The 144,179-nt window shown below is 35.5% G+C and overlaps 5 protein-coding genes across 5 annotated transcripts; 4 read left to right on the forward strand and 1 right to left on the reverse strand.

Moving 5' to 3' along the window:
• Positions 1-11,710: 11,710 nt before the first annotated feature.
• Positions 11,711-15,928, reverse strand: LOC128216484 (F-box/LRR-repeat protein 14-like). Its single transcript, XM_052923061.1, has one exon. The coding sequence runs from the start codon at positions 15,921-15,923 to the stop codon at positions 14,679-14,681; it is 1,245 nt and encodes a 414-aa protein (XP_052779021.1). The 5' UTR covers positions 15,924-15,928; the 3' UTR covers positions 11,711-14,678.
• Positions 15,929-37,843: 21,915 nt separating this feature from the next.
• Positions 37,844-89,712, forward strand: LOC128216672 (protein Wnt-5a-like). The gene is made up of 5 exons (XM_052923297.1): positions 37,844-38,320; positions 39,677-40,049; positions 53,868-54,136; positions 67,856-68,148; positions 86,871-89,712. Exons 2-5 carry the CDS (start codon positions 39,955-39,957, stop codon positions 87,330-87,332), a joined length of 1,119 nt encoding a protein of 372 aa, XP_052779257.1. The 5' UTR covers positions 37,844-38,320; positions 39,677-39,954; the 3' UTR covers positions 87,333-89,712.
• Positions 89,713-111,163: 21,451 nt separating this feature from the next.
• On the forward strand, positions 111,164-116,844 carry LOC128218444 (uncharacterized). The gene is made up of 3 exons (XM_052926112.1): positions 111,164-111,223; positions 113,037-114,255; positions 115,370-116,844. Exons 2-3 carry the CDS (start codon positions 113,921-113,923, stop codon positions 116,724-116,726), a joined length of 1,692 nt encoding a protein of 563 aa, XP_052782072.1. The 5' UTR covers positions 111,164-111,223; positions 113,037-113,920; the 3' UTR covers positions 116,727-116,844.
• Positions 116,845-124,629: 7,785 nt separating this feature from the next.
• Positions 124,630-128,658, forward strand: LOC128217696 (uncharacterized). The gene is made up of 2 exons (XM_052925017.1): positions 124,630-125,950; positions 126,756-128,658. Exons 1-2 carry the CDS (start codon positions 125,616-125,618, stop codon positions 128,137-128,139), a joined length of 1,719 nt encoding a protein of 572 aa, XP_052780977.1. The 5' UTR covers positions 124,630-125,615; the 3' UTR covers positions 128,140-128,658.
• A 5,465-nt stretch (positions 128,659-134,123) lies between these two features.
• LOC128218069 (uncharacterized) lies at positions 134,124-137,154 on the forward strand. The gene is made up of 2 exons (XM_052925601.1): positions 134,124-135,050; positions 135,558-137,154. Exons 1-2 carry the CDS (start codon positions 134,968-134,970, stop codon positions 136,087-136,089), a joined length of 615 nt encoding a protein of 204 aa, XP_052781561.1. The 5' UTR covers positions 134,124-134,967; the 3' UTR covers positions 136,090-137,154.
• The last annotated feature ends 7,025 nt before the right edge of the window (positions 137,155-144,179 follow it).

Raw genomic sequence — 144,179 nt, forward strand, 5'->3', positions numbered from 1 at the left:
AGGTTGAAAGGGCACAATATAGCTTGAAAGGGCACACTCTATGTTGAAAGGGCACAGTTTAGGTTGAAAGGGCACACTATAGCTTCAAAGGGCACTCTATGTTGAAAGGGCACAGTTTAGGTTAAAAGGGTACAATATAGCTTCAAAGGGCACATTCTATGTTGAAAGGGCACAGTTTAGGTTGAAAGGGCACAATATAGCTTCAAAGGGCACACTCGATGTTGAAAGGGCACAGTTTAGGTTGAAAGGGCACAATATAGCTTCAAAGGGCACACTCTATGTTGAAAGGGCACAGTTTAGGTTGAAAGGGCACAATATAGCTACAAAGGGCACACTGTATGTTGAAAGGGCACAGTTTAGGTTGAAAGGGCACAGTATAGCTTGAAAGGGCACAATATAGGTTGAAAGGGCACTATTTAAGTTGAAAGGGCACACTATAGGTTGAAAGGGCACACTGTAGGTTGAAAAGGCACAGTATAGGTTTAAAGGGCACAATATGGGTTGAAAGGGCACAATATAGTTTGAAAGGGCACACTAGGTTGAAAGGGCACACTTAGGTTAAAAAGCACAGTATAGGTTGAAAGGGCACACCATTAGTTGAAAGGGGACACTTTAGGTTGAAAGAGCACACTGTAAGTTGAAAAGGCACACTGTAGGTTGAAAAGGCACAGTATAGGTTGAAAGGGCACAACATTAGTTGAAAGGGCACATTGTAGGTTGAAAGAGCACAGCATAGTTTGAAAGGGCACACTTTATGTTGAATTGGCACAATATAGGTTGAACGGGCACTATATTATAAATTACGGGGCTAGTAGTTGACCCGATATGGGATATAGGAAACCATTTCGGTTGAGAGCGAAGCGTCGACAACCTGTTTACGTGTCTAAATGTTTCATTTATTAATCGGAATCGGAATATAGACGCCATTTTGGTACGATATAAATTTGGTGACCCAATATGGAAAACTATTGGGTCACCGCGTGACCAGTCCTGGTCAGGACCAATGGCGTTGCGTCATTTATTTTGGAGGCGTTATATAGGTTGACGCAAGAAAACAAATATTTTAATGCATTATATATGTAAATGCCTTAATAAATGTGTGTTTTTTAATAATAGCTACGTGAGTACACAATCCCCAGTAAAAGAAGCGCCAAAACATCGCTTATCTTTTTTATCTGTATATTAATCCTGCGCATTTTTGTGATGATCATTTAAGTCAAATGATGTAAACACGATAATGCATTGAAAAAAATCAACCTATAGTGTAAACCTTAAAAAGCTTTATTTGAATGCCATAAGAGTTTCCACCGCAGTGCTCTTGTCTTCTAAATTTCAGCATTTTAAAGCTTTTTGCAATTTTGAATAATCCATTCTTTTTTTAGACTATTTGGAGATTATGGTTTGCCGTTCAGATCTCAATATCGGAAATTTATTTCATATAATTCTCAAGAGTTTATGAGAAGAAAGTACCAAGCGACATATATATTACATTTTAATTCAATATTTATTCCCCCGAATGAGGGCATATTACAATCGCACCGTCCGTCCATCCGGATTTCTTCTAGCTGATAATATCAATAAATGACGGGATAACCACATAGGAACAGTCAGTAAAGTCCAACTAGTTTTTTCATAAAATATGTCTTTTTAATCTATATACAAATATCTCTGCCCCTTTCGTTTGAACGAACCTCACAGGAAGCACGTATGTTTCACAACTATATATAACTGCGTACACATTGCATACGGCCTCCGTAATCTAGTTGTTACGGTTCGAGCGCCACAGGAGTCCAGGGGCGTAGCTTCCTATAGGCCGTGTAGGCCGCGGCCTACACAATTTAAAAAAAAAAGCCAAATCTGCAATAAAAATTTAATTAATATATCTGAAACTAGGTATTTCAAATCAATCGTTTTCCTTTTCACTAAAATACACATTCATACGACAATAATGTTACGTATATAATTTGTCGAAATGTGCATACCAGTAATCTGCGCTTTGACGCTGTTCATTACATACAACATTTATTTAAGGTAAAACATAATGATATTGATATCGTTACTCTCATTAATGTTTTTACAACAAAGAAATAAACGCTAAAACGCACCACCTAGCTAAAACGAAATCCCGGGGATGCATGCCCTCGTGACCCCCCCCCCCTCCTCAGTAAGTGGCCTACACATATACTTTCGTCAAGCTACGCTCCTGGAGTCTGTTCTGGTATGGCCGTTCGCTGACCCAGCAGCTCAGTATACGTATACAGGAACAGGAATCGGGGGTTATAAAATGATTAAAGTTTATTAATCCAGGTGTCTCATAAGTCAAGCGGACTTGCCCTTGATTGGGAGGGCTGAATTATAATTAAACACTGCTTTGCACTGCCATTTTTCTTGTGCTCCCACCTATTCACGTCGACAAAATATTAACTGCCGAGTCATTACAAAATGTGCAGTGCACCGAGTGACAAATAGCATGTACATCCTGGTGCGACATAGGGTTCGTTGTGATGGCGGATACACCACGACGTTCGAGTGTGTTGTGTTCTGGGTGAAGGCGGATCCACTATGACTTTGTGTGTGTTGTGTTCTGGGTGAAGGCGGATCCACCATGACTTTGTGTGTATTGTGTTCTGGGTGAAAGCGGATCCACCACGACTTTGTGTGTATTGTGTTCTGGGTGAAGGCGGATCCACCATGACTTTGTGTGTATTGTGTTCTGGGTGAAAGCGGATCCACCATGACTTTGTGTGTATTGTGTTCTGGGTGAAGGCGGATCCACCATGATTTTTGAGTATGTTGTGTTCGGGGTGAAGGCGGATCCACCATGACTTGTGTGTATTATGTTCTGGGCGATGGCGGATCCACCACGACTTTCGAGTATGTTGTGTTCTGTGTGAAGGCGGATCCACCATGACTTGTGTGTATTGTGTTCTGGGCGATGGCGGATCCACCACGACTTTCGAGTATGTTGTGTTCAGGGTGAAGGCGGATCCACCATGACTTGTGTGTATTGTGTTCTGGGCGATGGCGGATCCACCACGACTTTCGAGTATGTTGTGTTCGGGGTGAAGGCGGATCCACCATGACTTGTGTGTATTGTGTTCTGGGCGATGGCGGATCCACCACGACTTTCGAGTATGTTGTGTTCATGGTGAAGGCGGATCCACCATGACTTGTGTGTATTGTGTTCTGGGCGATGGCGGATCCACCACGACTTTCGAGTATGTTGTGTTCTGGATGAAGGCGGATCCACCATGACTTGTGTGTATTGTGTTCTGGGCGATGGCGGATCCACCACGACTTTCGAGTATGTTGTGTTCTGGATGAAGGCGGATCCACCATGACTTGTGTGTATTGTGTTCTGTGTGAAGGCGGATCCACCACGACTTTCGAGTATGTTGTGTTCTGGGTGAAGGCGGATCCACCATGACTTGTGTGTATTGTGTTCTGGGCGATGGCGGATCCACCACGACTTTCGAGTATGTTGTGTTCTGGATGAAGGCGGATCCACCATGACTTGTGTGTATTGTGTTCTGTGTGAAGGCGGATCCACCACGACTTTCGAGTATGTTGTGTTCTGGGTGAAGGCGGATCCACCATGACTTGTGTGTATTGTGTTCTGTGTGAAGGCGGATCCACCACGACTTTCGAGTATGTTGTGTTCTGGGTGAAGGCGAATCCACCATGACTTGTGTGTATTGTGTTCTGTGTGAAGGCGGATCCACCACGACTTCCGAGTATGTTGTGTTCTGGGTGAAGGCGGATCCACCATGACTTGTGTGTATTGTGTTCTGTGTGAAGGCGGATCCACCACGACTTTCGAGCATGTTGTGTTCGGGGCGATGACAGATCCACTAAAACTTTCTAATGGATTATGGTCTAAAAATAACAAATATGTTTTAGTGTGTGTTTTATACTGGATAACCATGCATAAGGTATACTAGTCTTTGCATTTATGTTAAAGTTAGCATTTAGAGGTTTGAAATCATTGAATAAACGCCCAACCCACCAAGTTTATTTCGAAATAAGTGAAATATTTAAAGCCTGTCAATCGACTTCACGCACATAAGAAGTCGATTGCCGGTGTCAGTAAATTTGCGTATACTTTTACGCATCACGTTGTACTAAATTCTGAAGAAGCGGGCATGATACCCCCGTAAAGCATCCATAAATTTACAGTGCCAGAGTGTGTATGTCACTTGATAAATTGCGTCATATATGATACGTTGGAAAGCAATATTTTGCTTCGAATGAAGACTTTAAACAAAGATTACTTCACCATTTTAAATGAAACATAGCGTAGTCTACGCCGCTTATGGGGCCCCGTCTTCGGTATTTTACCAGAGTTTGATTAAGAGTTCAGTTTCTTAAAACACTTCGACAAACCTTTTCACAATACGGCCGCCTGACGGAGCACTGTCAAAACCTGCACTATTCTGGAACTGGTTTGACGAAGTGTTTGATGAAAATAATTACCTTATTGAACTTTGGTAAAGAAGGCGGGGCTCTTTAAGTGGCATAGACTGCACTTTGTTTTATTTAAAATGGTGTAGTAAAGAAAAGTTATCTTTGATTTAAGTCTTTATTTTAAGCAAAATGTTGCCTTCCGACGTAGCATATATGACGTAATTTATCAGGTGGTATACATACACTGAGTTTACATTGGATTCACTTCGACACACCAATTAAAAGATAGCTTTACATTACGATTGCAAAAACGACGCGGTTACGGACGCTTTTTTGAGAGATGAAACATTCTATTCGAAGCCGCCTTTGGGCGGTACAAACTGACCGTCTTTTCGATGCGAAATGGCCCTTCGATCGTGATTTGTGTAAATAGTTGACAAGCACACTTAACTAAATGCATTTGTAGCTTAGCAAAGTGGATTATAATATCCGAGTTGAAGTCAAATACTTGTAAAGTTCATGGTCATTTGTCATTCGGAACTCCTCGGCAATTTTCCATCGAAAACAACCTTGGATGAATATGGACGGTTTACAATCTCAGAAATCTTTACATTTAATACACTGTATTCACATCGCTTAGTTAGTTCAATTTAGCAGTTAGACATAATGTCTTAACTCTTAGGAATCTTAATCATTTGTGCAACTATATACTTCACTGGAAACTGCATTTAAACTTAGACATAATAAAACACGTTAAAACACTACTACCAATTAATATTTCAATTAAAAAATACGAACTATTACTACCGATGAACCGGCATACATCCGAGGTTATTTTCGATGGAAAATGGCCGAGAAGTTCCGAATGGCTCATTTGCGTATGTGGTCCAAGGTAGTATGTGCAGTAATAAACAATTGTGTCAGCTGAAAACAGACAGAGACTGATCGACAGACACCGTTCTGCTGGGTAACAGCAGATCTCGTGCGAGAACTCTTTTTTTCCAGCTTATCTTTTGGCTTTGATACGCGGTTGGCCCTGAAATCAATTGCTAAACCACATTAAACTACTCCCCATAAAACAGGATGGAAATACATTATAAAGGGTTATCGCGTTGAAGTGTTCATAAAGAAAACAGTAACACATCTTGCATTTTGTGCACATTCTGCAGTGATAAAGAACGATTTGCATCCAACTATCGAAAAGCTAAACCCTTAGAAAGAGGACCGATGTCACTGAGTCACTTCTTTTCAAGTTCTGTTCTAATCATCGAATCTTTCGGGCAGTGTTTAAACGCTCCTTGATTTAATGCGGTAATTTTGTTTGGGAAGAAGTGATTATTTCTCACATAAATCTGTCTATAGTTTTTGAAATCCTTCGCTGCTCCTATAGTGTTCGATACATGCGTATAATCTGAAAACCGAAGTAGATAACATTATACAGTATGGACATAAAAATTCCATAGCGATTGACGGCACAATTCAAAGCCGCGGAAAGAAGTTCAAAATCAACATTTAAGAGATGAATTTTCACAAGTTGTCGTCAAGTGGCCACGTTGATAAATTCACTCCATAGGCGTAAAATATTAATTGTTTATTGTTCCCCTACCATGCCAAAAAACTTGAATGGACCGTACTTTGGTATGCCCCCAAAGGAGTGGGGTGGGGGCCATATACTTATCGCACTCTTCATAAGCCCGTCTGTCTGTTCGACCTCCGTTAACACATTGTCTCAGCAAAGACTTATGTCATTATGAATTGAAACATCACAGAATAATATAGCTTCGTGAGGACATGTATCACCGTATAATACTGGCAATGTTGCGACTTTATAGCAATAGTTGGGTCTATAACGTTGTAAATATTCATGGGATTTTATTCAAACTTTACAATGGAAGGTGTTTCGCCTATAAAATTCTGCTCTTAAAGGTACAAGCTCATGTTTTTGGACCAAAAAATAGTGTTCCCGGTATTGCATCTGAAAACAATATTTTATCACTGTATTATTCTCTGATATCGAAATTGCAGAAAAAATTAAGCATTAACTTTATATATATATTGGTTTAAGTGGAGTGCAAACCCAGGCCGGTAAAGTCAAGAAAAAATAAGACAACCGACGCCATAACCACAAGGCCACAAGGACTTATATACAACAGAAATGGATATTTTACCTTAAAACAATACATTGATAACATCATGTGATAATCTCAATCAACCAATCACGCAACAACGAAATCGCTGAAAGCCGTAAGTAACGCTATTGAAAATTGTGGTCTTCAAGGACGATATTTAAGTAAATATCAACATTTGCTGAAGGGTTCCAGCTGTCAGTATCTTAGTTTTAACACTCCCAATGATTTGCTACACTTTATTCCGAAATAAAAAAGTGCATTTTACAAACCATGAGCGAGTACCTTTAACTCAAAAGGCAATTTCATACGTGGATAGCAATGTTGCCGAATTTGAATTTCGTAGCAATAGCTTTACTGTATTGTGGAATTCGTTTCGCAAAATATAATGTGCTCTAATTTCAAAGGTCAATGTCATACATGGAGGTCTGTGTTAGTCTTTATTTGGATTTGGTGTCCCAGCCATAACTTCGTAACAGTTATTGATTGGATTTTAGACAAATTCCACTAAATTGTACTGAGCACCAAGATAAATTGTATAGCGCATAAAAAATCCAAGCCCTCATATCAAAGGTAAAGGTCGCCGACTTAACAGATTTCATGTAACCCTAAACAAACAATTTATTCCGTTAAGCCTTTTAGACATAGGTCTTTTTGGACATAGATATTTCCCCGGGCTCGTATATCAGCCTAAATATTTAACTATGTAATACATTAATGCGTGCATAATTTAAACGTTTATTTTATATACCGTATGGATATCAATGGTAAAATCAAATTAATTACAACTCAGATTATCTATATCTCTTTATAAGGCATTGTATTAACTTCGGTATCGGAATGTTTTTCAAAGTCAAACTAGATGCAACTTTCTTTTTGAATCATTTTATCAAAGTCTAAACACCTGCAAATTGTAAATTTTCTTCGCTATTTCAAAACAGTCATGAATATGCAAAAGAGCTTTTTCGCTTGAGTCATGTAGTCTTATTCGAAATGTTAATTATGGACACATAAGCTGTGCACTTGTGGACTGATTTAGGTTTACATATCTTTGATTAGATGTTACGCCGACAGATACTTATCTCACGAAGGTAAGTTTTTTGCTTATTGCGATATTGTGTTTGTTTTCATTAAAAAATGGTGTATTAACTGGATTAATAATTTCTTGTATACAAACCAATTCATTTTAATTCAGTTCTATCGTTTCGAAGTATTTTTGTGTGGATGTGATTAATTTATAAACGAATTTAATTAAGTCTACGACCAGAGAAATGGATCGATTGGCATATATATAGGTACAGTTACAACTTGACTTCGAAGTCTACGAAGAACGGGATGTTTTCGGTTTGAACTTCGGAAGTGTATTGATTAATACTAGTACGCTTAGATTTACCTATACAACAAATGTATTTTTGTTAGCCTCGAGTCAAAAGCTCATCTGAAATCAATTTTCACGTTAAGCTTTACTGCTGGAAACTAATGGCCACAGTTAAACTAGTCTGTATACCAGAGTGGCCGTAATCAACAGTTGGTCCTTCCTTTAATTAAAACGTTGCAGTACTTCGTATTTTTCCAAACAAAACCCAACTAGAACTTTGCAATATTCGAACATTGCCAACTAAATCTTTGTGTTTTTGCGTGCACTGGCAACTAGAACTTTGTAGTATGTTTACACTGTTAACTGGAATTTGCAGGGTTCGTACTTTGTCATCTATAGCTTTGTAATATTTTTTAAATTGCCAACTACAACTTGCCAGTATTTCGTTCATTGTCAACTAAATTTAAGCAGTATTTCTTCAATTGCCAGATATGATTTTGCAGTATTTCGTGCATTGCCAAATAGAGCTAAGCAATATTTCGTTCATTGTCAAATATGACTGCAGAAATTCGTACATTGCCAACTATAACTTGGCAGTATTCGTTCACAGCCAACATGAACTTGGCAGTATTCGGTCACTGCCAACAAGAACTTGGCAGTATTCGTTCATTGCCAAATATGACTTGGCAGTATTCGTTCACTGCCAACAAGAACTTGGCAGTATTCGTTCATTGCCAAATATGACTTGGCAGTATTCGTTCATTGCCAAATATAACTTGGCAGTATTCGGTCACTGCCAACAAGAACTTGGCAGTATTCGTTCATTGCCAAATATGACTTGGCAGTATTCGTTCATTGCCAAATATGACTTGGCAGTATTCGTTCATTGCCAAATATGACTTGACAGTATTCGTTCACTGCTAACAGGAACTTTGCAGTATTCTGTACACTTCGAACTAGAGCTTTGTAGTATGATTATACTTCCAACTTCAGTTTAGAAGTATTTCATTCATTGCAGTTTTCGTTCACTACATTTGAGGTATTTTGTACATTGCCAACTATAACTTCGCAGTATCCGTTCACTGCTGACTGGAACTTTGCAGTTTTTCGTTCACTTCGAACTAGAGCTTTGCAGTATGATTATACTGCTTACTGCAATTTAGAAGTATTTCATACATTGCCAACTATACCGTTGCAGTTTTCGTTCACTGCCAACATAAAACAAGAGCTGTCACAGTATGACGAATGCCCCCGAATGTGACATTGACCTATGCACAAGGTCAGTACATGAAAAGATGATTTCGCCTTTACGTGTCAAATACATATGGCAAGTTATTTTAAATTGCCTCTGAACATAAAATAATACCACCCATACTTGACAACCTACATTGTTATGTCCTTATATTCAGCATTCCATTGAGATTAAACACTAAGTGTATCTTTCACCTTAGAGGTAGGGACATGGGTCTTGTACGCGTCACCTCGTCTTGGTATGTCAAACACATGTGGCAAGTTATTTTAAAATGTATCCATACAAGAGAACGTTACAGCCCGGACACGACAAACTATACTCTGTGTCCTTATATGCAGCATTCCATTGTGAATAAACACTAAGTGTGACCTTGAACTTAGAGGTAGTGACCTGGGTCTTGCACGTGACACTTCAGCTTGGTATGTGAAACACATGTGGCAAGTCATTTTAAAATCTGTCCATACAAGAGAAAGTTATAGCCCGGACACGACAACCTATACTCTATGTCCTTATATATGCTGCATTCCATTGTGAATAAACACCTAAGTGTGACCTTCACCTTTGAGGTAGGGACACGGGTCTTGCACGCGACACGTCGTCTTGGTATGTGGAACACAAGTGGCAAGTTTTAAAATATGTCCATACAAGGGAAAGTTACAGCCCGGACACGACAACCTATAATCTATGTCCTTATATGCAGCACTCCATTGAGAATAAACACTAAGTGTGACCTTGACCTTAGAGGTAGGGACACGGGTCTTGCACGCGACACGTCGTCTTGGTATGTGGAACACATGCGGCAAGTTATTTTAAAATCTGTCCATACAAGGGAAAGTTAGAGCCCGGATACGAGTTATTGAGCCGGACACACGGACGGACAGACGGACGGACAGTGCGATTTTAACATGCCCACCTTCGGGGGCATACAAATGAAGAATTTCGTACATTGGCAACTATAGCTTTGCAGCGTTTCGAACAATGCCAACCTAAACTTTTGAGTAGTTCATACATTGCCAACTAAAACTATTAAATGAGTATGTTGTACACTGCCAATTAGAACTTTTTCGTACATTGAAAATCAAAACTTTGGAGTATTTCGTACAATGCCAACTAAAGCTTTGAGATATTTTGTACATTGCCAACTAAAACTTTGCAGTATTCGTTCATTGCCAATTGGAACTGGAAAGCATTTCGTATATTTCTACCTAGAACTTTGCAGTTTGTTTACATCCCCAACTGAAATTTTGCAGGAACTAGTACATTGTCAACTGTAGCTTTGCAGTATTTCCTACATTGCCAACTAATATTTGGATGTTTTTCGTACATTACCAGCTTAAACCTTGCAGTATTTAGTTATATGACTTTGCATTATTTTGTACATTGCAAACTATGACTTGGCAGTATTTCGTGCGCTTCTAACTAGAGCTTTACAGCATGTTGACACTTCCAACTGCAATTTTGCAATAGTTCAAACTTTGCCACATGTACCTTTGAAGTATCCGTTTACTGCCAGCTAAAACTTTGCAGTATTTTGTATAAAGCCAAATAGAGCTTTGCGATAATCTTTCACTGCCAACTAAATTGTTGCAGTATGTTGTATATTGCCAATTATAACTTTGCATTATTGACTCACTGCCAACTAAATCTTTGCAGTAGTTCGTGCATTGCCAGCGATAGCTTTGCAGTATTTAGCTCACTGCCAACTGGAACTTTAACCATTTGCCAACAGGAACTTTAACCATTTGCCAACTGGAACTTTAACCATTTGCCAACAGGAACTTTAACCATTTGCCAACTTGACCTTTAACCATTTGCCAACAGGAACTTTAACAATTTGCCAACTGGAACTTTAACCATTTGCCAACTTGACCTTTAACCATTTGCCAACAGGAACTTTAACCATTTGCCAACTTGACCTTTAACCATTTGCCAACAGGAACTTTAACCATTTGCCAACTTGACCTTTAACCATTTGCCAACAGGAACTTTAACCATTTGCCAACTTGACCTTTAACCATTTGCCAACTGGGCCTTTAACCATTGCCGACTGGAACTTAAACCATTTGCCAACTGGAACTTTAACCATTTGCCAGCTGGAACTTTAACCATTTGCCAACTGGAACTTTAACCATTTGCCAACAGGAACTTTAACCATTTGCCAACTTGACCTTTAACCATTTGCCAACTGGGCCTTTAACCATTGCCAACTGGAACTTAAACCATTCAGTTCATTTCTTACAAGAACTTTGCTGTATTCGATCACTGCCAATTATTACTTGCTGTATTTTTTAACATCATTTCAATAATGATATTTCAAGTCATACTTGATTTTTCAGGCAAACTGGTTATATGTATTTTTGTTTGGTGCTCTAGCTTTAAGTTGATTATCATTTTGAAGTGGTGTTTCAGTAATAAAAAGGATAATGGTCCAGCACAGAACAAATTCAATAATTCCAAATATAATGATTCATAAATGTGTCATATTAATTGAAAATTAAATATGACATACGCATATAAGGTTTTCCATTCATAACTTTAGTTTTTCGTTGTTCCTATTTGACCACGTTTGACACAAAACTCATTTATAATACTACAACAACATCATTTTTTCAACAAGTTGTATTTTCGATAATCAGAAACAATGTACGTATATTTAGATATAATCGCATTGCATGCTATCTTTATGACAAATGTCTCAATATAATGTAATATGTATTGGAGATTAGTGCACCAAGGTCACCAAATATAAAATATATGTATTCATGATATTCAATTTCATATTATTTCATTAGTTGTAAAGTCACCATAAATTATAATTCACAACCACGTCAATGATAAAATGTGTCTTTCATAAATCATCATAATCTATACTTGATACTAAATAATAACTAGCAATAATACTAAAGCAGTGCAGCTGTCTTGTTTACTGGATATAAATATCCAGTATAAAAAAAAACATGAGGCCAAACCAAATTGATTCTCTGTTTAGCATCAGGCTCCAATTCCATAACCTAACTAAGGCCAAAAAAGAGTAAAAAAATGGTTCCATATTTTTTCTCTCGAAATAATTTAACTTTTTTCCTATAATTCATATGGAATATTTCTTGACTCCATAATTTACATTTTCATTATCTAAGCTCTATAAAATCATACTTCTTTGATTAAGTTCGATTTTGAATTATTATTTTTTTTCATTCTAAGGACCTACCCGCCCGATAATGATAAACATAGAAACAATTTTGCATGGCCTTAGAAGTTAGTTGAAGCTCCAATATAACAAAATGAGAATTATTTAATTATTTCATTGATGCATAGTTCTTCATGCTCTTAAATGTCTCAACAATTCATAGAACCAATATAATAAAATAATTAAGAAAAATCTCTATCTCAACTTTTTTATTCCCATTAAAACTGCACTCTCACAGATAGAACCTTTTGACAACTTTTTTATTTTGTTGTCTTTGAATGTGACATAAATATTAAAAACTGTGATCTGATCTTTTGTCAGTAGTCTTATATCACTGGTTTTCAGATATTTACAGCCCGCAAAGAATGGCTCATTCCATGACAAAAAAATAAAAAGTTAAAACAGTACATCTGTGAGAGTGCAGCTCTAACAGCATGACATACATGTATATTAAAATCATTAATGTTTTACTCTTTTGAAAAGTGCACGATCTCAACATGATGCTAATAAACATCATTGATCAATATTCAAAATAAATTTATCTTTAAAGCACAAAATGTACTCAAAAATTAACTGAAAACCAATAAATTGGACTCAAGTACAATTTTTGCTCTGAAATTAATTGTCTTTTATTTACCAAATATTGAATCAACATAATCTTTGAGAAAATGCTTTTAAAAAGAGTATTACATAGATATTTTTTAATCATACTATGACTAATAAGTGGAAAAAATGAGCTGAGATTGAGGATGGACATTTTTTTAAATATTGAGGTCCATCTTTAAATATTCTGTTACACATAAGTTTAAGTATTGATACTGAAAATACAGTACACAGTGATCAAAATTATACTTAAATAACACTTTTGAATGAACTAGCCTGAAACCTTAAACTACTGTTAAGCATAACAAATTGTCAGAAAGCCCTGCTTCATGTATAAAAAATCCAGAAATTGAGCAAGCCCAAAAATTATTACCGTATACCAGTGCAGGGTTTGCACGCTTGTGCTAATTTCATTCACTAAATACTTACTGGGATCAAAAATTAAATCCTATTCCCAGATACTAAAAACAAATGAAAACTGCTAAAAAATCAATTCCCACCGTGTAACGTTTTGCTACATACATAAACATTTAATCAGGGCTTCCATTTAAGGAAGTTTGGAAGTATTTCACTCTCTAAAACTGTGCCAAAACTTCTAAAATTGAGTCTTTGGAAAGTACAAACACTTCCTCTATTTAGGAGAAAACTTCCAATAGTAAAGGCATGGAAGTTAAGAATATCAAAACTTGGTGTCGATGTTTCTTTATGGCCACATTCTTGAAAAAGTCTTGAAGTAAAATGAATTCTTCAAATACAATTTGATGAAGTTCGCAAGTTAAAGTTATGAATTATTTAACATTTAAATTATTTAATTGGACAATAGTGGAAAGGTCTTAGGAGTTCCAGTGGCATAAACTTCAATATTTCAGTGAAAAACTTTGTCAAGTTCATACTTCCAGTTTCAAATTTTTAATGGAAGCCCTGCATTTAAGATTATATGTTTTCAAATAAAACTAAATGTAACTCATATTTAACAATAACCATCTTTGTTCACGTAAAATAAATTTTGATATTTTTATAGAAATCAAGGCAAACAAAACTGCTACATGTATATCAATAAAATACACAACAAAAGAAATAAAATATCAAACTATAACCAATGTAACAAAATATCTTGAATACTCAACATTAAAATTTGTATATTTACTAATAAAACTAAAGAATATATCATTTTCAAACTGAACACATGAAGGTTGATGCATTTAAATGAAACGAACTTGGCATGTTGCAAAATAAAAAACACTATGGCAGCATGAAAATAGGCACCATTAACTATACATTATAGCTATATGGCAAGTTGCATATATATTCTAGTTATACTAAGCACAATAACTGTTGATGTACTTTAACGAAAAACATATGTAATTAATAGACAAATGTAAAACTTATGTTAAGATGAGGTTTACAAGTTTTGGCACATAAGTTTTGGTAAAAATATAATTATACTTATAAGATATATTCCAATTTTGAATGTCAGTTTCATGTTATTATAATGAAATATATGACCATTTTCATGGACAGCAATAAATTATAAAACAACTATCAAAATAATTTCAGTACATATAAACACAACAGATCTTAATTTTCTTACACATCAATAGCAATTTATTTTATTCATGTATGATGGTTTCCATTGCGGATGCATTTCTAATTTCAATAGTTACATATATTCTCTTAATTTTACATTCACACAAATAAGTTATCCACCTAACAGAGTTTTGATCTGCATAATGGTATCTTTGATGTCCTTTCAACAGATGGTTAGATACAGTTTCAAGCGTTCAACATCTATATTTCTTCTTTCCTGTGCCATAATCCAAGGTTCAAAGTATTCAAGCAAGGCAGTTTCATAATTTTTTCTAGACCAAATGTGGTTATTCTGGTGCAACCGTACAAATCGATGCTTTTCAAATGTTTCCATTTTTCTCCTATAGCGCATAAACTTTTGTCTGTTATTTGACCACACTGTCCAATATCTAGAGTTATAATTTCATGCAGAGTATTTACCACTCTCAGGAGTCCTTCGTCAGTGATATTACATGTGCCAAGTGATAAATGTCTCAAGCTAAACATTCCCTGTGCAAGAAAGTGAAGTCCTTGATCACCAACGTTTTCACAAAAGCTGACATCAATCGCCTCAAGCCTAGAGCCACCTTCGGATAGGTACCCAAGAGCAGCATTTGTAACATTATCACAACTTCTTAGGTTAAGATCTTTCAGACTTGGCATCTTTGACAGGAATTTAATCCCAGAATCAGTGATTCCTCCGCAGAAACTTAGGTTCACCTGTTTCAGATTAACAAGTCCACCACTCACATGTTTCATACCTTGGTCAGTAATTTTCTGACAGTCTTGAAGACCAAGAAACTCAAGCTCAAAGTTACCAGGCACTGGTCTTGATTCAAGCGCATTTAACTGGCTTGAATTATGCACAACACCACACAAGTGTCCGATTCCAGGATCCGAAACATGCCTGCAACTCCGAAGGTTTAGCACTTTCAGCTTCTTAAGGCCCCAAGATATCAGCAACAGACCAATGTTGGTAATATTTGAACAACCACTGAGTTCTAGCACTTCAAGATTCTTCAAACATTGAGCAATTTTTTCAAGACTTCTGTCTGTAATCTGCTTACAAAGGCTCAAGTTCAAATTCTTCAACGAAGGAATTTCTCGGGTCAATGCATGTGAAATTGATGTGTCGTTAATGCTGAAACAACCGCTGATGTTGAGTGACTCAATATTTTGAATACCAACTATGACATCCTTCAAAGTTCTACGCAAACTCAACACTTGTATTCGTCTAATACCACGTTTTACCAGACTTGGAAACAAAGACGGGTTAGCACGTTTCAGATGAAGCTTCGCCTCGACGCCTTTCCATACTCTACGATTGTAAGCGGCATCCCGCCAGGCCACACAAACTTGGCACGCTCTCCCCTTGTCTCTAACATCTAAATGAGTGAATATAATGGTTAAAATCTCAGGGAAAAGGCTTGAAATATGGAAATTTCGCTTTTCAAACACGTCGGCCATTTTAACTTGTCACGTGACACGCATGTGCTTTCGACTTTGTAACGAGTAATTTGATTGGCTTCAACTGAAGGTTGCGTTATACTAAATGTTCTTGTTTTTACGGGGAGTAAACACTACTGCCTCTTTTTGTTTTGTTTCGACATAGGTTATGTCCCTTTGACTGGTAAAGAATATTTATTATGTGAATATTAAGAAAATAATAAAAAAAATAATAATAAAAGTTTAAAAAAATAAGATAACATTAATAATATGGCGAGTCTTGGATTACTTGAACTTCAAATGAAACTTATTTGAAAATCTTGAGATCGTTTGAAATAAACGCATGTGCAAGTACCGGTTTGTTATTAATGTCTAATTTTCATAAACCATTTGCCATTGGCCTACTAAGCAAACGTTTAACGTTTATGAAATTGGTGACAGCAGAATCCCGGAAAGCATGCGAATTGTTAGTTGACTTAAGGGGGGGGGGGGGGAGTGATCTTTATAACTTGTTAGTTAAAATGTAAAATGTATCCGGGGGAGGGGGGTGTAAATCTTAGTTAAAATGGAACCGGGGGGTGGGGAATCTTTACAACTTGTTAGTTAAAATGTACCCGGGGTGTGTGGGAGGGAGGGGGAATATTTACAACTTGTTAGTTAAAATGGAACGGGGGGGGGGGGGGGGAATCTTTACAACTTGTTTGTTAAAATGGAACCGGAGGGGGGGGGGTAAGGGGAATCTTTACAACTTGTTAGTTTAAATGGAACCGGGAAGAGGGGATTTTACAAATTGTTAGTTAAAGTTTATTCCGGGGGGGGGGGGGCGGTCAATCTTTACAACATGTTAGTTAAAATGTATCGGGGGGGGGGGGGTAAATCTTTACAACTTGTTAGTTAAAAAATGGAATCGGGGGGAGGGGGGGGTTACAAATTGTTAGTTAAAGTGTATTCCGGGGGGGGGGGGGGTCAATCTTTACAACTTGTTAGTTAAAATGGACCGGGGGGGGGGGGGGGGGGAATCTTTACAATTTGTGAGTTAAAATGTATCCGGACAGTCAGTAAGAGATAGATTTACTTGGCGTGAAACTCTTCTCCCCCATTCCAAAAGTATAGGCTTTTCATTTGATGCTGTTGTCCTCTCCCAAAAACAATTGGCTGATAGCTTCATTGCCATAGACTGAGTTCTCTATGGTATTTAAGGGTGGGGACACCCCCTCCCCCGTCTACACACACACCCATATTTAACCCGCTAGTATAAACCATGCATTTCTTTTACCATAAAAAAACCTTTAGAGACCGCTTTCATCAGAATCTTACTATATGACTAAACTAGAATCTATCTGGCCATCTTATTTCCAGACACATGCACGTAAACACTATATACTGTCCTTGTCAGGAAGCAATGTTCACACTCATCATGTTTTCTTTTTTCAATGAGTGGAAACCCGAAAGTTATTATACATCAAAATCGACATTAATCACCCCAAAAGTGTTCGTACCTAGATGACTTCGAAACAAAATGAGAAAATTTAACAATTATGTAGACGTTAAATACTTAGGGCGTTAATAATGATCATGCATTTTACCAAAAGCACCCATTTGCAGACATAATATCAAAGTTGCAAATGCTTTATGGTAGCTTTGAACATTTATGTAATTGTTGAAAGTGATTTTTTGCGACGATTAGTGTGCATAGGGAAATAGGGAAATAATTCATTCACAAAATGTTTCAAGCGATTTTAGGAAGCGTCTGAGCATAACCGAGTTAAAATGTCGTAAGATGCTCGTTTCGATAAATCAGCTTGAATGTGACACGTTTACCATGTTTGATATCATTTGAAGATTTATATTGAACTTATAGAGTGTTTTACCATATTAAAGTGTTTTCTTCGTTCTCATATGCAATAATTTTCATGTTTTTGTATAACAATGATATTCCAATATATCACGCCTCCAACATAAACACAACATTTTTTTCCATATTGTCAGCAAATTTATATCGTACCAAAATGGCGTCTATTTTCCGATTCCGATGTATAAATGAAAATTTAAACACGTAAACAGGTTGTCGACGTGATATATACGTTACGGGGCTAGTAGGTGACTCGATATGGGATATACAGGGCGCAGAAAACCACATTCGGGTTCGAGCTTCGCTCTCACCCGATATGGTTTCCTTTGCCCCGTATATCCCATATCGGGTCACCTACTAACCCCGTAACTTTTAATATGCACGCAACTTATATACGTTACGCGGTTAGTTGGTGACCCGATAAGGGAAATACGGGGCGCAGGGAACCATATTCGGGTTCGACCTTCGCTCTGGACCGCTATGGTTTCCTTTGACCCGTATATCCCATATCGCCTACCAGCCCTGTAGCTTATACTATGGTTCAAACACAGTTTCGACACCCACTACCCTCAACTCGCGCTTCGCGCTTGTTATGTACAATTTCAATAACTCAGGTAGCGAGTGCACAATATTACCTGAATATGTATACATTTCAAATACTAACAATTCATAGAACCGTGCTCTTTTCAGCTTAAGCACATTGTTGCAGCCATGCTGGTAATAAGACTATTTATGTATGATAAGTTTGTCCGAGATCACTGCCACCGAATGTATGGTTGGTAGATGTTGGTTTTTTAATAAAGTGATACTCGTATTTATAATCGATATAAAAACAACATTAATTTTGAGTTATAAACATTGAACTACTTACTAAATAATGCATTTATGGAAAACATTAATTGCTGATAACAAGATTGTAACGGTGTATTTAATAGTTGAAAATGCACACATATTAAATAACAGGTGGGTCCTAAAAGATTTTCAGTGATCATCGATCATCTCATAAGGTAGAAATACCTTGTTCGCTCTTTCAAATTTAACACGATATCCTCCCATTCGGAGCTCCTCGGCCATTTTTTTTCGAAAACAACCTCGGATGTATGCCGGTACATCAGTAGAAGTAGTTAGTAAATTTTTGAATTATAACATGAATTAAATGTAGTGTTTTAGCTTGTATCTATTGATCTAAGCTTAAATTGATTGCCAGTGAAGTGTATTATTGCAAACATAATTAAGATTCACAAGAGTTAAGTCATTAAGTTTAACTACTAAATTAAATTACTACGCGATAAAGCGTTAAAGCGGTCTTAAACAGACCGATTTCTGCGTATGTAAGTCCATTTACATCCGAGGTTGTTTTCGAGAAAAAAAGGCCGAGGAATTCCGAATGGGTATCCTTCATAAGAACCATTGATTTTTTTTTATATTTGTTGATCCTTTATGAAAACAATTATACTAATTGTGGTACTGCTTATTTGAGAGTAAGAGTGCATCATTAAGTAAAGTTGTTTCTTTATAATTATTATTTGCACTCTGAAAACCAACCATCGCCATTGTGTCTATGGACTATATTAACGCCTCGTGCACGTGCACGTAACTAACGATCATTTATCCTAGAAGAAAATTCAAAAACAAAAAAACACTTTCAGATTCTTATTGTCTACTGGCAACATCAAAAAATAGAAATCGGGTGCAAACTATAAAAGTATGTAACAAACATTTGTTTAGCTACGCCTTAATGGTGCACGTTATTAGTTTCAGTCAAAGAACAAGGGAAAAAATCAAATGAGCCCGACTTTGATCAGTTCGCTAATAAGATTTAATCAACGTTTATCAGACGTGCAGTAATATTTCCCACCAATCCTATGTCTATACCAACCTTGCAGTATGGCATAATTTCCACTTAAAAGGTAACTGAGACTAAGTAATGTAATTGTGTGAACTGTCTGATTCCCATTCACTTAAAGCTGCATTCTCACAGAATGACCGTTTTGACAACTTTTTGAAGAAAAGAAATGTCTTAGAATAGCCCATTTTTTTGCGCAAACGTCTATAAAACAGTGTTATATAACTGCTGACAAAAGATCTGATAGCAGTTGTTCATATTTTCGTTGAAAAATTGATGTTTTTTTTATTTAACTTAATATTTTTACTATCGCTTTGAGAAAACTGAGTTGCTCGGCATTTTCCAAAAAGTTGATACCTTTTCTATTGCGAGTTATTTTAAATGACTGAATTGAAGGCATTGATACAAAATCAGCTGATTCTGGGACAATAAAATAATAATGGAAATACATTGTCAATCTGTGAGAGTGCAGCTTTAAAGTAACCATTCATTGTGACTCACATTTACTACTTTTAACACAAACGAAAACGAACAAAACATATGATAAAAGAAGAAGTATTTTATTCATTAGCGGTTCTAAATTGTCCAAAATACCTTTTCGTTGTAATTGCGTACACCAGAATTCATCATTGATCACTAAAATAAGCCAAATTTCTTAAAGGAGACCCAAATCTCCCAAAACCACGTTCAGCGTCGGTTCCTTTGGAGGGAGCGGACTTTAAAAGTGGCGCCAACCAAGCGCGCATCTCTAATGTCAAATCATGGAACCACCCCTGTCTTTCTACGTTTCGTTTTAAGGGACTAGCTGTATTTGGATAAAAAACTATACAGATGTCAAATTTATCCGAATTAAAATGTCTAGATCGTGCCTACCCGAATTTGCGCATTCGAAACTTCTTGGCCATATTCCACCGAAAACAACTTCGGATGTATGCCCGTTCATCAACAGAAGTAGTCCTTCAAATTTTACTAGTATAAACTTTTTATAATTTTAACGTGTTTTTTGCATTACTAAGTTTTAATTGATTGCCAGTAAAGTGTATTATTGCATAATACTAATAGAAAACATTCTCTGGAGAAGAGACATTCAGTTTAACTGCTAAATTAAAATTACTACACGATCTACGTGCAGCGTAGTTAAATGTTAGGATTTCTGACATTGTAAACCGTCCATATACATCCGAGGTTGTTTACGATGGAAAGTGACCGAGGAGTTCCGAATGTGCTGGCACAAGTAAATGATCGTCGCAAGGCTGCGAAATTGACGCCACGGACATGTTTAGATATAATTCTACCGTTTTGGTGAATGAAGGTGTGTTTGTTTGTTCGTTTCTTTTTAGTTCCAGAATGGAATACACAAGAAGTTGCTTTCGCTGTCGGATAATCGGAATATTGCAGATCTGCGCACCAATATAATTTCTTGGCCCCATGGGAGTAAATTGATCGAACCTTGTTAGTCAGTGATGAATAGCTGTATATACGATTTTGTCACCTAAAGCAATTATTTTGCGATTAGTTACCCCAAAAATGAATGAAATGTGTGCATCACTCAAGGATCCTTGCTCCATCTACCGAAATAATAACAGCTTTCTTACCCATAATTTGTGGTCGTCTAAATGCCCATCGCCACAGTTGCAAAGCAATCTGGGCTCATTTGTCGTAATAAACCCACAATTTTCACTGTCTTATAAACACTTTTTTGGTGACAAACGGCCTACTGTTTGGCGTAAACGCGAAAATTATTTTGGTTGAATAATTTGTTTTATTTAATATATATAACCGTGTTTCTGTACAAATATTCAGATCTGTTTCGTACTTGTGAGAAATTTCGAAATTGGAAATTTGTGTTTCCCTTATTGCGTATGTTAAATATTTTTGATTCATAATCGGCATTTTTTCTTTTGAAACAAATAACTTTAGAAGTGCATTATTGTTATACAGTTCTCATGTCTTTTTTAATTCCTGGAGATATTTAAATCATTCGGATATACCTTAATTTACAGTACGTTGTAAATCATGTGTTTGTTTTTGCAGGATTTTAACATAGACGGACGGGAAGCCGCGACGAATTTTATATGTAAGTTTTTTCCTACACATACATATAATTATCATTCTGCATGTTTAGCTCGTCCATTTTCGGGAAAAAATGTCAATGTATTGTGATTGCCTTGGTGTCGTCTTCGGAGTCGAGCAGAAACTAAATTATTCTCAAATATCTAAAACAACAAACAAAAAAAACATTTAAGATATTCCAATGAAACTTGGTACACATGTTGTCAGAGACAATGCGCACATGCATAGCAAGGCCTATAACTCTGGTTTTAATAATAACAGACGAGCGTTTGGGGTTCGCTGCGCGGCGCTCTTGGGAAATAGTCTTGACATGCTTATATAAACTAAAATGAAGTTTCTCTTTAAATATTATACGTATCTGCAGAGAAGTATGTACACATATAAGGAAGGGGTCGTATCCATAAAGCATCTAGTAAAAAATCATCTTAGTGAAATGTTTTATTTTTTCTAAGTTGAGTTTAAAGAGCTTTTCTATGTGTTTTGAACCAATTACATTATCAACATGAATAACGATTAAACTAAAACTGAGAAAAAAATATTCCAAAAAATGAAAAGACGCGAGATAAAATAAAACAAAACAAAACACATAGTAAAGATATAATAAAGGCATACAAATCTGATGAAAATAGAGAGTATTGAACATTTTCAGTGTTAAAAATCGAAATATTTCAGTTTAAATTTAAAGATGCACTATTACACCTAAATAAGATTTACCACAATTAATACAATTGTGTTTAATATAACAAAAAGGATTAATAAATGTCGAACACAATGGTTCTAATTAAGGATACCGAATTCAATTTGAGAGAAAAGTGCAGAAAAACACGGTATTTCTGTCTTATAAGATGATATTAGATGACAGTAAATCTTTAAGCACTCACCAATCATTTTTTTTGCGTTTTTAGCTATTAAAAACACAGTTACAATCTTGTTATCAGTAATTAATATTTTCCATAAATGAATTATTTCGATATTAGTTTATCCCTCAAAATTTATGTTTGTAATACATGTGTATGTATTGATTTTGAATATTAGTGTCACTTTAAAAAAAAACAACAATAAAAGCTTTATGAATACGACTCAGAAGAGCAACGACATGTTCGACATCATAATTATTTGAGGCCATTAAAATCAGTTTAGTAAGAATTATAGGATCGGAGATTTTATAATTATGAATCGTTCTAAAATATTCATGAACAGTCTATAAATTACTTCATTAAGACTTAACACACAGGTGAGAAGTTACTAAAACAAAACAGAATGATAATTGATCACCAGTTTGTCAATCCTAATAAATTATGTTATGTGCCTCGGCACGATTTAAAGTTAAAAAAAGATTAATCACTATTCGACGTTCTCTCCCACAGTGAATTTTAGTGACAATTTCGTCAGCTATTTTGTCAAGTTTCGTTCAAATCTGACAACTGGTGATCAATAATAAACGCATATACACTCAGCTAAAACTTAAAAGAGAATGCGGCGAATAGCACTTTAAACATTGATCTATGTTTTACCAAGATGTCCTGATGATTAATTTAAAATATTTAAAGTCATGAATCAAGCGTTGTTTTAGGTGAAATAAACAATAGCCTTGTATGGTTTTATATCTTATTTAGATATATTCCTTGCATATTTTATATATTCATCATGTCGAAACAATAACTATAAAAAAAGATACATCATTTGTGATTTTAAAAACAGCTTAAAAATTGTGAGTGAAACATTGCATTTAAAATCTTATAATTTATTAATTCATTGATGAAAGCAACACGTTATAAGGCAAGCGAATCCACAAATCATGTTTTTACGAGTGGTAAAATGTGATAAAATGAAGGGGCGGTAAAAGATGATGGTATTTAGGGGGTGTACTTTAGGGGACGGTCGGACCTTGGGGGTGGGTGTACTTTAGGGGACGGGCGAACCTTGATGGGGTGACCCGTTTCATATGAGCCCCTTTTCTCCCTATGTTTTTGTTATTATTTTTTTTGACATGAAGCCAAATAAGCGACACCGCATGTCAGATATTCATTTATTTTGTAAAAGCTGCGATTGAGTTTGTGAAACGTTCACGAATGTGAAAGTCGTATGTTGGGAAATGTCGGTGCAAATTTCTGTTTTCTTCGATTTAAAAGCGTTGTGAACAAACATTTATACGTTGTACACAACTCTAATGAACAAACAGGTAAATGTTTATATAACTATATGTACACATCCTGTTTTGCTAGACCTATGTTTCGCGAGACGTTTGGTTTGATGTTGTTTGGGGAATGTAGAGTACTCGGCCGACTTAAAGTACAATTGGAGAACCTCGGCCATTTTCCCTCGAAATCAACCTCGAATGTATATTGATAGTTTACAATGTCAGAATTCTTTACATTTAACTACGCTGCAAGTAGATCGCGTAGTAATTTCAATTTAGCAGTTAAGCCTGATTACTTAATCAATGGAATCTTAATTATTTATACAAAATTTATAACACATTGTACATGTAATCGATGTCAACTTAGTAATAAGAATAACACGTTGGAACACTTCAATTAATTATGATAATAATAATATATTATTATTATTATTATTATTATTATTAGTATTAGTATTTTTATTATTATTATTATTATTATTATTATTATTAATTATTTTTATTACTATTATTATAATTATTATTATTATTATTATAATTATTATTATTATTATTGTTATTATTATTATTATTATTAGTAGTAGTAGTAGTATTATTATTATTACTATTATTATTATTATTATTATTATTATTATTATTATTATTATTATTATTATTAATATTATTATTATTATTAATTATTTTTATTTTTATTATTATTACTATTATTATTATTATTATTATTATTATTATTATTATTATTATTATTATTACTATTATTATTATTATTATTATTATTATTATTATTATTAATATTATTATTATTATTATTATTATTATTATTATTATTATTATTATTATTATTATTATTATTAGTTTTATTATTATTATTATTATTATTATTATTACTATTATTATTATTATTATTATTATTATTATTATTATTATTATTATTATTATTATTATTATATACATAGTAAAAGTTCTCCAAAACCATTTTTAGGCCACACAAAAAACTGAATCAGCACAAACCAGCATTGGCACTGACGAGCTTTGATTCACAAAAAACTTTTGCGTAAATATGAAACAGCATTAAAGATTTTCTTCTCAGAATAATACAATTATGTAAATGCCTGGCCAATTGTGCCCACCATATTCATTGTCGGATACAAATGAATAATTTTATTTTTGATCCTGAAGTTTCCGAAAGGCGATTATTTCGGGTATCAAAACCAGACCGGCGTAGCCGTGGTGAAAATAAGTGCCCTATAAGAACTAGCTGACTGTTTGACATATACTGGTTGACATACATCGTCTCTTTATCGGGGTTTGAGATCCCGGAATCAATCCTGGACCTCGCCGTCCCGAAAGTGGGTAAACAATGATGACGGTAGCTCCCTTGTCTGGCGATCGGCATTTGAGGGAAGTAATAAGAAATTGGAGTACTCAATACTGGTTAAAACCAGGAAAGGTTGTCTCCAGTGTATCAGTGCTTTATTACGGGTAATACCGTTATGGTAGGTTAAGTCGAAAGGAGTTAGCGGATCACACACGGATCTCTCTGGCGGATCTCATCCTGTTCCTTCAACTCGGCATATATCTGGATGTGACTGTGAATTACAGTAACTTTTACCCCATGTCAGGTGTGGATTTTAAAAAATACTTTAAGTCATGATGGCTTGGAGGTGAAGGCAAGCCAGAAGAGTGATGGTTTCATGGTGGGGTGAAGCCAAAGTCGTGATGGTTTCATGGTGGGGTGAAGCCAAAGTCGTGATGGTTTCATGGTGGGGTGAAGCCAAAGTCGTGATGGTTTCAAGGTGGAGTCAAGCCAAAGTCGTGATGGCTTCATGGTGGGGTCAAGCCAAAGTAATGATTGCTTCACGGTGGGTCAAGCCAAAGTCGTGATGGCTTCATGGTTGGGTGAAGCCAAAGTCGTGATTGCTTCACGGTGGGTCAAGCCAAAGTCGTGATGGATTCACGCCGGGGTCAAACCAAAGTCATGATTGCTTCACGTTGGGTCAAGCCAAAGTCGTGATGGATTCACGCCGGGGTCAATAGACCAAAGTCATGATTGCTTCACGGTGGGTCAAGCCAAAGTCGTGATGGCTTCATGGTTGGGTTAAGCCAAAGTCATGATTGCTTCACGGTGGGTCAAGCCAAAGGTGTGATGGCTTCATGGTGGGGTCAAGGCATTATGCAGCCAACTGGTGCAGTGAGACCTTCATAAACTCTAATAAATAAACAATGTCTCACCTCTTCAAACCGTGTGCCTTGAAACAACCTTTAATGAATGATCAATTCTTACTCATATTAGATTACTCATCACTGACTATAGGGTCATACCTGATCTTGGAAAAAAACAATAACAGACACAATTTATTGCCTGATTTCTGTCAGGATTCCTGATATATTTTCTAATCAACGAAAGGCCTTTACTGTAATGGATGCTCTGAAATTCAATAACGAATTAGTCACATGTGATTGTCATTCGTTTTGACTCAGGCGTAATTCTGTGAATAAGCTGTCGCGTTACGTAACTTTTCGTTTTATTTTGATCGTTATTAATTCCATTGAGTCAGAACTTTTGTAATGACTTAATCCGGCGTTGAATACAGAGTTGGCAAATCTGCTAGAAACTAAAATGTTTTAATGCAATATGTATTGTTTAAAGCGGCACTCTCACAGATTGTTTGGAGAGCTCAATTTTTCTCTAAGCGTTAGTAACGCTTCTAGCCAAATAACTTTTTCGAACGTAAATATGAATTATTATAAAATATCTCTTGTCAGCAGTCTTATATCACTGGTTTCCAGACATTTGCAGAAAATAGATCGTTCAAAGACAAGAAAAAGAAAAGATGTCATAACCGTCAACCTGTGAGATTGCAGCTTTAAGCTAAATTGTAACGGAAGGGTGCTGCACCAAGTTTAAACCATTAAATACTTTAATTAAATAATTGTCTAATTTATAACATTTAAGTAATTCACAGCCAAAATACAATGTGTCTATGCCACCTTAAGCATACTGTCCTTTTTGTGCAACACCCTGCCAGTTACAAAAACTGGCTAAAACCCAATAAACATTTTTTATTTCAAATTTAATTTAAAAGTACAATGTAAAAGCGTCTTGTATTTATTTAAATGTTGTTTTGAATCCCATCCTAGTTTGAAAAACCATGTTCGTACCACGATTTCTTTTGCATTTAAAAAACTAATTTAGGTAACCCTTTGTGATTTTGGTGAACGCTTGGTTACTTGGTGCATCGGAATAATTCTTATTTAACAGAACACCACACCCAGTGTTGTTATAGGTACTACCTTAATTATCTATAATATACATTCACATACTACATCAAAGTTCTGGCTGGTTTTCATAAAACATTGGTTCAGTTGCTTAACATCCCCCTCGATTTGTCGGGGGAATGTCATGTCCGGTTCTTGTCTTGTCCGTGCATTTTCATCGCGGGCAATTGTCATATCGGGGTCTTTATATAGCGGGGTATTGTCATGACGGAGTATTGTCATGGCGGGCAATTGTCATGTCGGGATCTTGTCATGGCGGACAATTGTCATGTCAGGGTCTTGTCATGTCCGGGTATTTTCATGGCGCGATCTTGTCATGTCAGGGAATTGTCATGGCGGGGGCGGGGTTTTGTCATGGCGAGCAATTGTAATGTCGAGCAATTGTAATGTCGGGCAATGTCATGTCGGGGTCTTGTCATGGCGGGCAATTGTCATGTCGGGGCAATTGTCATGTCGGGGTCTTGTCATGACGGGCAATTGTCATGTCAGGCAATTGTCATGGCGGGCATGTCGGGGTCTTGTCGTGGCGGGCAATTGTCATGTCGGGGTCTTGTCATGGCGGGCAATTGTCATGTCGGGGTCTTGTCATGGCGGGGTCTTGTCATTGCGGGGTCTTGTCATGTCGGGGTCTTGTCATGGCGGGCAATTGTCATGTCGGGGTCTTGTCATGGCGGGGTCTTGTCATGGCGGGGTCTTGTCATGTCGGGGTCTTGTAATGGCGGGCAATTGTCATGTCGGGGTCTTGTCATGGCGGGCAATTGCCATGTCGGGGTCTTGTCTTGGCGGGCAATTGTCATGTCGGGGTTTTGTCATGGCGGGCAATTGTCATGTCGGGGTCTTGTCTTGGCTGGCAATTGTCATGGCGGGGTCTTGTCATGGCGGGGTCTTGTCATATCGGTGTATTGTGATGTCGGGGTATTGTGATGTCGGGGTCTTGTCATGGTGGGGTCTTGTCATGGCGGGGTTTGGTCATGTCGGAGTATTGTCATGTCGGGCTTTTGTCATATCGGGGTCTTCTCATGTCCGGGTCTTGTCATGTCCGGGTCTTGTCATGTCGGGGTATTTTCATGTCGGGTTATTGTCATGCCGGGCTATTGGCATGTCAGGGTCTTGTCATGTCCGAGCTATTGTCATGTCGGGGTCTTGTCATGTCGGGGTAATGATATATCGGGGTTTTGCCATGTCGGGGTATAGTTATGTCGGGGTCTTGTCATGTCGGGGTCTTGGCATGTCGGGGTATTGCCATATCTGGGTATTATCAGGTCGAGCTATTGGCATGGCGGGGTATTGTCGTGGCGAGCTTTTGTCATGTCAAAATATCGTCATGTCTGGGTCTAGTCGTGTCGGAGTATTGTCATGGCGATACATTGTCACGTCGGGCTATTGTCCTATAGGGTAATTGTCATGTCGGGTATTGTAATGGCGGGGTATTTTCATGCAGGAATATTGTCAAGTCGAGGTTTTGTCATGTCGAAATATTGTCATGTCGAGGTTTTGTCATGTCGAAGTATTGTCATGTCGGGGTCTCGCCATTTTTATTTTACTGATAAATCTGTATAAAATCACCGAAAAACATGTATTGAAATAAATTATTTGGTTTTATACCGATGTTGACCGATGATGAGGTGTGCCTCCCGTTTTATGGACCAAAGAAAAGGAAATAAGTCACCCACACGAAGTTTGGACTAGTTTGAATACATTAAAATATGAGACAAATACTTTTAATGATCCAAGTCATGAATTGAAAATAACTCATACTCCTTGGATAAGTTATGTAGTTGAACTTTAAATCGCATAATTTGATGGGTTTTGACTCCGATACGCTTGCTTAAATTCTTGATACATTTCAAAGACACACTTTTCAGATTGCTAAGTCATTATGACTGTTTTCAAATACATTGTGTCATAAATTATTGAAAAGTTTAAGATATTTACTTGAGTGAAATATCAATTTGCATAAACCTGGTGTAGATTTTTGGACCACACAAATCACGATTAACGCATATTTAAGAATTGTCAACAATGTGAGCACAATTTAACCACAATTTGTAGAACACATGGGCACAAGTTCACAATTTTGTAAACAATAAAAATGTAATTTGTAAAATTTGAAGTAAAAACAATCTCCATTCGATTAATGTTCGTTGAGTATGTTGAATTAGAATATGACAAATGGAAAACTGCAAAATCTTCTTTTTTCATTTCAACTTTCTTTCCAGTTTTGAATACGAATTTTGCTGAATTGTATTCCTATTCGATATTGTAAATAATTCTCATTTAATTTAGTAAAATAAATGGTATACGGCAGCCAATAGTATCAAACCGGTTAAGTCCTTGGTTTGGTTTAAAGATGCACTATTACTCCCAAATAAGATTTACCATATTTAATATAATTGTTTAAATTCATTAAAAAAGATTAATAAATGTCGAAAACAATGGTTCTTATGAAGGATACTGCGTTTAATTTGAAAGAAAGGTGCAGAAAACGCGATATTGCTACCTTATGAGACTATGGTAGACCACAGTAAATCTTTTAGCATTCACCAATCATTTAATATTTTTGCGTTTTCAGTTATTAAATACACGCTTATAAACTTTTAATAAGTAATTAATATTTTTCATAAATGTATTATTTAGTAAGTAGTTAAAGGTTTATCACTGAAATATATGTTTGTTATACATGTGTATGTATTGATTTTGAATAAGAGTGTCACTTTAAGTTTGGCCAAAACATTTATTGATTGGTCAATATTCATCTTAAAATTAATATTACCCAATGAAATCATTTAAATGGTCAAATTATTAATATAACCAGTGGATAACTTATCCAAGTTTTATACAAATCATTCCAGATGATTTTTTGTAATTTAATAGAAGTGTTTTTCTGATGTTGAGTTTAGACTTAAACTTGAGACGAAAAACACTTCACACCAATACAAATCTTAGATCTACCGTTATTTTTTATTTTTGCTTAATTAGCTCAAAGAATATAGATTACCATTGAATATTCGAGATTTCCTATATTTTAAAAGTGTCATTTTGAAATGAGTATATTAATGTACGTCGCTGACACTTTTAATGTGAAAAATGATCTGATAACGAGTAAGTGCAATTTGCGTTGAATAGTTTAAGCTACCAAAATTTTCGACGTTTTTATAGCATTTTTGAATTAAATTCTTGTTGAGATACAAAATGGAGATTTTAAGCGATATTTGTAACATTATACCCACGTTTGCGGCAATAAAATTGTTTAAATGCAAACTTTTCTATGATGAATTAGCTGTAAATAATGCTAGATACGGTTGGTGCTTGTGCTATTTTGTGTGTTTTGCATTTTCGTTGCAAAAGTACATGACGGTGCAGAAATGTGCCGAGTGACTGCGCACAAATATGAAAATAAGCCAAAATGGCTGGACGAAAATGCGAAAACACTGAGTGAGAGATTTAGTCACAATAGCTCGCTAGTTTGACAAAAGTGATGTCTGTTAATAACTTCGCAAAGAAAACAATCAAATACACTTATGAAACTTAATGATTTGAAACAAGAACACTTTTTTTCAATCAATGCATTACAATAAATTATTAACAATAAACACCTCGATCAATATTCTACGTGGTACACATTAAGTATTATTTCGCACAGGTATCGTCTTTTTCTGTAGTTTATAATTAATTTCCTATTGTTGAAATCTTTGGCCACAGAGCCAAGGCATTTTCCGGATGATTTGAAAGGCACTGTTCCGAAAAGGCTAGCGCTGCACATATGGAAAATCGCATTTTCTACGAGACCACATTTATACAAAACCGGATTAAAGTTTTTGTGGAGTTCTCTAAAGCATGGTTTTCAATCTGTCACCTCTACGGAAGAATGGACGAACATGCTTTTGTCTGTCTGCTAAAATCTAATATTGACAGCGATAATAACACACGTGTGGCCCTGTTCTGAAATCCAGGTAGTGAATAGGGTAGAGATGTTCAGACGTCTGTTGGGCTTGTGTTGATTTTGAATGAAAACTTCCGTAATCCCCCGATCACTAGCGAGTAAACATTGAAGGGACTGTAGTTACGATCGTTTTCGATTACGTGAATTAAGAGTGCGGGCGTGCGCACTTAATAATGTTAATTTATTTGGGGAGCAGGATTGTCATGCGCGTAGCTAGGGCCAATTTGGGATTACGCAGATCAATGACGGCTAGAATATTAACCCTTTCACTCTCTACCCCACTTCGATTTTTATTTCAAATTTGGGGCTTTTGATATGACAAAAACTTCGACCTGTCAAAAATTCATTACGCAACTGCGTATTTACGTACTGTCAGCTACGCGCATACTTGTGTTATTGGTCCCTGATTTAAGTAATCTTAAAATGACATTAAGTAAGATATTAACGATTAAGAATTGGCGGAGCGAGTGTAGCGGAAGGAAAACGAAGAAGGCAGTATCAATCGTAACAACTCGGCCATCTCCGGCATGCTTCGGGATAGACTGTCGGATAATGGGCGAGGTTTTCCGATTGCTGGTGACCTGTGTTTAATTCACAATCTCGAGTACAAAGCGCGTTTAATTGGTGACGTAAACTTACGATCTCTCACGAGTATGCAAGGAACAAGATACAATAATATTTATTTCAAGTCTGATAAATGCTAACAAGAAAAACTCGCTCGAGCCCGAACTGGTTGATGCGTTATGTAGAAAACGGGCTGGTACAAATAATGACATAAGCCTACGATCTCTCCCGAGTATGGAAAAAAGGACTGGCGTATGCTTACGAAGAAAACGGACTGGTACACGCATTGACGTAAGCTTACGATCACTCCCGAGCATGGAGAAAAGGACTGGCGTATGCCTACGGAGAAAAACGGACTGGTATACGCATTGACGTAAGCCTACGATCACTCCCGAGTATGGAGAAAAGGACTGGCGTATGCCTACGAAGAAAACGGACTGGTATACGCATTGACGTAAGCCTACGATCACTCCCGAGCATGGAGAAAAGGACTGGCGTATGCTTACGAAGAAAACGGACTGGTATGCGCATTGACGTAGGCCTACGATCCCTCCCGAGTATGGAAAAACGGACTGGCGTATGCTTATGAAGAAAACGGACTGGTGCAAGCATTGACGTAAGCCTACGATCACTCCCGAGCATGGAGAAAAGGACTGGCGTATGCCTACGAAGAAAACGGACTGGTATACGCATTGACGTAAGCCTACGATCACTCCCGAGCATGGAGAAAAAGGACTGGCGTATGCCTACGAAGAAAACGGACTGAAATACGCATTAACGTAAGCCTACGATCTCTCCCGAGTACGGAAAAACGGACTGGCGTATGCTTACGAAGAAAACGGACTGGTATACGCATTGACGTAAGCCTACGATCACTCCCGATCAAGAAGGAAAGGACTGGTGTATGCTTACGAAGAAAACGGACTGGTATACGCATTGACGCAAGCCTACGATCTCTCCCGAGTATGGAAACACGGACTGTCGTATGCTTATGAAGAAAACGGACTGGTACTCGCATTGACGTAAGCCTACGATCACTCCCGAGCATGGAGAAAAGGACTGGCGTATGCTTACGAAGAACACGGACTGGTATACGCATTGACGTAAGCCTACGATCACTTCGAGCATGGAGAAAAGGACTGGCGTATGCTTACGAAGAAAACGGACTGGTATGCGCATTGACGTAGGCCTACGATCCCTCCCGAGTATGGAAAAACGGACTGGCGTATGCTTATGAAGAAAACGGACTGGTGCACGCATTGACGTAAGCCTACGATCACTCCCGAGCATGGAGAAAAGGACTGGCGTATGCTTACGAAGAAAACGGACTGGTATACGCATTGACGTAAGCCTACGATCACTCCCGAGTATGGAAAAACGGACTGGCGTATGCTTACGAAGAAAACGGACTGGTATGCGCATTGACGTAAGCCTACGATCACTCCCGATCAAGAAGGAAAGGACTGGTGTATGCTTACGAAGAAAACGGACTGGTATACGCATTGACGTAAGCCTACGATCTCTCCCGAGTATGGAAACACGGACTGTCGTATGCTTATGAAGAAAACGGACTGGTACTCGCATTGACGTAAGCCTACGATCACTCCCGAGCATGGAGAAAAGGACTGGCGTATGCTTACGAAGAAAACGGACTGGTATACGCATTGACGTAAGCCTACGATCACTCCCGATCAAGAAGGAAAGGACTGGTGTATGCTTACGAAGAAAACGGACTGGTATACGCATTGACGCAAGCCTACGATCTCTCCCGAGTATGGAAACACGGACTGTCGTATGCTTATGAAGAAAACGGACTGGTACTCGCATTGACGTAAGCCTACGATCACTCCCGAGCATGGAGAAAAGGACTGGCGTATGCTTACGAAGAACACGGACTGGTATACGCATTGACGTAAGCCTACGATCACTTCGAGCATGGAGAAAAGGACTGGCGTATGCTTACGAAGAAAACGGACTGGTATGCGCATTGACGTAGGCCTACGATCCCTCCCGAGTATGGAAAAACGGACTGGCGTATGCTTATGAAGAAAACGGACTGGTGCACGCATTGACGTAAGCCTACGATCACTCCCGAGCATGGAGAAAAGGACTGGCGTATGCTTACGAAGAAAACGGACTGGTATACGCATTGACGTAAGCCTACGATCACTCCCGAGTATGGAAAAACGGACTGGCGTATGCTTACGAAGAAAACGGACTGGTATGCGCATTGACGTAAGCCTACGATCACTCCCGATCAAGAAGGAAAGGACTGGTGTATGCTTACGAAGAAAACGGACTGGTATACGCATTGACGTAAGCCTACGATCTCTCCCGAGTATGGAAACACGGACTGTCGTATGCTTATGAAGAAAACGGACTGGTACTCGCATTGACGTAAGCCTACGATCACTCCCGAGCATGGAGAAAAGGACTGGCGTATGCTTACGAAGAACACGGACTGGTATACGCATTGACGTAAGCCTACGATCACTCCCGAGCATGCAAAAACGGACAAGTTGGTGTGTACGAAGAAAACGGACTGGTACAAGTACTGACCTGAGTCGGTCTCGAAGGTGTTAACATAAAGGGCGAAGTTGGCAACGTATTAGGACCAATTATAGTCCAGATATTTAGTTGAATATATATTAATGAGTGTCCTTAATCAAGTTATAAATTTGATTTTCAATTTCAAATAAAGGTTCTGTTTTAATTCAAGCACAAACATTTGCTATAAAAATATTGTATTAATTTAAGGAAAGAAAAACAAGATAGTGTTCTAGACGCTTGTATATAAAATGGTAACTACGACCATAACGCAGACAACGACCATGTAAACATATAAGCGTAAACTAACGATTTAATCCGGTAGTAGGGTTATTGGTCCTAAATACCCACTGGGAGTATGGTTATTGGTCCTAAATACCACCTGGGAGTATGGTTATTGGTCCTAAATACCACCTGGGAGTAGGGTTATTGGTCCTAAATACCACCTGGGAGTAGGGTTATTGGTCCTAAATACCACCTGGGAGTATGGTTATTGGTCCTTAATACCACCTGGGAGTATGGTTATTGGTCCTTAATACCACCTGGGAGTATGGTTATTGGTCCTAAATACCACCTGGGAGAAGGGTTATTGGTCCTTAATACCACCTGGGAGTATGGTTATTGATCCTAAATACCACCTGGGAGTAGGGTTATTGGTCCTAAATACCATCTGGGAGTATGGTTATTTGTCCTTTATACCACCTGGGAGTATGGTTATTGGTCCTAAATACCATCTGGGAGTATGGTTATTGGTCCTAAATACCATCTGGGAGTATGGTTATTGGTCCTTTATACCACCTGGGAGTATGGTTATTGGTCCTAAATACCATCTGGGAGTATGGTTATTGGTCCTAAATACCATCTGGGAGTATGGTTATTGGTCCTTTATACCACCTGGGAGTATGGTTATTGGTCCTAAATACCACCTGGGAGTATGGTTATTGGTCCTAAATACCACCTGGGAGTATGGTTATTGGTCCTTCATACCACCTAGGAGTAGGGTTATTGGCCCTTCATACCACCTGGGAGTAGGGTTATTGGCCCTTAATACCACCTGGGAGTAGGGTAATTGGTCCCAAATACCCACTGGGAGTAGGGTTATTGGTCCTTAATACCATCTGGGAGTAGGGTTACTGGTCCCAAATACCCCCTGGGAGTAAGGTTATTGGTCCCAAATACCCCCTGGGAGTAGGGTTATTGGTCCTTAATACCATCTGGGAGTAGGGTTATTGGTCCCAAATACCCACTGGGAGTAGGGTTATTGATTCTTAATACCATCTGGGAGTTGGGTTATTGGTCCTTAATACCCCCTGGGAGTAGGGTTATTGGTCCTTAATACCATCTGGGAGTAGGGTTATTGGTCCTTAATACCATCTGGGAGTAGGGTTATTGATCCTTAATACCCCCTGGGAGTAGGGTTATTGGTCCCAAATACCACCTGGGAGTAGGGTTATTGGTCCCAAATACCACCTGGGAGTAGGGTTATTGGTCCCAAATACTACTTTGGAGTATGGTTATTAGTCCTAAATACCCCCTGGGAGTAGGGTTACTGGTTCCAAATATCCCCTGGGAGTAGGGTTATTGGTCCCAAATACAGGAGTAGGGTTATTGGTCCAAAACACCACCTGGGAGTAGGGTTATTGGTCCTAAATACCCCCTGGGAGTTGGGTTATTGGTCCCAAATACCCACTGGGAGTAGGGTTATTGGTCCCAAATACCCCCTGGGAGTAGGGTTATTGGTCCCAAATACCCCTGGGAGTAGGGTTATTGGTCCCAAATACCACCTGGGAGTAGGGTTATTGGTCCTTAATACATCCTGGGAGTAGGGTTATTGGTCCCAAATACCACCTGGGAGTAGGGTTATTGGTCCTGCTGAGTACGACATAAAAAAAATTGAAAGTTAACAACGATGACGTTCACAACGTTGTAAACTTTAACAATGTTCTGAACAATCGGTCCATTGTCTTAAAGTTACGATAAGTATAATACAGTGGCATGCTACCAACACGATTGTTTATGACGAATATATGAGCTACTGTCAAAACGATAAATCAAACGATATGAAAATGGACTTTTCTCAGCAGTAAGTACTTTAAGAAAGCAGTTAACAGGTTATTCAACACATGTTCTGTAATTTAAAAAAATATTGTTTGTTAATATAAGGTAATATGGCTGATACTAAACCAAATAAATGCAAGCAAATACGTTTTTATTTTCCCCATATTACCATAAAATACCAGTCATTTGAAAAGCGTTTATATTCATTTCGTTCATTTGTTAGGGAATGGCGATTTTATTGTGTTGTGAAAATCACAAAACGACTTTAACCATGTGTATTTTATGACTTTAGTTACTATTACCCCCTCGTAACTGAAATGAGTTGGAACCACTTGTACAAAAAGAACATAAAGCGAGGTAATTGTTGGAAAGAAATGTGTGATTCATAGGAGAAACTATTTTTATAGAAATATTAGATGAAATCATTGTTTTTAAACATCTTTTTATCATACAACAAGAGTATAAATGTTAACTCCATTGGAGGTTTGAGTTTATTTATGGAGTTTAGTTATATCATGGTGATTGTTGTGCTAGTGGAAAAAGATTTGTTTTGATTCGTTTGTAAGTAATACAAATCAACATTGTAATATATGATATAACTGTTAATGTTATAGTATCAGTATTATAAAATAGTCATATTTGATATTTGATAAAGCGCTTTAAAAATCCATTTAAACACGTGAATTATATACAGGGGCTTATTATATAAAAAGGTCTTAAAGAGAACATTGGTTTACGAGTTTCTTCGTTGAAAAAAACTCTACTTAAACAGGGGCGGATCAGGGATTTATCACTAGAGGGGGCGTAACTTAGGGGCGTTATCTTTTGACTTGCGCCCCTCCTTTTAAACCTACATTTATTTGGTTTTAAAGAAATGCCTAGGGGGGGGGGGGGGGTACTCTAGTACGAAATGGTGCATTTTGGGCGTATTTCATCTTTTCCCCATGTATTGAAATAACAAAATAAATAAACTTGGGCGCTTTTAGGTGGGATCACGGGACAGGTTCACATTTATAAATTAGGAAGAACTCTGGCAATCAAATATTTAGAAGATAACAAGCAACACGTTCTCTAGCAACGACAATAATCGCTAAATTACCATTTAATCATTAATTGGTTAAGCGAGTTGTTAGCATTCACATCTGGTCTTCGAACGATAAACCGGCGCACGGCTGCGCCGGGCCTGTCGACTCACTCATTTAGAAAACCAAAAAATAAACACTAAGTATGACTTAGTGAATTGCTATTTCACCAATTGTATTCAATTGAAGATAGCTAATATTAAACAGACCATTGTCACATACAAAAACCGCAAATATTCAATTGTTGAATACAAGAATGGATTTTTCATGTTTCCTTCTATTTTAGCTATATCATATTTATATTTTAAAGTTTATCAATTTTCAATTATGTATCATAATAACGGCGAGCGGATTTAAGTATGTTGCATGTTTGTATAAACGCAAAACTAGTAATCTCTTATAAATGGTTTAATTACAAAGTGTTGTCACTCGCAAAGATCTTTGAATGCGACATGAAATTGAATATATCTTATCTGATCTGCGATCTTTTACTAGATTTTTATAATCATAATTTTGTCACTGGTAGCATTTATACGCGCACAAATGAAATTCTGATGAAGTTGATAAAAACGGGTGTTTAAAACGCACTGACAGGGTACATGTTCTAATTTGTGAAGGTGAAAAGCCTAGGGTCATGTTTTTCATAAGGGCTGACCGCTCAGTAACACCAGAATCAACATAAAATATTTTAATATTCCGGCTTGAAAACGGGTGAACGGCTTGCCTGACTCGCGTTAAAAGCATCGCTCTTAAAGTGAACAACTTTATTGGACATTTCGCTACTCGGAAAATATTAATAAGTTCTTTTACAGCGGTGGTGATTTTCACGGACAGAAGATGGACTTTTGGGTGGTTTTTATGAGTGATTGACCAGAGAAGTTTTGATCTTGAATGATGAGAAAGTGAATGAAATAAATATGGTTATGGATTTTATTGACTCAGGTTTTATCAAGCACTACTAAGAATTCTCGTTTGGACCTTGTGCGTTAAGACAAAAAATATTCTTAATTAAAATGTGCGCTTAAACATCTAAGGTAAAGTGTGTTTATAAATTAAATGGATTATTACTTTATCAATAAGAGTATTAATTCAATTAGATATATATTATTTTTAAAGGTGTATGTTTTGTCATTTTTAAGTCTTTGATGTAAATAAATAACATGGTCTATACACAAGCATGTTTTGTACGCAGATTTGTTATAATCGCGTGCACTTAAACATTTAAGTTAATGTTTTCACCTAACTGATCAAAGAAATAAACGAAAATATAAACAAATATTTGAACCTTTTTTAAATGCTCGATGTTTGTCTAGCATTTAATACACAAACATTATCAGAAAGGGAAGTCAGATATTCGAGATTAAAGATATACATTCATGTTTTCAAAAGTATTCTAACAACCATTTGACACCTGTAAAAGATATTATCTATGTTTTGACATAGGGCTTTTTAATGCAGGTTTCACTTCCCTAATTAGCCTATTCATAATTTTCAAATCATTATCTTATAACACCATCATTTAGAAAGTAGCTTTTGGGAACAGAATCAAGCTATTAGTGTTAGTGAAGCGTCTATCCTCTGGATAGTTTGTGTTTTGGTAAAACTTATGTATATACGTGCATTAAATTTTCTCTCTGGATTTTAAATATTTTATTTTTTATACACATGGTGAACTAAGGTACGTGAAAGATGTAATACATTTTCGTATTTTTCCGTCTTTCAAACAACATTTTGTATTTAACGCATAATAAAGATCGTGTTCTTTTTCAATACCAAACATCTTAACTTCTTTCAACTTTGCTCAAAAATGAGCATCCATGAATAGCCTAATAAAACGAAAATATAATCTATTCAGAATCATTCGAGTGACTACATATAAAACCAAGGGACCTTTACGTTTTTCCTATTTGAAATATACGGGCTTTAATAACTTCCATTCATAGCTGAGCTACATAAAATCTTTATATTAAACGCGTCTTCTGACTTCCACTAACCACCCATCAAATATATTTTAACCTATCAACGATTGGCTGTTACATTTACCTCCCCTGTTTAACCATAATCAATCACCCTGCTGTTTACTCAGTTTGCATTGTAAACTTGTGAGTGAGTTACTAAAAGTGATCTGCTATGTTCATAAAGAGATATTTTTTGTGTGAAATTATTTTGTAACATAGCTTGCTGGTTGGAAAATTGCATTTTCGTGTCTGCATAGTTTGAAATTATCATAGCAGGCGGATTGTCAATTTCGAGAGGAAAATAAGAGTGAACTAAAACATTTAACAATATATGCTTGCTTCGAGAATTGTATATAGGGGAAGAAATATAGTATTTTCTTGTAAACTGATATTATTTTGAACTTTGGAGTTACAAATTTTGTTTGTTTCCAGGTGTTAAAGACGTTCGATTCGGAAGCAAACATTGTTATAGAAAGTGAACGTTTACCACAGTTGGAATTATTCTACATTAAGAAAACATATATACATTAAACGTGAATGATTTTACAGTGAAATTGACATTTTTGAAGAAAAAAAAGAACTAAAAATACAAATGTGACTAGCACATAGTTCACAAAGACTGCATATTGGAATGAGGTGAATTTTAGTGATTTTGGAATATTTATTAATTTCTTGTGTTCTTATTTTTTTTAAAAAACTTGTGTGCCAATATGGCTGGTTCTACATTGTCGTGGAATTTATTTTTAAAATTGACGGTTTTGTGGATTTACTGTGGACAAAGTGCTGGATTTAATGGCATTTGGTGGTAAGTCATTTATTTTATTTTATTATATATTTTAGTCATATAAAATTTATAGATACATGTTTTCTATACATAATTTTAAGCCTGAATATGTTTGAAATTACGAGTATAGAATTTTATATACGGTTTACAAAGCTTAGTTGATACATTCCTTAATTAAATTGAATTAATTGAAACAGTTTTTAAACGTTAACAGTAACGACTTAATTTCGTTATGTTGTTTTGATTTAATCATTCAACATGAATAAAACTATACATATTACATTAGTTCAACTCAAACTCGACAAAACTCAACTAGAAATCCCTTCTTACATTCAAATAATAGAATCATGTGCTATCATATCTTTTGCTTTAACGCACCGTTTAAAATGACAAAACTTCCTTTAATAAGATTTAAGATAATACATAAGCCCGCCACCCCTTGTTCTAAGCCGCTAACACTTTAAATGTTTTTAAAGAATTAAGATGGATTTGACAACGAAAAATTCTAGCACGTATTTTGGTAGAGAAAACACATTTACCACACATGGCTAGTTAATGTAGTTTTATAATACAGCATTTAATTAACTCTCCTTAAAAACGGCTTTCTCTACCTGTTCAATTTCATAGAAACAAAAAATAGCAATATATTGAGAGGGAAAAGGTAGGAAATTAGAGTGCGTAAGGTTTTATTATTATAATAAGTTATGTTTACGTAGATACAATAGCGAAATGATGAATTCACACACACTATAGGATATGATAGCTAATGATGTGAATGTTTTATTGCGTGAACTTTTATGCTTGATGGAATTCTACAATGATACATTCTGGTAAACATGTTTAGACCAAGTTTCGGGTTTTCATAGTTTGTTTGTGGGGTCGTAGGGGTGGGGGGAGGGGGGTACCCGTGAGTCACCCGCCAGAAAGATACTCGAGAGGGTAGGGGACCGTGAGTCATCCGCCAGAAATATACTGTATAAATGTCGCAAAATCAGAAATAATAAATACACAAAACCATCCGTGCATTTTTTTCTAGAAATAAACATTTTCTTTGAGAAACATAATCTTATACAGAAAAATATCTAAGATCTAAAAGCCAGAGAAGTTTACAGTATAAATATAAAATATACTCGAGAACACATGCGATTTCTTTATTATCCCAAGAAAACGATTTATGCCGATTTATGTCGATTTAACTGCAAACTATCTACAGCCTCAAGCTACAATAAAATTGCAAACTAGCGCACATTTCCAACGATTCTATCAAGATGCTGAAGTGAGCTGTTTTAAAGCCGCTCACTCGCGGATTTAATGATGGAAACTACTTATTTTTTAATCTGTTAAACTCGAGTTATTTTACTTACTTTTATGACCAAACACCCAGCATCAGCTTGTAGTTTTGAACAGAATTTTGTAAATCCATGCTTGAAATAATGCATTTTGCAATTATAGTGTTACTCACGCTTTTAAGGAAACTTAATCATTTTCTTATAAAGTTATGGACTTAAAAACAATATAACTCTTATTTGAACCCTTGATGATATTACATTATTGTAACAAACATTGTGTTTCAATTTCACACGAACTAAAAAAAGTGTTTAATTCAATGTATGGCTTTACAAAAAATGAATGATCGTCCCTTTAACAATGTACAAACATGTCGAGAAACTACAATGTAACTATTTCTGCAATTTAGGTTATGGGCTATAAAACATTTTGATATTCTTACAATAACTAGAAACCTAAATATATGCATGCATTCATATGCTTCGACAGGTGATGCGCGCATAATTTTCTGTTCTAAAACTGCTGATTTTATAGTTGTTTTAGAGTATTTTCCCGTCTGCGTTTGCAATCTTGAATACAAATTGTTAGATGGAGTATAATTCTTCAGAACCCAGAGGTATAAATTATATACTATCAGTTTTTCTGAGTGATGATACTTTTATTCCTTGTGAATTTTTTAAATATACAAGCGGAGATTTATTTTGAGCTGTAAATTGCTGTTCTGTTTACATGATTTTTTTTATTTTCCAAAGAGAATTTCCAGACTCCTCTTAGAGTTTGAAAGAAATTAGGCATTTTAAAACTGATGATAATTATTGAATTAAACTGAAACGTTTTTAATGTTTTAAGTTTTACTTCAGGAAGAATTTGCGTGAAAAGGAGACTTTTATATAGTTTATTTACGGTTTATTTCCATCTAAACTCTTTATATGATGTAGTACAGAATACATGCTCAACTCAACTCAACCGAACCTAATTAACACAACCAAATTGTAAATGGTATGTCGCTGATGTCGACCCAATCCAGTTTATTTAAAATACAACAAAGAACTCGATGCGCAATTTCCATTTTCTCTGCATCTTTTTCATACATCGTGAAAGAAAAAAAATACTAAAAACACGAAACAAACACAACAAACGATAGCAACAAACGATAGCTTAAATAGAATAACATGCCTAGCAATGAGATAAAAATGTATACATGTAAGCTATATATATACTAATACAAAGTAAATCGAATAGTTTGTCACAAAAAGGTACAATCATTGTCAGGCATTAAGATTTAACTTGGAACACAATCCATGTTCATGCTAGTAGCTAAACAAATCAAATTACAGAACCAAAACAAACTGTAATGAATAGTGTGTCACAAAACAGAACAATCATTCAGAAATCACGTGACACAGCAGAATCTCCACCAAGAAGAGCTACAGTCAGTTCCACTTATTGGTTTATTGGCATTTCTCCCTGTCGGCTGTCTCGGAAAATATCAATTAGCCATCAACTTGTGTAACTAATTCCAATTTGATTAAATATTTGATGATTTTGACTTCCTTTCTCTTTCACAGTCTGGCGAAGACTTCAGACAGATATTTTTTAATCTTTTCTAGTGACTGAGAGAATCCATTTAAAGAGTTACAAGGACGTTTTGTTGAAAATCGTTAATTCTAGAATCCAAACAGTTTAAGTTTGTAGTAATGCTTTGATATTGTTAGTGTATATTTACACAAATAAATGGTTTGATGCGACTACCGCTTCACCTGATTAAAATCAATAACGACTGCCTGCTGATTTACTGAAATAAATGTATTGAAAAACTTGAGAAAAACTGCATTCTCATTGAACAAAATATTATGTTGAGCACTAAACATTTGCTATAATCGAATACTTTTAAATGAAAACGAAAAAAAAACAACACGCAACTAAAACCAGTTTTTTTTGAAGAGTGTAATATTGTACTTTAAGCATGTATTGAGTGCACTGCATGTACATTACTAGAATTATGGTTCTTTCCTTTGAATGAGAAGGCAAACTTGAGCCCCCATAGTGTTAAGTACGCGGTATTCAGGGGCGTTTTTGGCGTACTCGATACTTACGTGGGGGGTACGCGGTATGTTAAAAATAGGCATGATCCGGTACGCAAACTCTCTATAGTTAAATTGTATTTGTTACGCAAGATTTTGGTAGACAACGTAGTAGGATTATCACGAATGGGGATGGAGATTACACCCATTGGTATGTTGACCCAACCAGCGATATTTATTTATGATAATTAATGGCAAATAAAGTTGATACATTCTAGTACATGCATGGATACCTGCAGTAAGATGAAGGAACATACGAGGGGTGGGGACACATGTGGACGCCACTCAGGACGTGCGCTCCCTCCTCTAGGACTCTTAAGTCATAAACGTTGCATTATGGTATATTGTATGCAGCATGTGTTCTACCATATTGATATGAATCTGCTGGAGACCTGAAACTAGAAAAAAACATTTATTAGAACCACGAGTATGCTTTAACAGTGTGTGTATACCACGTGAAAGATACACACACTGTTTAATAGAATGAAGTTAAGTCCTGATGGGTCGTTGAGAGCACCAGACAACGCCATAACTCAAACTCTTGATTACTTGTTTCACAAACCATTGAAGTTCTGAAATGATGTACCTGGGGAACAGGGCATCGACCCGAAAGACCCTTGACAAACATAAGTACTTTTTCAGTTATGTAGAACTTTGTTTCTGGCGATTTGAAATCACGCATGCAAAACAACCCGTGCGCGCCTAAGCAAAGATAAGCTTAGCTAAGCATTAACTTAAAGTATTTTAAGAGCCGGGACAGCATTTATTTAGTAAACTCTTAGGTTGATTGACAATACAAAAAATGTTGTCAGAGTTTGCAGTTTTCCTTCTCTAACGTGTGGTTTCCTGGCGGGTAGAAGTGGGGGCGCACCCGGCGCGCGCCCTCCCTAAAAAGTTTACTTTTTATGTTAATTTCGGAGGAACAGTAATCAACATAAAATTCGATTTAAGTTGTTGCCCATTTGTGTTCATGACAATTAAATTAAAAACACAGATGTTTAATCATTTACATCACAAAATATCAAAATATCATATTAAGCATTCGCAACTTTTTGACTAGACCTTAAAAAACCATAACTTTGTCCCTTTCTAAAACTACTTATTATTTTTTAGACCGTTGCCCTAACTTCAGATATTCTTTTTAAGGTCTTGTTTAATTGTATTTTGGTTTGAATTTACAAATTTCTGTTCAAATGAGTATATCTCAAAGTTTCTGATGGTTGTTTGTTCATAAAAGTAAGTAAGATAATCAGAATTTCAACAAATTAAAAAAAATCGTTACCATCATAAAGACCTTCAGTGAATCCCTTTAAACCGTCATTGCGAAAATACATTAATCGAAGCGCGAAGCAACCTTTAAGTACATGATTGTCTTAGGGAGTTATTTGGCTGTACAAATAAACAGTGTGTGTATACCACGTGAAAAAATACGTCATAAATGCTACGTCGTAAGGCAACATTTTGCTTAAACTGAAGACTTAAATCAAAGATAACTTGTCATTTACTACACCATTTTAAATAAAACAAAGGGCAGTCTATGCCACTTAAAGAGCCCCGCATTTGTTTTGACAGTGCTCCATCAGACGGCCGTATTGTGAAAAGGTTTGTCGAGGTGTTTTAAGAAACTAATCTCTCAATCAAACTCTGGTAAAAGACCGAAGGCAGGGCTCCTTAAGCGGCGTAGACTGCGCTGAGTTTCATTTAAAATGGTGAAGAAATAGCGAAGAAATCTTTGTTTAAAGTCTTTTTCAAATCAAAATATTGCCGTCCGACGTAGCATTTATGACGCAATTTATCACGTGGTATACACGCACTGAATAAAGCTAGTCTTGAGATGAGTGACGAAAATTTAAATCTCATCTGTCAAACTATAGATTTTTCATATTTAGTGTTAGGCCTAAAATACTTTGGGTTCGGGTCGGGTAACCCGACCCCTACCTACGAAATAGGCGCCGACCCTACCGTGTTATAAAGTCCGTTGGTAAAAAAAATAAAATGAATAAAGAACAGTGTGATTTGATATGTAGTTCAAAACCTTTAAAGCCTTATACAGAAGAAAGCTTTAACGCCATTCACAAATGTCAACAAAAGCGTTCCTCCATAAAGCGTAAAAAAAAAACCTACCTAGGCCTAAAAAAAAATACATTTGGTTCGGGTTACCCGACCCTACCTACGGAATAGGCGCCGACCCTACCGTTTTTATAGTCAGTTTGAAAAAAAAAATGAAAAACTAAAAAAAAAAAAAAATATCTTTTTTTCTTTTCTTTTTTTTAAATTGCTTTTCAATATGAAGTTTAAACCTTAAATGCTTATACAGAAGATAACTTTAACACCATTCTCCAATGATGAAAAAGACATTCTTAAATAAATCCTAATAAAAAGGCTACCTACCCTACCTATTTTTGAAAAGGATGTAACCCTAACCAAACAATTTTTTTTAGGCCCTACCCTACATGTTTTTGAAAGGGATGTTTCACGAACCAAACCACTTTTTGGCCTTACAGCAAAACTCGTTCTTGGGTCAAAAAAGATATTTTCTTATAACGATACTATATATCGGGCTTAAACAAAAGTCATAGACATGAAATTGCAAATTCTAATGAAGGCAAATGTTTTAATTAACTGTCAAACTGTATGTTTGACACATAGAGTGCTCATATTTCAAGCTGAACTCTCACAGATTGACAGTTTTGTTTATCCATTTTTTTTTGTCGCCGAATCAGCTGTTTTTGACATCAATGCCTTTAATTCAGTATTATAAGATATAAGATAGACCAGAACTCAAATGATTGGAAATCTGCCGAACAACTCATTTCTATTAAAGCGTTTGTAACCCTTTAAGCCACAAAACATTAGTTTTATAACGTGCATATAAACAACTGCGATCTGCTTTTTTGTCAGCAGTCTTTTATCACATATTTCAATATAAAAATGGAAAATGTGATCTGATCTGTTTTCAGCAGTCTTATATCGCTGTTTTCGAGACATTTACGCAATAATGGGCTAATTCAATGACAAAAAAATTAAAAAGTTGTCAAAATGGTCAATCTGTGAGAATGCAGCTTTAATGTAGAATATGAATGTTCATTAAAAGAAGATATTAACATTCCCTTTGTGTCATAATTGGCGAAATTAAGTTTTAAAATTTATGTATAAAAATTACAAGGGGGTCTCAAATTTGTCAATGAAAAATCGTAGACGTATTTTTACTAATCATACAAAAAAATGATTGATAATCAATTAGTACGTCTTTTCATTTACAATCGCGAATTCCACAATAGAGATTTTTTCGATAGGGATGTACCTGCCTTGACACCGGTTTATCTCTCGCGCGTCGGTGTCTTTTTTACGAAACAAAACCTTACAAAAGGAGGTCCGTATGCCTTTTTACGAGTGATTACTTGTCGAGCGCTTGATCAATACTCTTGCATTACAAACGAGGCAAAGGTTAATGTTTTTAAAAGACAACCCGCGACGATTTTGATCAACGGAGAACTACACTTTGACAACGACTTGTCACTTGTTTTACAATCTATTTCGCCTTCTAACCCAAACGCATGCTTGGCGTACTAAATCATAGTTTTCGTACATTTTAATGAGCTAATGATAAGCGTAAGGTAGCCTGGCATAGGGAAAGGATTTTAATTCGTTTCCATATTATCTGTACTATTATCTTTTTTGTTGTTATTTATTACAGTGAAAAGAAAATATTTATTTATTTAGGTTGTAAGAAAAAAGTTATGTATTACAGTTGTAAGAAAAAAGTTAGTTATTACAGTTATAAGAAAACAAATATTTATAACAATTATTAGAAAATTATTATCTATTACAGTAATATAAAGAGGAAGGGTGCTTTTTTATTACAACAAGAAGAAAAAAAGTGTTATATATTATAAAGTACTTTTATAAAGTAAAAGGCACTTTTATACACTTAACAAACGTATAAAAATACAACAAAAACTAGTCGTAATTTGCTATGCAGCGGCATTCCTAAATACTTCTAAGTCTGTCTGCAGGTCGAACCTGTTGTTTTTTTCAACAATTAACAGGTGTTCTGTCAATCAGATCTCATATTCCACACACTGCAATGGTATATTGTGCAAGCCTTCTAGGTTTTCGTTCCGAGACGCTTCAGACGTATTATTACACGTAACAGCCGTACAACCAGATCATATAGCGAGCATGATTTATGTTTTATTAATAACATAACAATTTACCAATATAACCGATTCTGCACGCATCAACTAATTTTCAAATCATGTTCTGATATTGATTGTAAATAATGAATCATTATTGCGTCAGGGAATTTGGCCGAACTCTAATTAAACATAAAAACAACGCAAAAAATCACTGCCACAAAAGTATTATCAGACAAAAAAACCCAATCCAAACAACATAAATAACACTTATAGCAGTATTTGAAACATACTAATATACATTTGCTTTATATTGCATAAGTGCTCCATGGGCAGGGTGCTGGGTCAGAAAGGGCTGTTTTAATGCGCATTGAATGAGTTTTGCGCTTGCAATGGTGCACTTGCAAGGGCCAATGTTTAATTCATAAAGTGTATGTGCTGTTACTACTTTCAATGCTAATGCATGTAGTTTATTATGAAAACCTCAGCTGTTTTCTGAAAAATATGTATATTTATTATTTTTTATACGCGTTTCGACTGTACTTTTAATAAGACAGCAATAAACGAGCGTCTGTAGCAACCAATTGCCACGAAAATCTGCTCTAGCGGCATCCAAACGCGCGGTCATTTACAGTAACCAATTTCGGCCAGCGGCTATTGGAGATGTGTCGATAGTCCATGGTTTATGGACGCTGCAACCCGGCAAGCGTTTAATCACCGTCCATCACCTACATTTCCTCATTTGTCTCCTACTGATAGCAGAACATAGCACACATTTGGGTAGTAATGACGCCGACGTCGTTTGATTTACCGGAAGGGTTATCAGGATGAACGGCTAGCTTAGAAATGGGATGACAGATATACCAAAGCAATATCTGTAGTGAAAACCTATCGTCCATTTCTAAGGCACTCTTCATAACGCTCTACCCATTCCCGAGATTTATTCTTCCGACGAATAACACGAAGTTTTCGGTTTACTTCGGGCTCGCTGAATCACCGGGCTCGAGCCTCACCAGAGGCGTCCATAATTGACACCAGTAACTACTTCTACCTTTAACACGGACTCGATTGGCCTTCAGTTGTATTCACAGCTGAGCATCAAGTTTTAAATTTAGAAACACTTCAATTATGGCATACGTTTTGATACAAATGTTTTATGTTGATAAAAGCAAAATGTGTTTTGGTAAGCTTCGTCCTTGACCTTAAGGGTGAGACCGGGCACCTGTATTGTGGTAAGCATTTAATTCAAGATGTTTTAATTTGGAGGTTCGGTGCGCAAGAGGGAGATAGGGTGTACGCACAAACGAAAAAGGGCAGAAATAAGTACGCAGTCTATAAAATGATACATATACTATTTGGGTCCCCTGGTTTGGATATAAATAATAATGCAATTTTGAATTAAGGGGGTCGGGGAGGGGTATCACACCCTCTACGATGTTCAAATGATGAATAGGTGATATGAAGATCGAATTATTATCGTTGATATGCAGGAATAGGTATGAAAGGTTTTTATCTCCGCCATCAACATTCCATCTTCTAGTATCTAAAAAAATGCAAATGTAAAAACTCGAGAAGACATTATTATTTATGAACACGATATTGGTTTGTGAGTTTTAAAAGTAGTTTTAAAATGCCAACCTCTCGCTGTTTTAATAACATAACCTAATTGAAGACGAACCTTAACACGCTCCGGCCATTAAATGTCTAAATAAATCAATCTATGACCTGTTCAGTATGGTCTTATATCTTGATTCTCCATTCGTATCTCACATAGTTTACAACTTCAAGAGCTAATAGTATATCTGTGGCTTTTAAAGTTTCAAGATTCGTTGCTGATAAGCGCTGCCTTATTGTAAATTAATTTGCTATAAAGAAGTCATGTATTGTTGTTGAACAATATTCCAATTTAAGAACTTGTCACTTAGTCTAAGCCCCATGGGGTGAACTAACGACAATAATATAAATGGTATTAAACGGTGATAATACATTTCGCAATTAAAATGTAGAAGGGGTCGTATTGCAAAACAAACAAACGATGAAAACGTTACCCCATTACCCATCTACTACTGCACACAGCAAATATTGATGTATCGCAAACTTGTTTAAATTCTGACTTTCAAAAATGTCAAAATCCAATCAAAATAATCTTCGAGTGGATTTGACGTATTAGGCACAATGTGCTCTCAAAATCCGCCCGGATAATAGAAAATCTTCTCGGCTGATAAGTATCGTCTTAAATGCACGGGTTAAACAAATAGCGGGGTTAATCTGTGTCAGTCTGTGACTCTGTCAAACAGTCAAACCAACCTTGTAGGGTATTGTCATAAGTTTCCGGGTGGTATTAATTGGAGAAAGCACGAGATTCTCGTGCCAATATGAGAATTCTCTCTTCTTGTCAGTCTGGTTTTATTTAACAATTCTGCTGAAAGTTTTAAAGAAAGTGAAACCCTGTTACACTATTTTTGTCCTAGATTAGGCCCAGGAATGTTATTGACATTCTAATTATGTAATCTCTAATTGAAAGATCTTCGAGACTACTTTTCAAGAGTGTTTATGTAAATAAATGTTGCCACAAAAAGTCACATGATTAAACATGTTTAAACACTGATTACATTGATCTAGAGTGAGAAAAGCTTCGATCTTCTACATGGGTTACCCCTCATGGTCACTCAAAATGGGCACCAATACTGGGTTATGCCCATGAAACGGGCGCGGGTGAGATTTTATAAACTGTCAGCTTTCGTCACAATCGAACTTAAAGAAAATGGTATCAATTACTAACTAATGAAAATAAAAACGTTTAAACATTCGTAATTGGAAGGTGCCAGGAGCATGACGAGGTCCAAACGGAAGTTTGTTACATTTGATTTGAGCCCCCTTTCTCCGATGCAGTGCAATAATATTCGGGGACCTTTTAATAGTATTTAATTAGCAAAGAACATAACTCTCCTTTAAAAAAACAACAACAAAATACCCGACATAGCTGATGTGTTTTTGGAAACGTTATTATGCTTTCCTAAGGTCACGATTTGTTCGTCTCTGTCAATCAGTTAAATCAACATTGTATGGTATGGTCGGAAGTTTCCGGGTGGCGTTTATGTAAATACTCCCGTCAAAAGAAGAATATCACATGAATGTCAATCTTGTTTTATGTTGCATTCTCCAGATCTATCATAAATATACTATTTCTGTTTGTCACTATTACTAAAGGCGCTACCTGGTATATTTCGCGTTCTTGTAGAAACTGAAGGATAATTTTAAACTGTGAATAAAGACGTACTTAACGAATGAAAAATGTCCTTTTATTTTTTTACTGAGTGGGTTAATTTGTCGTAGTTTGTAAACGGTGTGAATTCTTTTGTGTCCACGTGTGTGTGGACATAATCGCTCATCGCTCATCGTCCAATATTTCTCATTTTTATAATATTTGCAGACGTAATATACACAACAAGTTGAGTCAAACCTCTGTACCCAAACATAGGTCATAAACCTGTGTTTCATTCGTTCTTTTCAATTGATGAATGATACACTCTAGTCTACGTTGAGCTCCCCAGCCGCAAATGACTAACTAAATTATGTAAATTATCTTGTTTGAAGCCGTAACGATACACACTTTCATTTTGCGTCCTTTTCGTCCATAAAACAGTAGATACGAAAAGCCCCATCCCTCCCCATTTAGAGCGGTAACTGCAGACGTAAAAGCGTTTATGTCACTCGAAAATGCTTTTTAATACCCAAATTGTATGTCTTGGGTTATAAAGTGATTATGTTGCAGTAAACAAATGCAAAGAAGTGTCTAGCATTGCATACCTTTGTCGATATGGTCGGTCCAAAATAAAGCGTTTGCCTTTTTGGTCACCGTATTGTTTTTCATCGTCTGCGCTGCGTTAGACAATAAAAGTCTGCGTTTTCAAACAGAAGCGCATTTTGTCAAATTAAATGCATCTAATAAAAAACAACAGTGTGAAAAACCTATTGTATTTCATTACCCTAGATATAAGATCTGACGATACATAATTAAAATGCAATTTAAATAATCTATATCAATGTACCAGCTTACATTTTCTTTAAGGAAAACTGAAACATTGAAATAAAACAAACACAACCAAATCGAAAACAGTAAAAGATCATTTGTGAAAATAAAACATAGGATAGGGTTTACTGTATTGCATTGCCATTCATTTACATACAGTAAAACCCCTTTGGCTCGAACACGTCTGGCTCGATATACTCTTTGGCTCGAACTCGTTTGGCTCGATATACTCTTTGGCTCGAACTCGTTTGGCTCGATATACTCTTTGGCTCGAACTCGTTTGGCTCGATATACTCTTTGGCTCGAACTCGTTTGGCTCGATATACTCTTTGGCTCGAACTCGATGTAAAAACATTTTATTTTACTGAATGTAATGATTTCCGCATGGCTCGAACTGTTCGAGGCTCGATGTATTTCACCGGTCCATGGGAATTCGAGGCAACGGGGCTCGACAGTAAGAGTTAAGTCAAAATAGTAAGAAATTTCATTCAAATGTAGTTAATAGTATGCAAACCCTTGCATGGAGAAGTACTACTTTAAAGTCATTTAAAACTGTGAAATCATAGTCAATGTACAAACATTATTAGTAAAAATAAGCTATTTGTCTAATATGTCAACCATTGACAATACAACAGCCCGAAATAAATTCACAGACGACGTTTTAGAATTCACATGTGGTTAGGAGCCAACTGTTGACTGTTAATAACCGCATACAATGATGGCAACAATATCTGTCTAGCAAAAACACATAAACGCCGAAGTATTGAAGAATGAAGAATCTTACTGAAGAAAAAACGAAAGTGTCTGGAAATTCCATTAAGCTATACGAACCAGAAAATCATACATTATGGCTTGGTAATTCTCTCACAATGAAATAAGACGATACTTTTTTTTATACGGATTTCTTTCTCCACTGATGTCTATAAACAGTGACTCAACTGACATAAATGGCAACATGAAACTGTTGACACTTTATTTATTGCTAATTTTCTAGGAATATAATTTATTTCTATATATGACTTCGTTTGCAGAGATATTTTTTCTTTAAATAACACCTGAGGCGCTTACCTTCAAGTGCAAACTGTGATATAATTGAATCATAAGAATCACTGTCTAGTAAAAACATATTCAGCGTTAGGCTAAGTATATGCAGTCGAATCCCGTTAGCTTGAACTCGCTTAGCTCGATTTCCTTGTTGGCTCGAATTAGATTTAAGGGACCGATTTCGTCTTATTATTTGTAAGCATTTCCGCTTGGCTCGAATTTTCCGAGGCTCGAGGTATTTTCGCCGGTCCCTGGGAGCTCGAGCCAACGAGGTTTCGTCCTCATAAGAAAATTCTCAAATAAAAGTATATACTTTATAACGAACAACTTTAATAAAAAGTAAACTTCTTTTATTACATCATATACTTGATTTAAAAAAGTACTTCTATAGCGCTATTTAATTCAATTCAGAATTTGTTTAAGGTGTAAACAAATATTACACGAAGAAACGAACATTTATTAAAAAAATAAAGCATCAGAGTTATTGTTGGCGTCATCATTGACCATGCGCTGGCAGCAATACATTTGTTTGACACATGAATAACCGGTCATGATAATACATCTACTATGAAAACTACAGGGATAAACTCAGTATAAAATGTGAAATAGTTGATGATGTCGCTTAAAGAGCCACGCCTTCGTTTTATTACCTGAATTTGATAAGGTGATTAGATTCCTCAAACACTTCGACAAACCTGTTTCCAAAACACTGCGACAAACCTGTTTCCAAAAAAAATGTTTTGTCAGTACTTCATCAGGCGGCGGTTTTGTGAAAAGGGTTGGTCGAAGTGTTTTAAGGAACTAAAGTCTCAATCAAACTCTGGTATACGACCAAAGGCGGGGCTCTGTAAGCGGTGTAGACTGCGCCATGTTTCATTTAAAATGGTGAAGAAATAGTGAAGTTATCTTTGTTTAAAGTGTTAATTTGAAGCAAAATATTGCCTTCCGACGTGGCATTTATGACGTAATATATCAGGTGGTATACACACACTGTCATACATGTGCAAACAAAAACGAGTACAGCCGAAACAATGTTTCCATTAAATTTCCAAGGCAGTAACGGTTTTATAGTTAAGAACGATGACGTTAAAAACGTTGTGAACTTTAATCGTTAACTTTCTGAACAATCGGTCCTTTATGGCATTGAGAACCTAGTCGCTCTTATCATAAGATTTTCTCTATAAACATACTCTATTTTAGGACCAAAAAAGTTATATTTTCTTATATTTCAAAGGATTTTAATTTCTTTTAACAGGTCGCTGGGTATGTCTGGAGCGGGCTGGGACGTTTTACAAAATCCAAATGCATACATTGTCGGGACGAACACCATGTGTGAACAACAACTCAAAGGGCTTTCACTCGCTCAACAGAAGATGTGCAAAATGTACTATGACCATATGCCGCCCATTGCTAGTGGCGCTAAGATGGCGATCAGGGAGTGTCAATACCAGTTCCGGTTTAGACGATGGAACTGTTCTACGATAGTTGGGGATTCTTCCGTTTTTGGACCTGTCCTGCAAATACGTAAGTTGAATTTTGTTTAAAGGGACTAGACACCAGATAGTCGCAACATCTGCAAATATAGTATTTGCTCAAAACAGGCCTAGAATTATCTATACAAGCTAGTATGACGACGATCATACATCATTTTACATGATTACAAGAATACTTTGTCGCTATCTCAGCTAAGTTTACCTGTCTAAAAATAGCGAAAATCGGGTTCCCTCCCTATAAGATATCTGATGTACAAATAAGCTTAAAATTTTATGGAATTATGTCATTTGTAATAGTGTTATTTTGAGGCCTGGTGACCCCATAAAATTTTGTTATCACATAAAGGGTTATAGTATACTGATTTCATATATGTAAAATACATGTCCGAAAAAAAAAAGATAACTGTTTGAGTTTTAATTCTTTATTTCAACTGCACTCGGACAAGAACTGGCCTTTTTTAATATTCCAAGGGCAAAAAAGTTCGCTTGCAATATGTTTTCTGTACGATATTTACATAATCTTTCCCTAATCATAAAACGCTTTCAAACGATATTAACGTAACATGTGATCCTCGTGCATTTAGAAATTCCTATCATTACACATCGGATACATTGACTTTACCGAGTACACTCAAACGAATTCCAATGTGATTTTTTGATAGACAACTGGAACCTTACCGATAATGTAACGCCTATTTATATAGTTATAATCCCTAAAAGGCGTATTTTTGATCATTTACCTTTTTGTATTAGAATGTAGGCCCCTTAGGCAGTTCCCGGGTGAAATGGTAACAATAAAGTCCCATGCCAAATATTTTTGCATTTGACTGTGCATATATTGGTGGGATATCATAATAAAATGTAATCATTTTCGCGTAACCATGGTAACTTTGATTTTTTTATGATGCAATATGTTTTATTTGAAAGAATGTTCTATTCTCTGTTATTTTATTCACATCTTGTAAGACATCGTTATTGCAAAGAGGCGAATTCCACCTAAACAGCTCTTAAGGTACCGCTAAACTTATAATGATATCAATCAACGTGCAATTTTAAATACCGTCTCTTTTTTGATTGCGTAATATTACTATCAGAGCGCCATCAAATACTAAATGTTTGAAGATACCCGTGAATTCAATGAAATAATTATAAGAGGAATTTGTTCTTTTAATATAATCGTGCACTTACTACAATGTCAATTAAAAAGATCCCGCCCAAGCTAACCATAATTAAAAGTACATTACTTGATTTAAGATGTAGGCCAACATTATATAGATAAGTTTATTTTTGCGAGCGTTTAGTTTTTCATAATAAACGCGATTTTATATTGCCGTGAGTTCAAAGCGTCGCCAATTAATATATAAAAAACCCAAAATGTGTATACCGGAAGTAAATGAAATCATCATGGCGGTGCGAATCCGAAACCTAATACGATGGGCAAACATTCGGAACACCTCGGCCATTTCCTTCGAAAACAACCTCGGATGTATGCCGGTACATTAGTAGAAGTAGTTCGTAAAATTTTAAATAACATTGTTTAATGATCGTGGTGTTTTAACGTGCATTTCGTATAACTGAGTTTAAATTGATACCCGGTGAAGTGAATCATTGCCTCAATCATTAAGGTTACCGAGAGAAAATTCATTATGTTTAACTGCTTCGTTACTACGCGAACTGCATGCAGCGTTGTGAAATATAAAGATTTCCGACATTGTAAAAAGTCCATTTCAAGGGGTAAATGCGAAAAGGTTCTAAATGAACATTAAATAAAGAAGCAGATAGAACCTCTTCGCGTTCACCCTTCGATATACACCTGAGGTTGTTTTGGATGGAAAAGGACCGAGGTGTTCCGAATGAAGGGGTAAATTTCAAACTCGCGTAAACGGCGCCTCGAAAACCTATTTTTTTACCAATTTAAAATATTCACTACTGATACAATGACACTGGCGTGTATGAATTAATATTTTGTCATTTTTACACACCTATCAATTATTATACAACACGTAAGGTTATGTATGAGATGACAAGTGTCCTCATTAGTGGTTTGTTTACGACCTAACTACAATGCACAATTAAGTTGATATTCAAATTATATTTCGGTGTCTTTACAAATCGTAGTCATATGCCCAGTTTTCAGCTAGTCTGTTTATCGAAGACACAATGCTGAGATATTGTCATAGCATTGGCGTCGTTGTCGGCGTGGTTAAAATCATCGCTGTGCATAGAGTTCAGCCTCGGCCACAACTCAAAAGCCGTTCAAGATATTGGAACATGGAACACATGATGCCAGAGACAACACGCGCATAAATAGCAAGGCGAATAACTCTGATATAAATGTTCGTCGAGTTATGACGCGTATTCGAATGTAGAAAAAACAAACGAATGTTAGAACTCGCTCCAATGCGAATCATGTTCACCGGCCTTTCCTCTCATGTATCTTTAGACTCTTCAACTCGAGCAATGGAAGCGGAGTGGTTATAATGGGGGGGGGGGGGTCTATAATGGCATTTAAAAGCTTTCCGCATTCTCCCCTCGGACTCAACATCCTGTGCTGGTATTCAGTAATTGTCTTTATTGGATCTAAGAACGATGTAGCTAATCGGATAACTTGTAAATTAATAACTGACCGATAGAGTGAATGAAGTCAATGATGTATGACCATAAGATAAACTTTGTTCATGCAACCTCGTATATTATCAGAAACATATTATTTTTTGTATACTGACTTTTTTTATTTATTTTTTTTATTAGCGTTTTTGTAAATAATTGTTTACGTTTTCATAAATGCCTTTTAATCGTTATTTAATATGAAAATTAGTTAATTTATAAATACTTCTATCCCCGTCGTTTTCCAGACTAATAACCAAAGAGGAGTGAATTATTAACATAATTAAAGCACTTCGAAGAAAATACCTTATTTTACTGATTAGGCCATAGTTAGAAAATAATTTGTTTTGGCTTACTTTGCCGTTATTTTGAAGAGTAGGTAGCAAGAAAGGTGTGCGGGTGTGTTTACCTTTCTATCCCTTGCACAATATACTTTGATGCAAAACCTTTTTTTAAATCTTAATGCATCATCATCTTAAACGTATTTGATTTTAATGATAAACATAAAAATGCAAATATATAAGATATAAATAAAAAAAACTTAAGCCTTTAAAATAAGTGTATATAAATTATCTATGTTATTTATAGCTATATGGTCACAAATTTTCCATTTAAAAAAAGCGCAAAACATCGTTAATATTTTGAAATTGCAAGCATTATTGTGAGTTGGTTTTGTAATGTTAAACAAGCTATTTATTCTCTGTGGCCTTAAATGAAATGATTTATGATATTTTAATTACCAAAGAATTCGTTATTACAGATAGCTCATTTTATTATATGTTTCATCATTAAGTGTTTTCGATTAAAGCTTTATATATCGAATCACTAGCTTTTGTGATATCTTTTTGCAGAATTTGATAAATGTTGAGTTATTTTGCGTAATAGTCTATTTGCACGTAAACTCGTGCTAAACAAAGGTAAAAGTAAGTCTTAAAATTCACATTTTTTTCTTAAACATCCATTACCCAAATGTTAAAGCCCTTTTCCCTATGTTCGTTCTTACCTAAAGCAATAAGTCAAAAAGTAAAAAAAAATCTTAAATTTGACAACATTTTTTTTCTTAAGCACCTATTGCCCTAATGATAAGCTCTTTTCCATATATTTATTCTAACCTAACGCAAAGAGTCAAATAGTTAAAAAAATCTTAAAATTCACAACATTTTTTTCTTAAACACCTATTACCCCAATGAAAAAGACCTTTTCCTTCTGTTCGTTCTAACCTAACGCGACGAGTCAAAAAGTCGGAAAAAAATCTTAAAATTCACAACATTTTTTTCTTAAACACATATTGCCCCAATGATAAAGCCGTTTTTCTTCGGAGACATAAGTCATTAACACTGCAATTTGTACGCCTGTCAGATAACAATCTTCGTATATCTATTAAAATGAGGCTTCTTAAATATGCTCACCGATATCTTGAACTTCTTCGTTTTGGCACATTTCTCTCATATAAGATCGGTTAATTTAAAACTCATCAAATATCTATTACGTGCTGTGGTGAAATTAGTGTAATTTCTTGTGCTTTTGTCATGCATTCTGATATATTGGTTACCGTCTTCATATCAAATATCGCATTCATTACAGTGTTAACAGTTAAACAATTTCATATCAGATACTCTTCCGCCAACTTGATCTAAAGTTTTTACATATCGAACAAGCGCCGTTAACATTATTTAAGTAATGGTTAAAGATTGTTTGTACGTATTAACTACTAACTTGCAGGGCCAGCCACTGCTTATTTCTACCGCTTCACCTGATTAAAATCATAAACGACTGGCTGCTACTTTACTGAAATAAATGTACTGAACAACTAGAGAAATACTGCCTGTTCGTTGGACAAAATATAATGTTGATCACTGACAACATATGGAGCTGAACTTTTTGTTAGTAATTATATTCTGTTGCATTCATTAAAATTGTTTACGAAAATCGTTATGTTCATTGTAGCCATTTAATTTCTTAACTCAATTCGGTAGCAAATTGTTGAAAAGATATATGTATATCGTGGTGTGAAAGCGAACAGCTTCTTCTTTATTTAATATCACTTAGAACCTTTTTGCATTTACCCCTCGATATCCTTCGGAGAAAGAAGACGATACCAAAGCACTCGCGCATTGTTGATTTATAGCGGTGGTCCTTAAAGATACTTACACTGCCAAATGTTTTTGATAATAAAAACACAAACAACCGTTGAATTACCCTACAGTATTAGCTCGCAGACTCTCAATAGTTTGGTATATTTCATCAAATTATCTTCAAGTGATTCCCTCTTACGTCGGTAATAAGACTTTGGCACACGAACTGTAACATAGAAACATTAGAAACAATGATTCCAAGACAAGCATGTCTTCTAGCAAGGATTTTTTCACCAACTTCCATCATTAATCAAAGAGAAATCATTTAACAGCAAACACATGTTAACACACTATAGAGCAAATTCAGTCCCTCTATTCGAGTAGTTTTTTTTCATTCTCTCATAGAACTTTTATAGTTTATTTATCTCTTGTCTGATATGCCGGTTATTACGCCGAAACTCTTTTCACACCTCATACCAGTATTAGAATAAATTGCTTATACCTCAGATCCGGAATCATTCTGACGAAGGAGCAATTCCTCAATGATTTTTGCACTAACCAATTAACAGACTATAGTCTACCCTTCAGTTATCGTCAAATTAACAGTTTGCCTTACAATTAAAACCAATTCAACACAAAATAAACAAACTCCACAGTTGTTTTTGTCTGCAGCATAACTGGAATATTTCTTTTACACATTCTAAACAGAAATCATTGAACGCTGTAGCAGTGTGTGTATACCACGTGATAAATTGCGTCATAAATGCTACGTCGGAAGGCAATATTTTGCTTCGATTGAAGACTTAAAAAAATGATAACTTTTCATTTTCTTTGCCATTTTCAATGAAACATAGCGCAGTCTATGCCGCTTACGGAGCCCCGCCTTCGGTCTTTTTCCAAATTTTGATTGAGGGTTTGGTTTCTTATATCACTTCGACAAACCTTTTCACGATACGGCCGTCTGACGGAGCACTGTCAAAACATTGTTTTGGAAACAGCTTTGTCGAAGTGTTTGATGAAACTAATCACCTTATCAAACTCCGGTTATAAAACAAAGGTGGGACTCTTTAAGCGACATAGACTGGCCTTTGTTTCCTTTAAAATGGTGTAGTAAGCGAAAAGTTATCTTTGATTTAAGTCTTTATTTTAAGCAAAATATTGCCTTCCGACGTAGCATATATGACGTAATTTATCACGTGGTATACACACACTGTGTAGGGACAGGCTCAGAAGTAGCTCAAACTGATTGCGTATGGAAAAGGGATCACGCGGAACATCAACAACAGACACAACATTCGGAACTCCTCGGCCGTTTCACATCGAAAACAAACTTGGATGTATCGGTACATCAGAAGTAGTACTTCTAGTATTTTAACGGGTAATTTGTATTACAAAATGTAAATTGATTGCCAGTTAGATGTTTTATTGCATAAATAATTAACAATCCCAAGAGTAGTCATTAAGTTTAACTGCTAAATGTAAATTATTACGCGACCTACGTGCAGCGTAGTTAAGTGTAAAGAATTATGACCTTGTGAACCGTCCATATACATCCGAGGTGTTCCGAAAGCAGACATACACGACGACATGTTGTTAACTGAAATATGAAAATACCGGTTAAAGACAAAATGTTTGGTTTACCGGCTTTTAACGGTCAGCGAATCAGTTAAGTTCCAAGCGGGGGGTTGGGTAAATCCCTGTTTAACTCCGCTCTTCCTAGTTCATCATAATAAGTAATTCTGTAATATCAATCTGTATTTATCATCAAATTTAAAACATAATTGCAAATTGCTATTAAGCATTTGTTTTCATTTGATATGTATTTGAACAAAATATGTTTACAACACCTTACAAATAAACATGCATTCGTACACAAACCCAAACACGTTGACAAAAAAGCGATCTTCATCATCTTCAAAATTCGAAACAGAGCTGCATTCCTTCATTCCTAACCAAAACGCCCATACGGAAGAGGGGGGCAAAGTTTAATAAAATTCTTAATGATTCTCAGAAACCTGTTTGCACGGTCGATAAAAACGTAAACAAAACATTTCCCTATAACAAATGTATCTTCTGCTTCAAGCCATAACAGCTGCCCTAGCTTATCTAAATAGACGATGCCGCTTGAAACGATAAAAAACATTTTACAACGGCCCGTAACTGTCGAATACAGTCTTAAAATTCAGTTTTATATAGTCGTCAAGTTTTTATCGGTCTGCATTTTTGTCTGCTATTTGAATGGAATGATGGGACGCACATGGTCGATCTACGGATGTGAACCTACAGTTTGCTATGATTTTTCAAGCAGATCTAATAAAGATTTTAGAACGCAATTTACTCTTTGCCTTCTAAATACAATCTCTTCATTCATTAAGTTCCTAAAGACATGTATTCATTCATGCACTATTCAGTATTTAATACAAAGGTAAACTGATAGCTATGTTGGCATGTTGCTGTTTTTTAAACATACTGTCAAAACAAGCTGTGTCAAAGTCTTTGGGACCACAGGAAATACTTCGACATAACACACTTTCGATATAACCTAAATAAAAATAAATATATAACTAAACCCAACACATTCGAAATAAGTTCGGAATGACCAGAATGTCGAGATAACAGAGTTCGACATAGCGACTTTCGACTGTATTATTTCGAACAAAACTGCAGGGACGAGTCCAGTAGCCTAAAATTTTACAAAGATACTGTAGAAATCAACACGTATCCATGCTGAAAAAAACACAAAGCAAGAGACCCAGTGCTATAAGACAACAAAGTTGAATTACTTGTTTGGACTGAAATTTCGTTCTAATTTACACATATTAAAAATCTGGTCCCATAGTAAGATCAAAGATAATATTTGCGCATGGTCATGGTCAGGCCCCTTTCCTCCATCCTACCATTGTATTTCTTCATTTTTATCTTGCTCTCAACGTTCCGATGAAGCAACAGTCGTATAGGGCGTGTATGCACGAATGCACCTTAGCCTGACCAAACCGGTGACTTTCCTGACGCTTATCTTGATAATGCGATCGCTTTATATAGTTTCACGTTGTGGCACCAGTCGTAAAGGGCGTGTATGCACTAATGTACCTTTCCCCGACCCCACCTATGCCTTTTCTCAGCCATATCTCGATTCCTTGAGACATGGTTACGTTTTAACAACAGTCGTAAAGGGCGTGTATGCACTAATGCACCTTTCCCCGACCCTACCTATGCCATTCCTCAGCCATATTTCAATACCGCGGTCCCTTCATCTATTGACCCGTTCCAGCGAGAAAAAACTCTGTTTAATTGACTCATTGTTCGCCCTTTAATCATAAAATAACAATTTCTTATCTTCAAATATTAATACCTCGATCCCTTCATCTTTTCCCGGTCTGCTGAACAAAGGGTGCACTTACACATTAAAACCATACCCGAGCCCTCACAACATCCCCCATCCCTGGCAGCGTAATTGCAGACAAAGGCATCTTAAGTTCAGACCTCTTGTCACACTTACTGATGAACCTTTTTTAATTTACATCTCCACGGGTTCGCCGCCACACTGGTCCAACACATTATTAAGAATAACTTTGTTACAGCATTATTGGTTTGATTCTACGAAATAACCTCTCTAACATCGGTCTTATTGGTCTAGACGATGTAGCAATTTTAAATTTTGCTTACATTTTGATAATTTTGTGGTAGATCTTCCTCACCCAAGTGAACAATGAACCACATGAAAGAGAGATACATTTTGTCAAGTAGTTAACAAATATTTATGAGGTCTATGATGTTGCATTTTTCGTCTATACCCTTCCTACATCAGATACATTGTCTTCAGATGCTGTCGAAACTAGTAGTCTAAAACAAACAATGATTTTATCTTTGTTTTGCAACATTCTTTATTGCCGATCCAAACATATGGCGGTTACAGTTTGGTAATTAATTAAAATGCACCTTAGTGCACATCTTAATGTTTTTAAGTATTTGGTAAAAGAGGTTAAAACTGCATTGTCATGGTTCCCAAAGCACTTATTCTGTTTTGGCACATTCATAAATGATTGAGAGACGAGAAGATAGGCAAAAAAGCTTTATCGAAATCAAATATGTTCTTTTCTTCCACTTCTTACGACAAGAACTACCTGTTTCACGAAATATTTGAGACAAAAACCGCTCAATATTGAATGTTGGAGTGCTCATAATGTGTTATTCAATTTAAGATAAACTGCTGATAGCACTTTCCCATGTTATGAAAATGATGATCGGGGATGGATGTCTTGAGGTGCCAACAAACTGATAAGTCTCGAGTGTTGCCCTCGAGCTTACACATGAACATTGCACACTCAACGATAAGCGATGAGACACTCAGGAATTCTAGATGGGCATCTTTTTTTACAAATTTAGAATTTGCTTGCCCCCTAGGTGTTTATTGAAGACCTTTGAAATTTCCAACCAAACTGATGCACTGTTGATGCATATGGTTCAGATTGTGCTGTTTAGCCTGCTTCGCCGTCGTATGCACATTTTACACCCTTTTTTCGGATGGTACAAGCTCAGTTTGTGCTGTTTAGCCTGCTTCGTCTTCGTATTCATACTTTTGCTCCATTTGTGCTGTTTCTTCTGCGTCTGCGTCGTCGTATTTATTTATTTCCACGGTTTTGTTCGGGCAGTATAAGCTCCATTTGTGCTGTTTTGTCTGCGTCTGCGTCGTCGTAGTTATTTATTTCAACAGTTTCGTTCGGGCAGTATTAGCTCCATTTGTGTTGTTTCGTCTCCGTCTGCGTCGTCGTATTTATTTTTTCCACAGTTTTGTTCGGGAAATATAAGCTTAATTTGTGTTGTTTGTCTGCGTCGTCGTCGTGCTCATTATGCTTACACTTGATTTCGGATGGTACTTAAGATATCAAAATAGAAGCATGCACTTTTGCATGCAAGTTTGTTTGAGTACTCCTCACATGTTTAATAGTTTTACACCCCAATGAACTCCTTTGCAATCGGAACATCTCGGCCAATTTCCATCCTAAACAAACTCGGATGTATGCGGCTACATTAGTAGAAGTAGTTCGTGAAATGATAATGATAATATAAATAAATTGTAGTGTTTTATCGTGCAATTGGTACGAATAAGTTCAAATTGATTCCCAGTGAAGTGTATTATTGCACATATAATTAAGATTCATAAGTGCAAAGTCCTTTGGTTTAACTGCTAAATTGAAATTACTACGCGATCTACTTGCAGCGTATTTAAATGAAAAAAATCCGACATTTTTATCTGTCCATATACAAACGAGGTTGTTTTCCGTTGGTAAATGACTGAGGAGTTCCGGTTGCATGTTTTGTTGACCGTTTCATTGCCCACCACATTTTATAATATTGTTACATACTCATGTGTGGCCTGTGTTACAGTCGAAACTCGTTATGTCGAACTCTGTTTTCTCGATATTCTGCTTATGTTATTTTTTTCGAATTGTTGAATTCGGTTATAACGAATATTCGCTATCTCGAAGTATTGTCCTTTTTCTTCAAAATTATGGAGATGGTAAAATACGAAAGCCTGCCTTACGGGAAGTTCAGATCATTTGATGGAATAATGGAGAAACAAAGCCACCACCACTGCCTAAACCTTTGGTCTCCATGGCAAAGGCATGACCACAATCGTGTTCCTGTTAATTTATTTCAACCATTAATACAAGGAAATAGGTGCAAAAATTAATTCTATGATGGAAAACATATTGTACGGATCTTGTTCTTATGAACAATAACTCCACTGCTTTTCAAAATTTCGGGGAAAAGTTCTATTTTGAAAACCATGAAAGAAAGTCAGTAAGCTTTGTTGGAATATAAATGTTCTTTAAAACTATTTGGAATAATACTAAGGATTAATATGGAGCATTAAGGGGATTTGACGAAGGAAATTGATACAAAAGCAGACATTCAAAGATGTAAAATGCAGGTGGTTGTTATAAACAGTTCATTTTTTACCACTGGTGGTCTATCATGCATTATTTGAAACATATTTTGAAGAAAACGTGAATGAAAGCATAAATTACACTTAAATTTACATCGAAACATATGGATCAAGTTTTGCAAACAATAAAACGTCATTAATTATGAGAAAAAAAAACGCAACACAGCCTTAGCAATAAATCATGAACGATCACTGCATCTTTAATTTGTATCTTAATGCACTATTATTAAATGCTACGGTGATTTAACAACTCTTACGGAACATAAATTACAAAAAACAAAATATTCACTGTCAAGAGCGTAATATCTCATAAATCATAACCACGCGGAGATGTCGAACGCCAAAATTGAAAGGTGACACGGTTATTACATTAGCAAGTGCTGGAGATCGAATAAACCTGTCCATTTCAGTGTCATATCTCTCACCAATTGACCAGTCTTCAGGTTTGGCATGCCTTCGTTGTCATAATAATAATGACTTCAGTATGCGTGCATTCCACATATACATCGATTTTTTAAATGTACTTGAGTTCTTTTTTGTTTTCTGTTTTTAATACTGCATGGTTCTTCAATGGGACTTATCCAAGGGGGGTCGGGGGTTGTTTACATGCACTTTCTCCCCCTAAACCTCAGTATATTAACACATGTATATGACATTATTGTGGGTATGTGAAGATTCTGGATTACGCCCACAATTATTGTGAGGTAATCATAAATAAAATAGTGTATTTAAACGTATTTTATTAAAGAAATTCTCATAAAAAAGATAATTTGTCAATTTTAAGGCGGTTCGGGAGGGGTGGAGTTCATAATCAGTACCTTTTAAAACGAAAACGATTTTTAAACTTTATTTGTGTTAGTTTTTCCAACAGCTTCTCTTTTATACTTTCATCTCATAAAATATTTGACTAAATTCAAATTTAGATAGTATATTCAACAAGAACGTGATGTATTTGATTAAGTTTTGCCAATGGTAGCAGGGGCATGCGAGCTTTATCTTACTCTAACTATCAGTACAGCATTTTTGTGCATCATTTGAATAAGTCTCGCTTACTTTAAATGGTATTTGCCAGTCATCATAATCGATTTTTAAAAAGCCTTTGACCGTATGAAAGTGTAAAACAATTCATTCAGATTACTCTTCGAGTGACACACTGGTTGACACTTATTATCAACCCTAACTAAAGTATTCAGTGTTATGACCACGAATAAATTACCTTTCATTTTTGGCGATCGAATTATTCAATCACTTTCGGTTTTCAGTGACATTGAGTATAGTTCTCTATCGCTTGTAGGCACTTCACTTACATGGCTGTTGTCGTCGACTTATATAATACAATTTTGATGTAATTAGAAGGAGTATTCGCCAACAATAATGGTTGTTTGTTGTATTATTTTCTGTCTACTTTTCAACGTTTTCTTATTCTACAATTACAACCCTTTAATGACATTTGTTCACACACATTTGTTACGTATACTTTAAATATACGATTCCGAATAGTTCTTTAACCAAAAGATGGATGACAACGTAAATGATATACGGCGTCTAAGACTTGAATTACCGCCGACATTAATGCTGGAACTGCTTATTATAACCACTGGCGAAAAAATATATCTTAGGAGTTCATAATAGATGGCATCTGACTGAACATTTCACGCTAAACCTTGACATGCCACTTTAGTCAGACACACAGTTGCAGAATAGCGAATTCACGACGGTTCAAACTTTTTTGACAAAATGTTTTACACAAATATGATGAAATCATTGTCAATTTAAAGTTGAAGTTTTTTTTACAATCATCTCCAATGTCATATTATATGTTAATGCCAATAGTTTATACGTTTTAATCGGTATTTGTTTTTGTGATGCGGCGGGAAATATATAAAGCTATTACATAAAATAAAACATATACTTGTTTTGACCATGGCTGCATCAGAGGATTGAACAAGGGTACATTTCTACTGGTTGACCATAACATCAACAATGTACACTTATGTCACATTTTAAGACCTGTTGAACCTAGATTTTTGAGGAAAAATATGTAAATATTAAACCGATTGAAAAATTAGTCATATCATTGCGGATTTCAGTTGAATGAAACACCAAACTGCCATAATGTTATCTGTTATGAATTTTCGTTCTGAGAAGTATTATGATTTTTAATAAAATACAAATACAAATGATATTATGTTAAGACGTATCATATCTTCAGACGAAACACACCATACATCACTCAGTTCAATGAAATTTTAACAAGTTAATGAACATCCGTCAGCATCAATCATTGTGTCACATTGTTTTGTTATCAGATTTTCCGTTCGTGAAATTTCATTACATTTTACCTTCTAAACAGTTTTCAATAGAGTAGACGAGGTAGATTTTCTCGAACTATCTTAAAATCATCAATACACCTGTTGAAAACTCATTTCTTTTTCGAATGTGTCAAAATTAAGACACTTCAGAGTGTTCAGGTATTTTGATAGATCTGATTTTTACTGCAAACAAATGTGATTTTTTATTCACCCCTATGGCGATACTGATTATTAAGAAAGTCTTATGTATATTTTATCTCTTAGAAACACAGAGGAGGTCATTTTAACCTGGCATGGTTCAGACAAAACAATAAAACGTAAATGAAACACTATCTACTGTAATAATTCAAAACTGTAGGGAAAATGTATTGTTAATGTCTTAGCAGTTCCAAAAGGTTCTCCGCCAAATTGCAATAATACAGAGAAAACTACAGGGACACGCCAAGTAGCTAAGAATTAACGAAGGCACAATGCCAGGGTCTGGCAGTCACTAATCATGAGTACTAGTCAAGGATGAACTTATTCGTTCTTGTCTTTGCAATCATTTGTGCTTTAAAAGAATACATGTTAAGCTCAAAAGTGTGTGTTAGCGGTCCTTTTCTTTTAACACTTTTTGACTTATAATCTACTCACATTTTTATAAGTTATAACAATGCAATTGTTTTCTCTTTTATTTGACGTTTAAGAACACATTAAAGCGTATCTAGTAAACAAATACAACATTGCATTATGAGTTTATCCTACAGAACGATTTCTTTATATCAGTTTGTATCCGTATGTACATGTCAAATTTTGATTAATTTCAGCGAGTCGAGAGGCGGCCTTTACTCATGCAATATCTGCGGCTGGAGTCGTGCATTCTTTGGGACGAGCATGTCGTGAGGGCGAACTGGCTATTTGCGGTTGCAGCAAAGCAATGCGCCCAAAAGACTTAAACAGAGACTTTATATGGGGTGGATGCGGAGACAATATCGAACATGGCTACCAGTATGCTAAGACATTCGTTGATATGAGAGAACAGGAAAAAAATCATCCCAGATTTTCGAACGAACTTGCACGAATGCTTATGAATCTGCATAACAACGAAGGCGGCCGACGGGTACGTAGTGCTGTACTTGTTTCCTCTGTGTTGATTCTTTAAATCCCCAAACTTCACATACTTAACTCTTTGGTAGGTGTCAATGTTAAATGTTTCCCTAAAACAATACCAATCAAAGTTGTTTTTCTATTCCTTTCCTTTCCGCTAACAATGTTACAATAAGATAAATTGTTCAAGTCAAATATCAAGATATGCTGTACCACAACCAGGCAAATGTACTCTCAATAAATATATCATCCATGCATTTTATTTAAATGCTTTGATTATGTAAACATTTTGATGCTGAACTTTAATTGCTTTGCAATAAATTTTAATATAAAACTGAATTCAAGGACGTTGGAAAATACTATACACCATTTGGTATAAATTATAAAAACACACATCATATAAACCGAATTCAGCATTTTTGATATGTACCATTTTGCATCAAAGTGTAAGATGAATTGCATTTGGATTTAAATTGATTGATAATATGGTGTACAGCAGGATCCAACCTCGACGACAATTTAATCCATCAAATACTCCTAACATAACATGAGTATGTTGAAAATTTCAAGGGTTTGAAATTCAACCACTAGATGGGTTTTTGAAGGACTTTGATAAACCAAATATTTATCCGTAGATTTTATAAATGTTCTCAGGTTCACGGGTTAAGGTTGAAAAGCGTCGTTGGAGGTGCCAATGGCAATTGTATTTAAAACTATGCAGGCTGAAAAATAATACTTACATGTGTAAAAATATGCTTCCAATATTTATCATTATATTTGAGTTGAGAAGGAAATACAAATCGAAAAAAAAACACTCCCTGTTACCCAATTTATATATCGTAGAATGGTAACAAAATAATACTAAGAACGAGACATATTTCGAAAATGAAAATGGTTTGTGAATGTAATTTAATGTGTTCTAAAATTTCAGTAATCATTCTCATGGATACATAAAACAGACAGTAAACAAAAGAACCCCATCAGCGATACTATACGAAATAATAAAAATATAACTATGAAAACTGCTGTGAACCAAAAAACCTTCGAAACATGCAAATAGTTAATATAATTTAAATTAATAAATGTGCGTACGTCATGGTTGCGAGTTATATTAGTTCGAAATATGAGCCGATCTCTGCTAACTCATATTGTACCTTAGTTTAGAATACGTGTTACCTTTTATAGATGTGTTCAAATGATCTGAGATTTTTGTAAAAATGCATTTGATAAAAAAAGAAAAGAAATTAAAATGATAATTTCTTATCACGAATAGATATAGAGAAAACTCATGCACTAAATCTCACCGTATAGTCTTACACAGTAGCCTCTCTATGTCAACTTCTTGGAAAATCATTAGATCAGTCATGCGTAACGGGTTGCAAGAAAATTTGGTACAGTTGCGGTGTTCGGGGTATACCTATCTCTCACAGACAAGAGAAACGGTATTTCAAAGCTAATTTCCAGCTGTCATCATATTTACGTGATTAGAATAACACGCCTATGAGACTTCCACTTTTTCGGTTGCGATATTTGTAAAATTCATAAACGCTGATTTTTGACTGCATGGCGCACTTGCAAATTAATGATATAAGCGATTTACAGCTTTCCAGTTATTTTCAGTTTCCAAAACAACATCATGAATTGCATTCATGCGTTGAGAAGATTTAATGAGATTAGGCATTATTTCATATATTTTGGAATCAAATCATGCGTTTAGCACCGGCCTGATGGTAATGCAAGTTTTAATTAAACGGGTGCATAGCATATGGATAGTAGTATTTTTTCTTTAGCATTAAAGTCACGCACTATATGTTGATGCAAATATATATATAAAAATAATTTAATGCAATATCATGTAAAACGTATTTGTCTTTAATGATACCCCATGTGATATAGGTTCAGATACAAATACTAGCCTTTAAAAATGTTTTTAACTGATCGCTACGTGGCCACAAATTCCTCTGTAAACAAAGCGCAATGTTTTGATCATTACATTAAACTGAGTTAAACATGATTGTGCATTAAGATAAAAATTACAAAATTCGGTGTCAATCTATATCGCGCGCCTTTAATGCAGTTTGATTTTTTACGCATTATTCGACTTAATTCATAGAATCAATGTTAAAATTGCTGATATGGCTAAATATTGAGATATATATCTGAAGAAAAAAGAACAGCGACCTAATTTCTTTACAAAATTTGCAGTGGAAATTATTTCAGATGAGCAAATATCTGGAAAATGAGCATCATCAGTATCGATGACTTTGGACAACAGTACAAAAAGGCCCAAATACCTCTAATAGTTTAATACTACAGGAAACACTTGACAATTGTAGGTGAATCTAAAAGCACCCAATTCCACCTTTCCTTCATTTAACACACTCAGAAAGGGTTTTCACAAATTTACACGGAACCATGCGTAGACCGAAAACCGTATTGCAAAAGCCATCATCTAAATCCGAGGAAACTCATTAAGCCATATATTCTCTCTGTCATTTACAAATAATCAAACAACAAAACCCTGAAATTAAATCTCAATTACCTCTGGCAGATGAGGGGTTTGCTTTAGTAATAGCTGGTCATAAATACCCTTTTAACAATATAACAGAGGAGATAAAAGTTGTATTAAGATTTAATAATAAGGGCGGGGACGACAGAGCAGTGAATGGAATACCTTCGCTTTGTCAGTGTGCTCCATTACTTCCGCTACTTTTACACTTTCCATATCTGTTCTGACATAGGTGATCTCCGGTGACTTAATAAATCAGAAGAAACCGGTAACACGATACCTCTTACAACTGGCGATCTTGTTTCATGTAATCGGGTGCCTTTTAGAGCAAAACAACTAACTGAAATGTTATACAGACTGCATTAAACCCGTAAATAAATCATAACTTATTTGTCAAGCTCGTAAAAGCAGAAGTACAAATGCATAACACAAATGCGAGTTTGTTATTTCGTGATAACCTGCAATTTGTTTCAATCTTTGTTCACCTGTTCTTGAAAAGGGTAGACAGCAACTCCTAAAAAACAACATTTGTGAGTAATTACGCATTTATTACATAGCTAATTACGCAATATTTAGTAAGTTTTCCGTTGCAAGCAAATGTTGAAGTGCGGAATGTAGGCAAGGTATCAACTACTGCAAATCAAAATTATTATGCAAGAACCGTAAAAGAGAAAGTGATGGCGTCATTTGGTACAAATTAATCATGCAGAATTGAGACTCAAAGGAACACCGCTATGCAAAATTCCCATTTATCATTATTTGATTGAGTAAAACGTTATGAAACATGTGTTCCCTTAGTACAATGCTCTTTGCCTTCACTTGCAAATTCTTTATATCAAATGGTTACAATATTTTTTAAAACCCGAAAGACAAAGAAGTTCCAAAGAACTAATGAAGTGGAGAGAAAGGAAGGCATTGTTAAAGAAGAAAATGCTTCAGTTGAACTTAAGGCAGCAGATGATAAGATTATAAAATTCTTTTAGACAAAGGTGTTTAAAAGGTGTTTATTACACTGAAAGAAAGTACTATTTTGAGTGTGGAAATGCGAATAAAACAGACATTGTGGCGTCTAGGCAAACAGCAAAGGCATGGATGATCCCAGGATTTGTGTTTTAATCCCTTAATCCAAGTAATAGTACTTAAGAAAAGATCAAGGGTGATGCAACGGGATTAGGCGTAATTAAGAGCCCCTTGAAATTATAACACTACGCAAGTTCGTTGTGGTCAGATTAATTTGGTATTAGGAATTTAAATAACTCAAAAATTACTTCTATCACGTCTGAAATGTATTTGTTGATTTAAGAGACGTATCTATTACTGAGCATTTGGAATTCAAACAATTCAAATTAACATCTATGACTTCAGCAAGGTCTGCAATGTTAGTGTTGATACGATCGAAGATAAAAAGGGGCCCATATGTAAAAGGAATATTGTCATCAACGATCTTATATACTGTACCTACCGTCGCATTTACTAATGCCAAATGGTTTATCTTGCTCGTGGTCATGTGCTGAAAAAACATTTAGAGAGTATCAGTCAAATATTTACATGGGTGCCTCATGCTAGCTGAAATATTTACTATGAAGACACATCTGTAGATAAGATCAACAAGCTATTTTGGAAAGCTATATCAAAGCCGTCGTTCTCCTTCCTTAACATGTTATGTTGTCTTGCGTCTCAAATGAGACATTTATGACATCATCAACGTCAGCGTTCTCTTGTTAATCCTTATTGTTTTAGTTTCTTTATTTTACCTTCAGTTTGCATACAAAATGTTCATACACCTTTGCCTGTAATTCTGTGAAGAGGCGAACTTTAAAACTTTATGTACTGGTAAAAAGTAGTTAAAATGTCAGACGTATTGGAGGAAAAGGTTTAGGAAAACAGTTAATGTTCTAATAAAATTATTTTCTAGGATAAATTTCAGTATTTCTCAGATATGCTGAAATGATATACAAGAAAATTATATCTTGACAGACTATATAGCCAAACCAGATCAATTGAAGTTCTTACTTGTGCTCAAACATTCGCAAAATAAAAATGCAAAATCGCAAATGATGTTATTTGCAGTAACAGCAGGGACATCACGGATTAACGATTTTGTAGTAGATCAATCACTGTATTAATTTCTACAATACCAGCATGAAGTATTGGCAACGTAACGCATCAAGGTATTCGATGTATAATTATAATAATCCTATGCTTGTTATTCGATTAAGCCATTGGCACTATACTTATTTGGGGTGACTGGTGACACCATATATAAACCGGTTGTATGAAAGGCATTGCTTGATGATTGATATTATGTAAGAAAAAACTACTTGCAATAACAAACTATAAAATGAGGATTTAAAGTTAAACACTGAATATCTGGAAGTGGCGAAATTAAACAGAACAATGGACACGATCGGATCAACACATAAAGCGACTTTGGGTGACTGGGCCTTAAAAGAAGTTCCCTATAATAACATTTTAGGCTAAAAAGGTGGTACATTATTTCAACTGGATTTGAACGTGAATTGGCAGTTTTGCCAGTTTTAAGGCCACAAAAGCTTGGTTGGAACATTTGCTTCGAAATATGTTTTTTTTTTTCTCTACACATCAACCCCCTTTTAAAATACCATTATACTATTAGGCCACATCCAACATTCACGATAGTCCATTGAATACCTTAAGTTCTGGTGATTTAAATTCATTTTTTCTTCCGATCTCGTAATTGAAAACCTGCTTGATTATTATGAATTGTTCGATCAGGACAAACTTCATGCCAAGTAACTAATCAGACTTCAGAATGTCGCTGCACACGACATTTTCCGCTCGCTCGAAGAGCTTTTGGGTGAAAGTGCGACAGATAAACTGGCAACCATAGTGGTATAATGTGACTGTAAGTCTTTGGCCTGGTAGTCTTATAATTAATCAGGTCATTTGGCATGAGGTATTGCGGCTTTGAAAAGAGTGAGGGAAGAAATAAAACATTTCAACTATTTAAGGGCTTGTAAAAGGCATTTGTCAGGTACGACAAATCATGTGCGTTGTCAATACCAAAAAAACTCATTTTCGTTATGTAAGTTAAACAGTAGAAGAAGTATAGGAGTAGTAGTGGTAGAGGTAGTGGTTGGTGGTGGTGGTAGTAGTAATACTAGTATAAGATGTAGTAGTAGCAGTATCAGTAGCAGTAGCAACAGCTGCAGCAGCAGCAGTAGTAGCAGCAGAAGCAGCGGTAACAGCAGTAGTAGCAGTAGTATCAGAAGTTATAGCAGTAGTATCAGCAGTATAGTTTTAGTAGTAGAAGTAGTAGTGGTAGTGGTAGTGATAGTGGTTGTAGTGATGGTGGTGTTTGTAGTAGTAGTAGTAGCAGCAGCAGCAGCAGCAGCAGCAACAGCAGCAGCAGCAGCAGCAGCAGCAGCAGCAGCAGCAGCAGTAGTAGTAGTAGTAGTAGTAGTAGTAGTAGTAGTAGTAGTAGTAGTAGTAGTAGTAGTAGTAGTAGTTGTTGTAGTAGTAGTAGTTGCAGTAGTGACAATAGAAGCAACAGTATAGTAGTAGTAGTAGTAGTAGTAGTAGTAGTAGTAGTAGTAGTTGTAGTTGTAGCAGTAGTAGTAGTAGTAGTAGTAGTAGTAGTAGTAGTAGTAGTAGTAGTAGTAGTAGTAGTAGTAGTAGTAGTAGTTGTAGATGTAGTAGAAGTAGTAGTAGTGGTAGTGGTAGTGACTGTAGTCGTTGTTGTAGAACAATTATAAGTATCAATCTAAGCAATCTGATAGCGGTGTTAGCGGTTGTACATTGAAGGGTGCACTGATTGTAATCTTATACACTTTAAATGCATATCAAGATTCTTAAACCAAAAATACATTGGCAATAAATTAAACAGCTATCGGAGAATTCGACAAGTAAATCGAGTGTAACCACCGTTTACTCTTTAATACCCCAAACTAAAGATAAATAATTGTCATTAAGGCGCTCCTGTTCAACAGGTGTTAGTGTCTTCCCATTGTTTTCAGGGTCTACATTAACTAGACCATCTAATTCTTCATATCATGTAACCTGTGTGTAATTGATATTAGCCACTAAGTGATTTCTTGAATACCGGTGACGTTAGTGTAAGTTAATTTCAAGGTATCAAGTAATAGACAATTTGCATTTTTTACATTATTCTTTGCATGAAATGCACTTGCTTAAATGGAATAAGAAATCGAATGCTATGCATGGGGTAAATGTTTGGATAGTCCAAATATGCATATACTCTTTCTGTCTTAAAAATCTTTTCAGCATTTATCTAAATGTGTGTTTACAGAACTGATACAAATCGTTTGAATTGTTATTTGATTGGTTTTCACGTTGTAATGTCGCAATAATTAAGTCCAAATTATCAGAGTAGAAAAGAAAGCAGAATTGTTAAGAGCTAGGTTTTCAGTAAGAGTGATTGATAAAATTCAATTAAGTTCGTATAACATTATTGTCAGTTTGGGTAAGATACGGGTACACACTGTATCAGTGCGCCTAATTGTTTAGGAATCTTCAAATATTTATTTTAGATTTATTTTCAAGTGATACTGGCTTTGATTTGTTGACAATCTGATCTTGAATAAATTCAGAATACGTCTCTGAGGGTCATAGTGAACCCTGTATCAGTTTCGAACGTTAATCAAAATAAACATACAATGAAAAACTTGTATCGAGTGTCGATAAATTGAAAATGTAAATTAGACACACACCATACTTATTCTATTTACGTTTCCATGAAACTGTATCATTTAGCTTATGCTTACTTAATTCAGCTTGATTATGAAGATCGCTGAAAGCCGATTAAAATAACTATTGAGTCCGTTTCTTGGGTCACCAGGACTGGCATTCAATATTGGTCTTAATTGGATCTAAGAACGATGTAGCTAATGAGATTACTAGTTATTATTAACTGACCAACAGAGTAAATGAAGTCAACGATGTATAACCATATGATTAATTTACAAAGTTATATATGGAATACCAACCCAGTATTGGTGACTTTTTTGAGATACCATGCGGTAGTATTACCCCTGGTAGTGATCGAACTCACAATCTCTCTTTGATGTGAGGCGGATACCTTCACCACTAGCCCACTCTCCCGAATATATGCATTTATTTTTTACAAAAATGATCCGATCTGCTTACATTTGAAATTACAGAAAATGATATTATTAGTGAGATACATACGATCACACCTGTTGCTGGTTAAGTTATATTCATTGTCATTTTGTGGAGCATATACAGAATTTATAACCGTTTAATGTTTATAAATTACATAAAATATGAAGATAACATCTCAATGCGATAAATATGATGAACATTAGTAAAAATTGTGAAACAGATAAACATGTTAATACGCATTATGTGTTTATTAACTAGTTTTATCGGAACAATAATATTTAAAATCACTAGAAATCAACCACATGTTTACAGTGGTAAGAAAGAAACTCAAAGAAATCTCAATCCAGTCCAGGTGTATTATTTAGCTAGAGATTGCATTAGGGATGGAGATAGGATAGACCCTGAGAAGTATATTCGGTGTGTTCTTATAAGTTTCAACCTCTGAGCGTTTGTCATTTTTTATTGACTTTTAAAAACGCTTAAGTAATGTTAAGCATCACAAAATACCTGTTTATTTTGAAAGTATTGAGTACAACAAACAAATTAGATTGTGTTTTCGATACTACCATAATCAGAGTTTTAGACATGCCTTGATCATAACCATCATTGTCGATGATGAAAATATACAATTTTAGGTATTGGTCAAGGAGCCCCCGTTATACGTCACTGGTATCATTAAAATGATTATAAAATAGTACATATACACACATCGTACATTTGATTGAATTTGTAATGCCAATCGCAATAGATTATTACAGTAATAGGCAGTGAGCTTGGTCAAAGGGATGACCACCCTTAAATACATTATAATTTACTGGTGGAGAAATGAAGAATAAACATTCAGTTCCATCAATTTCTAATAAAAAAATAATACTTTTAATAAAATGTTTTCGTGGTCATGAATGTCGAAATGAAGTTGTCATAACAGTTTGCGGTCATTCATCAGTTAAGGCTGAAAAGTGTCGACCGCACACGAAAAGGCATAATGCTTGATCATATCAGTGGTACTGAATGAACGGGGAGAGTTTCGAAAACATACTTTCTCATGTTTATAATGAAATAAATATCTGCTGATAAGTTTTATTAAGAGTTATATTAACATTTTAATAACTTCTATTTGATGTGGGACACCAGAAACATTAGAATGGATACATTTATTGAAGAAAGGAGTGAACCTTTTTCAGTTTACATCCATTGGTAACCATTAGTAGCTTTTGTTGTAAAAAAAAACTGAGGTTAAAAGGCGGGCATTGAAAACCACAGTAGGTGTGCTCGTAAAAAAGGTGCATCATTCACAAACGTGAATGAATGAATATGTATGGGTTGTGGGTTATCAAATGTCTTGCATTTGGCAAATTTTACTAGTTTATGTTAATTTATTAAGATGTTTGTACTGGTGGTTTTGAACTCAATTCGAAAACAATCATAACGTTATGCATGTTATTGTTCGTGAACATTACAAAACCAATAAGTATTACCCTTTATTACACCAAAAGGCATTAAACATCATTTTCAATCAAATAAGTGTGTGCATTTTTGAATGTTGATGCTGTATTCATTATCGATGTTTAACATGGTTGTTCAGAACATTTGTTAACCAATCTCTAGTTCAAAATCCAACAAGACAAGTCTTTGATTTTCCAAGTACAGAATGGAACAGTTACGTATTCGTTTTTTCAGCATCCTGCTATTATACCGTTATAGTGCACTCTGAATTCTTATCCCGGTTGGATTTAATTAACTTTCATCTTGAAACATCATATAATTTAAGTTAAGGTATGCATAAGCGTTCCAATAACCCTTACCTCGAATATTTAGCTTGAGCAGTCTCTCATTTTGCAGCAGTTTTCAAAAACAGGATTATAAATTATGTACCAATTAATTAAGATTATCTACATCGTTCGGTTTCGATCACAAAAATAGTCCTGTAATTAATTGATTGCGTATGATATAACAAGGGGCTTATGCAAAACACACTTTTGTAGTCATATCTCTTTGAAAACTTCCTATTTTTGAATTTATTCTTAAACGGTAATTTCTCAATTATAAAAAAAGTTAAAGCACTCCTACGTCTGCGGTGTTTTAAATGGAAAATCGCAGGAGTTTGTGTCTGTTGAATTAAGAAACGATTACGCATTTTGCGAGCACAAATGAACGTTGGCGTCTAACGTTGGGTTCATCCGTGCGATGTAAATTACATATCAAAGGCAACACGCAGAAATACATCTTATCGTTAAATTTCGAAATGAGCAGTTTTTGGCATACTTTGAAATATGTTCTACTGAAATAGAACCAGTTATCCTTAAGGTAACCATGACTATCAAACCCTGACGCCATGGGGTCCGCCATGTTCTTTTTTTCAGTCACGTCACATTTATTGCTTACGTCACACTTACTGCTTACGTCACATTTACTGCTTACGTCACATTTACTGCTTACGTAACAATTACTGCTTACGTCACATTCACTGCTTACGTCACAATTACCCCTTACGTCAAATTTACTGCTTACGTCACATTTACTGCTTACGTCAAATTTACTGCTTACATCACATTTACTGTATGATTAAGCATGGCTTAAAGCTAAGTACGCGTGATTTGTCCCCAACTGTTTTCAAGAAGTTTTAAAACAAGAAAAAAGCAATTAGATTACAGAACAGAACAGAACAGAATTTATCACACGTAAACTTTACAGTTTTTTTTGTGTGTTTCATATACATATTAAATATATTACAATTACAATTATACAATGTAGTGTGAAATATTAAATATATATTATAATCAACTTTTTTAAGGATGAACTGGAATTGTAGATCACAAATCTATCAAACTAAAAAAAGTATACAGAACAAAACATATATTATAACACGTAAATTTTACAGTTTTTGTGTTATGTTTTCCTATAAACATATCAACATTACAACTAAACTAAGCTGATAGCGACTAGTATTATTGACATACAAAGGATGCACTGAAAAAAGTGCTATTGCAATCATCAAAGTTAGTACAAGGTTTTTATTTGACATTCGTATATGTATACATGGTGGAACAATCATTTTCAATATATAATTGAATATATGACGACTATAGACTTAAACATCATTACAAATGAGTATATAAGTTGTACATAATGTCATGATCATAATCTTCTCTAATGACCAATATGGTGATCTACCTTTATTTCATAATTACAGGACGTAGCTTCGTTTCAGCATCCGCTAAGAAACAATTGATGATGTAAATACAGAGCCGTTTTCCAAGTGTTAAATGCTAATTAAATGGTTGAAGAACTTAAGTGCTAATAGAATACACGAAATCGTCGATTCGTTTGCAATATTCTAATTTAAAACTGAAGAAAAAAAACATGTTCTGCAAAATGCACACACTTTAATAATTACGATTAAAAATGTTTTCCTTTTTTTATATTTCCAATGGTACTTGGTAGAGATATCGTAGGGACATTCAGCCAAAACATACGGGCGGACATTAGATTTTACGACATGAATAATTAAGAAATGGACCAGAGATAATGTCTATCACTAGTATGAAAACATTGGATAGGACTGGGATTTTCCAAAAGATCAAAGCATACTGATATCCATTATGTGTCAGATGTAATTTCACTTTCTTCATAAATATGTACCCTGGTTGACAAACAGTTAACTTATGAAATAGCTTATAATTTTGTTTGTCAAAGTTTCAAGTTTTTGTGAAATAGATCTCCGACTTGTATCAGGTTGCGGTACACATTCGTGTCTCGTATCAATTCATCACCAAATTAAATGTTACATAATAGCTAAACAATTTGTAGTTGTATCGTATGATTAACTACGGTGTCTGAATTCTGCCATTCGTGTTTCGAGTTTTCGGAGCGCAAGGGCGAAAATGCAACGATGTGAAAACTCGCTGGCGTATTTTCGCCCAACAAATTTGGTTATTTTCGCGATGTCGCATTTTCGCCCCGACATGTGGAGTGATTCCGCATTTTCACATTGTTGCATTTTCGCCCTTTCGCTGCAAAGAAATATATATGCGAAAATAAGACTTGGCAGATTTCAGGTACCAAACATAGCATTCGACGTATAATATTTCATTCATCATATGCGTACAAATAATTCTCTATTCACATATCAATGTCTAATTTGCATCTGCCGTATTTATGGTATAAATAATTGGAGCGTTGAGTTAAAAAAAAAGTTCATTTAAAAACATTTTCTTTCCCTTTGTGTAGGGCTGTCGTAAATCATATTTCTAATCAGTGATTTTACTGACTGAATTACTATGTATCGAAATGTTACAACAAATTAAATGGTATGATGTTAAATTGTTATTTGACAGTTAATTAACGTTCCATATTGAGCCATTGAATGTAACTTAGCGACATGTTAATTATGTAATACTCAACACTTAAATTTCCTTCGACGAAAACACATTAATAGTTTACTATTTTAACATTTGGATGTTATTCAGAACAGAACATAATTAATTGCTAATAAACTACAGTTTTTTTGTGTTTCATATACATATTAACTATATTATAATTACAATTATTGTTATTATTATTTACATTCCGGTAATTTACCAAGAAAATACGGCCACCTTGACAATAACACACAACCACAGCGTACTTCAAACTTTGGAAAATAACCCGGATATTTCTAGGAAAAAAAATAAACATTTCCGGTGAATTATTCTAATTTGACAAAAATAGAATAAAAACACGAAAAAAGCGCTATCTTTACGCTACACTTAAACAAATTACTGGAATCCCAAATATAACTTATTCTTGCAAATTTAACAACAATTATTTGTGATTATAGTTTGAAGTGCAATGTTTGTGTACAATGAACCAATTACGTTGCGACTCGTTTCAAAATACAACAAAAGCTCGATTTTAAGGATATTTTCAAAACAAACAATTATTTATGGCAATGATGTATAAAACGACCATTATTTAAGACAAATATACCATTAACTGTGGACAAGTAAAAACACAGTAATTTTTGGCTACAATGTGCATGTCTTATAATTCATCGTTTAAAAATAATACAACATTTATCTAGGTATAATTTCCTACGTGCAATCATTAATTTGTCAATCCAAATAGGAACTTTTTCTATCCCTATTTGACCGTTTTTGGACCATCATTCCATTGGTGTTATTTGAGGTATATGGCGGATCCGTGGTCTAGTGGTAACGCACTTGACTATCAGTCCAGGGGTCGCAGGTTCGATTCCCCGTGGCATCAATAAAAATATACTAATCTACTTCCGGCAGGGACGTTAAATGGGGGCCCCGTGTGACAGTGCTATACACTGGTGCACGTTAAAGAACCAGGGTAGCTCTAACCAGGGTTCATTTCTGTCTGTGCACTATGCTCCAAAGAACCTAATATGACTAACACTCTTAACACTCGCCGAATGGGCAAGGCCCGAGTGCTAGTATAAATAAGCTTACACACACACATTTGAGTTATCCGACCCGCACACCAGCTAGCATACTGGTGGGAGTCGTGACCTTTGATATTATTCAATCCAGGTGACCCTATATAACTTTTGTATATGTTAAAGTGACACTCTTATTCAAAATCAATACATACACATGTACAGCACACATGCTTTTGAGTGATAAACCTTTAACTACCTACTAAATAATGCATTTATGGAAAATATTAATTACTGATAGCAAATTTGTTACCGTGTATTTAATAGCAGAAAGCGCAAAATATTAAATGATTGGTGAATGCTAAAAGATTTACAGTGGTCTTCTATAATCTTATAAGATAGAAATACCGTTTTTTTATGCTCATTTCTTTCAAATTAAACTCTGTATCCTACATTAGAACCATTGTTTTCGACATACATTAATCCTTTACGGTAAATTTAAACAACTGAATTAATTGTGGTAAATCTTATTTTGTGAGTAAGAGTGCATCTTTAAATAACTACATAACATATACATTATTACATTGTATATATTTGCTTCTTGTTTCATCTGAATATACATTTTTACAACTTTGACGTCTAACAAAATTAAAATTGATTCATGATTTTCTTTTCCTTCATATTTATTTTTTAGAAACACAGAACTCTTTCAAATGGTCCCAAAATAACACAAAGTCACCAGGCTTCCACAATTAATCTATATGTGGGTCGGGTCCTTTAAAACCAGCAATTCCCAGGAACTTTAGCTTATATTTGAGAACAATATTTAATTTGAAGTTTACCAAACGACAGCCTCAACCAATCTGAAACCATTTTTCTCCATAACATAAATATATAAAAGCGATTTCATTAACGCTTAGCCAGCAATAGGAGTAATCCTATAATAATTATATGTCCTTTTAAATGTATGGGAATAATTCGACACTTCACACGCATTTCTATTAATGTTCGACCATTGAGCATTCTGATATATACGTATGATTTTGTAAATACTTTTTTGTTGAAATCTGATTTTATCTGATTGGAATTTAATCGATTTGCATAGATGACTTAAAACGATATGATATGATAATCATAAAGATATCAACACTCCTGGCGACCTCACACGAATAACTTAAGAGGAGCTTTAAAATGAAAATGTTACCACTTTTAATTTGAACTCCTTAGTGTTTGGCGCGAAATACCTCTACACTAGCTAGCGCGAGTTGGCGAGTTTTTATACAGCCCATTTAATGAAACCAATTAATGACTAAATGAAAAATTGGCAGTTGTAATCTGCTTCAAGGATACTTGGTTGCCCAGGCTCTCCTAAAATGAATTAAAGTGAATTCTTTCGGCGATTCCATTGGCGAGCCTTGGGCCTGAACGCTAAGGAGGGTTAAAATGAGATAGTCTGCAAAATTTAACTAAAAGTACAAACCCATTTAGTTTTTATTATTATTTTTGAAAGTATTAGATATAAAGACATCATGTTGACATTTTTCAAATAAAGTTTATATTTTAATTGTAACATATTTATTACATAGACAAATCCTGATAAAATCATTTCAAATATAAAAATCTATGACATAAATGTGTCATACTTCTCCTAATTGGTTTCATTCGAGTTGTTACTGTTATGATACATTTTCTTAACTTTTTAACAAGTAGTTGACGCGGGCGTCATGATTTATGAAAACAGACGACATATTTGAGTATACACAAGTTTATTCAATTCAAAACACCTCAGCTGCGAAATAATGTCATCTTATCAGTTGAGGTATTTTCATAATTTTAAATAAATGACACCAAAAAAAGTGAGATAAGTACTGTTAAGCGACGAAAAAACCCACACCCCAATTGAGATAACTTTTCTTTATAGAAAAGGTAATTGATGTATATTATTCTTAGGTGTAAAAAGCACAACATATAGATAGAAAACCCTAAACTGGGGAGGAAAGTATCATTATAGAGGCAGGAAACCCTACTTTGAGGAAGGAAACTATTATATAGAGATAGGAAACCCTAAATTAGGGGAAGAAGTATTATATAGATACAGGAACCCCTAAATTGAGGAGGAAAGTATTATATAGAGACAGGAACCCCTAAATTGGGAAGAAAGTATAATATAGAGTGATGAAACCCTAAATTGGGGAGGAAAGTATTATATAGAGACAGGAGACCCAAAATTGGGAAAGGAAAGTTTTAAAATGAATTAAGAAACCATTAATTGGGAAAGAAAGCATTATATTGAGACTGAGGGAGGAACGTATGATATAGAACTAAGAAACCTTAAAAGGGTGGTAAAGGCTTAGATAGAGTCATAAGACATTGAATTCGTTGAAGGGAGACTAGAAATACGTTATCACAGACGTGTTGAGAGGCACAACACCATGAATAAGCGGACATATCAGTAGTATTTTATGCACAGACAGAAATTCCTAAATAAGGGGAGGAAATCATATTTGAGTTTTTAAACAGTTAAATACTGTAGACCATGTTTTATCTTTCTTCTTGCATTAAATATTGATATAATGCTGATATAATAAAATTGAGACTATATGTTAAAATACATAAGTAATGCTTTTACAAACACCTGAAGAAGAATAATATACACTGCATACATTTTTAAATGTGAATCACATCTTTTAAGCGGAATTTGATAAAACGTTACTGACGACAGCAAGTTAGTCATGAACTAATAAACTCCCATATGAAAAGAAAAAATATATTAAATAAATGTAGAAAGAAAGCTTTCATTTAAATGGCCATAAACTCTTTTCATAAATGTCCCTTTCTTTTTCTTTATTAGAAATACCTATAAAATGAGAAATAAATGAACTTGTATGTATACAGCCTTAAACGAAACATGCATTGAAGGTATTGTTCACAGCCATAAATATTATGATTTTTTATTTTCTATAATTGCTGTGCTTAGATATAAAAATCGCTGATCAAAGATTACAGATTTAAAATCAATTTTAATGATTATTTCGATTCCTTTGAAGTTGTGCCACCTGTGTGAATTAAAGGGTAATTTGTCAAGAATAAACCATTCATTAAACGTTTAGTGAATGAGAAAAAACCTGTTCTAATGGATTACAAAGGAATGGTTTAGACTTTTGTTTTTACATTCTTGAATAAAGTTGATCATCTTCGCGGTTTTTGGTTTCTATCGTGTAATATATTTACTTTTTAACAAACAAAACTTCAAAGCTGTTTTCTGGGAAAATCATGGGAGATCTTTGACTTGATTACTTCTATAATACAAGGGAAACTAGAGAGACACGCCAATCAATCCTTAACCTATTGTTATTTGTTTTATTGACAAACGGATCAAACGCCAAAATCCAAACTAACATACAAAAACAAAGAAAAGACAAAAAATCATTCTACACATACTTAAATAAACCGTTTATGAGCAATGTTTGGGTTACCAACTTAGAATGGTCAGCGAAATCAAGGAATATGAAATGTGAGTGATATCAAGGGTCCTAGTGATAACAAGGGTCCGGTTTTAGGACAAAACATAAGACGAAAAAATCGTCCCCGCGTGAAATATATTTTACTAACAATCTGACCAGGTAGCCAAAAAGTCACTGCTGAATTTGCTAGGCAACTTAAATTTGTTCATAAAACCAGACCCCGTTTTAAATTCTAGCTCTCAAACACATCTGTTTTGACAAAAACACGATTATTAGATTTCTTAGAAGCTTTCGATAGAGTAATCAAGAAAAAATATTTAGAAAATTGCGAACAGACATTTGGCCGAGCATTTTCAATAAACAGAAGATTAAACGCACACAGCAGACAAGATAACCACGTTAAGTGCAACTACTCTGTTTTGAATTATTTTGTTCGTACACAGGCGTAGTGCAAGGAATAAAACATGATCCTGAGGTTAGATATCTGCTTTATGTTAATTTCAAAAGAAATTAGTGGGAGTAGGCTGCTTATTAAAGTAATTGTTCAATTTACTTCAAAATGTGTGCATCTATATAAAATATATTGACGTCAAAAGGGTTGATCCGAACTAGTTGCATTGTCTAGGCCCAAATTTCCTGTGCCATATCCACGAGGTTGTGTTCACTTGTGACAGAAAAACTAATTTATGCGAACTGATAACAATGCAAAACGTTTATATTTAAGATCATCAAACAATTGTGAACAATTTGTAATATGGTTTAACTGCAATTGAAATTGGCCAATTTTAGGAGTAATTGTTAAAAATGACACCACATATACATTTATTAATACCAATATCAGATAAAAATCTCAACTTAGTATCAATTTAATATAATTGACAAGATGCAATCAAACTTTGTATTACACTGGTTGCGTCAAAATCATTCTATTCTCACATATTCACGTCGCCAAAGTAGGTTTTATCTATAATTTAATCAATGCTAATGATTTGGTTCCGACATTCAAACGGGAGCGGCTATTAAGAAGTGAAAGTAGAGAAAAATCATTTACATTACAAAGAACTGGCAATTTTTTAATAAGTTTCCTCAGTGCAAACTATACCCAGAAAGTAGGGTCGAATCTCTTGCGGTACATTAGCGCTATTTATGTTTCAATTTTATGAATGATATAATTGTTATTTAAATATTTAAATATTTCACTTTTTAAAATTCATGAGCTGACAAAATCCCACAAACAAATTAATTTGCCTAATATCCAGCAGCTATTATTTCTTATGATGTTCAATTAATTCAAATAAAAGCCATACTCCTTAATTCTTGTTACAGCCAACTGAATCTTATTGATAACAGCCGCAAATTCACACCGACCAGATTATTTGAAACCTATTTTGAATTAAATCCTATTCAAAAACACGCCATGGCTGTTAGTATTCTCAATATCTAACGGATATAGCATAAAACCCCTTACAGATGCCAACCTGATCGGAGTCATTCATATCTCGAACCGTTTCAGACTCAATTCAATTCGTCTTTTCTAACTGGTATCACATCTGAAAGACCACAATAATTTCAACTGGCCATGAACATAATCCAACAGGAGGTCGTTTTGAATAAATATTTGCGATGCTCTTCCCGCAACTATTGCTGAATAAAAGATGGAAATAATGAGCTAGTAATAACTCTAGGTTATGGAATCATATTTCCCCTTTATTGCCAAATCATGTTATTTAAAATCAATACATACACATGTAAACCAAACATAAATTTGAGTGATAAACCTTTAACAACTTACAAAATAATGCATTTATGGAAACGATTAATTAGTGATAACAAAATTGTAACTATGTTTTAATAATGACGCACATAAAATTTATTGGTGGACCCTAAAAGATTAAAGGCGATCAACTATCGTCTCATTAGATAGAAATACCGTGTTTTCTGCACCTTTCCTTCAAATCAAACACAGTATCCTTCATAAGAACCTTTGCTATTTAGGATATTTATTCATCCTTTTTGGTAAATTAAAATAATTATTAATATGGTACATCTTATTTGGTAGTAGGAGTGCACTTCGCATCATTCTCCGATTTCATATTGTTATAGAATTTATGGCGATCTCTTTTGTCCATAACACACGAACGGCTGTAATGTGACAATAATTTATCAACGAAGATCATGCTTCAAAATTGCTGAATTATCATTATCCTCACATCTCTGTAATATGCATGATATTTCATACTTTTTATCTATATTTTCAGGCGGTGTACAACTATGCCAAGGTTGCCTGTAAATGTCACGGAGTTTCCGGCTCATGTAGTCTTAAAACTTGCTGGCAACAGCTACCAACCTTCCGCGAAATCGGCGAACGTCTGAAGGAAAGGTACGACGGAGCCGTTGAAGTGAAATTTAACAAGAGAGGCACACAATTGAAGCGAAAACATAGGAAATACAACAAGCCAACAAATGAAGACTTACTGTACCTTGAGCAATCGCCAGACTATTGCCAAGCTAATAAGGAGACCGGAAGTTTGGGCACTTCCGGCCGTGAATGTAATAAAGGGTCAGATGGTATGGACGGATGTAACTTGATGTGTTGTGGCCGGGGCTATAATACCTTTAAAAAGACTCTTGTGGAAAGGTGTAACTGTAAATTTGTTTGGTGTTGTCATGTAAAATGCAAAACTTGTGAAAGTGTCAAGGATGTGCATGTTTGTAAATGAGATTGTTGTTTTCTCTTTCCAATGTTATTTATTTATAAACAACGAGCAATCAGGTATCTGACTGTAGAAACGATTTCATTATCGTTTATGCAAAATCATACACATACATTGCCATGGTTCACGTTAAATCCATTGTACCAAATGCGCTCATGGACTGGGACAAATGCGTACGATCCTACCTCTACGCTTAAACTGATGACGTGTGCAAAAACTGTGATCTCGAGTAAGACATCTCGCGCAAGGCGATACTTCGAGACCAAATGTGCCTGGAATGTGTTGTTCGCGGAAAGTTGTACGGAATAATGGCCAGTGTTAAGAATAAGCAACTTTTATTTGATTTAGTGCAATAAACAGCGCTTAGATTCCTATTGGATCATTTCGCTCACTTGTAACTGCTCGTTTGTTGTGGTTTCTCAAAGGACAGCACAAGGAAACGAGGGAGTGACTCTAAGAGCCTTGTGCTTAAACAGAAAACCTTGAAAGAGAAACTATGCTGTTTAAAGATCTAAATATTTATTAGCTCATGTTAATGAAACTGCCTTTTATTTCGTTTGCTAAAGGCATTTTGACTCTTTCGGTATAAAATCTAAATAAAAACATTGCTAGGCTATTTTTTCGTATTTCTTGGAAGTTAAATACTGAAATAATTGATAACGTTAACCGAAAACTTTCCGAAATTTCATTCAGTTTTGCTGCTTACATAAAAGGTATTTAAGAAGTAAATGTTATACTAATGTGAGATTTTTTGATTTCTAAATGATTATTTGTAAATTGTTTTGTTTATAATTGCGTACATCAATGCCAAGAGTCATACAGGAGTAAACCATGTATATTATTGTTGTTGTAAAAGTGTATATTGATATCATACTATGTTACATATACAAACATCATAGTTATCATACCATAGGTGGTTAAATCAGTTACCATTGGAAGTAGGTTTATGTTGTTACAAATGATGTAGGACAAAGTTTACCAGATTAAAAGCCCCTCAGAAATATTGCATTGATAGACAAACTACCCCATGATTTTAAACCTTCTTCTTCAATGTTGAAAGAAGATACGTTTTAAAATTTGATATTATACAATTTCAACGGAAAGGCGAAAATGGCCAAAAATAATTTATATATTAGCGTCTTTTTCAACCTATGCTTAAATTGGTTGAAGGTGTTTTGACCGGGGAGGATTTTGTTTGCTTCCCTTTTCACAGGGTTATAAAGGTGCTGTCTCATTGTAAACTGAATTATCTTGAAGATAGATTGTAATAATAATTATAATTTCCATTTTTCGAAAAGGAAACAATAAAATCAAACTAAATTAAATAAGACAACCCCCCTCCCCCCCCACACACACACACCCACACACACATATTATACCCTTTTTAAAAAAGTGCACAGCCAAGCTGTTATTTTTAGAGTCTATATAAATGTATCTCCCCCCTCTCTGCTATGTCGCCAGGCATTGTAATAAGCAGGAGACTAGATTTTGAACTAAGCTTTTTAAGTATGAAAGAGATAGCACACAATCGAATAAGTAAAATCTCTTAATAGCTGTTTCAACAAAAGGTGTATGTTTCATTTGGGAAATTCTTTTATACACTTCGCGTTCTTCTGGTCATTTAAATGGTATTTAAAAGAAAGTATGCATATTTAAATCGTTGTTATTTATTTCATTGTTATCATGGTTGACATTTAGCATACTAGCAATAGCACACTCTCATATTAACGACGATAAAAAGCGTATATTTTACATAACAAATCAGTGTTTTGTATAAATAATAAATTTGAATATAAAAATGACCATTTTAAAGTTGATATTTAGTCACAAATTATTATTTAAATTACAGTTATTTTGTTTACAGCCCTGAAACTATTCAAAGACACGAATAGTTTATACACTGTGTGTAGTTTTTATATTCGATTTGTCATACAATTTGAAACATGTTTTTCAGTAGCGCAAGTTCTGGGGGATCATTTCACCAAGAATCATGGGAAAGTTTGTTCCTATGAAGGATATTTCAACAGCACTACTGCACTGTTTTAAATCCTTCATATGTAAAATATTGCTTCGTTGGTTCATATGAATGGTTCTTCATGAAATGCCCCCTGATTTCATATATGGTTTTCAATTTACTGTTTAATTGTTCTGTTAAATAAAATCAATTTGCCTCGGTGGGTTACAGGGTATTGTTTTGAATCAAAATGGTACAAATACATCTGCAAACATACATTTAATCTCATCATAGAGCTGTTCAACATATCATCATGTCTTGTTAGTTTTTTCTATATTGTTACGTTGTGATACATTTATTCTATTTCTAATTTTGTTTATTTTATAAAATTAATTTGCCCATAAATACCTACATTGCACTTTTCATAAAATAAAAAAGATAACCATGCAACTCGTCTTGTTCTGTTTTCATTCTTTGAAAACGGGTTTAAGACAAACATATTAATACAATTAAGTTTAATGTTTGATAGCGTGAGGAAACTCCGCTCTGCTCCTTACTTTAAGTGTTTTGATTTTAAATACGTGATTGAAGACGTATTGTTGTAAACAATAACATTCAATGTTTGAGAGTTCAAGGAAAGCTACGCTCCTTCCCTTCAGTGTTTTCGGCTTAAGAAGTCTTTGTTTTACTTAGGTATCCCTTAATCAATTCAGATTAACAAAACAAAACTGCATGACCAAGAGGACATGGTTGTGGGGCACATTCACGAGTTATATGATTTCAACAAACTTAGATGACCTCTAGTCAATGCTTATGCTTCAACAAACTTAATCAATGGCCTCGCCAAAGCATTTGACATATACATCTCAAAATTATTTTTAGATGATAAACAAGAAATACTTTGCTTTTATTTTTTATTCAATCTAAAGATATTTAGACAGACAAATATTGTAAATCGTCGACAATTTAACACATGTGTACAATATATTACGCTCAAAGGAAAGCCTTGTTTCTCTACCAAGGTATACGATATTATGGCAAAAGTATTTCTACTGTGTGTTTGCCAGTATTCACACTTAAAATACATACTACTTTTTTAGTTTAAAATGTATTTAAAAAAAAACACTTAAACTTACAAATCGTTAACAAAAATATCTTCTATTTCAGTGTCTTGAAGTTTTCGAGAAAATAAGTATAAACTATTTATAGACAATGCTTTTTGGGGTTCAAAGTGTGTACTTCCTTTTATCAACCGTTGCCCTGAAAAAATAAGGTTAATTAACTTTACATTCAAAATGCATGTATAAACAACATTTGTGAATACATAAGTTAAATCCACAAGTCAGCATCTTTAATTTAGCTTTATTTTCAAATGTGATGTCAATATAAAATACCTCTCCTTGTCATGGCTGTACAATTCAACAATGACACAAGTGCGAAAAACTACAACTTTACCCGAAAATAGTTTCTGTGATTCACACACGTGACCAAGCCACCCAACCCTTGTTAAAGCATATGATATCTAGCATCTTCTAGACCTTACATGGAACATGGAGTAAAAGTACAGTAGCCAAATAATTTACAATGACTCAAGGTCGAAGCTCAACAGACACAAAACTAAAGACACCGAACCTACAAAACTTCACATGCATACGTCACATGCAACGAACGCCTTGTTTCATAGCCAAACAAAATTGGATTTTCTAACTCACGACTTGGAAATACTTCCCAAATCACGCAGGGTAATCTACTAATCTGGTGAATTCAACCCTTTGAGCAGCTTTCAAATAGAAAGTCTATAACAGCCAGCAAGCAGGAATAGCTTCCTGTTTAGATTTGCTTAACCTAGGACTTTAGGTTACATGTTCTCAGCAAGGAAATCTACAGCACTCACACATATTTCCCAACAAATATTTAGAAATAATTTTCGAAGTAACTCATTAACTTATGCTGGTTAGAAATGATCTATGAGAGTAAATCTCAGCTAAAATCCCTCAAGCATACTTCCCAACAAACAATTGGGAATAGCTTCCCATGTAAGAAATTATACCCAACCCACCATAATATGCTGGATGAGGTAGCTATTATATTATGGTGAGTTGGGTATAATTCCTTATGCTTGTCTGGCCTAATCTGACCTTAACTCTCAGCTAATTAAGAACATATTAAGTTTACTCCACTGCCTTGGGTTATATTTCCCAGCCACAAATAAGAATAATTCCCCAAGTGAAAATATAAAACCCTGCTAACCATATTATCCTGGTTATATCTGCTTGTCTGGCATCTTTTAGCCTTGACCTTCCTTTCAGCGAGGAAGTCTTCTCGCATGATTTCAGCAATGAGCTGGTCCTCCGACTGAGTGTAAGTAACCTAAAACGAAATACTTTTCAGTAACATTTAAAAAAAATGAAATAAATGCAAAATGGTTTCAGCATACTGATTATGGCGCTAGATTTCTTTCAAATGCTTCACCATCAATGTTATTTTCATGTCCTTAGGCATTTGAGGCGTTTATACGAACATGTGCGTATGCTTTTGTGTATATATTATTAAAATAATTCATGTTTTTTTACCACTCTCCTTAACTAATACCATGTAGAAATTGCAAGCGAAAGAGTTCTTATGCAGAAAATAGATTGGCTGTTCCTTGTTTAAAACTAATTATCATATTAATGTCATTAACCTTCGCGTCCTTCACCTCAGCAGACGCCTCAGTCCTAACATCTTTTTGTTCATCTGTCTTCTCATCTTCTGCCTTCTTGGCAAGTTTCCAATTTTGCAGTTTCCTCGCTTTTCGTTTCCGTTCGTTAATGAAATCATCATGGAGTATACCAGCAATGAGTTCCTTTTCATCTGCCGTATAGGTTACCTACAGAGCATGTTATGCATTTAGAAAATTGATGAAATCGGACGAAGAAATAAACAATGCACTGTACATGGTTTAAAAAAATAATGATTATATTAATGATATTTACCTTCGCATCCTCCTCCACAGCAGTCGCATCAGTCCTGTCACTTTGTTGTTCATCTGTCGTCTCATCTTCTGCTTTCTTAGCAAGTTTCCAATTTTGCATTTTTCTCGCCTTTTGTCTCCGTTCGTTCATGAAATCATCATGGAGTATGCCAGCAATAAGTTTCTTTTCATCTGCCGTATAGGACACCTACAGAACATGTAATGCATTTAGAAAGCAAATAAAATCAGACGAAAAAATAATCAAAACACCTTGTCAAAGATATTAAGGGCATATCGGAATGCATACATTTTACTTTAAGCGCTATGAAAATGAAATTTTAAATTGAGCGGGTTTGTAACGTTATACTTTTAAACTTATAATCGGGGATGCATTGATGCTTAAATTTTCCAGGTGCCCCCGGGGATTGGGGTGGAGTTAACACCTTGACTACACAGTACCTCGAAACACCAAAATGCTTATTCCATTTGAAAAAGTAGTATATGGTACCAACATTGACATGCTGTCTGTTATCAACAGCTGTGAAGAAGAATTACCGCATCGTCGGATTGAGTTGCTTCGTTCTGTCGTGAGGACTTTCTCTTTTCCTTCTTGGCAGACCCAGATGAGACCTGAAACCAGTAAGTTATCAGAATAAGGGATCACCTACGTACTTATGAACACATTTGCGGATGTGTGGTGAACTAAGGTTTGCCCCCAATTATAAAACAGGTTAGTAGTGAATTCGCGCATGGCACATCATTATAAAAGACATCGCCATAAAAAATAAATTTAAAAATAACCACCTAAATTACTAAATCAGCATAACAATTATTATATAATATGACATGAAAACACCGCACTGTGTGTACAGTTTGGCCATTATAACTCCCGGGTTTCAATGTAGTGTCAACTTCGATAGGCTGAAACAAGCCAAATAATCAATTAAGCCTTTAAATACCGCTTTTGAGGGTCTCTTTGCCTGAAGTGGGGGTAGCCTTCTTGGAGGCACGGCAAGGTTAGAAGACTTATCATCAAGGGTGACGTCAAACGCCACACCGCCTGTGGCCACTTTTGCATCCTGGCCTAAATGGGATAGTTTGATATCCAATTTAACCATTTTTTTCAATCAATTTCAGTAGCAGGTAATTAATACAAAAAATGTAATTATATACATTGTGCTTTAAACAGGTTCAAAGTGTTTTACTGAATGATTTGTTGGTGTATAATCAACCTATTTTAAAAGGAACTACATTATATAATAACAGGTACGAATCAATCGCATGGTCAACTCAATTGCCAGTGTCCCGGGGGTCTAGGGTTCGAACCCGGGGCACATGATTTGTCCGTGGTTTAGTTTATTATGTGCATTGATATCTAGAATCGGGTGTTGGGAAATGTGTATTTGTTACAAACTGTGCAAAATTATATCATAATAGATTATTTAATCACCATTGGCGTTTTGTTTGTATGCATAAAGTCAGTTAAATGGACTATGTATAGTCAATAATAAAGATGTAAATTTATTCTAATCCATACCTTTGTCAAGGTCGCCAACCATTTCTTCGCCCTTCTTCAACTCCTCTTCCATGTCGCCATATTCCACCGCTGATGACGACGGACGGAACTGAGTATTTGACGAAATAATGACAGAAACGTCATCGTTACGTTTCCTAGGATCAGGACCAACTTTATTACTCTTTTTTCTAAAGCAATTTCCCATATTTTCGCTAGAAATTGATTTTATTGACGAAAATTAATCAAAAGACAACCTGTCAACAAACAGTCGCTACGCGTCTTTTTGGAAATGACGTTGACGTCAAGGAAACTGGACGGTGTTAACATCTCGCGTAAACTGTTTACCTTTGTGTTTGTTTTTGTTGTTGATGTTTTACCAGTATCTTAGTCTTTTTCATTTACCTTTGTCAATTTATATAAGTTTGTGTAAATAATGAATTGATTGAGTTGTACAATTGATTAATTATAAACTTTGTTGTATTAGTTTTCATGTTTCACCATACGTCACGTTTGACGTCATGCGATGTGACGTTCATTTAGCTGTCATGCGTTATATTTTGCTTAAAAAACTATTGTAAAGTGCGTTTTTTTTGTATAAGAAATAATTACAGTATACTAAAAACTTAATAACTATGCTGTTGTTTTATGCATGGCGACTGATAGTAGGATTGCTATTGGACCCAGATCGCAACAAATGGACGAAAACCCGAACAAGTTAGGTCGTAGTAATACAAAAACGTTTTAATAATAGCACTGCATTCGTCTATTTTGTATTCAATCAATTGAATGTCATTTGCTATCCGAAAATGGTCATTCTCCGTGCCGCAGAGAAATGTAAAGAGCAAGGGAAAAAACCCATGCATTGACAACACGACTGTTGACTGCGGTTAAGGTTTATTTTTGACGAAAATGAAGTTATTTTCGCGAAAGTAAGATTTTGATATGAATCTGGTAGATTTTGGCGAAAATAACATTTTTGACAAAAATATAGTTAGTTTTTGGATAAAATATTTATTTATTTTTTTTTTGGGGGGGGATAAGTTTTGGTAAAACTCTGACAATAGGGTAAGTTTTGGCGAAAATAACATTTTGGAAAAATGTAGTTAGTTTTTGGATAAAATAAAGTTATTTTCGTGGAAAATAAGTTTTGGTAAAAATCTGAAAATAGGGATAGTTTTGGCGAAATTAACATTTTTGACAAACATGTAGTTAGTTTATGGCTCAAATAAGTTATTTTCGCGAAAATAAGATTTTGAAAGAAATATGAAAATAGAGTTAGTTTTGGCGAAAATAAGATTTTTGACAAAAATATAGTAAGTTTTGGGCAAAAATAAAGTTATTTTCGCGAAAATAAGATTTTGAAAATAACTTTATTTTTGCCCAAAACTCACTATATTTTGGTCAAAAATGTTATTTTCGCCAAAACTTACTCTATTTTCATATTTCTTTCAAAATCTTATTTTGGCGAAAATAACTTTATTTTCTTCAAAAATAACCCTATTTTCGTATTTTAGTAAAAAAAAAGCTATTTTCGCGAAAATAGGTTATTTTCGTATTTTAGTCGTAATACAGTATCCGACCGACCAGTTTAAAAACAAACCATAGCCACGCGCCTCATTCGGAACTCCTCGGCCATTTTATTGAAAACAACCTCGGATGTATGCCGGTACATCAGTTGAAGTAGTTCGTAAATTTTTGAATAATATCTTTAATTAAATGTAGTGTTTAAGAGTTGTATTTATTGATCTCAGTTTAAATTGATTGCCAGTGAAGTGTTTTATTGCAAACATAATTAAGATTCCCAAGAGTTAAGTCATAAAGTTTATCTGCTAAATAAGATTAGTACGCGATCTATTTGCAGCGGACTTAAACGTACCACTTTTTGAGTATGTAAACCGTCCAAATACATCCGAGGTTGTTTTTGAAAAAAATGGCCAAAGAGCTCCGAATGCACGCGCCTTTGATTTTATTACCGCTCATGCTCTGACGTCACAAATTGTACCGTCTGATCCGCAGCCGACACATTCCTATAAATGTGTTGTTATATCTTTCGCAGGTTTTTGTTTGGATTTCAGTTGATGGAACTTAAATTAGGCGAAATGAATAACCATTGATAACTGCGAATACATTAATACAACGATTAATGAAATATGAACCTCGCAATAAAGCCTGCATGAATTCGCAGAGCCTAATCGTACGAAGCCTGCATGAATACGGAAAGCCTATTGTAAAAAAGTAAGTTCTACTTTGGACATGGATTAATAACACCGCGATCTATATCCTAAATATTTTCATTATAACGACAACAAAATGTGTCTCCTGTGATCAACTACGTGTTTGGACCATAAACATGCGTTTGCCAATTTAAATATATCGGACAGGGATCGCCGAACTCCGCCATTTTGTTTCCCTGTTGACAAAAAGTCTCGGTAATACATAATCAGGAATGAAAGTTTATTCTCCGGGAACAGAGACAGACACGCAACAAAAATAACGACGATATATTTAATTTTTGATTTTTTTACTTTTATGCCTAAAAAAAGATTAGGGTCGGTGAGGAAAAAATTGGGTCGGTTGGGTTACCGGAAACACAGGTATTTTTTTGGCCAGAGTATGCGCACCGGAATGCGATACTACGATGATTAAAACACAACAGTACGATGATGAAAACGCGATAGTGCGATGAAGAAAACACGACAGTACGATGATGGGCAGTATTAAGAATTGTCAATATCAATATTTTAACCTTAACCTTGAACAACTATCACATGAACTTGTAATGTTTCAGTACATTTACTCTACATTTGACAAAATGAATTAAATGTCAATGTAAATGATTACTTTATTTCAAATCCCTCAATAAATAAAATAAACTGACACCAATTTCATCACTTTCGGGATGATTCTGGGTACTCCACACGCTCGTGATAACTTCCTGGGTTCAACGACCCACTACTTGGGGTACCCCGGCCGTCAATCGTATTTTCTTTGGTTGTTATAATATAAGAAAACTAGAACCAGGTTTTTGTTATGGGCAATCAGAAATTATAGCCAATCAAAAGCAATCCCAAGCTAGCTCTTCACATAAGCTACCTACACACCAAGTTTCATCAGTATCTGTCAATGCTAACTAAAGTTATTGGGCAGAAACCATTTTTCTATTTTAAGTAACAGTGACCTTGACCATTTTTCTATTTTAAGGAATAGTGACCTTTACCTTAGCCCCTCCCCACTCAAAAGCAATCCCAAGCTAGCTCTTCACATAAGCAACTTACACACCAAGTTTCGTCAATATCTATCAATGCTAACTAAAGTTATTGGGCAGAAACCATTTTTCTATTTTTAGTAACAATGACCTTGACCTTAGTCCCACCCCCCTCAAAAGCAATCCCAAGCTAGCTCTTCCCATAAGCTACCTACACACCAAGTTTCATCAATATCTATCAATGCTAACTAAAGTTATTGAACAGAAACCAATGTTTGACGCCCGCCCGCCAGTCCGCCCGCCCTACGACAACCTCATTCTAATAACCCGGTTTTCGTTGAAAATCTGGTTAAAAACACATTCCTTTCTATGACCCAAATACTGCATCTAGGAATAATTTATCATTGGATTGTTTGCGTCATTAGTGAATATGTCAAACCTATATCTTGGCAGAACGTTTTCTTTTGTTTTTTAAGCTTGAATTGCTTCCAACTTACATGGGTTTGGACATGGAGCGTGCGCATGGACCTCTATGTACACTTTAAGGTCATAATGAGGGCCATAACTATATGGAAAACAGTCCGAGCAAACCCTTCTGATAGCAGGCACCACAGGGTTCATTTTACAAATTGCGCATGGCCAAAAAATGTACATGATGTAGAGGTTATGTCAATTTTAAGGAGCACATGGGTCATTTTTGTGAAGGCATCAAAAAGAGCAGATTTTAGAGAACAAATACAAGATAACATGATTTTTTTTAATGACTTTTCATAATTTGTATTTTAGTGTTATACATCAAACACAAAATAACATATAGTTTACTGGTGAAAAAATTCTAGTAAAAACATAATTATACTATTATTGATAAATAAAATGTTACCATGGCAACCACATTACAATTCAATACAATATGAAACACATAAGGGGATCAAACTAGAGCTCTTAAAAACTAATAAAAAAACAAAAGTCTTGGCATTAAAAGGTACCAGAAATACCAAAATACAGGCATTAAAAAAACTACGCAAACCATAAAAGTGTAGGCATTAAAAACTACTCAAATTACTAAAGTAAATTAAGGCAGTCACTTTAGAAATACCTTTTAAATGGTCAGAATCAGTATAAAAACTGTTGCTATTGTGATTTAATTCCGGAGTGGTTCAGTGTTGTGCAAGAAAACTATTAAATTGTCCAAAGATTAGTATATTCAATAAATAGTTTTAGTTGGTTTATTTTTGAAGATGAATATAGAAAATAATATGAATTTTAATGATGAAGAGGGCATACTGTTTCTATAGCAACATCAAAATTATTTCAACCAAATATTATGATTCATAACCCCTAATGTATGATTTCTGTTTATTTCATGAGCATTTTCCTGTCACAAAATTAGATTTCTCTCTTATTAAAACAAAAACATTTCAAAAACACCAGTTGTTGAACAAAAGTAGTTTAAACAAAAAAGACATCAAAGTATCTAAATGTTAAATAATTCCCCGTTCAATGGAAACAAAGAAAACAAGTAAACCCTTACACTTATATTTTCAGTTATGGTCATCTCAATGAAACGTTTAAAACTTTATCTGTAATACAGTTGATCAATTCAATAATGGGTATTTTTACTCATTATATTATATTGTATTTAAAAGTGTTTCATTATTACTCTTTTTTCTCATTATAATTGCATTGATTGAAAAGCCAGTCTGTTAAAATCTCAAAATTGAAGATATCTTATTATGACTTTCAAATTAAAAAAAGTTGCAAAACTTGTTCATTTATTTACTGAGATGTTCAGCTACCATCGAACAAATTAAAATGTTGCCATGACAACAACAAAATACAACAAACTTAAATTGTTTAAAAAAATAACAAATATATAATTTATGTATTGACAAATCCTAATTATTTTGAAATCATCGAAGTCAGTATGTCATTGTTATAGTATCTAAAAAGTCATACAATTTGGCCTAGATTTCTATTTTTATGAATCTCATCAAATAACTGGAACTATTCAGAGCTTGTTACCAATACAGATAAACATATTGTTTTGATTTTGTCTTTACATGTTTAAGGGCTATATATATATATATATATATATATATATATATATATATATATATATATATATATATATATATATATACACACACACACAATGTATTGACATGTTGACTGCAACCCATATGTTGACATGCTGTCTGTTATCAATGTTTTGACATGTTAAATGTTATCAATGTATTGATATGCTGACTATAGACAATGTATTGACATGTTGACTGTAACCAATGTATTGATATGTTGACTGTATCAATGTATTGACATGTTGACTGTAACCCATATATTTACATGTTGACTGTAACCCACATATTGACATGCTGTCTGTTATCAATGTATTGACATGTTGACTGTAACCAATGTATTGACATGTTGACTGTAACCAATGTATTGACATGTTGACTGTAACCCATATATTTACATGTTGACTGTAACCCACATATTGACATGCTGTCTGTTATCAATGTTTTGACATGTCGACTGTAACCAATGTATTGACATGTTGACTGTAACCCATATATTTACATGTAGACTGTAACACACATATTGACATGCTGTCTGTTATCAATGTTTTGACATGTTCACTGTTATCAATGTATTGACATGTTGTATGTTACCAATGTATTGACATGTTGACTGTAACCAATGTATAGACATGTTGTATGTTACCAATGTATTGACATGTTGACTGTACCAATGTATTGACATGTTGACTGTAACCAAATGTATTGACATGTTGACTGTACCAATGTATTGACATGTTGACTGTATCAATGTATTGACATGTTGACTGTAACCAAATGTATTGACATTTTGACTGTAACCAATGTATTGACATGTTGACTGTATCAATGTATTGACATGTTGACTGTATCAATGTATTGACATGTTGTATGTTACCAATGTATTGACATGTTGACTGTAACCAAATGTATTGACATGTTGACTGTACCAATGTATTGACATGTTGACTGTAACCAATGTATTGACATGTTGTATGTTACCAATGTATTGACATGTTGACTGTAACCAAATGTATTGACATGTTGACTGTATCAATGTATTGACATGTTGACTGTATCAATGTATTGACATGTTGACTGTAACCAAATATATTGACATGTTGACTGTATCAATGTATTGACATGTTGACTGTATCAATGTATTGACATGTTGACTGTATCAATGTATTGACATGTTGACTGTATCAATGTCTTGACATGTTGACTGTGACCAAATATATTGACATGTTGACTGGATCAATGTATTGACATGTTGACTGTATCAATGTATTGACATGTTGACTGTACCATTGTATTGACATGTTGACTGTACCAATGTATTGACATGTTGACTGTAACCAAATATATTGACATGTTGACTGTAACCAAATATATTGACATGTTGACTGTATCAATGTATTGACATGTTGACTGTATCAATGTATTGACATGTTAACTGTTATCAATGTATTGACATGTTGACTGTATCAATGTATTGACATGTTGACTGTATCAATGTATTGACATTTTGACTGTTACCAATGTATTGACATGCTGACTGTTTAAGGCGTAATAAAAATTATGTCCAAGTATTACACATGTCGCTGACAACATATGGCACATGACGCAGGCAAAATATAACACATGACGCAGACAAAATATAACACATGACGCAGACAACAGACAAAATGTTACACATGACGCGGACAATATATAACACATGACGCTGACAAAATATAACACATGACGCAGACAAAATATAACACATGACGCTGACAACAGACAAAATGTTACACATGACGCGGACAATATATAACACATGACGCAGACAAAATATAACACATGACGCAGACAAAATATAACACATGACGCAGACAAAATATAACACATGACGCAGACAACAGACAAAATGTTACACATGACGCAGACAAAATATAACACATGACGCAGACAACAGACAAAATGTTACACATGACGCGGACAATATATAACACATGACGCAGACAAAATATAACACATGACGCAGACAAAATATAACACATGACGCAGACAACAGACAAAATGTTACATATGACGCGGACAATATATAACACATGACGCAGACAAAATATAACACATGACGCAGACAAAATATAAAACATGACGCAGACAAAATATAACACATGCAGACAAAATATAACACATGACGCAGACAAAATATAACACATGACGCAGACAACAGACAAAATGTTACACATGACGCGGACAATATATAACACATGACGCTGACGGTATATAACACATGACGCTGACGACATATAACACATGACGCTGACAACATACAACACATGACGCTGACAATATAATTATTACACATAATGCTGACAACAAATAACACTCTTTTTTTAAAATATGCACTTTGTACTGTATATTGTACAAATTGCATATTTAAAAAAGTATATATTTTTAATATTTTTTCACATATTCGGTATTATAATTTTTAGTAAGGAATTATAAGATTTTTTTTTGATTTTTTAAAAAAATGATTCAGTTTGAAAATCCGGTGCCAGTGGGTTCAAGGTAACACATTGAAAGTCTTGTCCAGCGTAGAGGTTTTCAGCGTTTTCAAAATAACAAGGTTATCACGTATGGCTAAAATCTTGCCAGGGGAAATAACTGTAATAATATAAAACTTTATTTCAGTAGAGGTTGTGTTTCTTTTCGTACATTGCCAAGCAGTAACGTTTTGGGGGCATCCAATTTTCCCTAAACATTTGCTTAAAAGACATAATGATAAAAAGTATGTATTTCTAATAAAAATTAAACTTTCATTTCTAAATATCATGTAAATCAATCCAACATTGATAACATGAAATGGACATTTGGAAATCCACTTAACGCTTCCATAGTAGCTATTATCTTTAAAAAAATATATTTTAATATGGCTTAAAAAAAGAAAAAGCATGAATTAAGTACATTTGTCAATGTTAATCACAGACCTGGTTTATAGGTTTGTGATGATAATTAACCTTTATACATGGATATGTATACATAGATGTAGCATATTCAGGCTAAAACGTAGATCTATTGAGATTGTGGAATAATATTCATGAACTTTTGTCTAGATTCACTAAAAGACGATTATTTTTCACTAGATGAACATGTATATATACATTGGACAACATGTGTAAAGCAGAATACATGTTTGACCCGTAATTGTGGGTTATCATCACCACAATTGTCACTAAAATGTAGCGTTATCAGAGTGTACGATGGTGTTTTAACCTTTTCTACAGCAAAAAATAGTCCTTCACTTAAGTTGCAATTCAAAGTAGCTGACATCCCTTCAGTATTCTAATAATTGTTAACATTTATAATTGGTTCTGTGATGTTAAATTCATTGAATTCATAGACAGCCTTTGTTTCCCATACATACCTTGATGTAAGTGTATATATCAGATAGGTAAGAACATAGGAACACTTTTGACTGTTTTGTGTGTTTTATTTAACTTTCTCTTCAACAATGCAATAAAATGCAATTATTTTAAAAAGAAATGTTGCAAAAGAAAATGTGCACATTTGTATTGGCTAATTTTACTATGTTTATATTTGAAATAAAGGATATATGAAATAAAGGATATTTCAGAAAACAGCAACTTATTATTATCTTAATATCACCCACAAGCATCCTATGCTATATCCCCCATCCCACAAGCTAGCAATGTTACATCCCCATACCCAACAAGCGTGAAATATAACTTCCCAATCCCACAAGCTTGCTACTTTATATACACCCACCATAAAGGTCAATGTTACATCCCCCACACTACAAGCATGCTGTGTTATATCCTAACCCAAAAGTACAATGTTACATCCCACACACCACAAGCATGTAATGTTATATCCTAACCCAAAAGTGCAATGTTACATCCCACACACCACAAGCATGTAATGTTATATCCCTTCCCAAAAGTGCAATGTCACATCCCCAATTAATAAGTGCAATGTTACATCCCCAACCCACAAGTGCAATGTTACATACCACAACCCACAAGCATAAAATGTTCAACCCCCACCCCAAAAAGTGATATATCATGTCTTACACCACACAAGCACGCAAACAAAATTGTTACATCCCCAACCACACAATTTCTATGTTACATTCCTGCCTTCAAGTATGCAATGTTACATCATCTACATCATAAGTGCTATGTTACACTCCTACCCTACAAACATGTTATGTTACATTGTCTAGCCCATAAGTGCGATGTTAAACCCCTACCCTACAAGCATGTAATGATACACCCCTACCCTTCAAGCTTGTTATGTTACATCCACTGCTCCATAAGTGCTATGTTACAACCCTACCCTTCAAGCATGTTATGTTACATCCCTACCCTTCAAGCTTGTTATGTTACATACTCTTCTCCATAAGTGCTATGTTACACCCCTACCCTTCAAGCATGTTATGTTACATTGTCTACCCCATAAGTGCTATGCTATATTCATACCCTTTAAACATGCTATGTTACATTGTCTACCCCATAAGTTCTATGTTACATTCCTACTTTTCAAACATGCTATGTACCATTGTCTACCCCATAAGTGATATGTTACACCCCTACCCTTCAAGCATGTAATGATACACCCTAACCTTCAAGCTTGTTATGTTACATCCACTTCTCCATAAGTGCTAATAAACACCCCTACCCTTCAAGCATGTTATGTTACATCCCTAACCTTCATGCTTGTCATATTACATCCTCTTCTCCATAAGTGTTATGTTACACCCCTACCCTTCAAGCATGTTATGTTACATTGTCTACCCCATCAGTGGTATGTTACATCCCTACCCTTCAAGCTTGTTATGTTACATCCTCTTCTCCTTAAGTGCTATGTTACACCCCTACCCTTCAATCATGTTATGTTATATTGTCTACCCCATAAGTGGTATGTTACATTCCTACCCTTTAAAATGCTATGTTACACTGTCTACCCCATAAGTGGTATGTTACATTCCTACCCTTTAAAATGCTATGTTACACTGTCTACCCCATAAGTGGTATGTTACATTCCTACCCTTTAAACTGCTATGTTACATTGTCTACCCCATCAGTGGTATGTAACATTCCTCTCTTCAAGCATGTTATGCACCATTGTCTACCCCATAAGTGGTATGTTACATCCCTACCATTCAAACAAGTTATGTTACATTGTTTACCCCATATCCCTACCATTCAAACAAGTTATGTTACATTGTTTACCCCATAAGTGGTATGTTACATCCCTACCATTCAAACAAGTTATGTTACATTGTTTACCCCATAAGTGGTATGTTACATCCCTACCATTCAAACAAGTTATGTTATATTGTTTACCCCATAAGTGGTATGTTACATCCCTACCATTCAAACAAGTTATGTTACATTGTTTACCCCATAAGTGGTATGTTATACCCCTACCTGAGATAACACAAATTCACATGGTGTTAAATATGATGCTAACAAAGATTATGACCGAGTCTTTGTGAAAATAAGATAAGATGTTGTGTTTTTTTACAGGGTGAAAACTGCATTATTGTGAACGACACCATAAACCTATAAACAAGATATAGTTCCAAGATGACACTGGAATGTCTGAGCACCTGTTCGCCTGTTTTTCACCAATCTATAACTCAGAATTTATCAATGAATAATCTGGCTAAAAATGAACTTAAAGGGAGAAGATTTAAAATCAACGTGGAATACTGTTAAGTCTATTGAGATTTTGTCATTCAAATCCTGGTCTTCTGTTTTAAAAACAAATATATTAATAACAATAAAATTTAAAGCTAGTTTTCTCTTATAAATAATTTGATATAACACAAAGTATATCCTTTAAACGCGGTAGACTCAAAATACAAAACATACAGGCACAAAATTGGTAAAATATGATGTAATCAGTAAGTGAAAAAGGAAGAGTAAATCTTTGTTCTGTGAACACAAGCATTTTCCAAATAAAACAGAAGCTAGGCTGTTATTTAAAAAACATCTCAAGTCATTTCTTAACCTCAGTCAATTTCCTTAATTGTTCATAATCAAATCAAGTGTTTTTAACATGAAAGTACATGTTTTGAAATAAGCTCAATGATAATTAAATTTAAGAAAATGTATAATGAAAAAAATATTATTATCTAGTTATTATATCATTATTATAGATACTTTATAACTTTACAAATGACTTAAAGTTAGGAAATGACTTAACATGTTTTATGAATACGGCCCCTGGTCTAATCTGGAGCAGTTTTGCATTGTCACTTTGTTGGAAAAATGGTGTTCCAGACAGTCCTGACAGATTGGCCATAAGTCGAGTCGGATCAGCTCGGACAGTAGCTGTACAAAGTGGCAGAGTTAGAACTAAATGTTCCAGCAGAATGGTTCCATGGGGTTTTAATGTCTGAGACTTGGTCATGTCTAAATTAAGTGCCCCTAGGTTGTGGAACACAGCGAGTGATGCTACCGTTCGTTGAACACAAAATTATCACAGAATCGCTTTCATTTCTAGCCAATGAAGAACTTTAAGCTTCTGGAGAGGTGAAAGATGCTGGGTAACATCTGCCTGTGGAAGAGAAATAAAAGGATAATACCCGGTATACCATTTTCAGTATGTTTATTTTTATTTTTTTAATAATGCTTCAGTCAAACACTGTATACATGTACAATATATCAAAGCCTCCCGGCTTCCTTTGTTTTCCACTTATAATAGCTCAGTTTAAAATAGCATGCAGATAAGTTACCAAGCTGTTCACTTAAACTGCATACTAGTAATTAAACGTTGTTCTTGACAACACGGTGTCCTGTTTTTTTTGATGATTGAAATCGTACACTTGCACTTAATTAAGTTTTCAATGATATATCAATTAACATGCATTTTCTTAGTGATCTTAGTAACTTTAAAAATAAAGACAAAATAAGTTTAGAATGACTAAAATAAGAAACTCAAAAAAAACACGGAATATAACTCATAAATTGTATTTCAAAGTTAATCTTGTTTACTCCATGCAGAATAAAAGACTCTACATGTAAATACATAGACTTTGGTATACCTAATGATCCAGCGTATGGAAGATTGGTTCATCTGATCCCCATCTGTGGTACAATATTAGGACTCTTAAGTCAGCTAATACCAGCAATGCTGCTGATCCAGACCTGAAATTTGCCAACAAATTTTGATCAACATGTAATACAAAGCATCATCGCATATAAAACCATATATTTCAACAGTCATAAACTAGGGGAAACACTTTGGTTTTCATTTACATTCTCTTCTATAACAGAATACAAAAGAAGAAAGGATTCGTGTCTTAATATCAGATGATACTTTTATATCAATAAACACAAGCGCCTTGAATGCGTGACTGTTGGGATTTTTTTCAAAAAGAAGGCACAACTGGACTATTATTTAAGAAGGCTATGTGCATATTGCCTATGGCATTATGTGTACCAGGTTTCATTTGAACGTAATGAACTCTTTTTGAGATATCACCAAAGTTATAGTTTTCCACAGTGATGACGTTAACAACAAGGCTAAACCAAAAATAAAGTATTTTTGGGGCAATATAGACAAACTTAAAAATGTCCATTTAACATGAAACCATTATAAAGTTAAGTGTTACAAACCAAGGAATTGGTATCAATGATGTTAATCTAATAAGTGTAGCCAAAAAAGCTTTTTCTGTACTAGATTTAGGTTGTCAGTAAAACACAAACACACTAGTATTTGTCACTGTCACAATCATAGATCAGATCTGAGAAAGATTGCTTTTTGAACTTAAATCTAATTGTTGAAAAATTGATGACTATGCATGACAGTTGTGTCAAACAATATATAAAAATAACAACAAAAATCCCCGATTGTAACATGAACTTTTGACATACAGACAAGATTCTTGCTCATGCTCAAACATACAGACATGGGTCTTGCACTCATGCTCAAACCTACAGACAGTTTTCTTTTCCTCTTGCTCAAACCTACAGACATGGGTCTTGCCCTGTGCTCAAACCTACAGACATGGGTCTTTCGCTCATGCTAAAACCTACAAACATGGGTCTTGCGCTCGTGCTCAAACCTGCAGTCATGGGTCTTGCGCTCGTGCTCAAACCGACAGACCTTGGTCTTGCACTCATGCTCAAACCTACAGACATGGGTCTTGCGCTTCTGCTCAAACCTACAGAAATGGGTCTTGCGCTCATACTCAAACCTGCAGACATGGGTCTTGCACTCATGCTCATTCCTACAGACATGGGTCTTGTGCTCGTGCTCAAACCTACAGGCATGGGTCTTGCGCTCATGCTCAAACCTACAGACATGGGTCTTGCACTCGTGCTCAAACCTACATTCATGGGTCTTGCACTCATGCTCAAACATACGTTCAAAGGTCTTGCGCTCGTGCTCAAACCTACAGACCTTGGTCTTGCACTCATGCTCAAACCTACCAACATGGGTCTTGCGCTCGTGCTTAAACCTACAGACATGGGTATTACGCTCGTGCTCGAACCTACAGACATGGGTCTTGCGATCATGCTCAAACCTACACACATGGGTCTTGCCCTCGTGCTCAAACCGACAGACATGGGTCTTGCCCTCGTGCTCAAACCTACAGAAATGGGTCTTGCGCTCGTGCTCAAACCTACAGACATGGGTCTTGCACTCATGCTCAAACCTACAAACATGGGTCTTGTCCTCGTGCTCAAACCTACAGACATGGGTCTTGCCCTAGTGCTCAAACCTACAGACATGGGTCTTGCCCTCGTGCTCAAACCTACAGACATGGGTCTTGCCCTCGTGCTCAAACCTACAGAAATGGGTCTTGCGCTCGTGCTCAAACCTACAGACATGGGTCTTGCGCTCGTGCTCAAACCTGCAGACATGGGTCTTGAATTACACTCATGCCCAAACCTACAGACATTGGTCTTGCGCTCATGCTCAAACCTACAGACATGGGTCTTGCACTCGTGCTCAAACCTACAGACATGGGTCTTGCGCTCGAGCTCAAACCGACAGACATGGGTCTTGCACTCATGGTAAAACCTACAGACATGGGTCTGCAAGAAACACATTGTCTTTGCATGGTGAACATAGTTATTTTAAAATAATCTAATGCATGGACAAGTAAAAGGCGGGCTAAACTGGTCAACTTAACACGTCAACATCAAACTGCAAGCGGGCTGAACAAGCCAACATCTGACTTCAAGTGGGCTGAAAAAGCCAACATCTGACTGCAAGCAGGCTGAACAAGCAAACAAAAGACTGCAAGCTGGCTGAACAAGCCAACATCAGACTGCAATGATGAATTTTAACCCTGTGGCGGTATTCATAAAACTTCTTTAGTCATTTCCTTACTTAAGTCACTTTCCTAATTTTAGAATCTCTTAAGTCAAATGAAATAAAATCGAAGAATTTCCAAAATTCATTATTGTATTGAACTTAGTGAGAAAAAGAATATATTTTAATGTTCAAAGACACTAATAAATTTAATTGAAATTGACTCTGAAAATTTTATGAAATCAACTTAAGTTAGTCAATGATTGATTTTAACAGATAACTGGTCATTCTCTGGCTTAAAATAACATACATACACATAACATACTCCCCTTCTCTAACGGCCCTGCTTTATTATGTATTAGGTATACATTAAAACTCACGTATTTAATAAAAAAACAAAACGATGCACGGTAAACAACTGATAAACCTAAATATCCGAAATTAGATAATTAAAAAATGGTCGCATAATCAGTAAACATACGCGTGGATTTGATCTGACAAGTATGTATAAGTCATATAGGAATGACATTAAATTATTTTGAGAATTATTTTTCAATAACATGTTCTCAACGCCTGTTTCAATTTATGAAGACATTTGAAATCACACATTGTGTGTTCTCAGCTAGACCTGGTGTGGTTTTAACATCTGATATCCTTTATTCAGGTGATTAGCATTGACATTTTTTATTTGTTTCCATCTGTTTTTGCAATGTTGACTGTTTAAAATTACGTCTTAGTCAACCAATTAAAATCAATGATCAAACACTTGAACATTCTGCTCGATATCACAGAACAGAACGGACCATTGCTTTAGATACTGTCGAACCCCATTGGCTCAATCCAAGCGGGTATGCTTACCTTCATTATAGAAAATGGTCCTTAAATCCAGTTCGAGTCAACGAGAAATTCGAGCTGAGCGAGTTCGAGCTAACATCATAGCATGCACAACTGCATAGATAAATTATCGATATCACAAATATTGGTGTTAACTATTCTGTTTGGGTTTTCAATGAATTTTACACGTTTCAATCAAAGACGTGGTATATTTTGGGAGAGTTGTGACAACTATAATACTTCCACTATACAAGTCAGAAATGTCAGCAGTGTAGGTAAAGATGACTTTTAAACGTGTGTCATGTATTCTCCACATCTGCAGTGAATTTATTCAACATCAATATAACGGGCCTACACCAGATGGCCCCCAAAACAGCAAATACAGTTTTACCTCAAAACAAGCAAAAAATCAATACGTATGAAACAGATTAAAAATAACTTTACATGATTTAAATAATATGTTACCACTGTCCCAGCTGAGTTTACCCGTTTAAAAATAAAGCACACGTGATAAGAACAGATACGTGTACAGATATCGACACTATTATTTTTTTGGGGGTATATACGTGGTAGACAAACGCAGTAAATTTGGAAAAATACGCCTAATCTGCGAAAGATACATGTGTCTTAAGCTATGTGATAAATCAGCAAGTAAAATTCAATGCGTTGTAAACAACCATATAAATTTTATGTAAATTTTTGAAAAATGTTTTTTTTTTTTTCTTGCAATTCTATCATCAGGTTCCTAGTCCCTTTAATTGGACATTACTACAGCCAACATAACTTGTGGTTCTAAACACGGTTAAATTTTGAATGTTCAACTACTGGACTTGTCCCTGTAGATTTCATTCTATTATTAACGATTTAACCTTGCGTTAGATTTCTCAATTCTTAAAATGGGCTTTATAATTTTAAGTTATGAAGTTAAATCAAACGGCCATGATAAAGTATTTCCTTATGTAGAGGTATGGTAATATTGATGACAGTGTCTTGAAACGGTGATATTCCCCGGGCATTTCGCTTGGTAATTTATGAATGTAGTGCAGTGTTATTCACTTTTCACTGCACTCCAAGTAAGGCCAAAAAACTATTGCGTGGTTAGAGTTACATATTGACAGTTATCAATAGATAATGAGCATGTTATGGAGGGTAGGTACTGTTTTATTATACGGCTTGATGTAAAAACGTTATTGAGACTATTGAGGAATGGCGTATAAGCAAACTTTGATATAAAGCTTTAACAAACACACATACACGCACACACGCACACACGCACACATATGAAGATTCGTGCGTTTATAACAACATAAGTGTTTGTTAACATAATGTGAATATGTTTTGATAATCCTGTGAAGGTTATAGGGTGAATGTTTAAAATCACATACGTTTTTGTTAACATAATATGAACATGTTTTGTTTTGTTAATCGTGTTAAGGTTAAAGGATACATGCGTTTAGAACCACATACGTTATTGTTAACATAATATAACATGTTTTGATAATCCTTTGAAGGTTTAAGGATGCATGCGTTTAAAACCACATACGTTTTTGTTAACATAATATGAACATGTTTTGATACTCCTTGTGAAGGTTAAAGGATGCATGCGTTTAAAACCACATACGTTTTTGTTAACATAATATGAACATGTTTTGATAATCCTGTGAAGGTTAAAGGATACATGCGTTTATAACCAAATCAAGTTTATAACATATAACATATAACATATATAATATTAACATTTTTGATAATTATGAGCACTCTATCTTGCAAATGTTAAAGGCTGCATGCATGAGCAAAACGGGTGCTTTTTTAAAGGATAAGTGGATCAAAGCATGAATGACATAACATCACACAAAGCACTGTCTATCTTTCTCCGTACAGAAAATTCACATTGTTTCCATGCATCAATCCAGATGTGCATACCAGCTGTTGCAATCATCAGTACATATATTTTAGTGCATAGCGTACTTCTACATATAAATCAAAATGTGTATTTGTGTATTACAAAGTGGAATATACTGATACTATTAAAACATGATAAAGATCGTTAAAATACAGTGTGTGCTATTTTGCGACTTAATAAACACTAAGGAATACGGGTGTGTTTTACAGATTTTCAATTTGAGTCAGATATGCTTACATTTCAAACAGAATACAGGTGTCTTCTTGTAATCTTAAAGCTGCATTCACACAGATTGAAGGTTTTGACAACTTGTTTTACTTTTGTCTTGGAACGAGCCAGTTTTGCGAATGCCGTTTCTTGGTGTACACGAGGTTTCTGGGTCTCATGAGATTACTTCATATACATAAGATTACATGGTACACTACTTGAAGAAAGTCGGTGTACATGACGTAACTAGGTACCCACGATGTTAGTAGGTACACATGATGTTTTTAAGTGCACATGAGGTAACATGGTACAAATGTGGTTGATTGGTGTACATGAGGTTACTTGTCTTATGATTCATATGATGTTTCTTGGTACATCAGGTTACTTGGTGTATATGAGGTTACTTAGTACACATACGGTTAGATAGTGTACATGCATTACTTGGTGTACATGAGTTAACCCGTAGAACATTAGGTTACCTGGTTTACATAAAGTTACTTGATGTTTATAAGTTGACAGGGTGAACATGAGGTTACTAGTTGTTTATGTGGTTATTTGGTGTACATGAGGTTACTTGGTATACACGAGGTCACTTGCTGTACATAAAATTACTGGGTGTACATGAGGTTACTGGGTGTACAAGAGGTTACTCGTTGAGGTTATTTGGTACATAATAAATTACTTGGTACACATGAGGTAAATTTGTGTACATGAGGTTACTTGGTAAACATAAGGTTAATTGCTGTTACTTGGTGTTCACAAGGATACTTGATGTACATATTGTTACTTGGTTTAAATGAGGTAACTTGGTACACATACGGTTAATTGATATACGTGCGATTACCTGGCGTACATGTGTTTACTAAGTGGACATGAGGTTACTTGGTATACATGAAGTTACTTGGTACACATGGATTTTCTCCATGTGCATGAGGTGTCTTGACGTACTTGGGGTTACCTTGTATACAGGAGGTTAGTTGGTGTACAAGATGTTACTTTTTTACATGAGGTTACTAGGAAGACATTAAGTTACTGGGCGTACATGAGGTTACTGGGCGTACATGAGGTTACTGGGCGTACATGAGCTATCCGGTTGTACATGAGGTTACTGGGTGTACATGAGGTAAATTGGTGTTTATGAGGTTACTTGGTGTACATGAGGTAAATTGGTGTTTATGAGGTTACTTGGTGTACATGAGGTAAATTGGTGTTTATGAGGTTACTAGGTGTACATGAGGTAAATTGGTGTTTATGAGGTTACTTGGTTTACTTGAGGTTACTTAGTGTAGCTGAGGTTACTTGGTGTACATAAGGTTACTGGGTGTACATGAGGTTACTGGGTGTACATTAGGTTACTGGGTGTACATGAGGTTACTTGGTGTAGCTGACGTTAGTTGGTGTACATGAGGTTACTTGGTGTAGCTGAGGTTACTGGGTGTACAACAGGTAACTTGGTGTTTATGAGGCTATTTGGTGTACATGAGGTTACTTGGTATACATGTTAGGTTACTTGGTGTACATGTTACTTGGTGTACATGAACTTACTTGGTAAGCATGAGGTGGGCTAGTACTCTTATTTGTCGTGCAGCTCAGCACTTTCAAGATATAATTTATAAAAAAAAAATCTCCGGCCATTTTCTATCGAAAGCAACCGCGGATGTCTTTGGACGGTCTGCAATGTCAGAAATCTTTTTTTATTAAACAACATTTAACCACGCTACAAGCAGAACGCGTAGTAGTTTAAATTGAGCAGAAAATCATAATGATATTACTCTTGTAATCCAAATTATTAATGCCACTAGCGGATCCAAGGTTAATTTCGATTGAAAAGGCCGAGGAATTCCGTATGGATTGTGATGGACAATCGTGATATGTCGGCAATCTTCGGCAAGCTCGGGATATATTTATGTCGTTGTGCATTCCGAGTGTAGAAACGCCTACTAAACAGTTGATAACTACTATTGAAATTGAAGATACCGTACTAAATCTAGGCATATTAAAAAAGTGTTGAGATTTGGAAAAAACATTATTGTTTATTAAGGATCATTTGGATATTGTGACATTGATCGTAATTTGTGGTTTCTTCGTATCAGTACAAAACTTTATTTCCTTGTTACAAAATAGACAGATGTGACTGAAAGAACATCTATTTGTTTTAGTTCGTGAGTCTTTTTTAAACTCGAGAGGAAAATTGAATAAAATTTTGGATCATCAATATCTTCCCATACATGGTGTTGGGGTTCGAGATGCACTAGCACTCAGTGTTATTGTTCGTGGAAATGGGTCCATTCGCAATGAAATATACAGGAAACTAAAACTATTCAGCAATATCCGGACAACTCGGGTTAGACAATCGTTACAACTCGGCATGCTCCGGGATCGACAATTAACCGAGTGTGGAAAGGCCCACTCAGCATTCGATAATAATTTTAATGTTGACAAAGGAATAAACTACTGCATGATTAAAAAAAACATGTTTTGTATTCGAAAAACGATTGTAAATTAAGCACGGTTGTAACCATGCTTATCATTATGATATTGTGTTATATGTCAGCGTTTAATTGATCGCAATTTGTGTTTTCTTCGTAGCAGTTCAGTACAAGATAATAAACTTCCAGTATAAAAAATAAAAAGAAACTGACTGTTTGAACTAGTTTTTGAGTCATTTTTAAACACAGGAAAGAAAATGGCATGTAGTTTCGAATCATCCATTCAGAGGGGATGTGACTTAATTCACGATTTTTCCTGCTCTCCTTGTGAAGACAACGGATTTAACACAGAAGCTCACCATCATTGTACACAATGCAAAAAATATTACTGCAAAAACTGTATTTCAAAACATAACGACTTATATCAGAAGCACGCGGTACTCGGCCGAAAGTACGTGAAGAAATGGGAGACAACCCTAGGGGTGATGGACGTCCTGGAGAGATGCGGGATGCACCCCAGGGAGGCGCTGAAGCTGGTATGTGGTGACCATGATCAGCTGTGCTGTTCTGTATGCGTTGCCATTGACCACAGGTATATATGAACAAAACATCTATTTACAGCTTCACTCTCACAGATTGGACGTTTTGACAGCTTTTTTCTTTTTTGTCTTGGAACAAGCCAATTTTTGCGAAAATGCATGGAAAACAGTTATATAAGACTGTTGACAAAGATTAGATCACTGATTTTTATATTTAAGTACAAAAATTGATGTTTTATGCATTTTTCTAAAACCGTTAGTAACGGTTTAAGCCATAAAACAATTTTCGAATGGAAATATGAAAATCTGTGATCTGATCTTTTGTCAGAAATCTTTTATCATTGGTTTGCAGATATTTACGAAAAGTTGTATAAACGGTATATCTGTGAGAGTGCAGCTTTAAAGGCACTCAACATAAGGTGATCTTTGCTCTTTTTTATAAATTATATTATTTAACTCATTCGACTTTTAATGATTAAAGAAAAAAAGCTCATGATTTGTGTACATTTAAAAAAGCCTTTATACATGCATACGGTGTTTTTAATAAATAGCTACGTGGTCATAAATTTCCCAGGTAAAATTGCACCAACATATCATTTATATCGTATTATCTTTTTAATCTGAAAACAAATCATACGCTTTTTGTGGTTTTGATCATTTAAGTAGAATGAATAAAACATTAAAATGCATTAAAATTCAAAAGAAACACTTTTTTTTGCATTAACCTATATGGTGCCCCTTCAATACACTAACCGGTAAATAAGCTATACTTACCAGGGGCGGATCTAGGATTCGACGTCAAAGGTGGCGTGACTCGAGCCACTCCCTCACATTCGAAATTCAATTGGTTTCAAATGTTTTCATTGGGGTTTGGTCTCCCCCCCCAAAAAAAATATTTTTTTTTTTATCCAATTCTAGCCCTGAATGATGCTCTTTAGGGGAATTATAATATTATTATCTTTTTTCTCCTATATAACATTAAAAAGTAAGCTTGGGCGATTTAAGAGGGGGAGAGTGAGGAAACGGTTGCACCCCCTCCCCTGGAACCGCTAATGGTTACTTGCGTTATATTTAGATCGCTTTCTTATAACATTTTTTCACATTAGCAAGTTCATATACAGTTTATGCAGATCTTAATACAACTGTTACACAACTTCTTTGTTTCAGACAATGCTCTAAAATCCAACACATTTTAGATGTAGCAAAAGGTATTCAGATAAATATTGAGTTTCAACAAATTCCAATGAAGATCGCTGAACTTCAAAACCAATTCGAGCTGATGAAAGAAGCACGATTGAAGAATACAACATCTCTGAAAAAGACGCGGGCATCCATTTCTGATGAAATTAAAACCATACGTAAAAAGATCAACGAAATCCTTGACAATATTGAGAAGACAACTTTACAGGACTTGGACGGAATGATAGCTGAACTTGAAATAAACCTAAAGAAAGATATCGAAACTTGTGATAAAATGACTATCGAACTGCAAAACATAATTGCCGCTTTTCAAACCAAAGCAAAATCAAGCGATTCAAAATCATATATTGCGTACAGAAAGAGCAAGGACATGATTTCACAATCAAACCATCTTCTTCGTGACATATCAGCCATTGAGTGTTACAATGTTACATTTCAAGCCAATAATCTTATAAAAGAACTTTTATCTTCAATAAAGACCTTTGGAGCGAATGAAGAACAAACTGTAATGACAAAACAGCGAAAAGATCCACTTTCCGATCCAAACCACGTCTTCAGTGTTGCAGAGTACAAGGAGTACAACGTGAGGATGAGTGATGACAAACATCAATGTGCTATTCGTGGCGTGTGTGAAATGCCTAGTGGTGAGTTTATAATAGTAGACTGGAATAATTGTAAAGTGAAGCTCCTGGACAAGGAGTACAGGGTGCTCGACCACTGTGATGTCCCGGGGGATCCATGGGACGTGTGCCACATTGACGGAAATGAAGTGGCTGTTTGTGTTGGCAGTGAACTTTATTTCATTAATGCTACGAAAGGGAAACTCGTAACTACGAGGAAGTTAAGTTTCAGCCATAGATGTTTTGCCTCAGCTCATCATGGCGGCCAGCTTTACATCTCCTCCGGTATCGCACTTTATGTCTACACGATGTCGGGAAAGAAGGTAAAAAGGCTCTACAAAGACAAGTCTGGGGATAGGATGGTGGAGAAATGTGTCATCAGTAACGACGGGAAGACAATCTACATCACAAACTACGATGAACATCAACTGATCACCCTGGACAACGACGGCAACAAGCTCACCTTACTCACTGACCCTGAGATAAAATTTCCTACCGGAGTACACGTGACACCAGCTGGACACGTATTCGTCTGCTGCTCCGATACAGTGCTGCAGGTTGACAAAGACGGGAAGAAAAAGTTGGCCATCCTGGCAAGAGAAGAACACGTGTACCGATCGCAAGCTTTATTTTTCGGCAGCAGCATTTCCTCTCTGATTGTTGGTGGAAGTAAAGACATACTTCTTGTTATCAAGTTAATTTAATACTTAAAACTATCAATGTTTGATTTGGTACTATCGAACTGTGCTCTTTCTAATTGTTGCAAAGTATATTACAGTATTTTCATATATAATTGTTTTGTTTAGACCGCTGGCTATAAGTAATATGACATGAATCCAAAAGCTTCTTGTGAATACTTTATTATTATTTATTTTTATTTTATCTAATTTGGGACAATTTATAAAACAGAAACTATTTGTAACATTATGTTCTTTCTGATGCATGTAAATTGTTCAATATTCGTGTTTATACATTGCCTATTACAGAGCATATGAACGTATTGTTTTTATTATAAAACTAGTTCTTTCGTCTATTAATAAGTTGGCACGTATTACTTTCAGAACACGAATAGACTGAATTATTGAATCGAACGGTAATGAACATTGCATAATGCAAACACAGTCACAGTGGCTTGATGACAAAGGCTCATTAAAGTCACAATAAATAATTTCAACTAGCCAAAATTATATTTTATACATACTTGAACATATATATTATCAATATAATACATTTGCTATAAACATAAAATGAGATTTGACAAAATTCAAAAATAACCTATACTGTAATATGAAACAAGTGAATAATGTTCGCCAGGCGAAAACGTAAACAAAGACCAATTCTCGTTGAAAATTGTAACTTCTTCGTAAGCTACAAACAAAATACCTGGCTCATAGATGTAGTGGCCCGTTATATACACGTTAAAACCGGTATTCTTGTCGAGAGAAACAGTATACGACGAAAATGCTTCAAAATGCGAATTATCACAAGCGCTAGCCAGACATTATGCTATCAAAATGACGTAATACCCGGCTCGCCTTAATCGAATAGCGAAAGCGGCCGAAGGACGGGAACCATCGGAAAAGAGTTGAGTGTTCCGGTGGCATAGCCGCTGTGTCTAGGTTACTCCTATTCGCGCGAAAAGTACATCCACTAAAATATTTCCCTATCTTACGGAAATGGTTGTTACAATTGAATTAATTTTACTTAAAACTCTACTACCATCAACAAAACATATGATTCTTAACATTTATTGAGCCACAAAACAAGTATTTTATCAAAAGCATATCGGAATAGTTTAAATGTTTTTTAAATTATTCATTTAAGTATTTTTGCTTCTTTTTAATGTGTGTTTTGCAAACCAACTATTGTGAAGGATTTTTTTTCATTTTTTTATGTTGTTTTTGGCTTTGAAAATTGAAAACCGACGGGAAACTTCACACGAGTTCGTCTTAGCATAACTGCTAATCTGCCCAGCTGCTCAGCTGTTGACGCTGTCATGCTTCTAGACTGTTAACTCACGCCACTAGGCTGCTAGTCTGCTAGGCTGCTGACTTCACGCTGCTAGGCTGCCAGTCTGCTGGGCTGCTGACTTCACGAACATCTTTATTGATAAAAATAGGCAATGGATATCATTAAGGTATAGATAATAAATATTAGCGATATTTTGGCTACCTTTTACTTGGTATTTTGTGCCCACGTATGTATTAAACATTTTATGAAGGCTTATATTTCTTATCTTAACACAGATCACATGCTTTTTAAACATGATAATGCATTTAAATTATTACATTTTATCGCATCAACTTTTATTGTGCGCCTTTTACAAAGTTTTATACATATTATACAGCATACTAATATTATATGCGGATATTAAACTGTCTATGACAAGCATTCGTGAAGATTTTATACATGAAATTAATTTTCAAAATCAAATATGCAAGTGTGGTATTTTCTTTTTTCATATGAAGCAAATATTAAAAAAAAACTTGTTTCTTTTCAACATTGGATAGTAATATATATGTCTAATGTATGCCGAATAGACATGTGTTATTTCTAATTGACATTGAATTGTGTCCAATTGACAAGGTTATACATTTATGATCATTTGGAAATAACACCATGCCGTTAGGACATCATATCATGTAGTTAAGACATAATACCATGTCGTAATGACATAATACCATGTCGTTAGGATACAATACCATGTCGTAATGACATAATACCATGTCGTTAGGACATAATACCATATCGTAAGGACATAACACCATGTCGTTAGGACATAATACGATGTCGTAAGGACATTAAACCAAATCGTTATATCATGTCGTAAGGACATAATACCATGTCGTAAGGACATAATACCATGTCGTTAGGACATAATACCATGTCGTTAGGACATAATACCAGGTCGTCAAAACATTTTACCATATCGTTAGGACATGATACCATGTCGTTAGGACATTATACTATGTCGTTAGGACATAATACCGTGTTGTTAGGACATTATTCCTTGTCAGTGGAACATAATACCATGTCAATGAGACATGATCACGTACAAATTAGACAAATTCACGTGTACGTATCATTTAGACAAGTTCACGTATACGTACCAATAAGACAAGTTCACGTATACGAATCAATTAGACAAGTTCACCTATACGTACCAATTAGACAAGTTCACGTATACGTACCAATTAGACAAGTTCACGTATACGTACCAGTTAGACATGTTCATATATACTTACCGATTATACAAGTTCACGTATACGTAACAATTAGACAAGTTCACGTATACGTACCAATTAGACAAGTTCACGTATACGTACCAATTAGACAAGTTCACGTATACGTACCAATTAGACAAGTTCACGTATACGTACCAATTAGACAAGTTCACGTATACGTACCAATTAGACAAGTTCACGTATACGTACCAATTAGACAAGTTCACGTATACGTACCAATTAGACAAATTCACGTATACGTACCAATTAGACAAGTTCACGTATACGTACCATTTAGACAAATTCACGTAAACGTACCAATAAGACAAATTTACGTGTACGTACCTATTACACAATGTCACGTTTTGCATTTGGCCAGCAATACAGCCACCACATAACGGAGAGTCTCTGGGATTATTATTAAACAAATCTGGATGAAGATGAACAGTTACAGTGTATTTCTCATACGTGCGTTCTCCGCAGAGAATAAAAATGGAACCTCAGTTCCTTTATACTGTTGTTGTATTTTTTGCTTATAAATATACAGTTTTTTTGGTACAAATATTATTAATTGGGAATTATAAGGTTTTTTTTTAAATGATTGAGTTTAAAATTCCGCCAGTAAAACTCTTAATTTGAAACTCAGCCTTTGTGAAGTTCCACCCGTGACTCAAACTCTCGTCTTAATTTGAAATTCAGCCTTGGTGAAATTCCGTCCGTAACTGAAACTCCCGTCTTAATTTGAAATTCAGCCTTGGTGAAATTCCGTCCGTAACTGAAACTCCTGTCTTTATTTGAAATTCAGCCTTTGTTGAAATTCCATCCGTAACTGAAACTCCCGTCTTAATTTGAAATTCAGCCTTTGTGAAAATCCACCCGTGACTGAAACTCATCGTCCTAATATGAAATTCAGCCAAAGTGAAATTCCACCCGTAACTGAAACTCCCGTCTTAACTTGAAATTCAGCCTTTGTGAAGTTCCACCCGTGACTCAAACTCCCGTCTTAATTTGAAATTCAGCCTTTGTGAAATTCCACCCGTAACTGAAACTCCCGTCTTAATTTGAAATTCAGCCTTTGTGAAATTCCACCCGTAACTGAAACTCCCGTCTTTATTTGAAATTCAGCCTTTGTTAAATTCCACCCGTGACTGAAACTCCCGTCTTAATTTGAAATTCAGCCTTTGTGAAATTCCACCCGTAACTGAAACTCCCGTCTTAATTTGAAATTCAGCCTTTGTGAAATTCCACCCGTAACTGAAACTCCCGTCTTTATTTGAAATTCAGCCTTTGTGAAATTCCACCCGTAACTGAAAGTCCTGTCTTAATCTGATATTCCACCACTAAGTGTGTACATATGTAGAAGACCTAGCACCACATATCTCCACTGACACCAATATGTTGTTCGAACAGCTGCAAACATATCATTGAAAGGTGCATATGTCAAATCGCAAAACCGTTGTACAACATTTTTCCTGTATTCACACACAAACATAGTAATAATAACATATTTATACGTATCAAATAACATTCTGGTTGAAACATTGAACTCAGTGGCTAACATGTGCTCTCGACTATAGTTTCCTACTGTACGACAACGATAAATATTCAGTGGGGACAACGTTGGTCCTCGTGTACAAACCTGTTTGCGTCAGACCCTGAGACAACCCATGCGCCTCGTGTACAAACCTATTTGCGTCGGACCCTGAGACAAACCATGGTCCTCGTTTACAAACCTGTTTACATCGGACCCTTAGACAACCCATGCGCCTCACCCACACTGTCCGCATAATAAAGAAACTTACGACTTTAAAGGATGTACACGAGTGGCAGCCCGCATTTGAAAATTTCCGTATTGTAAAACACGATAATTTAAAATAAAAGTATTATCATGTTCATTATGTTTATGTAACGTTAAATGCCCCCGTCCTTTTTTGTTACATGATACCTCCGTTTTTAGTAGCGATGGCAACTAGTAATAAAATTTATACTCGATTACTCGGACGATCGTTACTCGAGTACTCGATTATTCGGAAAAATTGAATTTGTGTTCGCATAGACAAGATTGTGTATACATGTATCGGTAATGACGTATATTGTGCGTTGGTCGTATTATTGGTTATTTTCACCTTTAAAGTAAACTTCCATTACGTATTTTAACAAAAAAAATGATATAAAAAGAAAACAAATCTTGTTTCAGGCTTTTAAATTGTCTTATTCGTTTCATTTTATACAAGTATGCTCTGCAGTAATGAACAACATTCAGAATTACAACGAACGAAAAATAATAGCATACATAAAAATAGTGAACAAAATTCATTACGAAGTTCAATACATTACACACATATCTAAATAATAGCAAAAAGCAAATTCGAATAAATAGCACTACGTTGTACATTCCATAATTTTTCTTATTCGTCAAGCACTTCAAACTCGGGGACAATGTTCTTGTTCAGTAAAATGATGTTGTCTACTTAAGACGGTGACAGGCGGTTTCTCAACTTGCTAACGAAAATACCGGCCGTTGAGAACACTCGTTCCGATGGCAGAGATGTTGCCGAGATGCAAAGGATCTGTTTTGCGACAACGGCAATCCGAGGATACTTGGACTCATTGTCCTTCCACCATGTAAGAGGGGACACATCAATGCATTTCTCCAGCAAATAGTCTTTTAGTTCGTCGTCACACTTTCTGAAGTAAACCTGAGGAAATCCAAGTCATCGGTGCGAGCTTTCTTAGACGTTGGCTCTCCGTTGTCGCTGTTTAGTAGCTTCAACGTGATGTCTTCGACACGGGACTCCAACGCACTTTCTGCTGCTAAACGTAGCTGTGGTGTCAGGAACGGTAGTCGTTTATATCTGGGGTATTGGAAATGATGAGGCAGCTTCTTTGGCGTTGTTTCGGATTCATGCTTCAATCGCAGGCGGTTTAATATGCTTGTAGTACCGCCATGATACGCTAACTCGACACCACACAGCGTGCATTTACACGACTTGCCGTCGGCTGCTTTTTTGAAGTAATTCCACGCTGTGGACTTTGGGGCGGCATTTTTAATTGCGCTATATGTTTAGTTGTTTACTCTACAAAATATGTTTTAAAATGATAGTTTTTCCTACTGTGTAATTGTTGTTTACCTCATTAATAATCATAATTCTTGATTTAAAATATCAACTAATCAATTGTGATAATCATTGCAAAAATAGTTAAAATACGCCCATTAAGAAATCAATTCTCGTAACGGTCGATACTCTTTCGCTCGTTAGCGTCCATTGTTTTGTGAAAGGTCTTGTGAAATTGGTATACAATAGAATTGTGTAGGTGAAAGTACCGCTATCAAAACTTCGCTAATTGACATCAGTGCTAATTTGAAATAGGGGTCCTTTGTTGACAGTTTGCAACTATCACAACAACTATTAACTAATTGATTGAGGTCACAGCGGGGATTAGAGTGACCGTAAATTTTCCTCTTGGCAACTAACCAGATCTGATATTTTGTCTGTACATCGTGTATTTGGTGATTTGTATAGAAACTTTTTAGAGTTGACGCCCAGTTCTTCTACTTAATCGACGCCCGCCACTTCACATCCACTTGCACACCAGACCAGACGCCCATGTCTACCCCTCAAACGACGCACGCCACAACAACGGGGCCTCGTCCACTTCAACACCTGACCAGACTCCCATGTCTACTTTTCAGGCAATACCCGCCACAACAACAGGGTCCACGTCCACTTGCGCACCAGACCCGACTCCCATGTTTACTCCTCAGGCGTCGCCTACCACTACAACAGGACCTACGGCCATTTGCACACCATACCTGACGCTCATGTCTACTCCTCAGGCGTCACCCGCCATTGCAGCAAGACCCACGGCCAATTGCACACCAGACCTGACGCTCAGTTATTCTCCTCTGGCGTCGCCCACCACTACATTAGGTCCCACGGCCACATGCACACCAGACCTGACGCCCATGTCTACCACTAAGGAGACGCCCGCACCACAGTAGGACCCACGGCCACTGGCACACCAGACCTGACGCTCATGTTTACTCCTCGGGCGTCGCCCGCAACTACAGCAAGACAAACGGCCATTTGCACACCAGTCCTGACGCTCATGTCTACTCCTCAGGCGTCGCCCGCCACTACAGCACGACCCACGGCCACTTGCACACCAGACCTGACGCTCATGTCTCCTCCGCAGGCGTCGCCCGCCACTACAGCAGGACCAACGGCCAATTACACACCAAACCTGACGCTCATGTTTACTCCTAAGGCGTCGCCCGCAACTACAGCAGGACCCACGGCCACTTGCACAAGAGACCTGACGCTCATGTTTACTCCTCAGGCGTCTCCCGCCACTACAACTGGACCCACGGCCATTTGCATACCAGACCTGACGCTCATGTTTACTCCTCGGGCGTCGCCCGCAACTACAGCAGGACGCACGGCCACTTGCACACCAGACGTGACGCTCATGTATTCTCCTCAGGCGTCTCCCGCCACTACAGCAGGACCCACGGCCATTTGCACACCAGACCCGGCGCTCATGTCTACTCCTCGGGCATCGCCCGCCACTACAGCAAGACCCACGACCACTTGCACACCAGACCTACCGCTCATGTCTACTCCTCATGCGTCGCCCGCCACTACAATTTGCACATCAGACCTGACGCTCATATGCTCATATATATGCCAAAAAAATATCCTCCACGTATGATACTTTTAAATCCACTATCAGAATAAAAATATAACTTCTGAAACTGTAAGTTATAAATGTAGTTCACTAACAAAATTCTACGAGTTGTAGAGTTATTTTTACCCACACAACCCCTGCGTTGAGTTAAATTAAGTCTGTCTCAGTTATTTTCATGCTTTGATTATTAAAACAAAAAATACGACCTATTTATTGTTTTGTATAAGGTATGTAGAGGAACACCATATATAGGCCAAAGAGTATCTGTACAGCCCCCCTAACCCCAAATCCTGGATCCGCCCCTAACTTGGTGTTTGTGTTACGCTTGTGAACGCTTAAGGTTACTTGGTATACACACGGACCTATAAACTATGGTGCATGGGTCCGTGGTATACATGAGGTTGATTGGTACCCTAATGTTGATAAGGATATGTACACACTTCGAACTTTCTTCCGAAAAATAGTATGTCGGGGTCATTAAACACAACCAGTAAGTGTTAATTGTCGTGCCAATTTACGATATAATTTATAAGAAAATTATTTAGTGTTGTGTGACCCCAACAACTCGGCCATCTCCGGCAACGTCGGGATCATTAGAAACATCTTGGCTCTTTTCCGTCGAAAAACAACTTCGGATGTATGTGTTCTGTTTACAAAGTCATTTAATTATGCTGCAAGTAGATCGAGTGGTAATTTTAATTTAACAGAAAAATGACTTTACTCTTGGAAATACAAAATGTTATGCAATAATACACTTCACTGGCAATCAATTTAAACTCATATATACAAAATACACATTAAAAACTATACTTAATAGATATTATTACCTTAAACCTTACGAACTACTCCTACAGATATACCGGTGTATATACTTTTTTCGTTGCGCGTTCCGAGTGAAGAAACGCCTACTGAACCAGAAGTTGTTAACTACCATTGAAATTAAACCTCAGCAGTTTAAAAGTGTGTTTAGATTTGGCAAAAAAAATATGATTGTTTATTAAGCATGTTTGAAACAACGCTTATCATTTGGATATCGTGTAATATGTCGGAGTGAAGTTGATCGTTATTTGTGTTTTCTTCGTATCAGCTCACATCGAAACAATTTACTTCCTTGTAACAAAATAAACAGACTTGGCTGAATGAACATCTATATTTGATATAGTTCGTGAATATTTTTAAAATCAAGAGAGAAAATGGAATCTAATTTTGAATCATCAATATCTTCCCATAGATGGTGTTAAGGTTCGAGAGGAACTAGAACTCAGTGTTATTATCCGTGGAAATGGGTCAGTTCGCTATAAAATATAAAGGAAAAAAGTCCTTCCTACAACTATTCGGCAATCTCCGGTCAGCTCGGGATAGACATTCGTTACTACTCGGCAGTCTTCGTCGCGCCCCTGAATCGACAATAAATCGAATGTGAAAGGCTCACTCGACATTTGATAACTAGTTTTAATGTTGACACAGGAATTAACATTTTTGGATTTGAAAACTTATTGTAAATTTAGCACGGTTGTAACTACGCTTATCATTTTGATCGTGTTATATGTCAGTGTTTAACTGATCGAAATATTGGTTTTCTTCAGCTCAGTACAAAATATTAAACTTCCTAGTTATAAAACAAACATAAACTGACTGCTTGAACTAGTTTGTGAGTCATTTTTAAACTCAAGAGAGAAAATGGAATCCAATTTCGAATCATCCATTCAGAGGGGCTGTGACTTCATCCATGATTTTTCCTGCTCTCCGTGTGAAGAGAACGGATTTAACACAGAAGCTCACCATTATTGTACACAATGCAAAAAATATTACTGCCAAAACTGTGTTTCAAAACATAACGTTTTATATCAGAAGCACGCGGTGCTCGGCCGGAAGGACGTTAAGAAATGGGAGGCAGCCCCAGGGGTGGTTGACGCCCTGGAGAGATGCGGGATGCACCCCGGGGAGGCGCTGAAGCTGGTATGTGGTGACCATGACCAGCTTTGCTGTTCTGTATGTGTTGCCATTGACCACAGGTATGTATGAACAAAACATCAAGTTAAAGGCACTCATCATAAGCTGTTGCAAATACATATATTTTTTTATAAATTAAAATATTTAACTCATTCGACTTTTAATGATTAAAGTAAGGAAAAGTTTATGATTTGTGTACATTTAAAAAAAAAAAGCCTTTATACATGCTTACGGTGTTTTAATTAATAGCCACGTGGTCATAAATTCGCCAGTTAAAATGCGCCAGCATATCATTTATATCGTATTATCTTTTTAATCTGAAAACAAATCATACGCTTTTTGTGGTTTTGATCATTTAAGTAGAATGAATAAAACATTAAAATGCATTAAAATTCAAACGAAAAACTTTTTTTTGGCATCAACCTATATTGTGCGCCTTTAAGACACTAACCGGTAAATAAGCTATACTTACCAGGGGAGGGTCTAGGATTCGACGTCATAGGGGGTGTAACTCACGGGCGTAGCCCTTTCACTTGCTCCGCTCCCTCAGAACCGAAATTTAATTGTTTTTAAGTGTTGTCATGGGGGTTTGGTTTCCCAAAAGAAAAAAATATCAATTTCTAGCCCGGAATGGTGCTTTTTGGTCGTATTATATTATCTTTTTTTCTCCTATATATCATTAAGAAATCAACTTGGGCGATTTAAGAGGGGGGGGGAAGAGACGGTCGCTCCCCCTCCCCTTGAACCGCTATTGGTTACTTGCGTTATATTTAGATCGCTTTCTTATAACATTTTTTTCACATTAGCAAGTTCATATACAGTTTATGCAGATCTGATTACAACTGTTTCACAACTTCTTTGTTTCAGACAATGCTCCAAAATCAAGCACATTCCAGATGTAGCAAAAGGTGTTCAGAGAAATATTGAGTTTCATCAAATTCCAAAGAAGATAAATGAACTTCAAAAGCAATTCGAGCTGATGAAAGAAGCACGATTGAATAATACGACATCTCTGAAAAAGACGCGGGCAGCCATTTCTGACGAAATAAAAACCATACGTAGGAAGATCAACGAAATCCTTGACAAGATTGAGAAAACAACTTTACAGGAATTGGACGGAATGATAGCTGCACTTGAAAAAAACCTAAAGAAAGATATCGAAACTTGTGAAAAATGGACTATCGAACTGCAAAACATGATTGCCGCTTTTCAAACCAAAGCAAAATCAAGCGAGTCAAACTCATATATTGCGTACAGAAAGAGCCAGGATATGATTTCACAAGCAAACGATAATCTTCGTGGCATATCAACCATAGAGTGTTACAATGTAACATGTAAAGCCAATAATCGTATAGAAGAACTTTTATCTTCAATAAAGACCTTTGGAGCGATTGAGGAACAAACTGTTATGACCAAACAGCGAGAAGATCACCTTTCCGATCCAAACCACGTCTTTAGTGTTGCAGAGTACAAGGAGTACAACGTGAGGATGAGAGACGACAAAAATCAATGTGCTATCCAAGGTGTTTTTGAAATGCCAAGTGGAGAGTTTGTTATAGCAGACCGGGATAATTGTAAAGTGAAGCTCCTGGACAAGGCATACAGAGTGCTCGACCACTGTGGTGTCCCGGGGGAACCATGGGACGTGTGCCACATTGACGGAAATGAAGTGGCCGTTTGTGTTAACAGTAGACAGACTGACACACGAGGATTATATTTCATTAATGCTTCGGAAGGGAAACTCGTAACTACGAGGAAGTTAACCTCCACCCATGGATGTATTGCCGCAGCTCATCATGGTGGCCAGCTTTACATCTCCTCCGGTACCGCCCTGTACGTCTACACGATGTCGGGACAGAAGGTGAAGAGGCTGTACGTAGACATTTCTGGGACTTTCACGGTGATGAAATGTGCCATCAGTAACGACGGGGAGACAATCTACATAACAAACTACACTGGACATGAATTGATCACCCTAAAAAACAAAGGTAACAAGCTAGCCTCTCTCACTGATCCTGACATGAAAAGTCCTATCGGAGTACACGTGACGTCTGCTGGACACGTGTTCGTCTGCTGCTCGAGCTCCGGCACAGTGCTGCAGGTTGACAAAGACGGGAAAAAGAAGTTGGCCACATTGGCAAGGAAAGAAGACGGAGTGTGCCGACCGTATAGTTTATTTTTCAGCAGCCGCACTTCTTCTCTGATTGTTGGTGGAGAGAAAGAGACAGTACTGGTTATCAAGTTAATTTAATACTAAAAACTATTCATGTTTGATTTTGGTACTATCGAACTAGGATTTTTTCCTAATTGATGCAAAGTACATTGCGGCATTGTCAAAGATAAATGTTAATTTTAGACCCCTGGTTATAATTTTAAATGCTATAAATCCAATAGCTTCCTGTGAATACGTATATTTGATCAAATTAGGGACAATTTTATATGACACAAGCTATTTGTAATCATAATGATCTTTTCGATGAATGTAGATAGTTCAATATTTGTGTTTATACATTGCCTATTAAAGAGCATATGAACGGATTGCTTTTTTAATATGCTGTCTCCTAATTTTACAATCATTGAAAAGAAGAGCATATGAACGGATTGCTTTTTTAATAAGCTGTCTCCTATTTTTAGAATCATTGAAAAAGAAGGAAATAAACGTTTTATCAAACTCATCCTGGCGTCTAATAATACTTTGGCACGTATTACTTGCAGAACTACATCAGATTGTATAATTGAATCGAACTGTAATGAACATTAAAATGAATATTAATGCACACACAGTCAGGTGAATTGCAATAAATGATAATGAAACAATGTCTTTATTCATCTCCAGAGCACATACCCAAAACACAAATTACATCAAATGTATAACATCGACAGTCTCGGTTAGATTGAATCTTAGATATCACGTTAAACATCAACAGTTTCCGCTGGTCTGAGACTTTCATCTCTCGTATAACATGGATAGTCTCGTTTAGATTGAGACTAACGTATCACGTTTAATACCAACAGTCACCGTTGGACTAAGACTTACATCTCACATATAACATTGACATCCCGGTTTGATTTAGACTAACATCTCACGTATAATATCGTAAAACATTAACATTCTCGGTTAGAATGAGACTGAAATCTAACAGTCTCCGATAGAACGAGACTTACATCTCACATATAACATTAACACACCGGTTAGATAGAGGCCTAAATCTAACATATTACATCGACAGTCTCGGCTTGTTAGAGACTTTCATCCCCGTTCAACATCGACATTCTCGGCTAGTTAGAGACTTTCATCCCCGTTCAACATCGACATTCTCGGCTAGTTAGAGACTTTCATCCCCGTTCAACATCGACATTCTCGGCTAGTTAGAGACTTTCATCCCCGTTCAACATCGACATTCTCAACTAGTTTGAAACTTACATCCCACGTTCAACATTGACAATCTCGAAAATATTGGGCCTTAGATATGACGTATAACTTTGGCAGCCTCGGTTATACTGAGATTTACATCACACGTCAAACATAGACAGTCTCTGTTAGATTGAGAGTTGAGAAGTACATCTCATATATAATATCAATAGTCTATGTTGGTCTGAGACTTACTTTTCACGTACAACATCGGTAGTCTCGGTTATATTGAAACAAACATCTAACGTATAACATCGACAGTCTCGGATAGACCTACACTTACATCTCACGTATAACATTGACCGTCTCGGCTGGATTGAGACATACATCTCACGTACAACATTGACCGTCTCGGTTAGATTGGTTGAAATTTCGGTTTCAGCTGGACTGCGATTGCTGATACACTGAAATAGTAAGTGCATCTCATTCCACATTTGAACGCTAACGCCTTTGTTTTTGTTACCTAAACGTATACAATTTGGTAAGAACTGTAAAATAAAGATATAACATATATAAACATAATATGTTTAGAATAAGATCGTGTTTTATTTCACGAGTGGTCACAGAAAAAAATATGAAAAAAATGTTTTATGTTACCATGAGTAACTGCGGCATAGCCACTGTGTTGAGGTTACTCCTATTCGCGCGAGAAGTACGTCCACTGAAATATTTCCCTACCATATGGAAATGATTGTTGCAATTGAAATTAATTTTTGATAAAACCCTACTACCATCAACAAAACCTATTAGTTTTAACATGTATTGAGGCCCAAAACAAGTATATAATCAAAAGCATTTCAGAAATAAAATAAGATATCGCGTAGAAATACATGTGAATGAAACTGGTGCATGTGGCATTGTTTTGAAATTCAAGAGCAATTTCAACAGATTTAGATTATATTTTTTTTCCTTATAATGGTGTGTATGCGTAAATCAACGGAAGTCTATATTCAGTGTTGTACGTAGTGTTTATATATTCACTGTCGCTCTCAGACTCGGGATCTTACAGTATTTTTTCGGGCGAATTCATGCTGTGCAGCCGAAGGGTGTTTTGTTGGGGAGATAACGAATTAGTTTCAAATTTATTCAAGTTAAATGCCACGTTTCCGTTAAATGTTGGGTTTACGAAAACCCTAGAACAAAATGAGGAGGATGTACCCGAAATGCTTTTGAGAAGGATGGAGCGCAGACTATGGAAGTTTTCTCGACAAGATGTAGGAAATCGAAATGGCCTGGTTGGTTTTCAATCTGCTATAATTGTTCAGTTTATTATGGCCGATGAACTGAAATATTCGATGAGGCGGGACACCTTTATCGATCAGCTTTTGGACACGCCTTTTCAAAGCATTAAACTATTTTTTTTAAACTAAAACTATATTGATGAACTGATGAAGGTAAACTGTTGAAGGAAATGAGTCAAATTCAAAATGCGTGTTCATACATGACCGCGGTAAGAGTTTGTAGGTAGAAATGCACATGTGGCCAAGTTGTTATTCAACCGATACCTACCAAGCGTGTAAATTGTATCAGTATGATCCATGAAATAGTTCAAACATAAAATGGTTAATTCTTTTTTAATAGTTAAAGTAACTCGCTCATGGTTTGTAACATGCACTTTTTTAAATAACGAAATTGTGTGGCAAATCATAAAGACTGATAAAACAAAATACCAAAAGCTGGAACCGTTCAGCAAATTTTGATATTTGCTCAAATATCGTCTTTGAAGACCACAATTTTTCAATCGCGTTATTTACATAATTACGACTGGGGTGTTGCGTGATTGGTTGATTGTAATAATATTATCACGTGATGTTATCAATGTATCGTTAACAGGTCGTCAGAATCTTCAGTATCTTCAGTAATAATAAAAGTCCCGGTAGTTAGCAGGACTAGCAGGCTGGTTTTTACTTTATGTTTTTGACTTTACGGGCGTAAGTTCGAACCCCACTAAAGCAAAATTATTTTTGTTGCTAAAACTGTATTTGTTTCTGCAATTTTGAAATCATAGAGTAAAGTATTGATAAAATAAGTGTTTTCAGATGCACTAGCGGGATAACTAATTGTTTGTCCAAAAACATGAGCGAGTTACTTGAACTCAATCGAAAAAAAATGATATAGACAATTCTATACGATTCGGCCAATGTGTCTATTACTGCACTTCAGACGGCAACACACACATATACTCTACTTGTTACATATATGTATTTTTTCAAGTCAATGGAAGCAAATCTTATAAAACATTGAACAAGTAGTCCCAAGTTGTGAACAAGTAGTCCCACAGAGTGAAATGATCAATTGTTATCATTTTACTTGAGCCAGAAATGTTATTTCTTTCCTCGTAGATCAATTTTACATGAGTTATGAAAAAAGTTCAAATTATGACACAAAAGTGAATAAATAAAACCTATCCTGATAACCTACTTCGTTAAAATTTCCAACGAGGAAGTAAACTGGGATACTAGTTAGTTTGTGTCTGTTCAAATATGCCGATATAAGCTGATGCAGAATGTAAAAATTGTGAGCTATAGGTTTTTATTTTCTTTTCAATTCAATTTATAAAATGTGTAAATGATTATAACACAAGTGACAAGTAGAACCTTCTTCCGAAACATTTGATGTTGGCGGTCGTGAAACATTATAATGCAGTGTTATTTGTCGTGCAAAGCGGCAAATCACCAAAATAGTTCATAAGAAAATTATTAAATGTTGTGTGACCCACACTACTCGGTCATCTCCGGCAAGCTCTATTTGGAACACCGCGGCCATTTTTCATCGAAAAAACCTCGTATGTATTTTGTATAAGTGAATTGCATTCAATTGCCAATGTGATGTATAATTGCATAAAAGATTAAGATTTCCAAGATAAATGTTATTTCATTGCTGAGTTGAAATTACTACGCAATCTTTTTGCATTGTAATTAAATATAAAGATTTCTGTAAACCGTCCATATACATCCGAGCATGTTTGCGATTGAAAATTGCGGAACGCGGAAACCTCGGGATCAATCGGAACGCCAATATCCAACATAATTAAAGCTTACCGGAGATCGCCGATTTGTTACGAATGGCTCGGAATAGGCAATCGTGACTAATGAACAGTCTATGTCAAGCTTTGGATATACCTATTTTGTTCACGCTGCGAGTGTAGGAATGTCTGCCAACTGACAGTATTTAACTTCCTCTTAAGTTAATACTGGAATACATCTCTACAAGTTTAAAAATATGCTAAGATCTGAAAATGGAGTAAGTTGGTACACATGAAGTTACTTGGTATACTCAAGGTTATTTTGTGTGCACGAGGTTAAATGGTGTGCACAATATAACTTAATGTACATGAGGTACTAGGCGGACTCGAGGTTACTAGGTGATGATGAGTTTACTGGGTGTACATGAGGTAACTTGGTGTGTGTGAGGCTACTTGGTGTACATGAGGTTACTTGGTACATATTATGAAACTTGGTGTACATGTTACTTGGTGTACAAGAACTTACTTGGTAAGCATGAGACGGATTAGTACGCTTATGTCGATAAGGAGTTGTACACAAGTGGAACTTTCTTCCCAAATATATAATGTTATGGGTCGTGAAACGCTACAACTGAGTGTTATTTGTCGTGCAACTCGGCACTTTCACAATAAAATTCATAAAAAATAGTGTTGTGTGACCTCAACTACATGGCCATTTCCGGCCAGCTCGGTGTCATTCGGAACATCTGGCAATTTATATCCAAAACAATCTCGGATGTATTATTATGGTCGGTTATCGATGTTGGATATTTTTCTTAACAACATATAACTACGCTGCAATATCTTGTAGTAAGTTCAATTGAGCAGAAAACCTTAATGACTTTACCCTTGTAATCCAAATTAATGTCATAAGCTGACCCCCCCCCCCCCCCCTAAAATCGTCCAAGTTTACTTTATATTTCAATATAGGAGAAAAAAGTAATGAAATACGCACAAAATACACCATTTCGGGCTAAAAATTGGTAAACAAATGTTCGCAGAGTACCCCCAAACACCCCTGCACACTTTAAACCAAATATATCAAAAGGTTATGCCTCTTAGTTACGCACCCTGAGACATCGAATCCTTGATCCGCCCCTGAATGCCATAATACACTTAACGGGCAATCAATTTAAACTTACAAAATACGTATTAAAACACTACACTTGATTATTTTATTAAAAACTTCACGAACCTCTTTTAATGATGTACCGGCATACACCCGAGGTTGATTTTGACGGAAAAATGCCGAGGAATTACGAATGGCTCGGGATGGACAATCGTGACATTTCGGCAGTCTTCGGCAAGCTCGGTATATACTTATTTCGTTATGCATTCCGAGTGTAGAAACGCCTACTTAACAGTCGATAACAAATGTGGTTTTACTTAATATATCTACATTATTTACAGTATGAAATTATTGCAATTTATAATCATCATATTAAACTGAGTTGTGTTTGTCGAAGAAATGTATGATAGTGATAGTGTGAATGTATGTTTTGTATGTTGCTTAATATGTATAGTACATGTGTTTTTGTAATACTTTTTGTGTGAAGGCCATGCTGTAAATAAGTAGTATGTCTGTAATGATTGTACACTTAGTATGTAACCTTCGTTAAATAAAGTTGTTATTATTATTATACTATTGATATTGATACGGGACTAAATCTTGGCATGTAAAATGTGTTTAGATTTTGATAAAAAAAATGTTTATTAAGCACGGTTGTTACAACGCTTATTATTTGGATATTGTGTTATATTTCAATGTGATATTGATCGGAATCTGTGGTTTCCTCATTCCAGTACAAAACAGTTTACTTCCTTGTTACAAAATAGACAGATGTGACTGAAAGAACATCTATTTGTTTCAGTTCGTGAGTCTTTTTTAAACTCGAGAGAGAAAATGGAATATAATTTTGGATCATCAATATCTTCCCATAGACGGTGTTGGGGTTCGAGAAGCACTAGAACTCAGTGTTATTGTTCGTGGAAATGGGTCAATTCGCTATAAAATATACAGGAAAAGTACTCTCTACAACTATTCGCCCATCTCCGGTCACCTCGGGATAGACAATCGTTACTGCTCGGCAGTGTTCGGCAGGCCCCGGGATCGACAATTAACCGAATGTGGAAAGGCCCACTCAACTATCGATAACTATTTTTAATGTTGAAACAGGAATAAATTACGGCATGTTGAAAAAACATTTCTGGATTTTAAAAAGATTGTAAATTTAGCACGGTTGTAATTACACTTACCATTTTGATATCGTGTTTTATGTCAGTGTGAAATTGATCGAAATATTGGTTTTCTTCGTATCAGCGGAGTACAAACAATTAAATTCCTAGTTACAAAATGAACAGAAACTGACTGTTTGAACAAGTTTGTGTCATTTTTAAACCGCAGAGAGAAAATGGCATCTAATTTTGAATCATCCATTCAGAGGGGATGTGATTCTGTTCACGATTTTTCCTGCTCTCCGTGTGAAGAGAACGGATTTAACACAGAAGCTCACCATTATTGTACACAATGCACTAAATAGTACTGCCAAAACTGTGTTTCAAAACATAACGTATTATATCAGAAGCACGCGGTGCTCGGCCGAAAGGGCGTGAAGAAATGGGAGGCAGCCCCAGGTGTGGTTGACGCCCTGGAGAGATGCGGGATGCACCCCGGGGAGGCGCTAAAGCTGGTTTGTGGTGGCCATGACCAGCTGTGTTGTTCTATATGCGTTGCCATTGACCACAGGTATGTATGAACAAAACATCAATTTTAAAGGCACTCAACATAAGCTGATGCAAAACTATATTATTTCTTTTTATAAATTATAATGTTTAACGACTTCGACTTTAAATGATTAAAAACAATCTTACCATTTATGTACATTTAAAAAAAAGCCTTAATACATACATACAGTGTTTTAAAGTAATAGCTACGTGGCCATGAATTCCCCAGTTAAAAATACGCCAACAAAACATTCATATCGTATTTTTTTTAATCTGAAAACAAATCTCTAGCCCTGAATGATGCTTTTGGTCGTATTATATTATATGTTTTCTCCTATACAACATTAAAAAGGAAAACATTGGCGATTTAAGGGGGGGGGGGGCGCCGGTCGCACACCCTCCTCTGGAACCGCTATTGGTCACTTGCCTCAAATTTGAATCATTTTCTATAACATTGTCCTACACAAAAAAAGTTATATACAGTTTATGCAGATTTGATTACAACTATTTCACAACTTCTTTGTTTCAGACAATGCTCCAAACTCCAACACATTCCAGATGTAGCAAAAGGTGTTCAGAGAAATATTGAGTTTCAACAAATTCCAAAGAAGATCGCTGATGTTCAAAAGCAATTCGAGAAGACTAAAGAATCACGATTGAAGAATACCTCATCTCTGAAAAAGACGCGGGCAGCCATTTCTGATGAAATCAAAACCATACGTAAGGATATCAACGAAATCCTTGACAAGATTGAGAAAACAACTTTACAGGACTTGGACGGAATGATAGCTGAACTTGAAAAAAACCTAAAGGAAGATATTGAAACTTGTGATAAAATGACTTTCGAACTGCAAAACATGATAGTCGCTTTTCAAACCAAAGAAAAATCAAGCGAGTCAAAATCATATATTGCGTACAGAAAGGGCGAGGATATGATTTCACAAGCAAACGATCATCTTTGTGGCATATCAGCCATTGAGTATTACAATGTAACATTTCAAGCCAATAACCTTATAGAAGAACTGTTATCATCAATAAAGACGTTTTTAGAGATTGAATAACAAACTGTTATGACCAAACAGCAAAAAGATGCCCCTTTCGGTCGAATCCACGTCTTCAGTGTTGCAGAGTACAAGAAGTACAACGTGAAGATGAGTGATGACAAACGTCAATGTATTATCTATGGTGTATATGAAATGCCAAGTGGAGAGTTTGTCATAGCAGACGGGGGTAATTGTAAAGTGAAGCTCCTGGACAAGGAGTACAGGGTGCTCGACCACTGTGATGTCGCGGGGAGTCCATACGACGTGTGCCACATTGACGGAAATGAAGTAGCCGTTTGTGTGAACTTTATTTCATGAATGCTACGAAAGGAAAACTCGTAACTACGAGGAAGTTAAGTTTCAGCCATGTTTGTAATGCCGCAGCTCATCATGGTGGCGAACTTTATATCTCCTCCGGTACCGCCCTTTACGTCTACACGATGTCGGGTCAGATGGTGAAGAAGCTGTACGAGGCATGTCTGGGGGTAGAACGGTCGAGAAATGTGCCATCAGTAACGACGGGAAGACGATCTACATTACAAACTACAATAACCATCAACTGATCACCCTGGACAGCAACGGCAACAAGGTGGCCTTACTCACTGACCCTGACATAAAATATCCTACCGGAGTACATGTGACACCTGCTGGACACGTGTTCGTCTGCTGCTATGACTACGGCACAGTGTTTCAGGTTGACAAAGACGGGTAAAAGAAGTTGGCCACCTTGGCGAGGATAAAAGACGGACTGTACGGACCGCTAGATTTATTTTTCAGCAGCCGCACTTCTTCTTTGATTGTTGGTGGATATAAAGACATACTTCTTGTTATCAAGTTAATTTAATACTAAAAACTATTCATGTTTGATTTGGTACTATCGAACTCGGATCTTCCTTATTGTTGCTAAGTACGTTGCAGTATTTTCATATAAACTTATGTTTAGACCGCTGGCTATAAAGAATATGATATGAATGCAAAAGCATCATGTGAATACTTTTATTTTATCATGTTTTGGACAATGTATAGCCAACAAACAATGTGAAAATATTATATATGTATGTTCTATTTGATGAATGTAGAATGTTAAATACTCGTGTGTATATAGGTTGCCAATTAACAAGCATATAAACATTTCTTTTTATTATGCAATTTCCATTTTGTAAACTCATTAAAAAGAGTCGAATAAACACTATATCAACATCGTTTTGGTGTCAATAAATACGTTTGTATTTATAGCTTTCAGAACACCATCAATATGATTTATTTAATTGAAAAATAATGAAGATTTACTTGCATAAATCAAAATTGCAATAAAAATAATAAATCTCATAATTCAATCACGTATAAAATCGAGAGTCTCGGAAAGATTCAGATTTATATCTCACGTATAACACCGACATTGTCGATTAGATTGAGACTTACATATCTCACGTTTAACATCACAGTCTCCGTTCGATTCAGGCTTACATCTCACGTATAACGTCGACAGTGTCGGTTAGATTGAGACTTACATCTCACATACTTGTAAAGCATTGACAGACCGGTTTGATTGAGACTAACATCTAACGTGTAACATCGACAGTCTCCATAAGATTCAGATTTACATCTCACGTTTAACGTCGACAATTTCGGTAAGATTGAGGCTTACATCTCACGTTTTACACCGGCAGTCTCTGTAAGACTGAGACTTACATCTCGGGTTTAACATCAACAGTCTGAATTAGAAAGGGACTTACAACTCACATACTAGTAAAACATTGACAAACCGGTTTGATTGAGACTTCCATCTAACGTGTTACATCGACAGTCTCCGTAAGATTGCGACTTACATGCCATGTGTACCATCGATAGTCACTGTTAGATTTAGACAAACTTCACTTGAACATGTGTTACATGGACATGCTCGGTTAGTTTGAGACCTATTGCCCACGATTCACATTGAGACTATTACTAACAACGGCGCTAACCGGGAAACCTAAAACAGAAGCTGACCAATGTTGCTATTATATATAATTATTTTTTTAAGATCCCAAAGGCTTAGTTGTAATATTATGTTTGATACGTCTTATGATTATATATAATTCTTATTGTACACATAACTTCCCTTGAATTCCCTAAACAATATGCGATCATCTGGCCGTGATTTCAGGAATGGAGACCTTATTTCAGGAAGGGATACCTGATTTTAGGAAGGGACAGGTGATTTCAGGAAGGGATACCTGATTTTAGGAAGGGACAGGTGATTTCAGGAATGGACACATGATTTTAGGAAGGAAGGCACAGGTGATATCAGTAAGAGACACATTATTTCAGGAGGGGACACCTGATTTCAAGCAGAAACATTTGATTGCAGGAAGGGGCACATGGTTTCAGGAAGAGACACCTGGTTTCAGTACACAGGAAGGGACACATGATTTCAGGAAGAGACAACTGCTTTCAGAAATGGACACATGCTTCCAGTTAGGGACACATTATGACAGGAGGGAAGTCATAGTTTCTGAAAATAACAAATGCTTTTAGGAAGAAACATTTGATTTTAGTAAGGGACACATGGTACATGATTTCAGGAATTGAAACATTATTTTAGGAGGCGCCACATGATTTCAGGAAGAGACACAGTGACACTTGATTTCAGGAGGGGACACGTGATTTTAGGAAGTGACACTTGATTTCAGGAAGGGACACATGATTACGTACACGTTATTTAGTTATATATTTATATAGGCGCGACGCAGTATTTTGCATTATGCCATTTCAATGTATAATTATTATATTTTTTCAAGAATGATTCCTGAAAGTTCAAGCTTTACTTTTATTTGATTATTTTAACTTTAGTTTTTATTAAAACTTCACTCTCACATTTTGGCCGTTTTGACATTTTTTATTTATTTATTTTTTTGTCCTGGAATAAACCAATTCATGCGTGAATATCTGAACAACGGTAATATAAGACTACTGCCAATAGATCAATAAATTATTAACACTTTTCTTGTTTACGTCAAAACAATGATGTCTTATGCAGGAAAAGTCATTATTTTTAAAGCGTTAGTAACGTGGTAGCCAAAAACCATTAATTTTCGAACGTACATGTAATGCGATGGTATTCAACATGAACTTTAAGTCAATATTATGGTTATACATCATCAATTCCCTGTATAGGTCCGTTATTTATACCTAGCAATCCGATTAACTACATCGTTTTAAGACCCAATTAAGACCATGATGAATTTCACCCCTTGGGCGGTATTCATAAAACTTCTTTTGAAAGTCATTTTTTAACTTAAGTCACTTTCCTAATTCAAGAATCTCTTAAGTCTTATGAAATCAATTTCGTAAATTCATTATTTCATAGAACTTATTGAATAAAATAACAAACTTTAATGTTAAAACACATGAATAAATTTATTTGAATTTAAATTTGAAAATGTTAAGAAATCAACCTAAGTTAGGAAATGATTGATTTCAACAGATAACTGGTCATTTTCTGGCTTAAAATAACACACACATTTACTCCCCTTCTCTCACGACACTGCTTTAGTATATATAACGTATATATATATATACATTACAACTCGCGTATTTATTTAAAACTGATGCACGGTAAACAACTGATAAATCTAAATATCCGAAATTAAATTATTAAAAATATGATTGCATTAACCAGTAATCAAACGTGTAGATTTCATTGAATCGTACCTCTTCAATATTGAATGTGAATTAAGAATCTTGCAAACTGTGAAAACACCGAGAAGGTGCGTATATTTGAGAAAACAGTCAATGTAATTGATTAAATATTTCCTTTCAGAAAAAGCAGTAACACTCAACCTCAACACTTCCGACGTAGCATCTATGACGTAATTTATCACGTGATATAAACGCACTGTTTAAAACGTGTTATGTTACGTGTCAACTTAATATCACTGAAAGTGCACATTAGATTGCTAATGAAAGCTTACAGTAGGATTAATGATTTTACATAAGTAAGTTAAAATAACCTGCCATGAGAAGGTACTTCCTTATGTAAGATAAGCGTAAGTCATCTAGAGGTATGGTAATGTTGATGACAGTGTCTCGAAACGGTGATATTCCCCGGGTATTTCGCGTGTTAATTCATGGGTGAAGTGCAGTGTTATTTTTCACTGGGTTACGTCTTGTCCAAAAACAGTTAGGGAGGCTAAGTATTTTTCTATTATACGGCTTTATGTAAAACGTTTATAACACTATTGTCGAATGACGTTAAAGCAATCTTCAGTTTAAAGCTTTTTGAAACTACGTTTTAACACACACGCACGCACACACACACACACACACACACACACACACACACACACACACACACACACACACACACAGAACATCCTTTTGTTTTAACTGACAGACATAAAAAGGTAAGCTTATTTCAAAGTTGGGTCGTATTCAAGGTCGGGAAGCCCGAACCAGAGTAAAGAAAGTAAATACTCATATTCTGATTGATATATTTGCGATATACACTTTCAAATAATACAAACATTATATGGCGTATCTTAGAATCAACATTTGATAAGTGGTTGAGTATAAACTGTCCTTAAAAAGATAAGTCTATTGATAAAAGTATAACATAGGTCCAACATTTAGGATACGACATATCAAATATGTGTACAGTCGAACCCCGTTGGCTCGAACTTGCTTGGCTCGAACTCGTTTTATTCTATTTCTTCGTTGGCTCGAACTGGATGTAAAATACCGATTTCTTTATACTGTCGGTAAGCATTCCCGCTTGGCTCGAATTTCCCTAGGTTCGAGGTATTTTTGCCTGTGCCTGGGACTTCGAGCCAACAGGGTTCGACTTTACGTAATGTATTAGCTTTGTTGCATTTATTGTTGATTATATTAAATTCTTGTCATACCAATTATATGTCTTTATGTGTCCATTGCAGTTCATTCTGGGACGATGATATATAAAATATAGCTCCAAGACGGTTTGAAGTCTGTCGTCAATGTACAAGAGGTATTCATCATTTAGTTTTTAAAGACGCACTTTATAGGTTGACGGATTTTTTTTTCTTAATTCTAATGCATATTAATAACAAAGTTGTGTACATATAAATTATTATACATCATAATGATATTATATTCGTACGTTTAACCGCCTAAAATATATATAGAACATACATGTATGCCGATTTTAAACAGGAAATAATTCTAAAAATGTCATTTTGTATTAAAGTGCTCATTGTATACTAATACAAGAATTTGATGCTTTGGTCCTGTGCTTTCTGAAGATCATTTCACTAATCTTACTGACGTTGAAGAATAAGCGTTTTTAATGAATAACAAAATAAGGCAGTTAGCAAAGTACACTGTGAAAGTGTATGCTCTAAGGAGAAGTACACTATATGCATAGCATTTATACTTGTACTATTATGTATTGTGTCATTTAATTTTGTATTTAACATTTATATGTTTCAACATTGGATAAACGACCAAGTATCCTCATTTAACAGAAGGAAGTTAGATAAACACGTTAACTGTTCGGAATTCTGGAAATTATTATGATTACTTTTATTTTTAATAGTACACACTATTTGATAAAGAGAAATAGCACCGCGACTGACATACTTATATATGTTTATATATGTACCAATGCGTGAGCAATGTTAACATTAAGGTGACTTATAAGCCGTATGGGCCGGGTGTTATCATCATTTATATTTGTATTGTGAATATCATTTGTGTTATGCACATGTCACTATAATAAACAACTTACTTACTTAATTCCCCAAAACAAATATACAAGTGTTGTATTTAATTAATGTGTACGAAATACTTAATAAAGCAACCGTGTTTCTGTTCAACATTGAATGGTAACATATCATTATATGTCTGCGAATAGACATGTTGAATATTGTCCAATTGACAAATTTGTACATTTATGATCGATGGGACATAATACAATATCGTGAGGGCATAATACCATGTCAATGAGACAAGTTCACTTATCAATAAAACTAGATCAATTAGACAAGTTCACGTCCACGTATCTATAAGACAAGTTCACGAATACGTACCAATTAGATAAGGTCGCCTATACGTACCAATGAGACAAGTTCACTTATCAATCAAACTAGTTCACGTACCAATCTGACAAGGGCACGGATGCGTATCAATCTGACAAGTTCACGTAACGTACCAATTAGACTAGTTCACGTCAACGTACCAATAAGAAATGTTCACGTAAACGTACCAATTAGACAAGTTCGCTTATATGTACCAGTTAGACTAGTTCACGTCCACGTATCAATTATACAAGTTCACGTATACGTATAAATAAGACAAGTTCACATATATTTATCAATTAGACAGGTTCACGTCCACGTATCAATAAGACAAGTTCATATAAGAACAAGTTTACGATTACGTTTTAATTATACAAGTTCACGTATACGTATAAATAAGACAAGTTCACATATACGTATCAGTTAATCAGGTTCACGTCCACGTATCAATAAGACAAGTTCATGTATACCTATCAATAAGACAATTCACATTAAAACAAATTTACGATAACGTTTCAGTTATGCAAGTTCACGTTTGCGTACCAATTAGACAAGTTCACGTATACGTACCAATTAGACAGGTTAACGTATACGTACCAATTATACAAGTTTACGAATACGTTCCAATTAGACAAGTTCACGTATACGTTCCAATTAGACAAGTTCACGTATACGTGTCAATAAGACAGGTTAACGTATGCGTACCAATTATACAAGTTCACGTATACGTATCAATTAGACAGGTTAACGTATACGTACCAATTAGACAAGTTCACGTATACCTATCAATTAGACAGGTTTACTTATACGTACCAATTAGACAAGTTCACGTATACGTGTCAATTAGACAGGTTAACGTATAAGTACCAACTAGACAAATTCACGTATACGTATCAATTAGACAGGTTAAAGTATACGTACCAATTAGACAAGTTCACGTATACGTATCAATTAGACAGGTTAACGTATACGTACCAATTAGACAAGTTCAAGAATACGTATCAATTACTCACTTGTGTGAATCATACAAACTACTTCGGGTAAAGTTGTAGTTCTTCTGCTACCATGACAAAAGGTGATATTTTATACTGACATCACATATGAAAATAAAGGTCTGTTAAGATTCTGGTTTGGGGATATTACTTATTTCTTTAAAAATGTTGTTTGTTAATGCATTTTTAATGAACAGTTAAACCTTATCTTGTTCAGGACAACGGTTGATAAAAGAGATATGACTTGAAGAGAATTTAACTTTAGAACCTCGAAAAACATTATCTTTCTTTTAAATACATTTTAAACTACAAAGCATATTGTGTCTAAATGTTGGAATAACGGCAAACACACAATTAGAAAATATTTGCCATAATATCTTTCGACTACCTTGGTTAAGAAACTAGTCCTTCTTTTGAACGTTATAATATATTGTAGACATATGACTTGGTGAGGATTAACAATGTCTTCCTGTCTAAATGTCTTTAGATTTACTAAGATAAAAGCAAACTATTTCTATTATATTATCTAAGAATGAGTACTTTATATAAAAATGGTTAAGTACGGCCATTGATAAGTGGTCACCTTAGTTTGTTGAAATCATATAACTCGTGAATGTGACCCACAACCAGGTCACCAGGAAATCAGGTGAAAATTGTTTGAGCAAAATCATTGTCTATGCGCCATCTAAGACTTTTATTGTTTACAACAATACTACTTCACATGTGTAAAATCAAAACACTGGAAGTAAGGAACAGATGTTTCCTCGAACTCTCAAACATAGAATGTTACTATGCTTCACGTATGTCAAATTAAAACACTGGAAGTAAGGAGTGGATCATTCCAGTACTCTCAAACATTGAATGTTATTGTTTACAACAATACTGCTTCACGTATGTCAAATCAAAACACTGGAAGTAAGGAGTGGATCATTCCTGTACTCTCAAACATTGAATGTTATTGTTTACAACAATACTGCTTCACGTATGTCAAATCAAAACACTGGAAGTAAGGAGTGGATCATTCCAGTACTCTCAAACATTGAATGTTATTGTTTACAACAATACTACTTCAAGTATGCAA

The sequence above is a fragment of the Mya arenaria genome, chromosome 14 (genome assembly GCF_026914265.1).
Source record: "Mya arenaria isolate MELC-2E11 chromosome 14, ASM2691426v1".
Lineage (NCBI taxonomy): Eukaryota > Metazoa > Mollusca > Bivalvia > Myida > Myidae > Mya > Mya arenaria.

Coding starts and splice junctions, on each gene's coding strand:
- LOC128216484 (XM_052923061.1), bottom strand. CDS start 15,923: ATGGCCGACGTGTTTGAAAAGCGAAATTTCCATATTTCAAGCCTTTTC.
- LOC128216672 (XM_052923297.1), top strand. CDS start 39,955: ATGGCTGGTTCTACATTGTCGTGGAATTTATTTTTAAAATTGACGGTT. Junction 40,050..53,867: donor GGATTTAATGGCATTTGGTG/GTAAGTCATTTA, acceptor TTCTTTTAACAG/GTCGCTGGGTATGTCTGGAG. Junction 68,149..86,870: donor ACAACGAAGGCGGCCGACGG/GTACGTAGTGCT, acceptor CTATATTTTCAG/GCGGTGTACAACTATGCCAA.
- LOC128218444 (XM_052926112.1), top strand. CDS start 113,921: ATGGCATGTAGTTTCGAATCATCCATTCAGAGGGGATGTGACTTAATT. Junction 114,256..115,369: donor TGCGTTGCCATTGACCACAG/GTATATATGAAC, acceptor TCTTTGTTTCAG/ACAATGCTCTAAAATCCAAC.
- LOC128217696 (XM_052925017.1), top strand. CDS start 125,616: ATGGAATCCAATTTCGAATCATCCATTCAGAGGGGCTGTGACTTCATC. Junction 125,951..126,755: donor TGTGTTGCCATTGACCACAG/GTATGTATGAAC, acceptor TCTTTGTTTCAG/ACAATGCTCCAAAATCAAGC.
- LOC128218069 (XM_052925601.1), top strand. CDS start 134,968: ATGCACCCCGGGGAGGCGCTAAAGCTGGTTTGTGGTGGCCATGACCAG. Junction 135,051..135,557: donor TGCGTTGCCATTGACCACAG/GTATGTATGAAC, acceptor TCTTTGTTTCAG/ACAATGCTCCAAACTCCAAC.